This window comes from Salvelinus fontinalis, chromosome 4, assembly GCF_029448725.1.
Source record: "Salvelinus fontinalis isolate EN_2023a chromosome 4, ASM2944872v1, whole genome shotgun sequence".
In the NCBI taxonomy this organism is placed as follows: domain Eukaryota; kingdom Metazoa; phylum Chordata; class Actinopteri; order Salmoniformes; family Salmonidae; genus Salvelinus; species Salvelinus fontinalis.
Genome location: NC_074668.1, coordinates 22143855 through 22288033, shown reverse-complemented (window position 1 = coordinate 22288033; position 144179 = coordinate 22143855). Strand labels below are relative to the sequence as shown.

The window sequence follows — 144179 nt, the reverse complement described above, 5'->3', positions numbered from 1 at the left end:
CTCCAAACTAAGCTTAATTTATTAAATCAGCATTTATCATCGGCTTTCAGTAAAGACAGATCTTTCTAGAGTACAGTACATCTGTCACTGAGTGTACAGTACAGACCCCTAATTGGCAAGAGGTACCTGGTTCGAATCGAGGCTGCATCACATCCGGCCGTGATTGGGAGTCCCATAGGGCAGCGCATAATCGGCCCAGCGTCGTCCGGGTTTGGCCGGGGTAGGCCGTCATTGTAAATAAGAATTCGATTTTAACTGACTTGCCTAGTTAAATAAAGGTTAATTAAAACAAATAAAATAATTTTCTTCACTCAATGAAAGTACATCTCACTCAGTTCTGGGCTACTGTCACGACTTCGACCGAGGCAGGCTCTCCTTCCCGTTCGGGTGGCGTTCGGCGGTCGTCGTCACCGGCCTATTAGCTGCCACTGATCCTTTTCTCCCCCTCCCTATGTGGTTATTGGGCGCACCTGTTTTGTATGAGGGTTAATTAGTTGGGCTTATTTAATCAGCCGGCATACACGTTTCTTTGTGCGGGATTGTTTGTATGTAAGTTGGTGTTTGTTTTTGTGCTTCATGTTTCTGGACATTATTCATTCCCCACGTGTCTGGGGTAGTTTATTAGTGTACACCCAGTGTGTTAGTAGGGTGGCCTAGTTTGTCCATGTTTCATTAAAAAGCATTTGTTTTGCAATTGCTGCTCCTGCGCTTTTTCCTTCACACTCCGACACCCAGGCCTTACAGCTACAGCTGTTGTAGATAGCATAAAATATCTCCTTTTGGTTTAATAATGTCTTGTAGCTTGTAGACAATATTTGGATATAAAACACATTGTCACAAAGGTTAAATACAAGGTCTATAACTATATTGAATGATAAAACACAACCAATGAGCAGATGAATAGCAGGAGGATGCAGTTTATGGCCCAAAGCCAAGCTCTGACCCCTGTCTCAATCACTTCTTCAGGGTCCCTCCAGGGCAGGAGGATGGAAGGATGGAACATTCCTCAGAGAGTTGTAAGTGACCGAGTACTGCTGACCACACTCACCTCTCCACCTGACATGTTATTCAACCTAAGGCTGAGATAATGCCCTGGTCGACAGGTCATCTACATTGTTATCACTACAGGCAATGCATTCCATTAGCAAGCGCTGACCTTTGACTTTTATAGTATTCTCGGAGTGAGGTCAAAGAATGGGACCCGACTAAGACAAGTCAGAACACAGTCATGTCTCAGCCCTCAGCTACCTATAAACAGGGAAACACATCAAGAGTGTTTTCACAAAATACTCCTTTTGCTCTTTAGACACACATCAGTGATGTAGATTACATCGTGTCCCATTGCATTCGATGTCTTTTAATGAATACAGTGACAGTGCTACCTCACTAACTCCCATTTCCATGACCAGTGTGGCAGGATACTGTTACCCCTCTGGCAGGATGCCAACCGGGAAACAGGCCAGGCAGAAGCACCTGGACAGGGACAGGGAATGAACCCCCAAGCACCGGAGGAAGTGAACAACTTGAAGGGAGAGTTATTTAAGAGATGTGGGGTGACAGGGGCAGAGCAGGGCATCAGAGTGCGTTTCTACTGGTCTGACAGAGGAAAGACAGCAGGAGGGGAGGGAGAGATATTCAGGCAGATTTATATCACTGCTAATACTATACATTTCAACAGGGGGATTACTCCATGACAATATAAGTGGGGCTGTTTTGGAGGAGCTTGGCACCGGGAGACAGTATTGTTTATAGCCTGACGCTGGTTTGATTGTTTGGTAGCTAGAGCTTGGATCAGAGGTTGGCTCCTCTGTGGGTCAGATAGTGGGGTTCTCAATGGCAGCCATGGTAGTGCTCTCTCTCCCACTGCAGCCCAGCTGCTGCCTGGCTGCCTGGTCCCCATCATTAGGGAGCCCCTCTGAAGTCAGAGCCAGCTGCCCCTGTATACATGAACACTCACCCATGCATTTCTCTGCACACGTTATAACATCTGCTTAACTGTGTATGTGACCAATACATTTGGATTTGAACACCATAACAAACATGGATCATTACATTACAGAAAACTGTTGGTACATACTGTAGCTAGTTAATGTGTGCAGATACTACATGCAATATGACCAGAGGGAAATGTTACGGAACTCTCTCCCTCTACAACTATGAATGGTGCTTACACTGTGAAGTGAGTGAACTGTCCCAGAATCACAACAGAATCATCCGGAGAATGCCCTTTCAAAACATACAAAGTGTTAAGTTATATAAATGACTTCCAGATTCTACTGGGAAGAACTCAGTTTTGAAATGGCTGGGTGGAGATTACCGAAGAGGGTAATCGATAGAGACTCAACCTCCCCTTCCTCTTTTGTTGCTCCACCGTGGGTTGTTAGAGCATGTGTATGTTGCCTGCTCTACATTGTGAGAGAGAATGGTTTGACCAGCATTCAAGGCTGCCGGTGCTGTGACCTGAAACTGTCCCCTGACCTATACCCAATCAGAGTGAGGCTGGGGTTGACATGACAGCTCCTGCTGTGAGGGGTTGGTGGGTGCTGGGCACTAATCCCTCTCCAGCTCCACCAGCCTGGTGTCCCCCTCGCCCGACACATTCCTGCACATCACAGCGGCAGCCCCTGCTAGGCCCCAGGATGAACACCTGCTGAGCCCTAAGGAGCAAGACAGTGAGAGAGGGAGAGATAGAGAGAGAGCGACAGATAGATAGTGAGAGAGAGAGAGAGAGAAAGAGAAAGAGAGATAACTATTATGTAAGGCAATAGACACAAACATTTGCATACATACAGTAAACAAATTTGAATACATGTAGTATGTATGTGCATAGCATGTGGAAAATACACAGAAAATAGTATATGTACGTCCGTGCGTCCCATACAGACATGAGCTGGCTTGTTTAGCATAGTCTACGTGGATGTCAGTGTGTGGCTACAGGCGTGTGTACCTGTAGGGCTGAGGATGTGGAGTTTGGGGAACATGTTCAAGGTACTGACTGCAGGACCTCAAAGGAGATGAAGAAAAGTGGATAAGTTACTGAGGGGCTTCCTAAAAGTAATTACCCTGTCATGCATATAAACAGAGAAAACACAAATGCATGTTCGCGCGCGCACACACACACACACACACACACACACACACACACACACACACACACACACACACACACACACACACACACACACACACACACACACACACACACACACACACACACACACACACACACACACACACACACACACACACACACACACACACACACACACACACACACACACACACACACACACACACACACACACACACACACACACACACACACAATCTTCAGGTCAGCTAGTGCAGGCCAGGGCCCAACTACCCGAGTTCGAGCTTTGCAAACACACCCTTCCTGTTTTCATAAGGGGAGAACACAGGAACAGCAGTGGAGGAGAGGAGAGAAGAGGGAGATGGGGCCAGAGAGAGCTGTGAGGCCTGGGGCAGAGCCACAGTCCTGGGTGCAGAGGATTCGTTTATTCAGGTGAAGGGTGAGGGGTGAGGTTAAAGGCAATAACACAGAAATAGAATAAAAGTTACGCATCACAATTTTTCAGCAAAGAACATAAAAGGTGTAAGGTAAAAAAACAGGCCTATAGAGAGCATACATACATCCAGTTTACAGCTTAGGCAGGCACGTCGATGGGAGTGTACCACAGCATCAGTATTTTCTCCTGTAGACTTTCCCGGTCTTTTCCTTTACCATGCAAGGCACAGGGACATTGATGGCAACTTCAATAGCACACTGTAACTGTTCCATGAGTCTCAGCACATGTTTGTGAGCAGCAGAGCGGACAGAGGGGATGCGAGTCCAACTGTAGTGTTTGGGATGTGTCTGTCGGCAGTGTGGGAAGACAGAGAGTAGGCAGACTTCAAAGGCCCTTTCCTGTGGGATGCTGCCACACTGTCTGTGTTGCCATTTTCTCAGTGAAGACACTCACATGTTGCCAAAAGATCACACAGACACACTGAATCAACCACACTATCAACGAAGTGGTGGTTAGTCACTGAACATAGAGTTGAGCCACTACTGTATCGTATTCTTATCTGTGTGTGTATTTTGTGTCTGACTGAGTGAGTATGTACAGCATGAGGTGCTGGAGGAGGGGTGGCGGATTGCTGAAGACTGCTGTAATACAAAACTGTAAATTCAAGCAGCCAACAGAGAACTAATTAGGCCAATACTGTACACAATTCAGTGTGTAAGCGGCCGGGCCGGCTGTGGCTGTCATCACAACATGTGGACTCTTGGTTCCAATGACTTCCTGAGAGGCCCCTGTACCTCTCCTGTGGTTTTACCCTACTACTTCACAGATCCTCAGCACACAGCCTCACACACACACAAAACATGTCTGAAAGGAATTATACAGAACAGTCAAAAGTTTGGACACGCCTACTCATTCAAAGAGTTTTTCTTTATTTTTACTATTTTCTACATTGTACAATAATACTGAAGACATCAACACTATGATACAACACATATGGAATCATGTAGCAACCAAAAAAGTGTTAAACAAATCAAAATATATTTTATATTTTAGGTTCTCCAACCTTTGCCTTGATGACAGCTTTGCACACTCTTGGCAGTCTCTCAACCAGCTTCATGAGGAATACTTTTCCAACAGTCTTAAAGGAGTTCCCACATAAGCTGAGTATTTGTTGGCTGCTTTTTCTTCACTCTGCGGTCCAACTCATCCCAAACCATCTCAATTGGGTTGAAGTTGGGTGATTGTGGAGGCCAGGTCATCTGATGCAGCACTCCATTACTCTCCTTGGTCAAACAGCCATTACACAGCCTGGAGGTGTGTTTTGGGTCATTGTCCTGTTGATAAACAAATGATAGTTGCACTAAGCTCAAACCAGATGGGATGGCATATCGCTGCAGAATGCTGTGGTAGTCATGCTGGTTAAGTGTACCTTGAATTTTAAATAAATCACAGACAGCACCCCCACACCATTACAACTCCTCCTCCATGTGTCACGGTGGGAACCACACATGCAGAGATCATCCGTTCACCTACTCTGCGTCTCACAAAGACACGGCAGTTGGAGACAAAAATATAAAATTTGGACTCATCAGACCAAAGGACAGATTTCCACCAGTCTAATGTCCATTGCTCGTGTTTCTTGGCCCAAGCAAGTCTCTTCTTATTATTAGTGTTCTTTAGTAGTGTTTTTTGTTGTTGCAGCAATTCAACCATGAAGGCCTGATTCACGCAGTCTTCTCTGAACAGTTGATGTTGATCTGTGTCTGTTACTTGAACTCTGTGAAGCATTTATTTGGGCTGCAGAGGTAACTCTGGGTCTTACTTTCCTGTGGCGGTCGTCATGAGAGACAGTTTCATCATAGCGCTTGATGGTTTTTGCGACAGCACTTGAAGAAACTTTAAAAGCTCTTGATATTTTCCGGATTGACTGACCTTCATGTTTTAAATTAAATTAATGATGGAATGGAATTTCTCTTTGCTTATTTGAGCTGTTCTTGCCATAAAATGGACTTGGTCTTTTACCAAATCAAATCAAATCAAATTGTATTAGCCACATTACAGTGAAATGCTTACTTACGAGCCCCTAACCAACAATGCAGTTTAAAAAAATACAGATAAGAATAAGAAATAAAGTATTACGTTTTTTATTTATTTATTTATTTCACCAAGTTGGCCAGTTGAGAACAAGTTCTCATTTACAACTGCGACCTGGCCAAGATAAAGCAAAGCAGTGCGACAAAAACAACAACACAGAGTTACACATAAGAAAACGTACAGTCAGTAATACAATAGAAAAATCTATGTACAGTGTGTGGAAATGTAGAACATTAGGGAGGTAAGGCAATAAATAGGCCATAGAGGCGAAATAATTACAATTATCATTAACACTGGAGTGATAGATGTGCAGATGATGATGTGCAAGTAGAGATACTGGTGTGCAAAAGAGCAAGAAGATAAATAACAATATGGGGATGAGGTAGTTGGGTGTGCTATTTACAGATTGGCTGTGTACAGGTACAGTGATTGGTAAGCTGCTCTGACAGCTGATGCTTAAAGTTAGAGAGGGAGATTTAAGCCTCCAGCTTCAGTGATTTTTGCAATTCGTTCCAGTCATTGGCAGCAGAGAACTGGAAGGAAAGGCGGCCAAAGGAAGCGTTGGCTTTGGGGATGACCAGTGAAATATACCTGCTGGAGCGCGTGCTACGGGTGGCTGTTGCTATGGTGACCAGTGAGCTGAGATAAGGCGGGGCTATATGCAGGGGGTACCGGTACAGAGTCAATGTGCGGGAGCACTGGTTAGTTGAGGTAATATGTACATGTAGGTAAAGTTATTAAAGTGACTATGCATAGATGATAACAACAGAGAGTAGCAGCGGTGTAAAAGGGGGGGAGGCAATGCTAATAGACTGGGTAGCCATTTATTAGATGTTCAGGAGTCTTATGGCTTGGGGGTAGAAGCTGTTTAGAAGCCTCTTGGACCTAGACTTGGGGCTCCAGTACCACTTGCCGAGAGAAGCAGAAAGAACAGTCTAAGGTGGCTGGAGTCTTTGACAATTTTTAGGGCCTTCCTCTGACACCGCCTGGAATAGAGGTCCTGGATGGCAGGAAGCTTGGCCCCAGTGATGTACTGGGCCGTATGCACTATCCGCTGTAGTGCCTTGTGGTCGGAGGCCGAGCAGTTGAGATACCAGGCAGTGATCAACCAGTCAGGATGCTCTCAATGGTACAGCTGTAGAACCTGTTGAGGATCTGAGGACCCATGGCAAATATTTTCAGTCTCGTGAGGGGGAATAGGTTTTGTTGTGCCCTCTTCACGACTGTCTTGGTGTGTTTGGACCATGTTAGTTTGTTGGTGATGTGGACACCAAGGAACTTGAAGCTCTCAACCTGCTCCACTACAGCCGTGTAGATGAGAATGGGGGCTCAGTCCTCTTTGTCCTGTAGTCCACTATCATCTCCTTTGTCTTGATCACGTTGAGGGAGAGGTTGTTGTCCTGGCACCACACGGCCAGGTCTCTGACCTCCTCCCTAAAGGCTGTTTCGTCGTTGTCGGTGATCACTGTTGTGTCATCGGCAAACTTAACGATGGTGTTGGAGTTGTGCCTGGCCATGCAATCATGAGTGAACAGGGACTACAGGAGGGGACTGAGCACGCACCCCTGAGGGGCCTCTGTGTTGAGGATCAGAGTGGCGGATGTGCTGTTACCTACCTTTTCCACCTGGGGGCGGCCCGTCAGGAAGTCCAGAATCCAGTTGCAGAGGGAGGTGTTTAGTTCCAGGGCTTTGAGCTTTGAGGGCACTATGGTGTTGAACGCTGAGCTGTAGTCAATGAATAGCATTCTCACATAGGTTTTCCTCTTGTCCAGGTGGGAAAGGGTAGTGTGGAGTGCAATAGAGATTGCATCATCTGTGGATCTGTTGGGGCGGGATGCAAATTGGAGTGGGTCTAGGGTTTCTGGGATAATGGTGCTGATGTGAGCCATGACCAGCCTTTCAAAGCACTTCATGGCTACAGACGTGAGTGCTACGGGTCTGTAGTCATTTAGGCAGGTTACCTTAGTGTTCTTGGGCACAGGCACTATGATGGTCTGCTTAAAACGTGTTGGTATTACAGACTCGGACAGAGAGAGGTTGAAAATGTCAGTGAAGACCCTTGCCAGTTGGTCAACACATGCTTTCAGTACACGTCCTGGTAATCCGCAAGCCCTGCCACATCCGACGAGCACCAGAGATGGTGTAGCATGATTCAATCTTAGTCCTGTATTGACGCTTAGCTTGTTTGATGGTTCGTCGGAGGGCATAGAAGGATTTCTTATAACCTTCCGGGTTAGAGTCCCGCTCCTTGAAGCGGCAGCTCTGTCCTTTAGCTCAGTGCTGATGTTGCCTGTAATCCATGGCTTCTGGTTGGGGTATGTACGTATGGTCACTGTGGGGACGACATCACCGATGCACTTATTAATGAAGCCAGTGACTGATGTGGTGTACTCCTCAATGCCATCGGTGGAATCCCGGAACATATTCCAGTCTGTGCTAGCAAAACAGTCCTGTAGTTTAGCATCTGCTTCATCTAATCACTTTTTTATTGATGTAGTCACTGGTGCTTCCTGCTTTAATTTTTGCAGGAATCAGGAGGATAGAATTATGATCTGATTTGCCAAATGGAGGGTGTTGGAGAGTTGTGTATGTGTCTTTGTGTATGGAATAAAGGTGGTACAGAGATGTTTATACTCTGGTTGCACATTTAACATGCTGATAGAAATTTGGTAAAACGGATTTAAGTTTCCCTGCATTAAAGTCCCCGGCTACTAGGAGCGCCGCCTCTGGGTGAGCGTTTTCTTGCAAAGCTGTCATCAAGGCAAATGGTGGCTACTTTGAAGAATCTCAAATATAAATTATTCTATTCTATTTATTCTACAATGTAGAAAATAGTAAAATAAAGAAAAACCCTTAGCTGTAGCTGCGTTCAAACTTTTGACTGGTACTGTACATTTTTTCACACAATGACGACCACAAGCATACATGTGGGGATATTATTTTAGCTTAAAAGAATTAGCTTAATAGAATTATGATCTGATTTGCCAAATGGAGGGTGTTGGAGAGTTGTGTATGTGTCTTTGTGTATGGAATAAAGGTGGTACAGAGATGTTTATACTCTGGTTGCACATTTAACATGCTGATAGAAATTTGGTAAAACGGATTTAAGTTTCCCTGCATTAAAGTCCCCGGCTACTAGGAGCGCCGCCTCTGGGTGAGCGTTTTCTTGCAAAGCTGTCATCAAGGCAAAGGGTGGCTACTTTGAAGAATCTCAAATATAAAATATATTTTGATTTGTTTAACACTTTCTCGGTTACTACTTGATTCCATATGTGTTATTTAATAGTTTTGAAGTCTTCGCTATTATTCTACAATGTAGAAAATAGTAAAATAAAGAAAAACCCTTAGCTGTAGCTGCGTTCAAACTTTTGACTTGTACTGTACATTTTTTCACACAATGACGACCACAAGCATACATGTGGGGATATTATCTTAGCTTAAAAGACTCTTGGGTTTCTATTAACAAAATTAAATATAAATTATTATTGATTATTATACAGGCAATACAGGTTGACTTGTACATTCTGCTGCTCCATCTGGTGCTAAGGTCTGGAAAAGGAGAAGGAGGCCCCGTTCCCCACACTTTAGACATAGCACTCAGCTAAGAGCCTGTTTCTCACAGACACAAGAGGCCCTATAATAACGTTTCCCTGTATCCACTCTCCTTCCTCCTTCCAGTTTCTCACTGACCTGGTGTCTCTGCCTCATTCCCCTTCCTTTACTCTGAGCCTTTCAGCTCTCTACAGTATACGGCAATCTCTCCATCCAAGTCATTGAACTGTTTTTATGGTACTCCTTTGATTGTGAAACCGACAACTTTTTCCAACTCTGTTTGGAGGTGAGGAAGACCCCTTCAGAGCAGCCATCACAGCCTCTCCCATTACATCAGAGCGATAGCAGGAAGAAGGGAGGATAGGCGAGAGGAGAGGCCGTGGATTGAGTCCCAGCTGGATTAACTCCACCACACCATCTGTGTCCAGGCCTGGTCACACAGCACAAACACACGTGTGCAGCAGCCGCCTCTGAATCCCCACAACGAACACTGGATTATTCATTATTTAATAAGCTACTGTTTTTACACGGCTTTGCTCTGGTCTATAACTGCTGCACAGTCCTAATGCTAAGTGATGAGTTTTCACCAAAACTGGTCAAAGTTCCTGTTGATTCAAATAAAAGTGAGATTTATAGCCATTAAGAGATCATTTAGTAAATCCACTTTGAGTATCTGATAACACCACAGCTAAATAAAGTCATAAATACAGTTTCTTCCAATGAATTTAAGTCTGTGTGAGCCTTTCTCTGTGTCGGCCAAGTGGCTGAGGGAAATGAGGGAAGGGAAGCCAGGTTATTTGTGATTGCGACTAAGCCAGTTCTGAACATTGGGTGTGTTCAGGAGGAAGAACCTCTCTTGATAAAGAGTAACTTTGCTGTGCCAGCCAGGCAGCCAGTCTCCAGTTCTGGCAGGGCTTTGTAGTGGCCTTGTTCACCCATGGCCTGTTCTGATATGGATATAATGAGCAACTGTGCCTGATGCCAGAAGATGTCACGTCCTGTGTCTTCACAATCTCCCTCAGCAATGGCACGGTGCTCCTGAGTGTCAAATTCGGACCACACAATACTACTATCATGTGGGCCAGAAGCCTGGGCTGTGGGGTAGCTGTCACCTGTTCACATAGCCAACCCTCCATGCCCTGCCTCCTGTTCCCCCTTCCTCTTCCTGTAAATCCACTCAAACAGCTTTGATCAATAATCCTGTGGTCACCAGCAGTCAGCCAATATGTTCACCAGGCAGAGAGACTCATTGTTATCGTAATTGCAGGCCTTGCTCTCTCTGATGGAGCCTGTGCTTGGGTGACTGTGAATAACAGTCAGCTGGTAGCTGGGCTCAGCCTTTGGTCTTAGGCTCTTTCAACTGGAACCAACAGCTTGCGAATACGGCACTACTAAAGAAGTCATTGTTCACTGCGTTTTTGGTCAGGGTTGTTTTAAATGAGAAAAGCATTGGCCACGACGTCTTCATTCAATTGGGATTTTAAAGAAAGAAATGCATCCTGATTCAGAATCTAATTTGTGATGAAATTGAGTGCACCTGTGACATCTGGAGAGTCTGAAGCTGAATCCCATATATCTGCTCCATCCTCAGTATTAGAGGGGAGGAATATCAGCACAATGGCTGACACACTAGCTCTGCCAGGAGAACATCTCTGTCTTAGTCAGTGAGTCCAGGCATTGTGTGCCAAGTCCATTGTTTCAACTGACTGAGTTAATGGATAGTACGCACAACAGAACATCCGGAGAGCTCGGGTGAGTCTGTGTTTATGTGTTGTATGTGTTTAAGAAGTGTAGATTTGATAGAAGTCCAGACTGCAGCTCACAACTTAAACCCCACCCCTTTCTGTGATAACCAAGGTTGTTTGATTTTCTTCTCAGTCTATAGTAAGCCAGTTCAAGATGGCGGCCGTCTCTGAGGCTAGCCGCGGCTGCAATATGGCCATGATACTGCATGGGGGAGTCAGTGTTTCCCTGAAGGAATGCTCACAGGAAACACCTTCTCCTTTATTATCTTTCCTGCTGTTATTGCTGGCAGCGCTGCCATTCTCCCTTCCTTACTACTCTCCTCCACCGGCGCGGCCTGCATGCCACCACAGCACTGCTGTGCTTTCTCAGGGCTGCCCGGCCCCTCACACCCCGACCCACCCTATAGCCCAGTCTCCTCATATAACATCCCCATACAGTACTCTATACTGAAAACCATGCTAGAAATTGGCCATACCAGTATGCACTAAAATCCACATCTGATTTTAACTTAAAATTGCAAATTAATTTTGTTGACACCTTTTTCATCTTAAAAAAAACATATGAAAAGGAGAAGCCAAATAAAACAGTTTGATTGAATGATGGGCTCCTGATGACTCATTTGTCTATGATCCTGTTTCTTTGATTAGACTTTCTCATCTGCAGTGTTCATGAATATACAACTATTAATGGCTGTGCATGATGAGACATGGGCCAAATCACAGCCTGCGGTCGAGTCTAGATGACAACACACCCCCAGGCAATCACAATGATAAAGGGGCCTCAATGAGATTAATAATGATTATCTAAGTAATACACAAATATGCAGCAGCCGAACCAAACACTTACCCTAGCCTAAACTCCGTCCAGATGTGTTCAGGAAACACTAGGGCTTCATTGACTCCAATCAGAGTTTAGTCATTATCCCCTCCTCAAGGGAGGACATTCATTCATGTACTCAATTACAAGAATATTCTGGCTATTATTCTTCCCAAAATACAACAGCAAATACAGTTACACGTTTGATCTTGTGGACCATACAATTGCCATGAAACATCTACTGCAATTATCTGTCAACCCTGAAAAAAACAAGATGATGATGCTTAACTTAGTTAGGAGTATGGTTATGTACACCTGCTCCCCAACCCTAACCCCAGTACTTCCTCTAACCATCGCTAGACAAGTAGTAATGTAGTAACCTAACCACCACTAAATCCCTTGGGGTGAATCTTCAGCCTGAGACAAACACCTGTCTCTGAGAATGTAATGGATGAGAATGGAAGATTGTTCCCAGAATCTCTATATCTACTGTATGAATATGCCCTGGAGCTGAACCCATTCAGAGAAGTCTTAGTATAACACCCCCCTTAGTAAAACAAAATATGTGTGAGGGCATGAACATTTTTGATTAAAAAACACATTCTGTAACAACGCTAATCCAAAATAAATCAACAATACTGAGTCCTACCGAGGCCGGGAGCTGGGATAAAACCTCTGAACCATTTTCACTCAGCCTCCAGTGTTCCGTAACACTAGTGTTAACAAGTCCCTGTGCTCAGCCCTGGTCCTCCTCAATCATAGTCCAGTGTGGAGACGTAAGGCCTTTGTCTACGCTACTCTTAAGACACAACACCACTGTAAAGCTGATACATGATATATGACCCGCTCTCACAGCCTCTTGGCTTACATGGCCGGTTTATTTCATGGGAAACAAACCGGCTTTGTGTTCACTCCAGCCCGCTCCAGTGTGCAACCTTTCTCTCCACTACTGTACTCCAGATTTTTTAAGAGGGGGGCCCCATCAACACTGTTGAACATCAAAACCGTTGTTATTTTTATGGGTCCGGTTCTGCAGAGTGAGAGTACTCTCTAATGCTCAGGTTTCCCATCTGGTCCCCATAACGGCATGCTGGCGGAGTGCTGAGTCCAGAGTAGTCCATGGATGGGTGAAGGTGGGGGGTGGTTGTACTCAGTATCTTCTATATATGCGTGTGTGTGTGTGTGTGTGTGTGTGTGTGTGTGTGTGTGTGTGTGTGTGTGTGTGTACTGTAACCCCTTTCTAGTACATGCCTCTCGGCTGTCTGATTTAAGAGAAGCCAGAGACTACCCCGGAGACTCCAGCCCCATTACTCCACATCTCCTCACCGTGACGGCTACACTACAGCCTCTCCCAGGGTGTGCTTTTCCCAGCACTCCTAAGACAATACTACCCCACGTCCAGGCACCAGGCATCCAAATTCTGACTGTCTGTGACTGAAGATGTCAGAGAGAGTATTTGGTAATGGTGTGTTGGGTAGTCCTTTGCATGGGGTGATGTAAGTTTCCTTTAACAATCAGTCTTCCAGATAGATGACACAGGAACCTTGGTATAAAACGCTGCTTTAGTAATAAAATGCAATTGCAGACAGAGATTCACATACAGAATACCTCAGTAGTCTATAACAAAGATCTGTGTGGCGAAACAGGAGACAATACTAGCTGGTATAGACAACCTACCGTCAATCATACCTTAACATTGTTGCATTGGATTAGATACAAAGTATCAAAGACGAGAAAAACATTTCTAGACTGGTTTCTCACTCTACTATCTCGGCCTTGAGGCTGTGTGACTATCAACAGGTGCAGACAATTCTCAGCCTGAGAACTAAAGCAGTACATCTCCATTTACCCAGTACTTTTCCATCATTGCGCATTGCAAGCATACAAAGGTTATCACATATACAGTTGAAGTCGGAAGTTTACATACACCTTAGCCAAAAACATTTAAACTCAGTTTTTCACAATTTCTGAAATTTAATCCTAGTAAAAATTCCCTGGTTTGGGTCACTTAGGATCACTACTGTATTGTAAGAATGTGAAATGTCAGAATAATAGTAGAGAGAATGATTTATTTAAGCTTTTATTTCTTTCATCACATTCCCAGTGGGTCAGAAGTTTACATACACTCAATTAGTATTTGGTAGCATTGCCATTAAATTGCTTAACTTGGGTCAAACGTTTCGGGTAGCCTTCCACAAGCTTCCCACAATAAGTTGGGTGAATTTTGGCCCATTCTTCCTGACAGAGCTGGTGTAACTGAGTCAGGTTTATAGGCCTCCTTGCTCACACTTTTTCAGTTCTGCCCACAAATTTTCTATAGGATTGAGGTCAGGGCTTTGTGATTGCCACTCCAATACCTTGACTTTGTTGTCCTTAAGCCATTTTGCCAGAACTTTGGAATTATGCTTGGGGTTATTGTCCATTTGGAAGACCCATTTGCGACCAAACTTGAACTTCCTGACTGATGTCTTGAGATGTTGCTTCAATATATCCACATAATTTTCCTCCCTCATGATGCCATCTATATTGTGAAGTGCACCAGTCCCTCCTGCAGCAATGCACCCCCACAACATGATGCTGCCACCCCCTTGCTTCACGGTTGGGATAGTGTTCTTTGGCTTACAAGCCTCCAACATTTTCCTCCAAACATAACGATGGTCATTATGGACAAACAGTTATATTTTTGTTTCATCATTCCAGAGGACATTTCTCCAAACGTACAATCTTTGTCCCCATGTGCAGTTGCAAACCGTAGTCTGGCTTTTTTATGGCGGTTTTGGAGCAGTGGCTCCTTTCTTGCTGAGCGGCCTTTCAGGTTACGTCGATATAGGACTCGTTTTACTGTGGAAATAGATACTTTTGTGCCTGTTTCCTCCAGCATCTTCACAGGGTAATTTCCTGTTGTTCTGGGATTGATATGCACTTTTCGCACCAAAGTATGTTGGTGCATCTCTAGGAGACATAACGCGTCTCCTTACCTGAGTGGTATGACGGCTGCGTGGTCTCATGGTGTTTATACTTGCTTACTATTGTTTGTACAAATTAACGTGGTACCTTCAGGTGTTTGGAAATTGCTCCCAAGGATGAACCAGGCTTGTGGAGGTGTACAATTGTTTCTAAGACTGATTTCTTTTGATTTTCCCATGATGTCAAACAAAGAGACACTGAGTTTGAAGGTAGGCCTTGAAATACATCCACAGGTACACCTCCAATTGACTCAAATGATGTCAATTAGCTTATCAGAACTTTCTAAAGCCATGACATTGTTTTCGGAAATTTTCCAAGCTGTTTAAAGGCACAGTCAACTTAGTGTATGTAAACATCTGACCCACTGAAATTGTGATACAGTGAATTATAAGTTAAATAATCTGTCTGTAAACAATTGTTGGAAAAATTACTTGTGTTATGCACAAAGTAGATGTCCTAACCGACTTGCCAAAACTAGTTTCTTAACAAGAAATTTGTGGAGTGGTTGAAAAACGAGTTTTAATGACTCCAACCTAAGTGTACGTAAACTTCCGACTTCAACTGTATACAGTAATCATGGCACTGGTGTTGCCCCACACCTGATCCCTAGGGTAGCCCCCAACATTCCCCCCTTTGAGACTACCTAGTCTCATATAACCATGTACAGAAATCGACATTAGACATCTGGACCTTTTAACCATTCTTTTAACCATATAGGTAGTATAGTAATCATCCTCTGCGTCAGTTGGACAAGCAAGATGGTCATAGTTTGGGTCTGCACCAGTGGCATCATAGTACGCATCATAGGAGGCAGGTAAAGCCAACACCATTAAACCAGGCATGGTCTTCTTCACAGCCCATTTACCAAGACAACAAAAAATCAAAACACAGCAAAAGCCTATCAACACAGGATCTACAAATGATAAGATTCCCATTCAAATCTGGCCCATAACCTTTCCAAATTTTCCAGTGAACCATTTACCCATCCTGGTCATAAATCATCGTCACTAGGGCTGAGAGTATTTGGATTTGGGTTTAGACAAAATTAACACCGCAGTCCCGTTTGGAGACACTTTTCTACCTAAGTCTAGAACAAACTTTACCATCGTGTTGACAGGGCCGGCTTCACCCACACACATGACAAATGGGCCATACCATGGGCCGCTTGGCAAACAGAGGCGATAAGACAAGCTGGTAGACACGGTCTGCCAGACAGAGTCTGTCTCCAAATTTTAGAAACAGGGTCAAGTTTACAACCCCGCTGTTGCCATACCAAATGAGAACCAACATCCAAAGCCTGTTTAGATGCCAAATCATCAGTGTCTTTCCCAACAGTAGCAGAGAAGAACATGGAGTGGCTATGACACTTTGAGGCAGCCAATTTAGCAGCCTCATCTGCCATGTCGTTACCTATATTCACAAAATCTTTCCCCCCAGTGTGAGCAGCAACCTTCACAATAGCCAAAGCAGAAGGCAGCATCATAGCCTCCAAGAGATCTAAAACCATCGTTTTATTACGAATAGGACTTCCACAAGCATTGTGAACCCACACCTGACCCCCAGGGTAACCCCCAACAGGTGCTACTAGATTACAAATATCTAAGCATGGACTCATCTCAGAACATTATTGCACAGCAGCATTATTATGACCTGGCACAGTTAAATAGAATCATCTGGTTAGCTGGCTGGAATCACCCTACCTTGTCTGAGACATCATACTACATCACCCAGCCAAGACGGGTTGCATCACACTGCCTGGTAAGAGGGTTAATACTGATGCACTGCTGATGAATCATCCTAGTAACATGTGTTGAAATCCTCTGATGCAAAATGGAACAGGCATTACATATAATACACTTCTACATGAACTTCAAGCTTAAGTTGTTTTCTTAGGGTTTGGGGCCCAGAGAGTTCAGAAATGAAGGTGAAGTCTGATTCCAGGGGAGATGGATCCACCAGTCCAGGGTAGAGGGGTGTGTTGATAGTCAAGAGGTATCAAAGAGAAGCTACTGGAAGATCTACCACATCTCACACAGAAAACCAAAAAATGTCAAGAAGTGATCTTCAGGAGATGAACTACACAAAAAACATCTTCAAGCATAATTCATTAGCCTGGTGCTGGGGCTAGTGCTGGGGCTAGTGCTGGGGCTAGTGCTGGGGCTAGTGCTGGGGTCGGGGGGTCAGTGGTGGGGATTGCAATACTCTTCCTGTTTTTGCTACAAACTACGCTCTGGACAGGATCTGCATGCGTCCAAAATGATGTGTGTGTGGGGGGGGGGGGGGGGGGGGGACTGTTTCTCATACAGTACTGCATCCTTGCTTTGAAGTGGGAGTGGAAACAATATCATAGCCTAATGTCTGAGATAATTAGAAGTGACCAAAATAGTGTCAGTGTGTTAGTGTGAGGCTATGTGGTCCCATACCTGCTCAGAGAGCACAATGGTTTGTTGAGTGCCTTCCAACACAGAGGACATCCTTCCCATATAGTTGGCGGAGCTCGGCTCCGTACCAATCTGCTCCCACTGTTTGTAAAATAAACATGCCCCTGAACGCTAACCCACTGCCCACTCTGTTCCCCCCCCTCTGGCGGCCCCAATAATGCATCTGGCTGACCTTTAACCTAATCCTGTTTGAACCACACTTCCTGTCCAGTGCACATTGGATATGACTGTATGGAAATTTGTGGAACGGCAGCCATTTTCACGCCGCTGAACAGGAGATTACAGACTAGTTCCTATTGTGGTGGCACACACAGGAGGGGGAAACCAAGCAGGACAGGAGACTCATCATGCAAAACAAAATCACCTTGGTTATGAATCACATCACAAACAGGAGGCAATAAATGCACAGTCGACTCAGGTCATATCATGGTTCCAAGCCAGTAGGAAACCACAATGGCTCTTCAACTGGAATTTCACCACAGGATGTTGGTGGCACCTTAATTGGGGAGCCCTTGGTAATGATTGGAGCAAAATCAGTGGAATGTTATCAAATACGTATTTGATGTTTGATGCCATTTCATTTCCTCCGTTACAGCCATAACTATGAGCGGTTCTCCTGTCATAAGCCTCCAGTGATATTCGACCAACCGACTTACTTACTGTAGGCTATATCACAGAATTTAAAAAACAGAAACACAGTAGCATCACAACAACGATCAAGAAAAATAAACATAATGCCTTCTTAAAACAATCTAGTTTGCTTGGAAAAGGCTGCTCAAACAGACATGCAAAGCAGGTCTCCCTCCTCCCACCTACTCCACGCTATCTCTCTGGGAGCCCCTGAGTCCGTTTGTCCCACAGATGAGGGGGGGGGGGGGGGGGGGGGGGACTAGATAAGCCAGTGGTCCCCCTCCATCAACACTGGAGTCCTGCCACAGAGGGTAGAGTTACACAGGCAGTCAAGGCAGGCAGTCCTCTGGGGCCCAGTGGGAATGGGCTGGGTTAGACAGGGGAGGCTAATCTGCTCCCGGCTGGACAGGCTGCTGATGCCCACCATCTGTCTCTGTTACTCATCACCCACCGACCAGGAACCACCAGGCACACACACAAGTAAACAAACACTGCCAGCAGGAATCCATTTAACAGCTAACTCTCTACCTGCACGGGCCTTTTAATGACGTATAATCAGTGCCACCAAATAAGCAGAGTTCAGAAACCCTTTGCATTGGGTAAGCTCTTAAGATGGTGGGGTGATGAGGAGAGTAGTGTGAGAAATGTGAATTCTACTGAATCTTCCCATCATTACTTTTAAAGTAAAATTCCACACAAAAATGATCTTTTGGTATTTGTTTCAGTAGTCCATTGTTGACATAGACCCAAAATGTTTTTCTTGTTAGCAATCAAGTTTTCAAGATATGTAACTTTATGTCATCCCCGTATGAGGCATTTTGCATCATTTGATGCTAAATGTATCATACATGATGATTTTATGAAACACAGCATCATATGATCCAAAATGCATCATACAGGGATGATTTCTGTATTTTGAAAGTTACATATATTGAAAACATGATTGCTGACAAGCAAAACATTTTGGCACTATGTCAACAATGGACTAATTAAACAAATACCAAAATATAGTTTTGGGGTGGAGTTTTCCTTTATGTATACTATTAGTATTATCTTTTTGTTGTTATATTATTATTCATTTTACATGAGGAACCACATGAGGAAAATCATGACTAGAATCAGGTAATTAGGATTTAATTAGTTAAAAATCCAGTAAGCTACTGAGACAATCAAGCAAGACACTAACCTAACTTAGCCAAAGTTCATGAGTTTCAGGGTGAGAATGTGGGTGTCGCTCATGGTTCATTTGCTTGACAAGACTCCACAGCCCTAATTGAGCATGCCTCTGGCACTGCTGAGCTGGAGGATGAGGTGGGTTAGAGGGGTCGGGGTAGAGGGGCTGTGTAAGATTAAATGAAATGCCTCAACACTCAGGATTGTGACAGCCTATGAAGGGCACACAGGTGTGCAGCACATACGCCCACATTACCCCCACACACCCATCATCTCTTTCTGCTCAGTGTCCTGTGGGCTTAGCACCAAGCGGGTGATTAGCACAGACATTTAGTACGCTTTACTTATTTTTGCACCATTCACCCGCACTTTACTGAATCTCACAAGACACACACAGCCTCTATTGTCCATCAGATAAGAGTCTACTGATTGGCAGGCTGAGTTTAGTTCTCAGACTATTTAATCGCTTTAGTTGACTTGTCTATAGCCACGGGCCGTATGTCAACTGGGGGTAACTGGAGTAAAGACCATGATGACGTTCTAAGTATTTCAGTTCACTTTAAACGTACCCATGGGCCTTCTTACTTGTTATCATAAGTTACATTTACCACCTTAGAATTAAGTATATACTTAGACCCCATATAGAAGGATTATAATAACATGGAAATATAGAATAGGTGCCAAAATTACAGTCCCACATGTTTCAAGAGCCTCTACTCAGGAGGCTATATGGTGCCGTACTGGGGCCCACAGGCAAAACCCAAGACTGAAAACATTAACAGACATAATAATAACATTGTTTAACGGCAGCCTCTGTTTGGAATGGTTGGGAATGCATGAGCCAGAGTGTGGGGAATATTTACAAGGGCACCCGAGACACGCAATGTCTGGATAGAGAAAGGGTCTGGAAGTAAGTGCAGTGTAAGCACAACTTTCCACTGTACATACAGTATGTAAACATAGACATATGGTGTATAACCAATGTAATACCAATGTTGTACAGAGGCTGATACAGGTAACTACATCCTGATATGGAAGGAAGGACATCAACGTGTAGAGCTTCCCTTTTGACAGTTGAAGACGAGAACTCCACATGGAAAAACACTGGGATGATTAAATGATCAGACCTGACTGAACCCCTTGCTGAGTGAGGCTCCTCGCACAACCCCTCATGTTTTCCCTGGGTGAGATGAATTACATTTTTACTTCACCCTGCCTTGAAAAGCTCACCTGCTGAGCCTATTACAAGGTCTCCATACATATGTTTTACCTCTGCCATTTCATTTAACCTGAGTCAACCTGTTATGCTCCATCAAACATGGGAATCGGATACCTCAGAAACACAGGTGCCTTTTGCTTTGCACTATGCCATCCCCCTGTTCCTGAACACATAGAGCCATGGGAGATGGGAGAAAGTCACCCGCATCGCATGAATCAGCCACTGTGACAGGGGTCTGTTAGGTTGAAAGATCACACAGAGGATCACAAGTCTCTCATTTACTGCTCCTTCTCCCCATTTCTATTAGCGGATGACAAGAAAGGACAGATGGATTTCTAAAGGCGTATATTTCCGTTGATGAGGAGATAAATCTGATCATTGCTGGAGAGTGGAGAAGAGCACAGAAAGGGTCTTCTTGATGTCCCCTTTGAGATGTAAATGACACTGAAAGAGGGGCAGGTGTCCACTGCTGAGAGGGAGTGTGTGAGGTGGTGGAGAGGTGGATGCATGGATTCCTAAACTATTAACAAACATACCTCTAGCCAGTTACAGACCACAAATCAAGAGCGAGAGGCAATACAAACGCGACCATTAACAAATCATGGTACTCTTCAGCAAGGTTTCGCAAGGCCACATGCAACCAACCAACCAGACATTTTCAAACTGTTGTGAAATCATGCACAAGTGTACTCAGTATTTTTCCAAAACTTGGGTAATCAGTGCCAAATAAAACAATGGCATACAAGTATTTTAAATTCTTTGGTAATTTCGAAATCTTGACTTGCATTTATTTGTTCATTTATCACAGAAAAAGACCAATACAAATGGTTAAAATGATTATTGCTAACTGACCTCGGGGACTTAAAAACTGCCTGCTGCTCGGAGACACCGGTAGTTTACCTAATTGTCTGACCTTCGATTGGGTTTTTTCGGGGCGCAAAGGCAGCAATTTGCGTTGAACTCTTGTTTGTCAAAGGGGAAAAGTGTTGCTATTCACTCCAATTATCTCACACCTCGAGGTGGGAAAAATAGATGTTTGACCGTCAAAACAGGAAATTGTGAAAAACAAAACCGCCTGTAAGTAACCTTGGATGACCTCACCTTGAGTAGGTTACACCGTCCCCGAAATGAGGAACGGTAAAAAAAAAAAAAAAAGGACAGAGGTCAAATATTTCCTTAATTGTGTTTAAAAAATATTTTTACAACTTTTGTCACACATATGTGTTGTTTTACATGGTGTTTAGCAGACTTTTCTCTTCAAAACATTTAGAATCACAAATGTGGAAGACAAGTAGGGGTCTTTTATGGCTCTACTGCTCCCTCTGCTGCTATAAAGTAAACTCACACCAGAAAGCTACTTTATTAGTAGGTTTTTGCCTATTCACTACTATACAAAATAACAAATTTCCAATACGCAAATGCAGGGTCAGCTGTTGTTGATCAAAGTGATTTTATTTGTAAAAACAAAATTGACAATATGAAACAACTTCTGAGATAAATACATATTTGTTGATAGTTGACATAGAAATACCAAAGGCCTCCCTGAATAAACAAAATGAAAACCATTGTGCTGAGAAGACATGGATATTTCTAGTGAAGAAAGCATTGCATGTGTGCTTTTTAAACTGTAAAGTTAGTGTCAAAATTGTCTAGCTAAAATATAGATTCAGTTTCTACCATGATTTATGGCAAATGGTGGATTATGATCATCAAATACGGATGTGTACACACAAAAAAATACAATGTTTCATTACAAAAGGATATTTTTCAAATTAGTCTTATATACACATTTTAAGCATTAAATTAAACTAGAATAGCTGCAAAATGGGAAATGTGATACAGGCCACTATACACTTGGGTGGAAAGGCTATGTGGCTCCCGAGTGAGTGGCGCAGTGTTCTAAGCACTGCATCTCAGTGCTTGAGGCCTCACTACAGACCCTGGTTCGATTCCAGGCTGTATCACAACCGGCCGTGATTGGGAGTCCCATACGGCAGCGCACAATTGGCCCAGCGTCGTCCGGGTTAAGCCGTCATTGTAAATAAGAATTTGTTCTTCACCGTCTTGCCAGGTTAAATAAAAAATAAAATGTTTGTTGTTGTTTACTTGACCTCCATTCACCTTTTATTGCTTTTTAGTGAGGTCTTAGAGGTGACCTGTACAACAAACGTGCAGCATTCAGTGGAATGATATATTGTAGCAATAATAAGTGTTGTGCATCGATTACGTCTTAATCTCTACTGAATAATTTCCTATAGTGCCTACAACAGAATAGTTAAAAATCTTTGACACCTCTGACTGCAAACCTTGAGTTTCCTCTAAACTTGAATCATCAAAAAGGCTGTGGTCAACAGACTGTCCATTATTTTCCCAAAGCAAAGGCCTGATCTTTATCCCAACAGGCCTCATGATTTCCCCAAATGAATATACATTTTTTAAATGGAAAGGCTTCAACGTTATCCCAAAAGATGAAAACTCCAAGATATCCCAAAAGTAATCCCTTCGCCGGTATGCAACAAGTAAGGCTAAGCATCCATAGTAACAGGCAATGGATCAATCCGATGATCCTTATCACATTGTTATTTGGTTTGATCACCATATATCTGGACCTGTCACTCAGTGTAGCAATAAGCTGATCCGTGTCTTTACAGAGCCACACTACATGACCAAAAGTATGTGGACACCTGATCGTCGAACATTTCATTACAAAATCACAGGCATGAATATGGAGTTCGTCCCCCCTTTGCTGCTATAACATCCTCCACTCTTCTGTGAAGGCTTTCCACTAGATGTTGGAACATTGCTGCAGGGACTTGCTTCCATTCTGCCACAAGAGCATAAGTGAAGTCGGGCACTGATGTTGGGCGATTAGGCCTGGCTCGCAGTCGGCGTTCCAATTAATCTCAAAGGTGTTCCAGAGTCTAATGGCGGCGAGCTTTACACCACTCCAGGAGAAGCTTGGCATTGAGAATGGTGATCTTAGACTTGTGTGCAGCTGCTCGGCCATGGAAACCCATTTCATGAAGCTCCTGACGAATCATTCTTGTGCTGACGTTGCTTCCAGAGGTAGTTTGGAACTCAGTAGTGAGTGTTGCAACCGAGGACAGACGATTTTTACGCGCTACGTGCTTCAGCGGTCCCGTTCTGTGAGCTTGTGTGGCCTATCACTTCATGGCTGAGCAGTTGTTGCTCCTATATGTTTCCACTTCACAATAACAGCACTTATAGTTGACCAGGGCAGAAATTTGACCAACTGACTTGTTGGAAAGGTGGCATCCCATGACGGCACCATATTGAAAGTCACTGAGCTCTTCAGTAAGGCCATTCTGCTGCCAATGTATGTCTTTGGAGATTGCATGGCGGTGTGCTCGATTTTATACACCTGTCAGCAACGGATGTGGTTGAAATGTCCGAATCCACTAATTTGAAGGCGTGTCCACATACACTATATATACAAAAGTATCTAGCCTGCAAAGTCCACATCACCCAGCACCTGTGCAGAGGAGCAGAGGTTAGCACTATACAGCTGGGCCGTTCCACAAAGAGTGCCCTTTGATATTTTAAGTAGAAATTGTGCACCAATATTGAATTTTAACAGCATGTTATATTAAATGAAGTGCCCTTTAATAAAGACCACATAGATAATTAAATAAATTCAGCTTTTTGAAATTCCCCTCCGTGCACCGTCTGACTTCTAGGAAGATTTTAACCCACTTAACCCTACTCAAAGTTTTCACCATCATTGTAAAGTAATTTTGTTTCTTTGACAAAGTAATTTTGAAGATTCACAAGGGTATTTAAGATTAAATCACCAACCTTGTTACAGTCAACCCTGTTACTATATTTGGCACTTAAGTCTTTTTTAAATTATTATTTAACCTCAAGAGGGTAAAGTGTAAAAAAAGAAAAGTGCTTTTTATGGCAATGTTATAATTAGGTGAAATCAAATTAGGTTGACCAAGTTACACTTTCAAAAGGCACCTAATTGGTGGAACAATCCAGCTAACTGCTATGGCACTCACGCCCCCAAAAAGTTAAAATATGAACATGCATGAATACTGTACAAGACATATTGGCTTTTAAGAAACCCAAGGGCAGGAATGTGTCAAATCATTGTGAGGAATGTCCAGTCCTGTCTCCTTCTTGCATACCTTACATGAGTTAAATGCTACATAGTAACTGGAATTGCCTGGCACAGTGAGGATTTTTTGTCTGGTCTCAAGACATCAGGCCTATTACCACCTGGCAGGGACAATAGATAGCCACAGGCCATGGAGGTCGAAGATTTATACACATGTTGTACAAGGCACATGTCATAGGTCACCTTTTACTGGAGAGTAAAACAAGCTTGCAAGTTCCTTTGAAAGCATGGAATTGACACGTAATGAGTGTAAATTCGAGACAAGAGCGCTCTGAGTTCCTTTTTAGGAAGGGGAAGTTAGCAGCTGGGATAACAGAATTTACAGGAAAACACACCAAGTCTGCTCTCTGGTGGTGAAGGATGGAAGCTCTTTACTTATCGATAAGGCCAACTGGGACTTGACTCAACCAACCTGACTTGAAACAATATTTACCCAGCTCTTTCTTAAGCATTATTCAAAATGAAAATGGCAAGGGTTTACATTAAATTTAAAAAAGTATCAATAGTAGTATAGCTTAGTTCAAAAAAAGTTAATATTTCCAATTCCTATTACCTACAAACCACAGATGGTTGGGAGATTTGAGTGAATTTAAAAAAAACATTTTAAACACTCCCATTTTGTGCAAATGAAGGCAGTTTAATAGTTTAATTTAATCAAGTCTCTTGTTAAACCCTAGAATCAGATAGTCTATTAGGTGATGATTGTTTTATGTATACAACTACACAACCAATAAATCAGTAACATGTCTCCCTTGCACAAAGAACACGGTCTCCCTTGCACATCACTAAGTCAGAGTGAAGAAGCATGAAGAGGTAACATACGGATGAAAGTATTATAACGCTTGGCAGTGATGCATTAGTGTATGCTGCTGACTGTGTGCTTGCTCTAGGCAATACGCTGTCTTAAAAGCAAGCAGAATAAAAATCATATGAAAAATATACAATTGTCGCCCATTGTTGGGCTACAGTGACATTGGCCATGGTACACCCAGTTGCTAGTATATGGCTGAGCTGTGCTAGTGCCTGAAAAAGAGACAGAGGGCTTGGTTGGCATGCAGAGGGCATGCAGAGGGCCTGAGAGTGAGTGAGCGAGTGAATGAGAACTGTCCAGGATAAAACAGGGGTTGTTCCAGTTCCTCTCTCACTCACCATCATGCCCAGTTTCACACATGCAGTTCCACCTTCTGCCCACAGCGAGAGCTACAGGTATGTGTCCTGATGATCTGCCTCTGTGCTACTCAGGCTCTGTCTGGACATCTCGAGGGGCGACTCTTTGAGAAGAGACTGGTCGTTAAAGACTGGTTGGTGGTTGAGGGCTGGTTGGTCATTAAGGGCTGGTTGGTGGGGCAGGTGAGAGTCTTTAGGTGTGTTTGGGAGGGGTGTGTCATTGACGAGGGGCTTCTGTACTGGTGAGTCTCTCAGAGTAGGCTGAGGATCTCTGAGTGGAAGCTGAGGATCTCTGAGTGGAAGCTGAGGATCTCTGAGTGGAAGCTTAGGGTCACCAGGTAAATTATAAGGGTTGGGGATCTCCGTGACAGGAGGAGGGGTTATCTTCATACTTCCTTTCTTAATGCTCTTCTTCCCCTTTTTGCTCTTCTTCTCTCCCTTCTGCAGCTGAGGGGTGGGCTGAGGGGGAGGCAGGGGCGACTCGACGATGATGGTGGGGTTCTGACGAAGGTCCTGGCGACTGGGAGGCTCCGAGGCCATGATAGCCCTGGCACCGTGCATTCTGGGAGGAGACTTCCAGTGCAGCTCACCGCGGTTCTTCCTCCAGCGCTTCAGCTGAACATGGTGCTCGCTCTCAACGTCCCGCTCTGAGACAGGCACATCCAGAACCTGAGGGAGGAGAAGAAAGAGAGAGAGGTTACTGCTGGTCACTGATAGATTATAGACATGCAGTACACTGGGAAACTTATGTACGAAAATACTCAATTGGTTTAGGCTATCTTGTAGGAAATGTGATTCAAAAAGTATAGTGCTAATGAGCAAGAGGAGAAAAGGTTTGTTAGGTGGTGAGTCATTCCAGTCCTTATCTTAACCTTGTTAGTAAATGTCAAACTGCCTAAGGCTAAAGGAGCTTCATAGTCACTCACAGTGAGGATGGTCAACACTATCAGAGAGGCTATTGTCAAAGTGAAGAGACACCCACACAAAGCCAGGGAGGGACTAGACACTGACCAGTCAGAACTGTGAATCACTTTAACTTCCACTCTGAACTCTACATTTCCACTGTACTACTACATTTCTGAACAGTCATTATTCTCTTTAGCCAGGCAGACGATAATTCCACTCTGGGTAAAATAGGGGTGTTATGTCATTCTAATCTCTATCTCACCGGACTCAGCAGTTAGATATACCCCAGTGTGCTTGAAGACGATACTAAACACTCCGGTGTTTATTATTGTGTAAGTCCTGTGTATCTCTATAGTCATTGACTCCCTGCTAGTGAAGCCCTTACCTCCCGGACGAGGAAGCCCTCCTGCATGTAGCGTGGCTCTATGGCCCTCAGCAGCTCCATGGTCTCATACTGGCCCTGACACGTTTTCAGCTTCTCACGGGTACCCAGCATACACTTCAGCAGCACCAGGCCCACCCGGAAAATTATCTTCACACCTGGGGGAGGGGTAAAAGGTCACACAGTCACTAACTGGACATGAGGGATGATTCCAGAGTTTAACATGAACAATTGCAAGCATCACAGGAACTTTACTGATTATCTCAATGGGTGATCAACAATACTGCCGATCTCCAGTGTATAAATTGGAGGTTGTAACTGAATGAATCCAAGACAGATGTTTGTGTGGGAGTTTCTGCAACTAACGAACCGTCACAGAGGAACATGTCCCAGACACGGAGAACTGAGGCCCAGGGCAGGGTGCGGGAGAAGGCACACATGAACCATTCTGTCATGTAGAGAATGGGCTCTATTTTATGTTTCTCCAGGTGGCGGTAGGTTAGGGGGGAGACACGCCGTGTCAAAGCATACAGGATCTCTCCATCTAACTGGATGGCCTCCTGCAGGGACAGAGGGGAGAGAGAGAAGTACGTAGTTTCATACTGACAGGAGAACAAAACACATCTTGTGTGGTCTACATTACTCTATGGGCCTTATCTTGTAGTGCATTAGTGAAGGGTACATGTCTTACCAGCCCTGCACTGTAGTATCCAGGGAGGTACTTCTCACAAATTTGGACCAGCCCCCAGAATGCATCCTGTGGAAAAACATACAGATGATGGTGTTAGGAAATTATGACTCGAACCATACCTTTAGAGGGACCCAAAACTAAAGCACAAAGTTGCGGCAGGCTAGCTATAGGTGTAGCGTACATAAACAATTCCATTGTAACTAGGGTCAGAAAAGGAAGGAAGCTGGTTGAGAGCACTGTTCACTTAGCTAAACCACAGGTCAGGGAGTCATTGTGAGAGAACCACAGTTCAGAGCACAAGAGGCACAGGGCTCACCTCAGCAGGCATGTGCATGAGCAGCACAGCAGCAATGGGGGCCTGGGCTTGACAGTAGCCCTCCTCTGGCCTGTACAGCGTGTAGGCCTTCAGAACACGGAACAAGTCCTGCTGTCTGTGTGGGTAAACAAACACCCACACAAACCCATGAACACACACAAGGACAAAGGTCAGACAAGACTAAATGTCAAACATTAGTCCCTGAGTGAGGATAAACAATCCTATTGTGTGAGACAACTAACCCGTGGCCCCCTCGTGATACAAACATCTCATGGAAGGGGAACTGTCTGTGCAGGTCTTTCTCAATCACATCCAGCTCTTTTGGGTCTCCAGCCTGACTGTCCAGCTCCTGAAACAACACCAGGGAGAGTCAACCTCAGTTCCACACAGTAAAAACAAACAGAGAGCAAGAACATAACCAACCTCGAACTTCCCCCGGTTCTGTTCCCTCTTCACTTTTCCTCCTGACAGGTAGAGCCAAGCACGGCCTCTCAGTGAGGGAGGGATTCCTTTCTGGCACCGCAGTCTCACCTGTTAAACAAAGAGACAGAGAAATGTATTTATTACCAACCAAAGATTGTTCCAGTAAAAATCAAGCTGCATTACAAGAGAGTTGTTATACTAGAGCATCATAGAGTCAGTATCGTTGACTGAACTGGAGGGACCCTGTAATCATGGAAACAAAACAAGCCGTTGGACCTATACAATACTCTATGGGTTCAGACAAATAACTCATTCACACTTCTACTCAGTCCTTTGTTTTTACAGAGATCATAAGCTACTGCCACTCTTTCCAGAAGAGTATTTTTATTTATTTATTTTTTAATTTTTTCACCTTTATTTAACCAGGTAGGCTAGTTGAGAACAAGTTCTCATTTGCAACTGCGACCTGGCCAAGATAAAGCATAGCAGTGTGAACAGACAACAACAGAGTTACACATGGAGTAAACAATAAACAAGTCAATAACATGGTAGAAAAAAAAGAGAATCTATATACAATGTGTGCAAAAGGCATGAGGTAGGCAATAAATCGAGTAATTACAATTTAGCAGATTAACACTGGAGTGATAAATCATCAGATGATCATGTGCAAGAAGAGATACTGGTGTGCAAAAGAGCAGAAAAGTAAATAAATAAAAGCAGTATGGGGGGTGAGGTAGGTAAATTGGGTGGGTAGTTTACAGATGGACTATGTACAGCTGCAGCGATCGGTTAGCTGCTCGGATAGCAGATTTTTAAAGTTGTTGAGGGAGATAAAAGTCTCCAACTTCAGAGATTTTTGCAATTCGTTCCAGTCGCAGGCAGCAGAGAACTGGAAGGAAAGGCGTCCAAATGAGGTTTTGGCTTTAGGGATGATCAGTGAGATACACCTGCTGGAGCGCGTGCTACGGGTGGGTGTAGCCATCGTGACCAGTGAACTGAGATAAGGCGGCACTTTACCTAGCATAGCCTTGTAGATGACCTGGAGCCAGTGGGTCTGACGACGAACATGTAGCGAGGGCCAGCCGACTAGGGCATACAGGTCGCAGTGGTGGGTCGTATAAGGTGCTTTAGTAACAAAACGGATGGCACTGTGATAAACTGCATCCAGTTTGCTGAGTAGAGTATTGGAAGCTATTTTGTAGATGACATCGCCGAAGTCGAGGATCGGTAGGATAGTCAGTTTTACTAGAGTAAGTTTGGCGGCGTGAGTGAAGGAGGCTTTGTTGCGGAATAGAAAGCCGACTCTAGATTTGATTTTGGATTGGAGATGTTTGATATGAGTCTGGAAGGAGAGTTTGCAGTCTAGCCAGACACCTAGGTACTTATAGATGTCCACATATTCTAGGTCGGAACCGTCCAGGGTGGTGATGCTAGTCGGGCGTAGGCAGCGAACGGTTGAAAAGCATGCATTTGGTTTTACTAGCGTTTAAGAGCAGTTGGAGGCCACGGAAGGAGTGTTGTATGGCATTGAAGCTCGTTTGGAGGTTAGATAGCACAGTGTCCAAGGAAGGGCCGGAAGTATACAGAATGGTGTCGTCTGCGTAGAGGTGGATCAGGGAATCGCCCGCAGCAAGAGCAACATCATTGATGTATACAGAGAAAAGAGTCGGCCCGAGAATTGAACCCTGTGGTACCCCCATAGAGACTGCCAGAGGACCGGACAACATGCCCTCCGATTTGACACACTGAACTCTGTCTGCAAAGTAGTTGGTGAACCAGGCAAGGCAGTCATTAGAAAAACCGAGGCTACTGAGTCTGCCGATAAGAATATGGTGATTGACAGAGTCGAAAGCCTTGGCCAGGTCGATGAAGACGGCTGCACAGTAATGTCTTTTATCGATGGCGGTTATGACATCGTTTAGTACCTTGAGCGTGGCTGAGGTGCACCCGTGACCGGCTCGGAAACCGGATTGCACAGCGGAGAAGGTACGGTGGGATTCGAGATGGTCAGTGATCTGTTTGTTGACTTGGCTTTCGAAGACCTTAGATAGGCAGGGCAGGATGGATATAGGTCTGTAACAGTTTGGGTCCAGGGTGTCTCCCCCTTTGAAGAGGGGGATGACCGCGGCAGTTTTCCAATCCTTGGGGATCTCAGATGATACGAAGGAGAGGTTGAACAGGCTGGTAATAGGGGGTGCGACAATGGCGGCGGACAGTTTCAGAAATAGGGGGTCCAGATTGTCAAGCCCAGCTGATTTGTATGGGTCCAGGTTTTCCAGCTCTTTCAGAACATCTGCTATCTGGATATGGGTAAAGGAGAAGCTGGGGAGGCTTGGGCGAGTAGCAGCGGGGGGGGGGGGGGGGGCGGGGCTGTTGGCCAAGGTTGGAGTCACCAGGAGGAAGGCATGGCCAGCCATTGAGAAATGTTTGTTGAAGTTTTCGATTATCACGGACTTATCAGTGGTGACCGTGTTACCTAGCCTCAGTGAAGTGGGCAGCTGGGAGGAGGTGCTCTTGTTTTCCATGGACTTTACAGTATCCCAGAACTTTTTGGAGTTAGAGCTACAGGATGCAAATTTCTGCTTGAAAAAGCTGGCCTTTGCTTTCCTGACTGACTGCGTGTATTGGTTCCTGACTTCCCTGAACAGTTGCATATCGTGGGGGCTCTTCGATGCTATTGCAGTTCGCCACAGGATGTTTTTGTGCTGGTCGAGGGCAGTCAGGTCTGGAGTGAACCAAGGGCTATATCTGTTCTTGGTTCTGCATTTTTTGAACGGAGCATGCTTGTCTAATATGGTGAGGAAGTAACTTTTAAAGAATGACCAGGCATCCTCAACTGACGGGATGAGGTCAATATCCTTCCAGGGTACCCGGGCCAGGTCGATTAGAAAGGCCTGCTCGCAGAAGTGTTTTAGGGAGCGTTTGACAGTGATGAGGGGTGGTCGTTTGGCCGCGGACCCGTGGCGGATACAGGCAATGAGGCAGTGATCGCTGAGATCTTGATTGAAGACAGCAGAGGTGTATTTGGAGGGCAAGTTGGTCAGGATAATGTCTATTAGGGTGCCCATGTTTACGGATTTAGGGTTGTACCTGGTGGGTTCCTTGATGATTTGAGTGAGATTGAGGGCATCAAGCTTAGATTGTAGGACTGCCGGGGTGTTAAGCATATCCCAGTTTAGGTCACCTAACAGAACAAACTCTGAAGCTAGATGGGGAGCGATCAATTCACAGATGGTGTCCAGGGCACAGCTGGGAGCTGAGGGGGGTCGGTAGCAGGCGGCAACAGTGAGAGACTTATTTCTGGAGAGATTAATTTTTAAAATTAGAAGTTCGAACTGTTTGGGCATAGACCTGGAAAGTATGACAGAACTTTGCAGGCTATCTCTGCAGTAGATTGCAACTCCTCCCCCTTTGGCAGTTCTATCTTGACGGAAAGTGTTATAGTTGGGTATGGAAATCTCAGAGTTTTTGGTGGCCTTCCTAAGCCAGGATTCGGAAACGGCAAGGACATCAGGGTTGGCAGAGTGTGCTAAAGCGGTGAGTAAGGCAAACTTAGGGAGGAGGCTTCTGATGTTGACATGCATAAGGCCAAGGCTTTTTCGATCACAGAAGTCAACAAATGAGGGTGACTGGGGACATGCAGGGCCTGGGTTTACCTCCACATCACCCGAGGAACAGAGGAGTAGTAGGATGAGAGTGCGGCTAAAGGCTATCAAAACTGGTCGCCTAGAGCGTTGGGGACAAGGAATAAAAGGAGCAGATTTATGGGCGTGGTAGAATAGATTCTGGGCATAATGTGCAGACCAGGGTATGGTGGGGCACGGGTACAGCGGAGGTAAGCCCAGGCACTGGGTGATGATGAGAGGTTGTATCTCTGGACATGCTGGTCTCAATGGGTGAGGTCACCGCATGTGTGGGGGGTGGGACAAAGGAGGTACGGAGAGTGGAACTACGGGGTCCATTGCAAACCAAAACAATGATAACTAGCCTGAACAACAGTATGCAAGGCATATTGATATTTGAGAGAGACATACAATAAGGCATAAAGTGATTGCAGGTCTTGATTGGGAGAGCTAGCTAAAACAACAGGTGAGATAACAGCAGCTAGTCAGCTAACAGCAACAGCAGGTAAAAATGGTGACGACCAGGCAGACAGGGTCGGATTAACTACACACAGATCCTGAGTTAAAGCACAGAGCCGACAGATAAAACACAAATAAACGGAATGGAGTACCGTGAATTAATGGACAGTCAAGCAGGCATCAGCTATGTAGCCGAGTGATCATAGTGTCCAGGGGGCAGCCGTAGATGGAGCAGTGAGGCCTCCACTAAGCTAGCCCGCGGCGTTTAAAGTTAGTAGCCCGGGGGGGTGGTCTGCTCAGACGGAGGGGGTCTGCTCAGACGGAGGCCGGTTGAGGGCACAGCGGATGGGGTATTTGTCTGCAGACCAGACGTGGTCGTGTCGACAGAGAATCCAAGCCGGATGGCGGTGGCGAAAGAGAGGTTGTGAGTTGTAGAATTGTGTTTGCTAACTGGTGCTAGCTTCGTGATTCAGACAGCTAGTCATGGGTAGCAAGCTAGCAGAAGATGGAGGTCTGTATGAACAGCCATTGGAGGAAGTCATGGAACAACAAAGTAGAGAAGGGGAAAGAGAGACACTATGACTCCTGAGTGAACTCTGAGATCAACCAGCATAGCAGCCAGAGGAAACATTGCCTACTGATCATTTTTGTGTTTATTTAAGTGCGTGCACTTGAGTGCGTTTCATGTGGTAATACCCTTAACCAAGTCCATACTTGAGTTTGCAGTGGGAACAAGCTAGTCGCTGTCAAACCTGCAATCTCCACCCTAACTTTGTTACGGGGATGGGTCATGTGATGTTACCCCCACCCAGAGTCTTGCTCTGTCAAGTGTTCCAACATGGAGTCGGTGAGGGAAATTAAGGGATGGGTTGTGTTATGCCCTGCTGCTGACTCATGGAATTGCGATTAGGCTGAAGTTTAGTAGTTAACGTTAGACACACGGGTAGAACTGGCTAGGCAACTTGAGAAGGAAACCAACCGGCCTGAAAAGCCAAAGCCCTGAACAACCTCCATGAAGGAAACTATCCAAATCTTTACACCTCTTCCAACCATTAAAGTTTACTGGGGAACAAACAAGTCAGTGTCTGACATGCAGGTTAATCACTGGCTTGTCTGAATTATTAGGGAACACAAACAGTGTTGTTGTCCTAACAGTAACTGTGCTGTAGCAGCCATTACAATACAGCCCAAACCCCCAACATGCCTGGACAGAGGATGGCATGGAAGCAATACTTAGATTTACAAAACAAGGGCAGAGTGCTATCAAGATGCAAGAACTAACTAGGCCCTGGTTGACTAATAACATAATAAGGAGTTGCCACATACTGTGCAATAACTTATTTAGGATCGTTTGAGGAATAATTAAGACCACCAGATGGTAAGAGACAGTGTCACAACAGTCTAGACACGGCAACAAATTAAGTTGTGTCAGCCCTATGAATGTTCCAACTCTCAGCAACTCTCTGACCTTTTTGTGTCTCTTGACCATCCATTTGTCCCAGTTGCTCAGCATGTCGAGCCACTTGACCTCTCGCTGCCTCAGCACCTCTGGAGGGACATCCTGAGCCCTGAGGGAGAGACAGAAGAACAAGGAGGAAATGTTAGAACTTTCTAAATCTAAGCAAAATGATAGAATTAATTTTATAAAAATCTGTTATAGCTTTCTAGAGTTTCAAATTGTAAAAAAAAAAAAAGGTGTAGAACTAGAATGCAAATAAACAGGTTTCGAAACATTAAAGATAAGAAATTCAGCGGGAGGAAAGGGTAAAACAGGTATCTGAGGCATTTGATTTTCCCTCTGCGTACGCAGGAAGGGCGGGCCTTGTGCAGAACCAGAAAAGAGATTAGGTAATGCTATAATGTGGTAAGTTTGGCTCCATGCCTCCATCCAAGAAATGGAACTGAGCATGAGAAAATATATAGGCCTAACGTTTTCTTATAGCTTGGCTTGATGGCGCTTAAGTAGCATGTAATCATCAGCACAACCTTGTAATCATGGGGTATAAGAAGTCTTCAAAGAGAGGCGTTTTAATTTGGACAACCCTCTTTCCACTTAAAGCCAGAATCCTTAGTTGCTGCATACACTTTTTGTCTTTTGAATGATTGATCTATACCCACTGATTCTTGAAGAATATAAAATATAAATGCCTCATGTGCTCAGTTCAACTATCGTACCCCATCAGAACACAAAATAGTTTACCCAAATGTTAGTAACCAAAGTAAAATGTAAACAATAACTGTTTAGCTTCAAAGCCTGGTTAAAACAGAGCTATGGATACAAGGACTGGACATAATATCACATGTATTGTCTATGAATTTGAGAGCGGTTACATTTCTCCAGCCCCATCTCTTACCTTTTCAGAAAAACGGGGGTGGGAAACTCTTTCCTATTGTTTCAATTAAGGATTCTAGCAGTAATTCTATTCACTCCAATCCCCAAAACTAAGATACAAATATTTATGTTTATCTTATCTTCCTTTGCCAGTTTGCCTATCACCTTACACGAGTGAAAATAAATAGACTCTGCTGTACTTAAGTAGAATTTTGTTCATCACATAGAAATCTTAATTAAAAAAAAATCTTTGTCTCCCACTTCCTATAAAACCCTTAGCCAGAAGAGGCACTCCAACAATGTGGCACCAGAGATGTGGCACCAGAGATGTGGCACCAGAGATGTGGCACCAGAGATGTGGCACAAGGCCAGCCAACACTACAGAACACAGGAAGCTCCCAGGCAGATAGTTCTTGCACAAATTTCACTAATTCCTTCCATTTGCAGTGTGCTACACTGCAGGGCATGGACATGAGCACAAGAACAAAGACTTCTCACAATTAGAGAGACTTACCTCTTGTTGCCTTTGGCAAAACCATAAAAGAGGAAATTGGAATAAAATACATAATATTGTTGACATATTAAATTATTTGGAAGGCGAAGGGTGCATTGAGAAAAGCAATGTGTAATTGTACTCTAACTATGCATCCTAAGATTTAAACTTAACGTAAGCCTACTATTAAAAGAAAAGAGACAAGTCAATGTCATGAAAAACATGTGCTGAACCAAGTGTAAAAGGAAGAATGTGCTCAGAAAAACAAAACCTGGTGTCTCTCCAATCATGAAAGGGAGCATTTGAGTCCCCATGCTGCCAGCTGCATAGTCCAAAAGTTAATATGAGGTCAGTGTCCATAAGGCATTGTGATTCAAAGACACCACAAAAGAGGGAGATGAACAGGAAAGGAGATTAAGATGATAAAGCTGGTCAGCGTCGCCCTTCACACCTAAAGGTTTATTCTCAGTTCCCCCATTCAGACTATTCGGTTCTTATCATCCTAGGCAAGACCAAACACTGTATGTAAACAAACAATCAGGGGCCTTCCCAGAACTTCAGCGCAGACTGGTGGCTTGAAGGGAGGGTCTCTGCTTACAGAGACTTTATGATGCTAGTCCACAGTTTGAGTAAATTGGTTCACATATCTTAAAACAGTACAGGGTAATTAAACAACTTAGTTAGAGAAATAAGTCACATTCGGTAAGAACAGTGAGTTTATGCCAAGTACACCCCAAATGGCCCCATTCACATATTAATTGGGAGGTTGATACTGGAGGCATGCCTTTATCCATAGATGGGACTAGAAAGACAACCCTTTAAAAACACACATTTGATGTAGTCACATTTCACACACCCAAGTAACTATAGGAGTGTGTAAACTTACAAATTATATGGGGCAATGTGAGCAGAACACAAACGTTACTTACGATTCTTCTGAATACTGTTGCGCCCCTCCAATAAATCCATATTTATCAGTGTGCCTGTCGTTGGTAAAGCCGTTAATCTCGGAGTCTGAGCCAAGGGAGCTCTCGTCGTCCATATGACTACTACTAATGGTCCTGATACTTCTCGAGTCGGCCGACTGGCGACCATTCTCTATTTTAGCCATGATTCTCTCAATAATACATATATTTCTTTGGCACTGTCACAACCAACAGTATGTAACCAGGCGAACGTTTATAAACAAAACGAATGACATGGCATGGAATACGTAGCTAGCGATAGCTGTCAGCACTAGCTAGCGTTGCTAATTCATCTAGTTATTAACAACAAAATTCGTAACTGAGCGAATGAAATGTTAGTAAATACCGCACGGTTTCCCGTGTGATGTTGACGTCCCAGCCTTTTCAGACAGTAACGTCAGCTAGCTGCCGTGTGTGCGTAAATGAAGGTAAACGAATCTGGCTAGCCTAGCTAGCTTGTAATGTGGCAATGAATTAGTTAGCCAGCTAGCTAACTAGGTAGCACAATTCACCACAGATGTGCATTTGTTGGTGAAGCAAGCTAAAAGACAGTTTGTGTCGTTCCTTCCTTCCTCCTAGTCCATGTATTCCGTTTCCTTGTCAAGGCAAGTTGAGAAGTTCGGATGTCCTGCCTGCGCTCTCATCTAGCGCAGTGGTTGCAACTTGATTTCCCCATTGGTAGTCACATCAGCTGCCTCACTCTCTTGAACATCTGCTTACTCAATATTTTGAGCTGCATATCCCAGTTGCACACCATGACAGTATGCCGCATTCAAAATACTGAACCCACTCAAATGACATAATGGTGACATTTTATTACTTTATTTGATGGACTGACATGGGCTGGAAAATCTGGACAGAAACCACCTGCAAACCAGCAGCATGCATACAATCCCCTTAAGCAATACAATTAACAGTTAGAAAAGAATCAACGCTTAAAATACGAAACCAAAACTAATTATAGTTTATTTATAGACTACACCTCAAGCATTCTTTACAATTGGTATGACCAACAAAGGACATACATCGTTTGAAAGAGCTCCTCTGATAAAGTTGCTCATTTACCCCCATTTTTCTGACTTTATAATAATTACTTGGGGGTAAATTACAACATGTCGCATACTGGCGGTGTATGGCAGAGAAACCTGTTGAGGGGATGTTCACTTCTTTCTCCCACCTCTCTCCTTCAGTGCCAGGTGTATGACTGAACCGTTGTTCATGTTGTAGTAGGCCAGCGAGTTGGAATCTTTGATGAAAATTCCCTGTAATAGAAGATAGATGCAAATGACTCCAATGATTCATGTCAGTTTACATTTACACATACAATTATTGAAATGGAAACAACAATGCTTACCTCATACTGTAGCTTTTGTTTTCCAGCTGGCATGCCAGTGGCTTCATGGATTTTGACTTTAATAACAGATACCTGTGGTGAGATAGAATGGGAAGTTCAGAAATGTGAAATATTCCAGAAAATTTGACTTCATGGACGTGCACTCATGAGAATATATACTGTATTGGTAAAAGGGAGAGTGGAATGGTGGGTGAACTACTAACATACCTGATCTGTGAGTGGGACAGTGAAATTGAGCGCTTGTCCACTTAGCTTCCATTCCGTCTTGTCCTGCATGTTGGGAACTTGTACTTTGACCGACACGGAACCCTATAAAATAATATACAGTAGAATAACCCTTACATGTCAATATACAGAACTACCAACAGCAAGCATAGGATGACCGACATGGCATATAAAAATACAGCCGTGGATCATTCACACTACCGCATTTTGCCATTAGTCCATGACATTTAATAGGCCAACAAACCTTGTATATGCGGAGGAAATCCTCCTCTGGTATAAGGTTGTCCTCTGTCTTCATCTTCTTGCTGGCAGGCTCATCATCATGGCGTGGGGGTGGGTGGGAAGGTGGCTGCGGGTCAGGGCGGGGGGGCTGCGGGACAGGAGGAGCAGGGACAAATGCTGGACAGGAAAGAAGATTAAAATCAGTCAATCTATCAATAACATGCTTAAAAATAGTAAATAAAGTAATTTGTTGCACTGCATATTTCTGAAGTCATTCATCGGATTTCAAAGTATTTAACACTGTGGGAATAGTATAGCAATGGTTCTCTTACAAGTTGGTACCACCATGGGGGGTGGTCTGGGGGCCATCATGTGAGGTGGTTGGGGCATGGGTACCACGTTGATGCGGGGAGCATGCATCATGGGAGGCATGGGTGTTAGAACCTGCCCTGGGGCCAGGCGCATCTGCACAGGGGCCATGGGGGGCCGTGGAATCACAGGCACAGCTGACAGGAGAGTGGTGCGTACAGGGGGCGGCATCTGCATGATTCACAAGAAAAAATAGACAGTCAACCTTATATGTTGACAAATTAATGTTACAGAAAATAAATGCTTGAGCACTTCTATTGAACAAGAAAGCAACTTACGGAAGGAGGGGCCCGAGCCATCGTGTTCATTGGAGGGTTGGGTTTGGGCAGAAGGGGGGCAGAGGAGATAAGGGGTGATTGATGATGATGGTAAAGCTCAGGCTTGCTCGGTCCAATCTTCTCTTTGCTTTCATCCTCCTGCACCAGTCCCTTGGCCTTGTGAATGGCCTCAATCTGCTCCTGTAGGGTGATGTTGGCCTGTGCTGCTTGCTGAGTACGCGCCATGCTGCCAGAGTGCCCATCCCAGGTCACCTAAGGAAGGAAGGTGCATTAAGTAAAAACTCTGACTCTAATGACAACGAAATTAAGTTAGAGATTATAACCTAATGACTAGTAATCGATTCCTCTTAGACATTTCTTTTACACACACAAAAAAAATGTCTATTCCCTCTTCACTTGCACTCACCTTCTCCTCAGGCTTCTGGATCTCCTCTTCTCCAATCTTCTTACCGATGGCTGTCTCCTCCACGCCAAAGATATCAGTACGCCTCTCAGCCAACTGTTTCAGGCTGCTCTCAATATCCATGCCAGGGGCGTAAACCTCGTCCTCGATTTGCCTCTCTCTGATGCCCCGGTCCCTCTGCTCTAGCCAGCGGGGATCCAGTAGCCCAATGCGCATGTGCTCCTGCATCTTACTGGCTTGGATCCTCTCACCCGTGATGGGAGAGATGAGGTACTCATCCAGAGTCTTGGCTGGAGGCTGTGGCTTGGAGGCTACAGGGCAAGAAAAATGTATCAAATGTAAGGGCAAATGAAGAACATGCATGTATTTTCCTGTTCTTTATTGTCATACATGATAATAAAACATCTAGCATAAGGGGTGTTTAGGTCCTGATGATGGAATCTCTCTCACCTTTGGGGTCATAGTCCTTGCGGATAATGACCTGGTCTGGAGTAGGGGGCAGTGGGGGTGGCATGGGGTTGTCTGGGGGCAATGGTGCCTTGCCATCTTCCTCGTCATCAGAACCCTGGGCAGAAGGCATCAAAGACTCATGTGACTCTACATTGATTACACTATTCTCTAATAATAGTAATATTACATTCATGATCAATCAGTAACTCTTAAGGAGTAATAAGCTGTTAATGACATCCTACTGTTGTGTGTGTATACTGAAACAGGTCTGTGTCTACTAACCTCATCCATGTCTTGCAGCTGTGTGTCCTGATCAGGCTGTGTGGGACGCCCATCATCCCGCTCCTCCCGCTCATCGTCCTCCTCATCCTCACTTTCAACCTCCATCTCCACCTCCTCACTCTCTCCAAACTTGTCATAACGCTCCTGGGTCAGGATGCGAGCTCCCAGCTCCTCAGGTGTGGTGGGTGGGGGGAAGTGGCCTGTTGGAACGCAAGTCATAACACCATCATTACAAAAGCAGTTACACAGGCGGTGGATAACAATCTCTCAGGAACCAAAAATGAACTACCTATTCATATTAATTTGTCTGGCTGACAGTTAATTTCTCTACCTTGTTCATTAGGCTGAAAGTCCACGGTCTCCACCACTACAAAGTCATGCCAGTCAATTTGGGCGTAGGACACACGTTCTTTCTCCCGCTCCTCCTCCTCCTTCTTCCTTTCACGCTCTTGGAACTTCGCCCATTCAACACGGTACCTCACCTGTTGGTAAAGCCAGGAGATAAACTGTTAATGCATGGAATTATAGACTATGGCCATTTTAAGAGCTTATGGTGGGTATACCCTACATCAAAGCTTCAGGGACATACCTGGTCCAGCACCTCCCTGGGGTTCTCAGACTCTCTTTTCAGCTTTATCAGAAGTCCCTTGGGAGGGATCAGAATCTAGGGGGAAAAGACCCAAGAAAAACACAGGTGAGCATCACAACACAACCAGCTGAAGACATGTTATACTACTAACAAGACCAATTATTATATGATGTGCGGCAGGTAGCCTTGTGGTTAGAGCGTTGGACTTGTATCCGAAAGGGTGCAAGATCGAATCCCCGAGCTGACAAGGTAAAAATCTGTCATTCTGCCCCTGAACAAGGCAGTTAACCCACTGTTCCCAGGCCATCATTGAAAATAAGAATTTGTTCTTAGCTGACTTACCTAGTTAAATAAAGGTAAAATAAATACAAAATTATGATATATTTCAACAAGGTATATGCCACAAACAAGAATAATTGGTATGACGCTGTACCTTAGTGTACTGCTCGACCAGCTTGGTGAAGTAGTTGAAGAGGCTGTGTTGAGGTCGCAGGAAGTCAAACTGGTAGTTTCGCTGTTCTTTCTGCATGAGCTGTGTGAGGAACTGGCGCCCGTTGCGAGCCACAAACTGGGCGGTCAGCTTGACAACATCCAGGTCGAATGCTGAGATTGAAGGAGGGTCAGCAATGAACTCAAACTCAGGTGGAGGCTCCTTTGGCACCACTGTCTCATGAATCACTTGAGCCTGCAGCTACCAGTAAAGGAAACCATAACTTAGATTTTTTTTTTTCTCTCCTCATTTTAGGCATCAATCACGTCATACACTTTACAGTGAACAAATGACAATCAGTGATTTATAAATCGATAGAAAAGAAACCACTGAATGCCTAGGAAGGCACACCTTTTGAGGAAGCTGCTGTGAGTTCTGCAGGGCCTGCTGCTGCATGACCTTTGGCACGGCCGCAGACGGCTCCTGGCCCTTGCCCTCCTTGAATTCATTGACTTTGTGGCGGTAGTAAGCATGGTATGGGTCGTTGGGGTTCAGGAAGTTGAACTTTGGGTTGTTGATCTCATTCTGACGGATCCTTGCCTCGAACTCTGGTCCATTCCTGAGAATTAATGGAAGGAAAAGGATGCATGGCCATTACAATATGAGGTCATACAATTTTATAAAAACACGACTGAGAATGAGACTGAAAAACCAACCTGGCTACAAAACTGGCAGTCTTGTCGACGATGTTTCGGACCTCAGGAGGTGGATAGATGATCCCAACTATGGGTTTCGTTGCTGGGGTTTCCTCTGTTGACTCATCTGCCTGTTGAAACAATATATATTGCAGAAATTACCTGTCTCGTGAGGCTTTACAAATAAGGCTAATCTGAAAACAAAACTCCCTAAATTCTATCAGCATATCGATTGTGCTACCAGGGCTGGTAAAACCTTGGATCATTGTTATACTAACTTCCGCGACGCATATAAGGCCCTCCCCTGCCCTCCTCCTGGAAAAGCTGACCACGACTCCATTTTGTTGCTTCCAGCCTACAAACAGAAACTAAAACAGCAAGCTCCCTAGCTCAGGTCTGTTCAACGCTGGTCCGACCAATCTGATTCCACGCTTCAAGACTGCTTCGATCACGTGGATTGGGATATGTTCCGCATTGCGTCCAACAACAACATTGACGAATACGCTGATTCGGTGAGCGAGTTCATTAGAAAGTGCATTGACGATGTCGTTACCCACAGCAACGATTAAAACATTCCCAAACCAGAAACCGTGGATTGATGGCAGCATTCGCGTGAAACTGAAAGCGCGAACCACTGCTTTTAACCAGGGCAAGGTGACCGGAAACATGACCGAATACAAACAATGTAGCTATTCTCTCCGCAAGGCAATCAAACAAGCTAAGTCCCAGTATAGAGACAAAGTAGAGTCGCAATTCAACAGCTTAGACACAAGAGGTATGTGGCAGGGTCTACAGTCAATCACGGATTACAAAAAGAAAACCAGCCCCGTCGCAGACCAGGATGTCTTGCTCCCAGACAGACTAAATAACTTTTTTGCTCGCTTTGAGGACAATACAGTGCCACTGACACGGCCCGCTACCAAAACCTGCGGGCTTTCCTTCACTGCAGCCGAGGTGAGTAAAACATTTAAACGTGTTAACCCTCACAAGGCTGCAGACCCAGACGGCATTCCCAGCCGCGTCCTCAGAGCATGCGCAGACCAGCTGGCTGGTGTGTTTAAGGACATATTCAATCAATCCTTATCCCAGTCTGCTGTTCCCACATGCTTCAAGAGGGCCACCATTGTTCCTGTTCCCAAGAAAGCTAAGGTAACTGAGCTAAACGACTACCGCCCCGTAGCACTCACTTCCGTCATCATGAAGTGCTTTGAGAGACTAGTCAAGGACCATATCACCTCATATCACACCCTAGACCCACTCCAATTTGCTTACAGACCCAATAGGTCCACAGACGACGCAATCGCAACCACACTGCCCTAACCCATCTGGACAAGAGGAATACCTATGTGAGAATGCTGTTCATCGACTACAGCTCAGCATTTAACACCATAGTACCCTCCAAACTCGTCATCAAGCTCGAGACCCTGGGTCTCGACCCCGCCCTGTGCAACTGGGTCCTGGACTTCCTGACGGGCCGCCCCCAGGTGGTGAGGGTAGGTAACAACATCTCCACGCCGCTGATCCTCAACACTGGGGCCCCACAAGGGTGCGTTCTGAGCCCTCTCCTGTACTCCCTGTTCACCCACGACTGCGTGGCCATGCACGCCTCCAACTCAATCATCAAGTTTGCGGACGACACTACAGCGGTAGGCTTGATTACCAACAACGACGAGACGGCCTACAGGGAGGAGGTGAGGGCCCTCGGAGTGTGGTGTCAGGAAAATAACCTCACACTCAACGTCAACAAAACAAAGGAGATGATTGTGGACTTCAGGAAACAGCAGAGGGAGCACCCCCCTATCCACATCGACGGCACAGTAGTGGAGAAGGTGGAAAGTTTTAAGTTCCTCGGTGTACACATCACGGACAAACTGAATTGGTCCACCCACACAGACAGCGTTGTGAAGAAGGCGCAGCAGCGCCTCTTCAACCTCAGGAGGCTGAAGAAATTCGACTTGTCACCAAAAGCACTCACAAACTTCTACAGATGCACAATCGAGAGCATCCTGTCGGGCTGTATCACCGCCTGGTACGGCAACTGCTCCGCCCACAACCGTAAGGCTCTCCAGAGGGTAGTGAGGTCTGCACAACGCATCACCAGGGCAAACTACCTGCCCTCCAGGACACCTACACCACCCGATGTCACAGGAAGGCCATAAAGATCATCAAGGACAACAACCACCCAAGCCACTGTCTGTTCACCCCGCTATCATCCAGAAGGCGAGGTCAGTACAGGTGCATCAAAGAAGGGACCGAGAGACTGAAAAACAGCTTCTATCTCAAGGCCATCAGACTGTTAAACAGCTACCACTAACATTTAGTGGCCGCTGCCAACATACTGACTCAACTCCAGCCACTTTAATAATGGGAATTGATGGAAATTATGTAAAAATGTACCACTAGCCACTTTAAACAATGCCACTTAATATAATGTTTACATACCCTACATTACTCATCTCATATGTATATGTATATACTGTACTCTATATCATCTACTGCATCTTGCCATCTTTATGTAATACATGTATCACTAGCCACTTTAAACTATGCCACTTTATGTTTACATACCCTACATTACTCATCTCATATGTATATGTATATACTGTACTCTATACCATCTACTGCATCTTGCCTATGCCGTTCTGTACCATCACTCATTCATATATCTTTATGTACATATTCTTTATCCCTTTACACTTGTGTGTATAAGGTAGTAGTTGTGGAATTGTTAGGTTAGATTACTTGTTGGTTATTACTGCATTGTCGGAACTAGAAGCACAAGCATTTCGCTACACTCGCATTAACATCTGCTAACCATGTGTATGTGACAAATAAAATTTGATTTGATTTGATATTGTCATGTTGAGGAATCCGAGGCTACCTGGCTTATTAGAGAGATGTATATATAATGAGGAGATGATCATGTCTCCAACCTAAAAATGAGTCATTGTCCCAAAGGCAGGCAACAAACTTAGGTCCAAAATAAGCCCATAGAAAACACATTAGGCTCATTTTAAACCGATGTTGGCGAGAGGTTCACCCCTTCCTTTCTGCTGCCTTGCACAGGTCGGCTGATCCAGCAGCAGGAAAGGTAACTGATTTTATCACAGCATATGCGGTGGTGTATAGTACTTAAGTAAAAATACTTTAAGTACTACTTAAGTAGTTTCTTTACTTTTACTCAAGTATGACAATTGAGTACTTTTTCCACTACTGAGCATATGAACATCATATCAATCTGTTGTTTCACTAGCGCTACACAGAATGCAATAATATTTCATGTAAGTAGATTAACTAGACAATACAGTGTTTTTACAGTGATTGTAATATTTCTATAAAGCCCTTTGTGTATTTTAATTATATTTATAATATTGCAGGAGGTGCAGAAGAGGTGCATGCCACTTGCTAAAAAAATAACTAATACTTTAGATAAACAATAGATTATTTCCAGACAAGGCATTTTTTCGGTTGCATGTAACTTTTTATTTAGACTTATTGGATTTATATATATATATATACTTTTTTTTTTTTTTTTTTTTTTTACTTTTTGGAAGTACCAGCATGGACGGCAGTAGTTGCTCAGCAAAACTCTTTGGTAAGTACCGAACGTATTTTTACATTATTAAGTTTGAAAAGCTGGTGAATGGCAAGTTGAATGACTGCTTGCTGGGATTGGAGAACGTCTCCTGTAAACCAAGATTCTGAGTCAAACTCATCTACTGCTGTTCCTACCAGTACCATTCTTAGTACAACTTCTGTAAACTCATCCGGTGTACATGCTTATTGATTCCATTCGGATTACTGTTAGTGCTATTTGGTTTGTTGATTAGCTAACGTAGCTAGATTTGGGCAGACGTTTCTTGATCTTTATTTATTTAGCATTATTTTTGTACTCGATTGACATTTTAATGCATTGTTAGGAGCAGTAACATAAGCATTACGCGGTTGCCGTTATAACATCTGCTAAATTGTGTATGCGACCAATACACTTTGATTTGATAAAGAGCGATTGAATGTACCAGATCTTACCCTGTTGTTGGGCTCCAGTTGAACAATTTGTACAGGCCCAGGCGGCATGGCTGCGTCAATTCCTTGCTTGGCTTATCTGTTAAAACGTAAATAGTGAGGTTCGTTCTCTTCACAATGACACTACTTGTTGTGGTACTATAGCTATATCTAGAAACTGATTTAATTGCACAAAACTATTTCCAAATAGGACCATTGTTCGTCCGATGACCCGCCTGGAATGGAGGTATTTTACTTCCGGAAACACATCTAAGCATTATGGGATTTGCAGTTCTACTAGCAGGTCGCTATGGAAATAAAGTGACAACATCCAACTCAGTCTGTTACAGCATCTTCCTGAAGGCACAACAACAAGTGCCTTGAGACAATCCATGGGAGAAAGAGTGCAAGATACGAAGGCTTGTCAATATGACACATCTCTTAGGACGTCAGGACTGCGTTGAAAGTCTCCGGAGAGATTTAATAGATATTCAAGGTGCTGTTCTCGATGTCTTCTCTCGGACAGGCCCAGTTCGATTTCCCTCCTGGAAGTTCCCAGATAAGCTTTCATGCAATCTGGACCTGGTGTCGCTATTAGAACAATACGACTTTGTTGATGGGGAAGAGGAATTCAATCAGCATTCACATATTGTTTTGCTGGAGTTGGTGATTGACAGGTAAGTTATTGTACAATATGGCTTATTGTAAAGATCTGATGTGGCTATAGGGAATAGTTGGAAATGATTATACATGACTGTAATCCATTTATTTCCCCTAGATTGCTGCTCCTGCTGCAAAGTTTCAATGCCCATGCAGAGCAGTTGAAGTTGGGACAGAAGAGAGAACACATTCAGCAAAAAGGTCCATGTGTATCAATTGGCCTTGTAGTCAGACACTATTGGAATAACTTGATCCAGGTTGGCAACCAGAGGGTGGTGAGTTTTTAAAGCACACCTGGTGTTAATTTTTCACATACAATAGCTAAATTCATATCTTATGACCATGTTGTTTACCTCTCTTATTCAGAGCACGAAGCAAGATATTCAACAAGTGATCAAAACTCCAAAATGTGAGGAAAATACAACTTTTTCTTCAGCATCCTCACTTCTGAACACAAAAAGTGATCTTTGTCCACAGTCTCCATCAATAGTGTCTCAGCACTGTACCTCAAGAACATCAGCAAGCACTCCATTGTGTCCTCCACAGAAAATATTAAATGGCTCCCTCTCCTGTCCCACTCACAGAACAGCAAGCAGCATCCCCTCCTGCCTTCCCCTTATATCCACGGACACTCGTAATGTAAGTTGCCAGACAGTAGTGTCATCCCTTGTCCCCTGTGATGCCTGTGCTCAGGTCCAGTCCAGTTTGAGGGAGACTGGTGATGCTCTTGTGGAGCTGTGTCGGAGCGAGGGCCTTCCCTCCTCTCTGCAGCGCCTTCTGGTGGCTGTGGATGACACCCTGGAGCAGGGCCGTCTGACTGCAGGAGATGTGTCCCAGTGGTCCATAGAGCAGCGCAGGGACATGGGCCGGGTGGGTAAGCATCTGCTGGAGGTGCGGTCCACAGTGCAGCCTCTCAGAAACAGCCTTCAGGCAGCGGAAAGGGAACGGGAGGAGTTCAGGGCTCAGCTGGGTAGGGCACAAGAGGAACTGAAGCATGAAAGGGCAACACACCAAGCCAGCAAAAAACAGCTGGAGCAAAGACTGCAGGAGGCCCAGGTATCTAGGGAGGAGACAGAGAGGAGACTGCAGGAAGAACTTGAGGAACTAAGGAGAGGTACAGTAGTACTCAACAAGTGAGGACAAAGAGGAAACCTTGCTGACAACAATATATTTGAAGGGAGACAAAATAATAGAACATTTCAAGAGTAAAAGTGCTTTCATCATATTCACAATATAAATGTGTCCCTTTTAGGAACCGTGTCCCTGGAGGATAGCAACTCCAAACTGAAGGCAGGGATTAGTTTGCAAAAAGAAAGGTTACACAAACTTGGTAAGGACATTACACCCCCACCCCATGTCTGATGTTTTAGGAGCAGAAGGAGAGAGCCCAAGTTATCTAATTGTTGTGAACAGAAAAACTGCGAAACATTGTCCTTTCTTTGTCAGAGTGTGAGAGAGATGAGCTACATCAGGAAGTGAAGACCATGCAGGTAGAGGAAGAGGCACGGAGTAAATTAGAGGAGAAGACACAAGTGCTGGAGGCTCAACTGTCCACTACTCAGCTCTTACTTGACAAGGAGAAATCCAAGTACCAGAATGCTTGTCGCCAACAGGAGGTCAGTATAACAACCATATATGGAGTTGGGTACTCATGGGGGCAGTCTTGAAAACCAGACCTGGGGCAGTACTAGTAGATATTTTAAAGACTTAATCTAAAAACACTGATTTGTGTCTTTTAAGTGAGTTGTTACTGCACAGTCTCACTTTGTGTCTTCAACAGTCACTGCAGGCCAAGCAGAGGTCTCTGCTGGAGCGAGTGGATGCTCTGGACCAGGAGTGTGAGGAGCTTCAGGGACAGTTAGGGAAGAGTGAGGACCGACAGACAGACCTACAGGAACGACTGACACACATCTCAGAGGAGAAGGACCAACTTGAAACCCAGCTCACCCAAGAACAGGTATATTACTACCTGACAGCCCGCAATGCAATGTTTCATATAGTTCATTTTATAGTGCTGCTTGCATACATTGGGCAGATACCTATTTCAGCATTGCATATATATTACCCTATTTCATTTCCAAAGAACAATCATTTGTGTATAACTAACTGCCTTGCCTCTGCGTTCCCTGAGGCCTTGTGTTCTGAGCTTCAGCAGGAGAAGCAGAGACTGGAGAGTCACGTGGGTGAGCTGAAAGACAGTGTGAATCAGTTGAGAGGAGAGGTGCAGGAGTTAGCCCAGAGGGAGAGGCTGATGGTGGCTTTCCCGGAGCTCACCCCCCTGCCTCAGGGATCTCCACAGAGTACGTTCATTTCCTTAAATAACCCAGTGTTTTCTGTGTTGACCCACCATGTTGACTTTGTTGACTTCTGTATTGTTTGCCAGTGTGGGTTTACTTACATTTGGTTTTGAATAGTTACCACACAGACCTGGTTACAATTAGAGTATGTTGACTATGCTATCACCATGTCAAGCTGCCTGTCACAGCTCTGTGCATATTCTAATCTAAGACTTGACTCTGTCTCAGGCACAGGGGATGTGTTGGGGGATATGGAGCAGCAGTTTCAGGCTAACTATGTTCGGATTAGGGTTCTGGAGCAGGAGAATAGCACCCTGCACAGTAGCCTGGTGAAACTGAGGGATATATCCCAACTAGGGGCCTCCATGGTGGAGTCCAAGGTAGGATTCCAGGGGACAGTTCTACTCCTTTAGTGTAAAGTGTGTTGACCGTGGAAACTGATGAAAGGGGCTAAGGGGCTAATACTTCAAAACTGCTGCTGGAGAACTACTGCATGTTGTGATCCATTGAATACACCTGATTTGATTTGAACAATGATAAGGGCAGTTGTAAACATTAAACACATTGCAATCTCTACAGATTACCTGCCCCAGCAGCTGTGGATTCACCCAGTCTCTGCCTGACACACCCAGAGAGAGCCAGCTAAAACCCACCCCCTATGTACAAAACAGCCCTCTGTAAGTCAACACCACAGAAAGAACATGTTCATTTTTGTTTGCAGATAATACAGGGACAACAAAAATGCAATCCTACCTTAGCATGTAGGGTGTATTATTAATTATTTTCATAAATACATCCCGACAGACTCTTCATCTGTTCTCTCATTCTGTCCATCCCAGTCAGACCTCCAGTGCAGGATTGTTGAAATATGGAGTGAGGAAGAAGGGAGCAGATGAAGGGGCCGTCCCTATGGAGATGAGGCCTCGGGATCACTTGTCCACCGCTACCTCGTCATTCTCTGCCACCTCCACTACATCTCTGGTGCACCAGCAGACCCTCCGACTCTCCCCTGATACCAGTGCAGCCAGAACCTACACAAGGATACCCCAGGCATCCAGAACCCGCTCTGTTTGCATGCACACGAGGAAGAAGTGAATCCAGCACTTGGTGATCAACCTCATGGTGACAATTTTTGGAGCATAACAATGCTCAAAGAGGCGGGGGCTGAAAGAGGCTGTTGTTTGAAGTGTATCTCAGGCATCTCCATAAGGAGACTGTGATAAGACACAGATTATTTGAGCAGAGAAACAATACATCTAAGCTACAGAGTTCAGGATCTTTGTCAACATTGATCTGGCTTGAAGTCACTATTTACCAGAAAATTAATTTGCATTCATACACAATACAACTGTGGTGTCATGTTTTTTATTTCTTGAACTGTGTTAATCATTTGTGGATCATCTGGAACTACCCACAACTTTTTTGCAAAAATAAAATATGGGTGAAGTAGACAATTTTCTACTTTTTCGGCATCAGACCTTCTTAATTCTCACTTGAAACATAGTTTGTGTTTAATAGGCTAAATTACAAATTCTGTTAACATCTGACTAGAGTGATCTGTTCTTGCAATTTGTCATCTATGACATTTCAAATTTAGATATGATCATTTATCACAAAGTAGTTTAGATGTAGTTAACTTGTAAGTGAGGACTTGGTGGACTGTATATTCTTTAGGTTAGGTTTTACTTTATGTGTTCGCTACCGTGTGAAGGTAAGGGCACAGATGACAGACAGGTAGGATTCCAGTTGAGGGGGTTTAATAACGCTGAAGATGCACAGGCACGGAACTGCACCGCACAGTGTATGTAGTATGGGTGGACTAAGGCACTTAGTGGTCTTGCAACTTGCTTCAACCAAAGTGTGTGTGTGTGTGGTATGTCAACAAGGACACACACTGGCTTTGGCTAACACAATGCAAGCTAACTGGTGGGAAAACACAAGGATGGCTGGAACTTTCTCTCACTTGACTACTCTCGAGCTGATCTCTGAGCTGGAGATCGCCCAGCATGCTCTGCTCCACTTCACCGGTGGGCGGAGCTACAGCTCTGATATGACTAGCTAACATTACGGATATGATTAACTACAATAATTCACAGCCTTTTGAACATAACTAAAGCTACTTTGAAAAAGTAGTTAAGTAAACTATATTTTTCTAAAGGGTAGCTTTAGTGTAGATTAACTTATACCAGTGTGAAGTAATTGGTAGCTTGGTAAACTATATTTTCAGAGTAGCTTCTCCAACACTGTTTGGATCACAAATGTGTATTTGCTGACTTCTCCCAAATGCACTTAGCACAATTATCCACAAGGAGGTAGTGAAACAGTTATCTAGTTTGGAAGGTAAAGCAATAATAAACTGAGCATAACAAGCCCATTAAAGCCCATCAATTATTTAAACTTCATGAATAAAGAATGTGCTCAAGCACAAACAGCAAAAATAATTTTAAATATCTTAAAATTGTCAGTCTAAAACAGGGAGAGGCCTCCTAGGTAAAAGACAAGTCATGGTGACAACCTGGTGTGGCTCTGTGTGTTTACCTGATTGGGAACTCTGATTGGGAAAAATACGTGCTCCGTCTGGGATATATTTTTGAACGGTCATCCAACTCGGAATTCCAAGTCATAAACTCTGGCATTTTTCTAGAGCTCCGACTTTCCAACCTGAAAATCACTGACGTCATGATTCGATCTTGTGTTTATTTTTTGGATTTCCCAGTTGTCTTGAAAGCACCATAAGGCCTTCTAAAGCCGGTATCACTTTTTTACTAAACACTTGAGCGTGCTGTCACTGACCAACTGTCTCGCTATCTCTCTTAGAACAATCTTCTTGACCCTAACCAGTCAGGCTTCAATATGGATCACTCAACCAAGACTGCTCTTCTCAGTGTTGCGGAGATTCTCCGCACTGCCAATGCTGACTCTCCTCTGTTCTCATCCTAGATCTATTTCCTGTCTTTGACACTATCAACCATCAGATCCTCCTCTCCACCCTCTCAGGGCTGGGCATCTCAGGCTCTGCACACTCTTGGATTGCATCCTACCTGCAGGCTGCTCATAGCAGTTGACGTGCAGAGGATCTGTGTCTGCACCACGTCTTCTCACTACTGGTGTCCCCCATGACTCGCTTCTAGGCCCTCTTCTCTCTATACACCAAGTCACTTGGCTCCGTCATATCCTCAGATGGAGAATGAAAGTATGCAGTTGAAAGTATGATGTTGACATGATCAGTTCAATCAAAGTTACTGTAGATATAACGTGATTTGATGTAATTTTATCTGTGGCCAATGACCTTGAGCCTTCTTGGATGGGATTTTCTAATGTAACGCTATGGCAGCACCCAAGGGGCTTGAATTGTTGAGCTCTCCCAGTAGATGTTTGGGTGATGTAGTTTCCCCATGAGTGACAGAAATCTGAGCCAATCACGGCGCAACTAGATAACGCTGGCTGGCACACCACCACAGAAAGCGCTGAGCTAGGCTGAAACCTGCATTTTGGACCTGCCTTACTCAAGGAAGCAAAAAAGAGACCATGTTTGTATTCGGCTTTATTAACTCAATGTTGTTTTTTAAATTGTTTGCAAACTGATATGTGACACGTATTAATGCCAAAATAACATGCAAAACAGGCAACCAAAAAGAATCTCTGTCCCACATGCCATGAATGACGGGTCGCCACTGGTTGTGAGTCTTTATGGGTAAGTCTCTAAGAGCTGTCCACACCTGAATTGTGGAATATTTGCCTATTATTATTTTCAAAATTCTTTAAGCTCTGTCAACCCACGACAATTCTTTAAGCTCTGAGCACTTTGTATCATCTGGTAGTGTCACGTTCTGACCTTAGTTCCTTTTTTATGTCTGTATTTTGGTTTGGTCAGGGCGTGAGTTGGGGTGGGCATTCTATGTTTTGTTCTATGTTTTGTATTTCTGTGTTTGGCCTCATATGGTTCCCAATCAGAGGCAGCTGTCAATTGTTATCTCTGATTGAGAACCATACTTAGGTAGCCTTTTCCCACCTGTGTTTGTGGGTAGTTGTTTCCTGTTTTGTGTTTTTCACCTGATAGGACTGTTTTGTTTTTTCACCTTTGTTATTTTGTATTCAGTGTTCAGTTCAATAAATTTAACATGGACACGTACAACGCTGCATTTTGGTTCGATCCTTCCTATTCCTCATCAGACGAGGACGACGATCGTTACAGGTAGGCTGTTTGATTCAGTGTCCTCTGTCTCTGTACAACCCTGTGTGGACGAACCCGTGTCCTCTGTCTCTGTACAACTCTGTGTGGATGAACGAGTGAGAGCTGGTCAAACTTTTAGCTTTTTGCCATTCTCAGTGCAGGTGGTACATAAAGCCCTGAAATCCTTAGATCAGAGAAAGCCTGCAGGTCCTGATCTTTTGGATCCCTGCTTTTTAAATCTGGCAGCTGATTTCATAGCTGAACCACTTACATATCTGTTCAATCTAACCCTGGACTGTAATGAAAATCTGGAAATCAGCATTTGTCCTACCACTTTTCAAAGGGGGAGATCCAACTCTTTTAAATAATTATACGCCAATCTCAAAGCTGTCACCCCTGGTGAAAATACTTGAAACCCTTGTGAGTGAACAGCTAAAATAGTTTTTATTTACTAACTCTATTTTATCAATGTACCAATCGGGCTTCAGGAAGAAGCATAGCACAATTACAGCAGCCATGAAGGTTTTAAATGATATCACTGAAGCGCTTGACAAAAACAGCACTGTGTCTCACTTTTTATTGATCTCTATAAGGCTTTTGATACAGTTGATCATGCTATACTAAGGCAGAGATTGTCGAGTGTAGGTCTTTCAGAGCATGCAGTTGCATGGTTTGCTAACTGTCTGAGAACTCAGTGCACTCAAATTTGATGGGCTTATGTCTGTTAAATTGTCTGTCTTTAATGGTGTGCCCCAAGGCTCTGTGCTTGGTCCTCTCTTATTAACTATATATATATATAAGTGATTTAGACAAAAATGTCCAAAATGCACAACTTCATTTTTATGCTGATGATACTGTTATTTACTGTTGTGCCTCGTCTCTTACAAAAGCTTTCCAGAACTTGCAAACTGCTTTTTATACTGTTCAACATACCTTGTGTCAATTGAAGCTTATCCTCAATACTGACAACTAAACTAATGGTGTTTTCTAAAGCAAGAAATAGACCTCTGAACCTTTCACCTATTACTACCTGTCAGGGCAAGGAGATTGAGGTTGTAACCTCATATAAATATCTTGGAATTTTAATTGATGACGGCCTCTCTTTTAAATTGCATATTCAACAACTTTGAAAATTGAAGATGAAATTGGGATTTTATTTTAGGAATAAGGCCTGTTTTTCTTTTGAAGCCAGAAGGAGGCTAGTATCAGCTACATTTATGCCTTTACTAGACTATGGGGATATTTTATATATGAATGCTTCCGCTCAGTGTTTGAGATCAATTGACACCCTTTACCATGGCACTTTGAGATTTATTTTAAACTGCAAAACTCTTACGCACCACTGCACTTTGTATACCAGGGTTGGCTGGCCTTCTCTAGTCACTCATAGGCTCAGTCACTGGTATACTTTTATTTATAAAGCCATTTTGGGTTTACTACCTTTTTTATTTGGGCATTTTTATTGTTCAGAAATGTGGTGGGTACTCTCTTCGTTCGCTGGACTTTATTCTGCTAACTGTTCCAAATGTCCTAACTAAATTTGGTAAAAGGGCTTTTATGTACTCTGCGCCATCGTCTTGGAACGCCTTACAAAATACTTTTAAACTGGAAGAACTTGTCCCGATTGGTATTTTTAAATCACTGATGAATGATTTTGAGACTGATTCCCTGATCTGTCAATGTTTTTAATTTGATGTTTTTGATTTTTGTTATACTCTTGTGAATTATATGGTTTTTACTAGATTACTTGTTTTTCATGTTTGTCTGTAATTTTTGTAATGACTTGGTGCTGTCTATCTTGGCCAGGACACTCTTGAAAAAGATTTTAAATCTCAATGAGCCCTTCCTGGTTAAATAAAGGTTAAATAAAAATAAATAAAAAATAGGTTGTTAATCTTTGTTAGAAAACCATTTTCAGGTCATGCCGTAGATTTAAGTAAAAACTGTAACTCGGCCACTCAAGAACATTCACTGCCTTGGTAAGCAACTCCAGTGTAGATTTGATCTTGTGTTTTAGGTTATTGTCCTGCTGAAATTCATGTCTCAGTGTCTAGTGGAAAGCAGACTGAACCAGGTTTTCATCTAGGATTTTGCCTGTGCTTAGCTCCATTCCATTTCTTTTTATCCTGAAGAACTCCCCAGTCCTTAACGATTACAAGCATACCCATAACATGATGCAGCCACCATTATACTTGAAAATATGGAGAGCGGTAATTAGTACTGTGTTGTATTGAATTTTCCCCAAACATAACACGTTGTATTCAGGACAAAGTGAATTGCTTTGCCAAATGTTTTGCAGTATTACTTTAGTGCCTTGTTGCAAACAGGATTGTTGCAAACATGTCTTGGAATAGTTTTATTCTGTACAACCTTCCTTTTTTCTCTAGGGTTAGTATTGTGACTAGAGTGATCTATTCTTGCAATTTGAAGTCTATGACATTTTAGATTTAGATATGATAATGTATAAAAGTAGTTTGGATGTTAACTATTTTTTTCAAAGTAACTTTAGTTAGGTAAACTATATTTTTCTAAAGGGTAGCTTTAGTGTAGATTTACTTCACACTGGAATAAGTTATTAGTAGCTTGATGAACTGTATTTTCAGAGTAGCTTCTCCAACACTGTTGGGTTCAAAAATTTGTATTTGCTGACTTCTCCCAAACGCACATAGCAAAATTATTCACAAGGGGGTAGTGAAACAGATATATTGAGTTTGGAAGGTAAAGCAATAATAGTGACAAAACATTAAAGGATGTAACACATTAAGGCTATAACACAACAAAAGGTGGACAAAAATCAAGGGGGTGTGAATAATTTCTGAAGGTACTCTGTGTTTGTCTTGCAGCATGTGTTGTGCATTCAGAAAGTATTCAGACCCCTTGGACAGTTTCCACATTTTGTTACGTTACAGCCTTATTCTAAAATGGATTAAATAAATATACATTCTCATCAATCTACACACAATACCCCATAATGACAAAGCAAAATCAGGTTTAGAAATGTTTTCAAATAATAAAAAACATATACCTTATTTACATAAGTATTCAGACCCTTTGCAATAAGATTCGAAATTGAGCTCAGGTGCATCCTGTTTCCATTGATCATCCTTGAGATGTTTCTACAACTTGATTGGACTCAAACACCTGTCTACATATATACATTTATATATTTTTATTTCACCTTTATTTAACCAGGTAGGCCAGTTGAGAACAAGTTCTCATTCACAACTGCGACCTGGCCCAGATAAAGCAAAACAGTGCGACACAAACAACAACACAGAGTTAAACATGGAATAAACAAACGTACAGTCAATAACACAATAGAAAAAAATCTATATACAGTGTGTGCAGATTAGGGAGGTAAGGCAATAAATAGGCCGTAGCGGCGAAATAATTACAAATGAGCAATTAACACTGGAGTGATAGATGTGCAGAAGATTAATGTGCAGGTAGAGATACTGGGGTGCAAAGGAGCAAAAGAATAAATAACAATATGAGGATGAGGTAGTTGGATGGGCTATTTACAGATAGGCTATGTACAGGTGCAATGATCTGTGAGCTGCTTTGACAGCTGATGCTTAAAGTTAGTGAGAGAGATATGAGTCTCCAGCTTCAGTGATTTTTGCAATTCGTTCCAGTCATTGGCAGCACAGAACTGGAAGGAAAGGGCCAAAGGAGGAATAGGCTTTGGGGGTGACCAGTGAAATATACCTGCTGGAGCACGTGCTACGTGTGGGTTCTGCTATGGTGACCAGGTGAGCAGAGATAAGGCGGGGCTTTACCTAGAAAAGACTTATAGATGACCTGGAGCCAGTGGGGTTGTTGACGAATATGAAGTGAGGGCCAGCCAACAAGAGCATACAGGTCGCAGCAGTGGGTAGTATATGGGGCTTTGGTGACAAAACGGATGGCACTGTGATAGATGACAGTGCATGTCAGAGCAAAAACCAAGCCATGAGATAAAAGGAATTGTCTGTAGAGCTCCGAGACAGGACTGTGTCGAGGCACAGATCTGGGGAAGGGTACCAAAACAATTCTGCAGCATTGAAGGTCCCCAAGAACACAGTGGCCGCCATCATTCTTAAATGGAAGAAGTTTGGAACCACAAAGACTTTTCCTAGAGCTGGCTGCCCGGCCAAACTGAGCAATCGGGGGTGAAGGGCCTTGGTCAGGGAGTTGACCAAGAACCTGATGGTCACTCTGACAGAGCTCCAGAGTTCCTCTGTGGAGATGGGAGAACCTTCCAGAAGGACAACAATCTCTGCAGCACTCCACCAATCAGGCATTTATGGTAAATCAAATCAAATTTTATTTGTCACATGCGCCGAATGCAACAGGTGTAGGTAGACCTTACAGTGAAATGTTTACTTACAAGCCTTTAACCAACAATAGAGTTTTAAGAAAAAATACATACAAAATAAGAAATAATGTAACAAATAATTAAAGAGCAGCAGTAAAATAACAATAGCGAAGCTATATACAGGGGATACCAGTACAGAGTCAATGTGCAAAGGCACCGGTTAGTTGAGGTAATTGAGGTAATATATACATGTGGGTGGAGTTGACTTATGCATAGATAATAACATTATGCATAGATAATAACGCAGCAGCGTAAAAGGGGGAGGGGGGCAATGCAAGTAGTCTGGGTAGCCATTTGGCTGTTTGAGGTTGTGGACAGGTGTCTTTTATACTGATAACAAGTTCAAACAGGTGCCATTAATACAGGTAACGAGTGGAGGACAGAGGAGCCTCTTAAAGAAGAAGTTACAGGTCTGTGAGAGCCAGAAATCTTGCTTGTTTGTAGGTGACCAAATACTTATTTTCCACCATAATTTGCAAATAAATTCATTAAAAATCCTACAATGTGATTTTCTGGAATTTTCTTTCTCATTTTGTCTGTCATAGTTGAAGTGTACCTATGATGAAAATTACAGGCCTCTCTCATCTTTTTAAGTGGGAGAACTTGCACAATTGGTGGCTGACTAAATACTTTTCTGCCCCACTGTAGGTGTTTCTTTTGTCCAGGTGTGAAAGGGCAGTGTGAAGTGCAATAGAGAGTGCATCATCTGTGGATCTGTTGGGGTGGTATTCAAATTGGAGTGGGTCTAGGGTTTCTGGGATAATGGTGTTGATGTGAGCAATGACCAGCCTTTCGAAGCACTTCATGGCTACAGACGTGAGTGCTACGGGTCGGTAGTCATTTAGGCAGGTTACCATAGTGGTCTTGGGCACAGGGACTAAGTTTGTCTGCTTGAAACATGTTGGTATTACAGACTCAGACAGGGAAAGGTTTAACATGTCAGTGAAGACACTTGCCAGGTGGTCAGCGCATGCTCGGAGTATACGTCCTTGTAATCCGTCTGGCCCTTCGGCCATGTGAATGTTGACCTGTTTCAAGGTCTTACTCACATCGGCTGCGGAGAGCGTGATCACACAGTCGTCCGGAACAGCTGGTGCTCTCATGCATGTTTCAGTGTTACTTGCCTCGAAGCGAGCATAGAAGTAATTTAGCTTGTCTGGTAGGCTCGTGTCACTGGGCAGCTCTCGTCTGTGCTTCCCTTTGTAGTCTGTAATAGTTTGCAATCCCTGCCACATCTGTCGAGCATCGGAGCCGGTGTAGTATGATTCGATATTTGTCCTGTATTGACGCTTTGCCTGTTAAATGGTTTGACAGAGGGCATAGGGGGATTTCTTACAAGCTTCCGGGTTAGAGTCCCGCTCCTTGAACGCGGCAGCTCTGTCCTTTAGTTCAGTGCGGATGTTGCCTGTAATCCATGGCTTCTGGTTGGGGTATGTATGTATGGCCACTGTGGGGACGACGTCATCGATGCACTTATTGATGAATCCAGTGACTGATGTGGTGTACTCCTGAATGCCATCAGAAGAATGCTGGAACATATTCCAGTCTGTGCTTGCCAAACAAGCATCTGCTTCATCTGACCACTTTTTCGTTGACTTAGTCACTGGTACTTCCTGTTTTAGTTTTTGTTTGTACGCAGGAATCAGGAGGACATAATCATGATCAGATTTGCCAAATGCAGGGTGAGGGAGATCTTTGTACGTGTCTCTGTGTGTGGAGTAAAGGTGGTCTAGAGTGTTTTTGTCTCTGGTTCCACATTTAACATGCTGATAGAAATGTGCATTACAGTCCTCTGCCACTAGGAGCGCCGCCTCTGGATGAGCGCTTTCCTGTTTGCTTATGACGGTATACAGCTCATTGAGTGCTGTCTTGGTGGTATGTAGACAGCTACAAAAAATACAGATGAAAACTCTCTAGGTAGATAATGTGGTCTACAGTTTATCATGAGAAACTCTACCTCGGGCGAGCAATAGCTTGAGACTTCCTTAGATATCGTGCACCAGCTGTTGTTTACAAATATACATAGACCGCCACCCTTGTCTTACCAGAGGCTGCTGTTCTATACTGCCGATGCAGTGTATAACCCGCCAGCTGTATGTTATTCATGTCGTCGTTCAGCCACGACTCGGTGAAACATAAGATATGACAGTTTTTAATATCCTGTTGGTAGGATATATATACTTTTAGCTCGTCCAATTTATTTTCCAGTGATTGTACGTTGGCCAGTTGTACGTATGGCAAGGGCAGATTAGCCACTCGTTGGCGGGCCAGTTGTACGTATGGCAAGGGCAGATTAGCCACTCGTTGGCGGATCCTCACAAGGCACCCCCCGATCTCTTCCTGCGATATCTTTTCCGTCTCTTTCTCCTGAGAATGACAGGGATGAGGGCCTGTTCGGGTGTCTGGAGTAAATCCCTGTGGTCCGACTCATTAAATAGAAATTCTTTGTCGAGTTCAAGCTGAGTAATTGCTGTTCTGATTTCCAGAAGCTCTTTTGGGTCATAAGAGACATTATGTACAAAATAAGTTACAAAAAATGTGAAAAAACAAAGCCCATGAAACGGCAGCCATCCTCTCCGGGCGCCAGAGTGGCCAGACGGAAGCCATTCCTCAGTAAAAGGCACATGACAGCCCGCTTGGAGTTTGCCAAAAGGCACCTGAAGACTCTCAGACCATGAGAAACAAGATTCTCTCGTCTGATGAAACCAAGATTGAACTCTTTAGCCTGAATGCCAAGCGTCACGTCTGGACATGTCCCCCCTACATTTTGAAATAGCATTTCAAATCAAATCAAATCACATTTTATTTGTCACATACACATGGTTAGCAGATGTTAATGCGAGTGTCGCGAAATGCTTGTGCTTCTAGTTCCGACAATGCAGTAATAACCAACAAGTAATCTAACCTAACAATTCCACAACTACTACCTTATACACACAAGTGTAAAGGGATAAAGAATATGTACATAAAGATATATGAATGAGTGATGGTACAGAACGGCATAGGCAAGATGCAGTAGATGGTATACTCTACAGTCTATACATATGAGATGAGTAATGTAGGTTATGTAAACATAGTGGCATAGTTTAAAGTGGCTAGTGATACATGTTTTACATAAAGATGGCAAGATGCAGTAGATGATATAGAGTACAGTATATACATATACATATGAGATGAGTAATGTAGGGTATGTAAACATTATATTAAGTGGCATTGTTTAAAGTGGCTAGTGATACATTTTTAAATAATTTCCATCAATTCCCATTATTAAAGTGGCTGGAGTTGAGTCAGTATGTTGGCAGCGGCCACTAAATGTTAGTGGTGGCTGTTTAACAGTCTGATGGCCTTGAGATAGAAGCTGTTTTTCAGTCTCTCGGTCCCAGCTTTGATGCACCTGTACTGACCTCGCCTTCTGGATGATAGCGGGGTGAACAGGCAGTGGCTCGGGTGGTTGTTGTCCTTGATGATCTTTATGGCCTTCCTGTGACATCGGGTGGTGTAGGTGTCCTGGAGGGCAGGTAGTTTGCCCCTGGTGATGCGTTGTGCAGACCTCACTACCCTCTGGAGAGCCTTACGGTTGTGGGCGGAGCAGTTGCCGTACCAGGCGGTGATACAGCCCGACAGGATGCTCTCGATTGTGCATCTGTAGAAGTTTGTGAGTGCTTTTGGTGACAAGTCGAATTTCTTCAGCCTCCTGAGGTTGAAGAGGCGCTGCTGCGCCTTCTTCACAACGCTGTCTGTGTGGGTGGACCAATTCAGTTTGTCCGTGATGTGTACACCGAGGAACTTAAAACTTTCCACCTTCTCCATTACTGTCCCGTTGATGTGGATAGGGGGGTGCTCCCTCTGCTGTTTCCTGAAGTCCACAATCATCTCCTTTGTTTTGTTGACGTTGAGTGTGAGGTTATTTTCCTGACACCACACTCCGAGGGCCCTCACCTCCTCCCTGTAGGCCGTCTCGTTGTTGTTGGTAATCAAGCCTACCACTGTAGTGTCGTCCGCAAACTTGATGATTGAGTTGGAGGCGTGCATGGCCACGCAGTCGTGGGTGAACAGGGAGTACAGGAGAGGGCTGAGAACGCACCCTTGTGGGGCCCCAGTGTTGAGGATCAGCGGAGTGGAGATGTTGTTACCTACCCTCACCACCTGGGGGCGGCCCGTCAGGAAGTCCAGGACCCAGTTGCACAGGGCGGGGTCGAGACCCAGGGTCTCGAGCTTGATGACGAGTTTGGAGGGTACTATGGTGTTAAATGCTGAGCTGTAGTCGATGAACAGCATTCTCACATAGGTATTCCTCTTGTCCAGATTGGTTAGGGCAGTGTGCAGTGTGGTTGCGATTGCGTCGTCTGTGGACCTATTGGGTCGGTAAGCAAATTGGAGTGGGTCTAGGGTGTCAGGTAGGGTGGAGGTGATATGGTCCTTGACTAGTCTCTCAAAGCACTTCATGATGACGGAAGTGAGTGCTACGGGGCGGTAGTCGTTTAGCTCAGTTACCTTAGCTTTCTTGGGAACAGGAACAATGGTGGCCCTCTTGAAGCATGTGGGAACAGCAGACTGGGATAAGGATTGATTGAATATGTCCTTAAACACACCAGCCAGCTGGTCTGCGCATGCTCTGAGGACGCGGCTGAGAATGCCGTCTGGGCCTGCAGCCTTGCGAGGGTTAACACTTTTAAATGTTTTACTCACCTCGGCTGCAGTGAAGGAGAGCCCGCAGGTTTTGGTAGCGGGCCGTGTCAGTGGCACTGTATTGTCCTCAAAGCGAGCAAAAAAGTTATTTTGTCTGTCTGGGAGCAAGACATCCTGGTCCGCGACGGGGCTGGTTTTCTTTTTGTAATCCGTGATTGACTGTAGACCCTGCCACATACCTCTTGTGTCTTTTTTGTCCCCCCAAGTTTTATCATTGGCATGTGATACAAAACGAGACAGCGTTGTGCATTAGGACCATGCGGACGCCTCCGAGCAGTCGGGTAGGGTGTTTGCAGTGTTTATATATATATATACTGGATTTATCCAAATATATATACATACAGCTCTGGAAAAAAATCCTCCACCAAGTTTCACAGTGGGTGCAAGACCTGGAGAGGCCTACAAGCCACAGTGTCTCGCAGGCACTGTGAAATTTGGTGGAGGATCAGTGATGATCTGCTTCAGCAAGGCTGGAATCAGGCAGATTTGTCTTTGTGAAGGACGCATGAATCAAGTCACGTACAAGGTTGTTATGGAAGAAAACTTGCTTCCTTCTGCTCTGACAATGTTCCCCAACTCTGAGGATTGTTTTTTCCAGCAGGACAATGCTCCATGCCACACAGCCAGGTCAATAAAGTTGTGGATGGAGGACCACTAGATCAAGACCCTGTCATAGCCAGCCCAAACTCCAGACCTGAACTAGAGGCCGATTAATTAGGGACGATTTTCAAGTTTTCATAACAATCGGTAATCGGTATTTTTGGACGCTGATTATGGCCGATTACATTGCAATCCACGAGGAGACTGCGTGGCAGGCTGACCACCTGTTAAGCGAGTCCAGCAAGAAGTCAAGGTAAGTATCGAACTAGCATTAAATGTATCATATAAAAAACGATCAATCTTAACATAATCACTAGTTAACTACACATGGTTGATGATATTACTAGTTTAAAACTTCTTCGACAACATTCCGCTGAAAAGGCAGTGCGAAATTCATTTATTTTAATTTTTATATGTAACTTTCATACATTCACAAGTGCAATACACCAAATTAAAGCTTAACTTCTTGTTAATCTACCCATCATGTCCGATTTCAAAAATACTTTACAGCGAAAGCACACCATATGATTATGTTAGGTCAGAGTCTAGTCACAAAAACACACACAGCCATTTTCCAGCCAAAGAGAGGAGTCACAAAAAGCAGAAATAGAGATAAAATGAATCACTAACCTTTGATGATCTTCATCAGATGACACTCATAGGACTTCATGTTACACAATACATGTATGTTTTGTTCGATAAAGTTCATATTTATATCCAAAAATCTCAGTTTACATTGGCGCTTTATGGTCAGTAATGTTGTGCCTCGAAAACATCCGGCGAATTTTCAGAGAGCCACACCAATTTACAGAAATACTCATAATAAACTTTGATAAAAGATACAAGTATTATGCACAGAATTATAGATATACTTCTCCTTAATGCAACCACTGTCAGATTTAAAAAAAGCTTTACGGAATAAGCAAACCATGCAATGATCTGAGTACGGCGCTCAGACAAAAACAAGCAATGCAGATACCCGCCATATTGTGGAGTCAACAGAAGTCAGAAATAGTATTATAAATATTCACTTACCTTTGATAATCTTCTTCAGAATGCACTCCCAGGAATCCCAGTTCCACAATAAATGTTTGTTTTGTTCGATAATGTCCAAAATTTATGTCCAAATACCTCCTTTTTGTTCGCACGTTTAGTTCCAAAATCCAAATTGATGACGCTCAGGTCAGACGAAAAGTCAAAAAATTCCATTACAGTTCGTAGAAACATGTCAAACGATGTATAGAACAATCTTTAGGATGTTTTTAACCTGTCTAGGCTGAGGGTGCCGCTAGCGGCACTCCCCCCCCACCCCCACTGAAAAGGCAGAGCCGCGAAATTCAAAAAAAATATATTTTTTAAATATTTAACTTTCACACATTAAAGTCCAATACAGCTAATGAAAGACACAGATCTTGTGAATCCAGCCAACATGTCCGATTTTTAAAATGTTTTACAGGGAAGACACAATATGTAAAGATGTAAATCTATTACCTAAAAACACATTAGCATAATCCACCATCTTTTATTTGTCCACCAACACCAGTAGCTATCACCAATTCGGCTAAACTAAGATATTTATAGCCCCTAACCAAGAAAAAAACTCATTAGATGACAGTCTGATAACATATTTATGGTATGGGATAGGTTTTGTTAGAAAAATGTGCATATTTCAGGTAGATGGCATAGGTTACAATTGCACCCACCGTCACAAATGGACTAGAATAACTACATAGAGCAACGTGTTTACCTACTTACTAATCATCGAACATTTCGTAAAAATACACAGCATACACTAATCAAAAGACACAGATCCTGTGAATACAGACAATATTTCAGATTTTCTAAGTGTCTTACAGCGAAAACACAATAAATCGTTATATTAGCATAGCACATGTGCAAACATTACCCCAGCATTAATTCTAGCCAAAGTGAGCGATAACGTAAACATCGCCAAAATATATTATTTTTTCACTAACCTTCTCAGAATTCTTCAGATGACACCCCTGTAACATCACATTACAACATGCATATACAGTTTGTTCGAAAATGTGCATATTTAGCCACCAAAATCATGGTTAGACAATGTGAAATGTAGCCCAGCTGGTGAGAAAATGTCCGTGCGCCATATTAGACAGTGATCTACTCTTATACATAAATACTCATAAACGTGACTAAAAAATATAGGGTGGACATCGATTGATAGACAATTTAATTCTTAATACAATCGCGGAATTACATTTTTTAAGTTATCCTTACTTTTCAATACAGTTTGCGCCAAGCGAAGCTACGTCAAAAAACATGGCGTCCTAAGCCACTAACATTTTTCGACAGAAACACGATTTATCATAATAAAAATGTCCTACTTTGAGCTGTTCTTCCATCAGTATCTTGGGCAAAGGATCCTTTCTTGGGTCTAATCGTCTTTTGGTGGAAAGCTGTCCTCTTGCCATGTGGAAATGCCAACTGCGTTCGGGATGAACTGGAACCGTGCCCAGAGATTCACAGCGTTTCAGAAATAAATGTCCCAAAATCGCACTAAACGGATATAAATTGCTATAAAACGCTTTAAATTAACTACCTTATGATGTTTTTAACTCCTATAACGAGTCTTAACATGACCGGAGAAAGATTACTCCCAACACTAATGCTTGGAACAGGTGCGGGTCGGTGTCCTCCACGCGCGTGACGCACCAAGAAAAGAGTTGCTAGCTACAGGGTTTTTTAATTTATAGTGCCTGTGAACGCGCAATCGACCCCATTCAAATCGTCATCACGTAAAGGCATCCAGGGGAAGACGTAAGCAGTGTCCGTATCCTCATAGCAATAACAGTGGCCTTTTAACTGACTCCAGATCAGGGGCCAACATTTCTGAAATCTGACTCCATGTCAGGGAAATTGCTGTAGAATGGGTTCTGTTCCACTTAGAGACAAAATTTCAACTCCTATAGAAACTATAGACTGTTTTCTATCCAATAATAGTAATAATATGCATATTGTACGATCAAGAATTTTGTGGGAAGCCGTTTCAAAAATTACACGATTAGCATAAATAGTGACAACAGCGCCCCCAGCCTCAACAGGTTAACATAAATCTTCAATAATGTTTCAACCGGAGAATTCCTTTGTCTTCAGAAATGCAATGGAACACAGTTCGCTCTCACGGGAGTGCACGTGATCAACTCATGCCAGACTCCTGACTCAAAGAGCTCTCCTTCCCTCATTCTTCACAGTAGAAGCATCAAACAAGGTTCTAAAGACTGGTGACATCTAGTGGAAGCCTTAGGAAGTGCAATATGACCCCAAAGGCACTGTATATTGGATAGGCAAACCTACAAACCTCAGATTTCCCACTTCCTGGTTGGATTCTTTCTCAGGTTTTTGCCTGCCATATGAGTTTTGTTATACCCACAGACATCATTCAAACAGTTTTAGAAACTTCAGAGTGTTTTCTATCCAAATCTACTAATATGCATTTCCTAACTTCTGGGACTGAGTAGCAGGCAGTTTACTCTGGGCACCTTATTCATCCAAGCTACTCAATACTGCCCCCAGCCATAAGAAGTTAACAAAGAGTTGCAGTCTGTTTTGGAATGGGTGGCCAGTAATAAACTGGTCCTGAACATCTCTAAAACTAAGAGCATTGTATTTGGTACAAATCATTCCTTAAGTGCTAGATCTCAGCTGAATCTGGTAATGAATGGTGTGGCGGTTGAACAAGTTGAGGAGACTAAATTACTTGCCGTTACCTTAGATTGTAAACTGTCATGGTCAAAACATATAGATTGAATGGTTGCAAAGATGGGGAGAGGTCTAGCCGTAATAAAGAGATGCTCTGCTTTTTTGACAACACACTCCAAAAAGCAAGTTCTGCAGGCTCTAGTTTTGTCTAATCTTGATTATTGTCCAGTCGTGTGGTCCAGTGCTGCAAGGAAAGACCTAGTTAAGCTGCAACTGGCCCAATAACAGAGCGGCATGTTTTGCTCTTAATTGTAATCAGAGGGCTGATATAAATACTATACATGCCAGTCTCTCTTGGCTAAGAGTTGAGAAACTGACTACATCACTTCTTTTTTAAGAAACATTAATGTGTTGAAAATCCCAAATTATTTGCATAGTCAACTTACACACAGCTCTGACACACTACTTATCCCACCAACCATGCCACCAGTGGTCTTTTCATAGTCCCAAAATCCAGAACAAATTCAAGAAAACGTACAGTATTATATAGAGCCCCTATTGCATGGAACTTCCTTCTATCTCATGTTGCTCAAATAAACAGCAAACCTGGTTTCAAAAAACAGATAAAGCAACACCTCGCGGCACAACGCCTCTCCTCTATTTGACCTAGATAGTTTGTGTGTATGCATTGATATGTAGGCTACGTGTGCCTTTTTAAAAATGTATGTAGTTCTGTCCTTGAGCTGTTCTTGTCTAATGATGTTCTGCATTATGTTTCATGTTTTGTGTGGACCCCAGGAAGAGTAGCTGCTGCTTTTGCAACAGCTAATGGGGATCCTAATAAAATACCAAATACCAAATAACATGGCACAAGTGGGCGGGTGGTCTCTGTTGTGCTCTATTGTGGGGGGGGGGGTCTCTGTTGTGCTCTATTGTGGGGGGGGGGGGTCTCTGTTGTGCTCTATTGTGTGGGGGGGGGGTCTCTGTTGTGCTCTATTGTGGGGGGGGGGGGGGTCTCTGTTGTGCTCTGTGGGGGGGGGGGTCTCTGTTGTTCTCTATTGTGGGGGGAGGTCTCTGTTGTGCTCTATTGTGGGGGGGAGGTCTCTGTTGTGCTCTATTGTGGGGGGGAGGTCTCTGTTGTGCTCTATTGTGGGGGGGAGGTCTCTGTTGTGCTCTATTGTGGAGGGGAGGTCTCTGTTGTGCTCTATTGTGGGGGGGAGGCTGATGACATTAGAGAGCACCCATCAGACCAACTTCTTCAATTGCCAACTCCTTGAGTTTCACAATTGTGTCTAGAAAAACACAATTGTTTACCCTTAAGTGTGAGTAATTTACTCTATTTATACTTGTAATATAATTTTACAATGGAAAAAGTAAAATAAATACTGTAGCTGGAGTGTGTCTTTAATGTGTTGCATGTGGTATGCTTGTCTCTTGCTTGACAGACTGATTTAGCCTAATTGTGAACACACAGTACTTATCTCTAAAAGCTAAATGGACAGTGTATAATCAATTTAGTTATGTTAATAGTATGGGCAAGAAACCCTGTAATAATAACAATATTCAGAATGCTGCTTGAAAACATTTATTTGTCACGAAATAACACAGCTTCTTTTAGACTTTATACAACAAAAAATACTTACAATTTGGATGTGTAAGTACAGAGTACATAGGTACAGTCAGAGCTCATAGCGCACTGTGCTTACTGCCACACGAGACAGAGAACGTAACTCATCGAGGTGAGGAAATGTTCAGCTTGCCAAAAGCACCATAGTGTCAACACCTGTCACTTGCCCACGCAGGAAAAACAGAGACACACTGGTAGAGAGACACATACAGTTGTTTGCAGTTAAAATCTTAAACTATGTGCAAAGTTGTACAAAAATCCATTTAATATTTTGTTATCCCCACATCCACCAACATTTGATTATTTCAAAGGCTGTATCTGTTGAATTTAATTGTATGGAATATAGTAGTTTACAATATAATATCCTATGAATAATACTGAGATTATAACAGGGTAAACTACTTGGATAGAGGAGAAAAGCTACCTGAACAACTACAGTTGTTTAGATTTCACGTAAGCTTTGGGAATCATTCTGTACTCATGAAAACATCTTTAAGGCCATTGGTTGCTTGTGTCATATATTGACATAAACAAATGTATGTTTAAAATATGTATGTTTACAATAACTAATAAATAGTGATAAATAAGAGACAAAACAAACATATCTTTGAGTGCAACACTAAGGTGAGCTACAGACACTTGTGAGGTTGGTAGCCGGTAGTGAGAGTCTCATGCTTATTTTTCATCATTCTAAGGACTGTGATATATAGAAAACGCTAATAACATCAAGGCAATGTTGTAGTTACATTATTATTATACAGATAAATGGTAGATGTTTTACCGTAATCTCCAAACGTGACAAACAGACAAATATACACCTTATAGGTAACAAAATAATCAGTTCTCAGGACTTGACTGAAAACTTTAGATATGGGAATGTTATGATTATCACGTTGAGACATTGTTATATTGTCATGACATCTTACTGCCCTCTCGAACACTGTGCTATCAGACAGGGTAGTGAGTAACTGGGTGTGAGAGTGCAATCCCTCTCTGAGGCGGTCAGTGTAATCCAGCACTGTGAGAGAGTAATCTGTGCGTGTGTGTAATCTAGATCAAGCTATTGGGCAACCGCAGGGACTGCTGCAAATCTGTCGGATTACAGAGGCCTCATGAGGATAAGGGATGTCCTATGGCTGGCATAGTCTGACAAAACACCCAATTCCTGTTTGTTAATATGCTTCTAAGCAGCAGCACCACCAAATACCCTGTTCAGGTACATCATGAACTGCGTTTGTGCTTGCAAAAAGCATATATTAAAACACATGTTTATAACTCTCGTCTCGTATTATCACTCTTGTGTATGAGGAGAAATGAGAACAAAACCATAGCTAAAATAATCCAGGTGCTTTTATATCAGATGGTTGTATAATCTAATCTCATGCTAGCACACAGAAGGGGAATGGGTCGCTGTCTAGTTATTGTGCATTGGGAGAAAAAAAACTTCTCAGTAGATATTAGGTTGATTGAGACTGCAAAATCTGGGACACATAAGAGTGAGTGAGGTCATTGGATGGGAGTCAGTGGATTAAGTGAGAGGTTGAAAGGTGTACTCTGCCTTAGAAGAGAGTGACAATCTCATGTGATGGAGACAGAGAAAGTTAACAAGTGGAGTCAGGTCATTATGATACGAAGCGAGGTACAAAAACATCCCAAAACAGAACATAATATGTGTGTGATATGCCATCAGTGAAATGCAAAACTAAAATTATAAAATATACTGTTTCACAGCTCAGAAACTACATGAAACAAGTCCAAAATAATATTTAAAACAGAAAATGTATGTAAATGATTGGCGTTTGGCTGAGCAGCCACCAGTGTTGGGGAATGAGGGGGATCTTGAGGTGGTCCCAGGGATTGTAAGTGGACCCACATGACCCACTGACAGAACCTAGTCTTTCCTCAGGCAAGAATAATGTGTGTGTGTGTGTGTGTGTGTGTGTGTGTGTGTGTGTGTGTGTGTGTGAGAGAAAGCAAATGTGAAAATGTGTTTGTACATGGGTGTGTGTGTAAACAAAGGTCCATTCATTCCAGTGCTTGCAAAACGAAAAATGCTGCAAATCAACATGTGCTATCAATGTATGCTATGATCAAAAGCACCATCCTACTTCCAAACACATTCAATTGTGAGTGACTGAGAGACATTAAAAAGCGGATCAATTGAGGAGTTGAGAGAAATGCTAACAAGGAAATAACACCTGTGCTGATTTATCTACCATTTAAAAAAATACAGTGATTATAACCAATAGCAATATCCTAAACAATGCTAGATAGCTTTATTACTATGTTCCCATATTAACAGATACAATATGTAAATATAAATATGTTTCATAATGAGAGAGCGTAAATCTCATTGTGTGATGTGTACTTACTAATGCAGAGAAACACAGCCTTGTGGCATTACACATTGATTGTATGAGGCCAGTCAGAGGAGAAGAGAGTGAGGTAATGTATGAATAGGAGCAGATAGATGATAACGGCCCACTGAAATAAAAATGGCTCCCTTCCTAGTTCCTACACATCATCTCTTTGCCTGCTGCTCTTCAGCAGACTGGGCGGGGGAGGGGGTGGTGTGGAGGGCGCTGGCGTCCCCATGTCCGTTCGGCTGCACTGACTGGACTGTCTCTACCAGGCTGCCACTAGGGAGCACCACGTACCTGGCAGCCATGTCCTTGGGCTGCAGCTCCCTCAGGCCCTCCTTACTGTGCCATATCCCATAGCCAAAATACACCAGTAGACCTAGAGAGGTGCAACATATACTGTTAGGACCAAAACACATGCTTACAGAATCACACACATGTTGTTGTTATTGTTATACTGTCATACTGTATGTGCTTATTCATTGAGAAGACACAGCTATAGCAGGAATATGGTGCTAGGAATTGATTACTTAGACATGGCCCAGCCCCTGTCATGTTCAATATTCCCTGTGAAGCCTCTGTAGGCAGACAGGCAGTGTTGGGTAGGTTACTTTCTAAATGTAATCCGTTACAGTTATTAGTTAGGTCTACCTGAACAAAATTGCAAACAGTAACGTAATGTTTGGATTTCCCAAACTCAGTAATGTAATCAGATTGCTTTCAGTTACTTTTAGATTACTTTCCTTAAGAGGCACAGGTTAGTAGCTGGCACAAAGTCATAAAATGTGATTATAAACCTAAACTTAACCACACTGCTAACCCTAATGCCTAACCTTAAATGAAAACCAAAATGCAATTTTTTTGTTTTCATTGATTTTTACAATGTAGCCAATTTTGAATTTGCAGCTGACCCATCTAGCAGAAATCACTCCGTTTTGCCTCAAGGACAAGACTCGTTATGTACAGTAGGCTTCTTCTAACCCATTGCTTTCTACTACAGATAATACGGTTAGGCTATATCTTTACATTTAAAAACAAATCTAAGTGGGTCTGCCAGATTTCCAGTCATTCCAATGAATTTAATACCCATTGATCTTCAAGAACATGAATTGAAAAGATGGAAATATAGATTAATATGGAAATATGGATCAGCCAAATTGTTTTATCTGAGCATAACCCCAAAACTAAGGACTAATCAGCCTAATCTGTTTGTTTTTGATTTTGTTGTCATGGAGGACTGATAAGGCTCATTGCTTAGAACTGCAAAAAAAATGCAGCCCTCGGAATAGTGTGCTTTGAGCACTACCAAAAGTGCTATTTGATGTGAAAAACTAGATGGTAATTTTCCATGAAGAGAATAAAAGCCCCACTAGTGGTCTTCTTAAATTAAACTTCTTTTTTACAATAATGGAGCACAATACCATGAGGCAGTTTAGAAGGGATGAACTCAAACTTTTATTCCATAGGCTAGGATCCTCACTGCAGCTGTTGCAAGAGTGCTTTTTTCACTGGTTGTCCACTGGGGCGTATTCATTACTCCGATTCTGTTGCAAAACGTTTCTCAAACGGAAGCAAACGGAACAAAACGGGGAGGGACCTACCTGAATTTGTCCAACAGAAACTCTAGTTTTGCTCTGTTTGCTTCCATTTGGTTCTTAAACAGTCAATGGTTTCCGTAATGAATACACTCCTGACCGCAAAAACAATGATTGATAAGCAGTTTAAACTTCTTCAATTCAACCATTATTGGGTTAAAATACACAGCATATACATCAGTGAACATCCATCCACAACAACCACAATATGTAAGGCGCAAATAAATTAGAGAGCAGCAGTGTGATTCACATCAATGCGCTATGTAGCCTAAATATCTTCTAACTGCAGCAGGTGCAGGCTAGGAAAGGGTTAACTCACTCCAGTCAAGCCTTGACTTACTTGGTAGGTTTACTCTCTGTGAACACAAAAAGTAACCTGCATATGTTTTAATACAAACATGTGCTATGTACTAATAATTTAATAAAACCCTGTTTCATATCCTGTTGTCTATGATCAACCAGTAATAAGTATCCATACTATTTGTCCATCATTTAGGTTAATAAGTGGCACAGTATTTCAACCACTGAATGCAACAGTTCCAGTTCTGTCTGACATGATGTTTGGTTTACAGGAAGTGTCTGCGCTACATAGCACATGGTCCTCACACAACACACATTTGTGCCATTAGTGGAAGTAATCTTACCTGCAGCCACCCATACGGTAAAGCGGATCCAGGTCATTGGGCTGAGCTTCAGCATTAGGAACACATTCATGAGGATGCTTGCACCAGGGATGAATGGGACCAAGGGTACCTAGAAAAATGACAACCGCAAACAACCATCATTCTGACATGTATTAAAATGTGTCAAATAATCAATGCCTTCCTTAATTCAATAAGTGCTTGTCATTGACAAAAAGGAAGTTGGAGAGCCTAAAAGACCACTAGTCTTGACTCAAATATTAAAAGTCCCAATAGAAGTACTTAATATAATTCAAAAGAATGATCAGGTCTTAATGAAAAGATTTTATATTAGGTTGGTGCCAGAGGGAACGTGGGCCATGCTTGAGCTCACAGAAACAGCTTTTATTTTGTATGAACAGCAGATCAACCACACAGCAGAGAGTGAGTGTCTGCTGTGACTCAGCCTCAGAGCTGGGTGAAAATGTCACATTAAATGTTTCAGTTCCGATCTACTGGGCTCGAGTCAGACTGAGTAGAATTTAACATATCTAAAGGTGGAGAGACAGCTACAAAAAAGTCTTAAAACACACAGAGTATTCTTGGTTTATCATAACTACATAAAGACTTAGGGAAATATAACAGGCTGTTTGCTCAAATAAACGGTATTTGTCACATGCTACGTAAACTTCAGGTGTAAACTAACAGTGAAGTGCTTAATTACCCTACCTTCCCAACAATGCAGAGAGAAAGAAAACAGATAAATAATAGAAAAGTAACAATAAATATGCAATGAGTAACGATAACTTGGCTATATACACTGAGAATACCAAACATTAGGAACACCTTCAGGGCATGAACTCTACAAGGTGTCGAAAGCGTTCCACAGGGATGATGGCCCATGTTGACTCCAATGCTTCCCACAGTTGTGTCAAGTTGGCTGGATGTCCTTCGGGTGGTAGACCATTCTTGATAGACACGGGAAAATGTTGAGCGTGAAAAACCCAGCAGCGTTGACAAACTGGTGTTTGACAAACTGGTGCGCCTGGCATCTACTACCATACCCCGTTTAAAGGCATTTAATTTTTTTGTCTTGCCCATTCACACTCTGAATGGCACACATACACAATCCATGTCTCAATTTGATCTAGGCTTAAAAATACTACTTTAACCTGTCTCCTCCACTTCATCTACACCGACTGAAGTGGATTTAACAAGTGACATCAATAAGGGATCATAGCTTTCACCTGGATGCACCTGGTCAGTCAATATCATGGAAAGAGCAGGTGCTCTGAATGTTTTGTATAGTCAGTGTACACAGGGTACCAGTACTGAGTTGATGTGCAGGGGTACGAGGTATTTGAGGTAGATATGTACATATAACTAGGAATAAAGTGACAGATATTAAACAGTAGCAACAGCGTATGTGATGAGTCAAAAAAGTTAATTAAAAAAGGGTCAGTGCAGATAGTTACAGTTCAGGAAGGAGACGCATTCTGTCTCCTAGAGATGAACGTACTTTGGTGCGAAAAGTGCAAATCAATCCCAGAACAACAGCAAAAGACCATGTGAAGATGCTGGAGGAAACAGTTACAAAAGTATCTATATCCACAGTAAAACGAGTCCTATATCGACATAACCTGAAAGGCCGCTCAGCAAGGAAGAAGCCACTGCTCCAAAACCGACATAAAAAAGCTAGACTATTTGGAAGACCCATTTGCAACCAAGCTTTAACTTCCTGACTGATGTCTTGACATGTTGCTTCAATATAGCCACATAATTTTCCTTCCTCATGAAGCCATCTATTTTGTGAAGTGCACAAGTCCCTCCTGCAGCAAAGCACCCCCACAACATGATGCTGCCACCCCCGTGCTTGACGGTTGGGATGGTGTTCTTTGGCTTGCAAGCCCTCCCCCTTTTTCCTCCAAACATAACGATGGTCATTATGGCCAAACAGTTCTATTTTTGTTTCATCAGACCAGAGGACATTTCTCCAAAAAGTACGATCTTTGTCCTCATGTGCAGTTGCAAACCGTAGTCTGGCTTTTTTTATGGCGGTTTTGGAGCAGTGACTTCTTCCTTGCTGATCGGCTTTTCAGGTTAGGTCAATATAAGACTCGTTTTACCGCTGTTTCCTCCAGCATCTTCGCAAGCTCCTTTGCTGTTGTTCTGGGATTGATTTGCACCTTTCGCACCAAAGTACGTTCATCTCTAGGAGACAGAACGCGTTTCCTTCCTGAGTGGTATGACGGCTGCGTGGTCCCATGGTGTTTATACTTGCATACTATTGATTGTACAGATGAACGTGGTACCTGTAGGCGTTTGGGAATTGCTCCCAAGGATGAACCAGACTTGTGGAGGTCTACAATTTTTTTTTTTGAGGTCTTGGCTGATTTCTTTTGATTTTCCCATGATGTCAAGAAAAGAGGCACTGAGTTTGAAGGTAGGCCTTGAAATACATCCATAGGTACACCCCCAATTGACTCAAATGATGTCAATTAGCCTAACAGAAGCTTCTAAAGCCATGACTGGAATTTTCCAAGCTGTTTAAAGGAACAGTCCACTTAGTGTTCTGACCCACTGGAATTGTGATACAGTAAATTAGAAGTGAAATAATCTGTCTGTAAACAATTGTTGGAAAAATGAATTGTGTCATGCACAAAGTAGATGTCCTAACCGACTTGCCAAATCTATAGTTTGTTAACAAGAAATTTGTGGAGTGGTTGAAAAATTAGTTTTAATGACTCCAACCTAAGTGTATGTAAACTTCCGACTTCAACTGTAGTTAATCAAATAGCTACCTGGGCTAACTATTTAGTAGTCTTATGGCTTGGGGGTAGAAGGTTTTCAGGGTCCTGTTGGTTCCAGACTTTGTGCATCAGTACCACTTGCCATGCGGCAGAGACAACAGTCCATGACTTGGGTGGCTGGAGTCTTTGACAATTTTTAGGGGCTTCCTCTGACATCGCCTGGTATAGAGGTCCTGGATGGCATGGAGCTCTGCCCCAGTGATGTACTGGGCCGTACGTATTATCCTCTATAGCGTCTTGGGGTCAGATGCCAAGCAGTTGCCATACCAAGCGGTGATGCAAGATGCTCTCAGCGGTGCAGCTGTATAACATTTTGAGGATCTGAGTGCCCATGCCAAATCTTTTCAGCCTCCTGAGGGGGAAGAGATATTGTCATGCTCTCTTCACGACTGTGTTGGTGTGTGTGGAACATGATAGATCCTTAGTGATGTGAGGAACTTGAAGCTCTCGACCCGCTCCACTATAGCCCTATCGATGTGAATGGGGGGCGTGCTCGGCCCTCAATTTCCAGTAGTCCACGATCAGCTCCTTTGTCTTGATGACGTAGAAGGACAGGTTGTTGTTGAGGGTCAGCATGACAGATGTGTTGTTCCCTACCCTAACCACCTGGGGGTTGGCCCATCAGGAAGTCCAGGATCCAGTTGCAGAGGGAGGTGTTCAGTCCCAGTGTCCTTAGCTTAGTGATGAGCTTGAAGGGCACTCTGGTATTGAACGCTGAGCTGTAGTTAATGAAGAGCATTCTGTCATAGCTGTTCCTCTTGTCCAGGTGGGAATGGGCAGTGTGGAGTATAATAAAGATTTCGTCATCTGTGGATCTGTTGGGGCGGTATGCAAATTGGAGTGGGTTCAGGGTGTCTGGGATTCTCTGCCTCAAACCCTATTACAGGGGCTGAGTCACTGGTTTACTGGTGCTCTTCCATGCTGACCCTAGGAGGGGTGCTTCACTTGAGTGGGTTGAGTCACTGACATGATCTTCCTGTCCGGGTTGGCACCCCCCTTGGGTTTGTGCCGTGGGGCAGATCTTCGTGGGCTATACTCGGCCTTGTCTCAGGATGGTAAGTTGGTGGTTGAAGTATCCCTCTAGTGGTGTGGGGGCTGTGCTTTGGCAAAGTGGGTGGGGTTATATCCTGCCTGTTTGGCCGGCCCTGTCCGGGGGGTATCGTCGGACGGGGCAACAGTGTCTCCGACCCCTCCTTTCACAGCCTCCAGTATTTATGCTGCAGTAGTTTATGTGTCGGGGGCCTAGGGTCAGTCTGTTATATCTGGAGTATTTCTCCTGTCTTATCCGGTGTCCGGTGTGAATTTAAGTATGCACTCTCCAATTCTCTCTTTCGCTTTCTCTCTTTCTTTCTTTCTTTCTTTTTTTTTCTCTCTCTTCTTTCTTTCTTTCTTTCTTTCTTTCTCTCTCTCTCTCTCTCTCGGAGGAGGACCTGAGCCTTAGGACCATGCTTCAGGACTACCTGGCCTGATGACACCTTGCTGTCCCCAGTCCACCTGGTCGTGCTGATGCTCCCGTTTCAACTGTTCTGCCTGCGGCTATGGAACCCTGGCCTGTTCACTGGACGTGCTACCTGTCCCAGACCTGCTGTTTTCAACTCTCTAGAAACAGCAGGAATGGTAGAGATAGACTGAATGATCGGCTATGAAAAGCCAACTGACATTTACTCCTGAGGTGCGGACCTGTTGCACCCTCTACAATCACTGTGATTATTGTTATTTGACCCAGCTGGTCATCTATGAACATCTTGGCCATGTTCTGTTATAATCTCCCCCCGGCACAGCCAGAAGAGGACTGACCACCCCTCATAGCCTGGTTCCTCTCTAGGATTCTTCCTAGGTTCTGGCCTTTCTAGGGAGTATTTCATAGCCATCGTGATTCTACACCTGCATTGCTTGCTGTTTGGGGTTTTAGGCTGGGTTTATTTACAGCACTTTGTGACATCAGCTGATGTAAGAAGGGCTTTATAAATACATTTGATTGATTTGATGATGGTGTTGATGTGAGCCATGACCAGCCTTTCAAAGCATTTCATGGCTACAGATGTGAGTGCTATGGGGCGATAGTCATTTAGACAGGTTACCTTGGCATTCTTGGGCATAGGGACTATTGTGGTCTGCTTGAAACTCTGCAGGCAGACAACGTTATACAACTAATAATTCTAAGGCGAGGGTCTAGTTCTGCTTCCCTAACTTTATGTGTAGGCATATACAATAAAGTAAAAGTCAACAAAATTGTGAACTGCTTTGCATTTACACTTTGGGCATTAAATGAAAAAGTGAGAATTTGTTTGGCTCACCTGGAAGGTTTTGGTGTTGATATGTGGTTCATGGGCATATATGACGACCAGGCTGAGGAGGAAGGTCGAGCCAAACACCACTATTAGCACGGCGAAGCTCCACGTAGGCAGCTGCAGCTGGTTATTCCCAAACACAAACACGGCACAGAGGGACACAGAGCTCACCATCACCGCCAGCACAGAGAAGGCCACCACCTCCCCCGGCTCAAAGGTCCCTAGCAACCTGCCCAGGTAGGGCTCCCAGCGGGCCTTCAACACCCCTGGGGCGCTGCGTTCCCTGGTCTTCTGCATCTCCACCAGCTGTAGCTTGTCTGAGAAGGACTCATACTCCTTCAGCTCCCCGCTGTCCTGAGCTATGATCTGGGACTCTGAGGCTTCGGGTGAGAGCTCTGGGTTGTAGTTGGTGTTAGGGGAGGTAGTGGAGTTAGCCTTGGAACTGGTCTTCTCCTTCTCAGGCTGGAAGCGCAGCACGATGACACTGGCTGCCACAAAGGTGTAGGCCAGGAGGGTGCCGATGGACAGGAACTGGACCAGGGCCTCCAGGTCAAAGATGAGGGCCATGACGGCCATGAGGAGGCCAAACACCAAGATGGCATTCACAGGGACCTTGGTGACAGGGTTGACCTTGGCGAAGAAGGCGAAGAAGAGGCCATCCTCCGCCATAGCGTAAACAATCCGAGGGAGGGAGAAAAGGTTGCTGAGGAGCACTGTGTTCATGGCTGGAAGAGGGGATGGACAGAGAGTCACATGATCATCAATGCAATCAAAACAGAGAGCTACTGTATGAAGTCAAGATAAATAAAATTCATACACATTTGCCCTTCAATCAATTATATCATCAACAGACCCAAAGAAACTCAATGGCATGATACATTGGTGTGGTTACAGTGGCTAAGTCTTTCAAGAGACACTTACCACAGATGGACCCTACTGCCACGATGTAGCCAGCCCAGCTGTAGCCTCGGCGGAAGAAGGCGTCAGACAGAGCTGAGTTGGGATCGAGGGAGTGCCAGGGCACCATGAGAGTGAGGACAGTGGAGACCAGGATGTAGGCTGTGGCTGCCATGCACAAAGAGATGGCTGTGGCCATGGGAATGGCTCGCTGGGGGTTCTTTGCCTCCTCGCTTGAGGCTGCAATCACATCGAAGCCAACAAATGCGTAAAAGCAGGTGGCTGTGCCCGCCATAACCCCAGACACACCGAACGGTGCAAAACCTCCTTCTTTCTGGCTCCAGTTGACTGGGTCGGCCAGCATGAAGCCAAACACCAAGATGAAGAGTATGACAACCAGACTAACAGCGGAGAAGATGTGGTTGAGCCAAGAGGAGACTCGCACTCCGAAGGTTATGAAGATGGTGGCAACCACTAGAATCCCGGCGGCCAGCAGGTCAGGGTAGTGGGCGATATAGGGAACATTCCACTTCATTATGTGGTTCTCTGTGTAGTTCTGGATAGTGTGGTTAAACATGGAGTCCAGATAACCACTCCACGCCCGCGCCACCGCGGCCCCACCAATCATGTACTCCAACACTACGTTCCAGCCAATGAGAAAGGCCCATATCTCTCCACAAGAAACATAGGTGAACATGTAGGCTGAGCCCGTTCTGGGCACGCGAGCTCCGAACTCAGCATAGCAGAGGGCGGCCATCAGGGAGGCGATGCCTGCTATGAGGAAGGAGAGAACCACGGCAGGTCCCGCCGTGTCCTTGGCCACAGTGCCAGTCAGGACGTAGAGGCCAGAGCCCACCATGCCCCCAACACCCAGGAGGGCCAGGTCCACCATGGTCAGGCAGCGTTTCATTGATGTCACCATCAAATCATCATCCAGGGTCTTCAGTCGGTTCAGCCTTTGGCAGAAACGCACTGCCGGGACACAGCCACGCTCACAGGTCGCCATGGTTACAGGATCACAACTTATCAGTCAAGATGCTCAAACTGGATCCATTCTCCTCCTGATCAATTGACCTGAGAGACAAAAATACATATACATACCATCATACAGGGACAAAGCCTGTGGCCGCAGAGCAGGTAGACAAAAGCAACTCATCCTAATGAGGGCTTCATCTAACCTTTATCTGAATGACTCCACCCCCTCACCACTGCTGCCTATTTCTGAGCATGTTGTATTACACCTCTGTCCTTACCAAGTGGAAGCTGGAAACTATTGCTTTTCTATTTTTAGAAGTGAAGACTAATATTCTTCAACTTGGCATATTAGGATAGCTTGATACATTTCAGTTAGGACTATCTGAGTAATGTAAAATCTATAAATAGGCATATCTATAAATTATGCAATTGAATACATGTGTTGAACGATATCATTTAGTCTATTACTGATTAATAACTGTCCATGATAAAGATATCTGTTTGATCTGCTCTGACTGTTTGACACGTCTTCGATTCACTTGAAGACTAATGTTGAAGGTAATTTCCTATTGTAGCAAATGTAAGGCTATATTCAGCTTTCACCCTGCGAAGACTAAAAGTGTCCGATATGTCAGCAAATAAAAGTAGCCTAACCGAACACACAACTATTTGGGTAGGTTAAAGGCTGTGGAGCCAAATTCAATAATCAAAGGCTACGCTTTATGTGATAGAATGAGACCAGCCCGGGATCCGACTCTTTTTGATGTACCGTTTCCAATTACTGCGTACGGCAGGCATATGGCGAGTTCTGCCGTGCTCAATGCAAGAAATACATTACATAAAGCTTTTATTCCCTACTGAAATTAACACCGATACAAAGTGAAGCGACCATACATATGTCCTCCATAATAACTGTGATTCGTGTCATAATTGTGGAGTCATGGCGAGAATGAATCGCTTTAAGTGCGTCGTTTTTACAAAAGCCAGCCACATTAATAATGTATAACAAAATGGAAACTCATACAAATGTTATTAATGACAAACTATAGGCTATTTCAATAAAGCGATGGCGATTGCTGATTATTCTATGAAATTGTACTTGTCTGCGTTTTTTATATTTTTTTATTATGGCACGAACAAGGTGTTGGAATAGGTAGATTATGGCAAAAACCAGGGGAGAAACTCAACCATTACTGCTATTCTGCATATATAGTCTAATATATTTGATTTAAAAAACGGTCTAATATGGTAACAAATAAAAATATTTGTTTACCTTGAATGCTGAATATCGCTTATGAGTAGCCTATCTCAGGCCCGGTTGATATCCTTTGAAACCCTCAACGACAGACAGGGAGAAAGGTGGAGATGGAGAACGAGAGGATAGAGAGCTGAGTCCTCGATTCTTAAAGGCGCAGTACGAGTTTATTGTTCATCTGATGACGACGGGATCATCCGTCAGATAAGGTCACGCGCAAGGCCAGCGTTTAAAGGTCCAATGCAGCCGTTTTTATCTTAATTTCAAATCATGTCTGAGTAACAATGAAGTACCTTATTGTGATTGTTTTCAATAGCTTTTTAGCAAAGAGCAATTTCTCAAGCAAGAATTTAGCTAAGACTGTCAGGGAGTGGTCTGCGTGGGAGGGCAAGGCTGATGGCCAAAACTTCATCCCACCAAATCAGGCTGAAATTGCAAACAGCTCTTATGCTAAAAGAGCATTATCATTATCACAATTTCACAGTATTATTTTAGAGTGGAAATATGTATAAAACACAGGAAAATCACGTTTCTGACAGCACTGTAACATATGCCTAAAGTAAAGTTGTCAAACGGGTTGGTTTTCATCTACCATAATAGCAATAACTGGATGCTACAGTATCAGCATACAAATTATATTCAAATCATCTAAGTTTGTATAGTACTAGTACATTTAAATACCCTTTATTCAATGTTTTGCCTATTGTCACTCAACTAGACTAATAATGAAACAATGAGTCACAATAATCAAAATAAATACTTTTTAATTCATGAACACATTTTACAGTGGCCAAAATCATGGTAAACATGAATAACATTTTTGTTAAAAAAATATCACAAACGTGATAAGTTGGATGAATAAGATGACTTATTTCCATTTTGCATCTGTGTGACTGAGTGGCAAACCAAATGGAAAACTATCTACAGCCTTCCGTGATTCTTCAAATTCCTGCACTCTCTTCACAGCCCCATTGTCATCCATAACCAGTAATTTCTACATAGATTCACAAAGAAATACAACTTCTTGGTTTCCATGTGTTTTGAACAGAACACACACAGCCCCTGAGGACATGAAGCTGAACATGTTGGAAGAGGATGTGTATCCTGAGCCCTGCTCAAGCTCTCACTAACAAGAGGACAGGATGCTGTTGTGTCTGTCCACTCTTGGATATGCTCTTTAGTATCCAGTGCTTTTACACAATCAGACCCTGTCCATCGGTTTGTCTGTCTCTCAGGACAGGCCTCCTTACTGGGACTCTTTCTGTGGAAGTTTAAGTATCATTTTGAGCCGGTTCATCTGCATTGTCAACTCCTCAAATTACAAGAAGGGAACATGAAACCTCAGAGTCATTATTGTCAACGAGCAGCGCAGTTCCGCATGAAGAAGAATTCTACACATGGCGCACGCCCAAAAACACTTAAAAGTGTCTTGCACTCTGCTTGCACTGCCTCTAGGATATACTTCCAGTGAAACAGCTTAAACCCTACAATAATGGTCTTCTTTGGCTAATCCTGCACTGTAGCAAGGCTATTACAATTGTGGAGACAGAAAGACTCTACCACCATCTATTGGACATTTTCCTGCACTGCAATCTGTGTTTCACCCCTTGACCCCGCTGGCAGTGCACTTAGTTTCCAACACTTTAAAAATACAAAATCCATTCTCTTCAGGATTCAAGGCACATATTTCACTAAATAATCAAGATTACTTCAACATTAGAATGATGACAAACTACATCTATCATATTTGGTAGAATAGACATCTGGTTATAAGTATGAGCTTATGTAGAGGTGTAACAGGGTTGGTTATGTTTCCACTTGACACTGCATAAATATGTATTCGATGTTTATCTATTCCAATTGGTTTGATGAATTTACATATCAATAAGGTGTTAAGTCATTGGTCAGGCTTGCAGAGAGGGGGAGATCGCAATTTAAATTCTTCCAAGTCTGATATTGACATGCAAGCGGTAGGTCATGTTCTGAAATAGTGCATTCTATTGACGTATTTAGAATGTGTACAATTTCACTATGTACATTAATTGATATGTATATCAGGAAATGTACCAGTCAAAATTTTGGGCACAACTCATTCACTGGTTTTTCTTTATTTTTAATATGTTATACATTGTAGGATAATAGTGAATACACCAAAACTATGAAATAGCACATATGGAATCATGTAGTAACCAAAACAGTGTTAAAAATATAAATAATATATCAAAATATATTTTATATTTATCCACCCTTTGCCTTGATGACAGATTTGCACACTCTTTGCATTCTCTCAACCAGCTTCAGCTGGAATGCTTTTCCAACAGTCTTGAAGAAGTTCCCACATATTCTGAACACTTATTGGCTGCTTTTTTCTTCACTCTCCAGTCCAACTTATCCAAAACCATCTCAATTGGGTTGAGATCAGGTGATTGTGAAGGCCAGGTCATTTGATCACTCTCCTTCTTGACGGGATGGCATATCTCTGCAAAATGCTGTGGTAGCCATGCTGGTTAAGTGTGCATTGAATTCTAAATAAATCACTGCAGTGTCACCAGCAAAGCACACCCACATCATCACACCTTCTCCATGCTTCATGGTGGGAACCACACATGCGGAGATCATCCGTTCACCTACTATGCATCTCACAAAGACACGACGGTTGGAAACATTGCAGCAATTCGACCATTAAGTCCTGATTCACGTAATCTCCTCTGAACAGTCGATGTTGAGATGTGTCTGTTACTTGAACTCTGTGAAGCATTTATTTGGGCTGCAATTTTTGAGACTGGTAATGAACTTAGCCTTTGCAGAAAAACCCTTGAATGAGTAGATGTGTCCAAACTTGTGACTGGTACTCTATATACATATTGAAAAAAATATAAACACAACATGCAAAAATTTTAAAGATTTTACTGAGTTACAGTTTATATAAAGAAATCAGTCAATTTAAATACATTCATTAGGCCCTAATCTATGGATTTTATAAGACTGGGAATACAGATATGCATCTGTTGGTCACAAATACCTTTAAAAAAAAAAGGTAGGGGGATGGATCAGAAAACCAGATAGCATTTGGTGTGACCACCATTTGCCTCATGCAGCGCAACACGTCTCCTTCACATAGAGTTGATCAGGCTGTTGATTGTGGTCTGTAAAATGTTGTCCCGCTCCTCTATAATGGCTGTGTGAAGTTGCTGGATATTGGCGAGAACTGGAACACGCTGTCGTAGAATAGAATAGAATAAAACTTCATTGCCCATCCAGGATGGACATTTTTGTTTGGCATCACCTTCATTAAAATAATCACATACACATACATTCTAACATCATACACATTTAAACCAGTCAGTCCATCATGTTGCATACACTAACAACATAGAGGACATTAATACATTCACTCACAAACGACCACTGTCCCAACTGCACTAGATAGATAAGTACATATACCGATACAATTTACTTTGCATTTAGTAGTCCAACAGCACAAGAAACAAATGAATGTTGTACACATCGATCCAGAGCCTCCAAACATGTTTAATGGGTGACATGTCTGGGGAGTATGCGTGCCATGGAAGAACTGGGACATTTTCTCCTTCCAGGAATTGTGTACAGATCCTTGCGACATGGGGCCGTGCAATATCATGCTGAAACATGAGGGGATGGCGGCTTATTAATGGCACGACAATGGGCCTCAGGGTCTCGTCACGGTATCTCTGTGCATTCAAAATGACATCAATAAAATGTAAATGTGTTCATTGTCTGTAATTCATACCTGCTCATACCATTATCTCCCCTAACATGGGGCTCTTTGTTCACAACTTTGACATCAGCAAACCGTTCGCCCACACAATGTCATTCATGTGGTCTGCGGTTGTGAGGGTCGGTTGGACGTACTGCCAAATTCTCAAAAATGACATTGGAGGCGGATTATGGTAGAGAAATGAACATTCAATTCTCTGTCAACAGCTCTAGTGGACATTATTGCAGTCAACATGCTAATTGCACGCTCCCACAAAACTTGAGACATATGTGGCATTGTGTTGTGTGACAAAATGGCACATTTTAGAGAGGCCTTTTATTGGCCCCAGCATAAAATGATCATGCTTTTTAATCAGATTTTTGATATGACACACCTGTTAGGTGGATGGATTTTCTTGTTGAAGGATAAATGTTCACTGACAGGGATCTAAACAAATTTGTACACAACATTTTAGAGAAATACGTTTTTTGTGCATATGAAACATTTCTGAGATATTTTATTTCAGCTCATAAAACATGGGACCAACATTTTACATTTGCGTTTATATTTTTCTTCAGTGTATATATATGTATAATGTGTATAGTACCTGTTAGATATTTGGGGCAACCTGGGATGTGCCTTTGCATGTTGTTGTGTAAGAGCGAGTTAGCTAGCATGCTTGAGATGTAATGTTGCATTAGCACCTGCTAATTCAGTTATTTCCATGCTAACAGACGAATCACGAATCTACAGCCATCAACATAGTGTTGTCCTGCACATCTAATGTATTTGTATTTATTATGGATCCCCATTAGTTGCTGCCAGCAGCTAACCTCTTCCTGGGGTCCAGCTAAATAAAGGCAGTTCATACAATTTTAAAAACATAACAATACATTCACAGATTTCACAACACACTGTGTGCCATCAGGCCCCTACTCCACCATTACCACATATCTACAGTACAAAATCCATGCGTACGTGTGTGTATAGTGCGCATGTTATCGTGTGTGTGTGTGTGTTTGCATGTGTCTGTGCCTATGTTTGTGATGCTTCACAGTCCCCGCTGTTCCATAAGGTGATTTTCTATCTTTAAATCAAATTTTACTGCTTGCATCAGTTACTTGATGTGGAATGGAGTTCCATGTAGTCATAGCTCTATGTAGTACTGTGTGCCTCGCATAGTCTGTTCTGGACTTGGGGACTGTGAAGAGACCTCTTGTGGCATGTCTTGTGGGGTATGCATGGGTGTCCGAGCTGTGTGCCAGCAATTCAAACAGACAGCTTGGTGCATTTAAGATGTCAATACCTCTCATAAAAACAAGTAGGGATGAAGTCAATCTCTCCTCCACTTTGAGCCAGGAGAGATTGACATGCATATTATTAATCTCTGTGTACATTCAAGGGCCAGCTGTGCTGCCCTGTTCTGAGCCAATTGCAATTTTCCTTTTTTGTGGCACCTGACCACACGACTGAACAGTGGTCCAGGTGCGACAAAACCAGGGCCTGTAGGACCTGCCTTGTTGATAGTGCTGTTAAGAAGGTAGAGCAGAGCTTTATTATTGATATATTTCTCCTCATCTTAGCTTCTGCTGTATCAATATGTTTTGACCATGACAGTTTCCAATCCAGGGTTATTCCAAGCAGTTTAGTTACCTCAAGCCTTTCCAACATAATCCAGGTGGAATTAGGAATTCCCCAGGGCAGCTGTCTAGGCCCATAACTTTTTTCAATCTTTACTAATGACACGCCACCTCAATTTCCACATGATTGATCACATGATTTAGTTGAGGTTTAGGGTTTAGTGAATGATTTGTCCCAAATACAATGCTTTTAGTTTTAGAAATATTTAGGACTAACTTATTCCTTGCCACCAACTCGGAAACTAACTGCAACTCTTTGTTAAGTGTTGACATGTATAGAGTTGAGTCATCCGCATACATAGAAATTCTGGCTTTACTCAAAGCCAGTGGCATATTATTAGTAAAGATTGAAAAAAGTAATGAGCCTAGAGAGCTGCCCTGGGGAATTCCTGATTCTACCTGGATTATGCTAGAAAGGCTTCCATTAAAGAACACCCCCAGTGTTCTGTTAGACATGTAACTCTTTATCCACAATATAGCAGGGGGTGTAAAGCCATAACAGATACAGTTTTCCAGCAGTAGACTATGATCAATAATGTCAAAGTCCGCACTGTAATCTAACAAAACAGCCCCCACAAACTTTGTATCATCAATTTCTCTAAGCCAATCATCAAATAGCATTGCATCTGGTCAATCACAATTTTTCCAAAAGTTTACTAAGGGTTGGTAACAGGCTGATTGGTCGACTATTTGAGCCAGTAAAGGGGGCTTTACTATTATTGGGTAGAGGAATGACTTTTGCTTCCCTCCAAGCCTGAGGGCACACACGTTCTAGTAGGCTTACATTTTTAATATGGCAAATAGGAGTGGCAATATCGTCTGCTATTATCCTCAATAATTTTCCATCCAAGTTGTCAGACATCATTGTTGATAGACACCAATAATTTTCTCACCTCTTCCACACTCACTTGACGGAATGCAAAATTACAATGCTTGTCTTTCATAATTTGGTCAGATACTGTATACTTGGATGTGGAGTGTTAGCATTTGTTGTTGGCATGGCCTCGCTAAGTTTGATGGAGCTGAGTTAGCTTTTTTCCCCAAAACTTCATTTATGGTGCTCCAAAGCTTTTTACTGTCATTCTTTATGTCATTTATCTTTGTTTCAAAGTGTAGTTTCTTCTTCGTTTTATTCAGTTTAGTCACATGATTTTTCAATTTGCAATGCATTTGCCAATCGGTTGTGCAGCCAGACTTATTTGCCATTCCTTTTGCCTCATCCCTCTCAACCATACAATTTTATAAATCTTCATCAATCCACAGGGATTTAACAGTTTTTACAGTCATTTTCTTAATGGGTGCATGCTTATTAGTAACTGGAATAAGCAATTTCATAAATGTGTCAAGTGCAGGGTCTGTTTGCTCCTCTTTACACACAACGGACTACCGAATATTCTTTACCTAAACAATATAGGAATCACTACAAAACTTGTGTCTACAGACCTCTTGTCATGTTTTGTCATTGATTATCATGTCTTGTCCCTGTGCTTCCCTTCTATTCGTTTCCCTCTGCTGGTCTTATTTGGTTTTTTCCCTCTTTCTATCCCTCCCTCTCTCCCTCTCTCGCTCTCTCTCTCTATCGTTCCGTTCCTGCTCCCAGCTGTTCCTCATTCTCCTAACTACCTCATTTACTCTTTCACACCTGTCCCCTATTTTGCCCTCTGATTAGAGTCCCTATTTCTCCCTCTGTTTTCCGCTTCTGTCCTTGTCGGATCCTTGTTTGATGTTTGCTGTTCTGTGTCCTTGTTCCGCCCTGTCGTGTTTTTGCCTTCTTCAGATGCTGCGTGTTACCTAAGATATATCCAGGAGTATCGTTTTTGTTTAAGACTGGAATAAAGACTCTGTTTCTGTTAAGTCGCTTTTGGGTCCTCATTCACCAGCATAACAGAAGGATCCGACCAATTATGGACCCAGCGACTACGGATTCTCGCAACACTGCCATCAAGATCCTGTACTACCTTGTTGGTCCATCTACGCTGGTCTGGTTCGGCTGCTTCCTGCAGTGCCTTGATAGACTCTGGGGCTGAGGGTTGTTTTATGGACGAAGCATGGGCTCGGAAGCATGACATTCCTCTCGACAGTTAGGGAAGCCCACGCCCATGTTCGCCTTAGATGGTAGTCTTCTCCCCAGTATCAGATGTGAGACACTACCTTTAACCCTCACAGTATCTGGTAACCACAGTGAGACCATTTCCTTTTTGATTTTTCGTTCACCTTTTACACCTGTTGTTTTGGGTCATCCCTGGCTAGTATGTCATAATCCTTCTATAAATTGGTCTAGTAGTTCTATCCTATCCTGGAACGTTTCTTGTCATGTGAAGTGTTTAATGTCTGCTATCCCCCCTGTTTCTTCTGTCCCCTCTTCTCAGGAGGAACCTGGTGATTTGACAGGAGTGCCGGAGGAATATCATGATCTGCGCACGGTCTTCAGTCGGTCCAGAGCCAACTCCCTTCCTCCTCACCGGTCGTATGATTGTTGTATTGATCTCCTTCCGGGAACCACTCCTCCTCGGGGTAGACTATACTCTCTGTCGGCTCCCGAACGTAAGGCTCTCGAGGATTATCTGTCTGTTTCTCTCGACGCCGGTACCGTGGTGCCTTCTTCCTCTCCCGCCGGAGCGGGGTTTTTTTTTGTTAAGAAGGACGGTACTCTGCGTCCCTGCGTGGATTATCGAGGGCTGAATGACATAACGGTTAAGAATCGTTATCCGCTTCCCCTTATGTCGTCAGCCTTCGAGATTCTGCAGGGAGCCAGGTTCTTTACTAAGTTGGACCTTCGTAACGCTTACCATCTCGTGCGCATCAGAGAGGGGGATGAGTGGAAAACGGCGTTTAACACTCCGTTAGGGCATTTTGAATACCGGGTTCTGCCGTTCGGTCTCGCTAATGCTCCAGCTGTCTTTCAGGCATTAGTTAATGATGTACTGAGAGACATGCTGAACATCTTTGTTTTCGTTTACCTTGACGATATCCTGATTTTTTTCACCGTCACTCGAGATTCATGTTCAGCACGTTCGACGTGTACTCCAGCGCCTTTTAGAGAATTGTCTCTACGTGAAGGCTGAGAAGTGCGCCTTTCATGTCTCCTCTGTCACATTTCTCGGTTCTGTTATTTCCGCTGAAGGCATTCAGATGGATCCCGCTAAGGTCCAGGCTGTCAGCGATTGGCCCGTTCCTAAGTCACATGTCGAGTTGCAGCGCTTTCTCGGTTTCGCTAATTTCTATCGGCGTTTCATTCGTAATTTCGGTCAAGTGGCTGCTCCTCTCACAGCTCTGACTTCTGTCAAGACGTGCTTTAAGTGGTCCGGTTCCGCCCAGGGAGCTTTTGATCTCCTCAAGAAGCGTTTTACATCCGCTCCTATCCTTGTTACTCCTGACGTCACTAAACAATTTATTGTCGAGGTTGACGCCTCAGAGGTGGGAGTGGGAGCCATTCTGTCCCAGCGCTTCCACTCTGACGACAAGGTCCATCCTTGGGCTTATTTTTCTCATCGCCTGTCGCCATCGGAACGCAACTATGATGTGGGTAACCGCGAACTGCTCGCCATCCGCTTAGCCCTAGGCGAATGGCGACAGTGGTTGGAGGGGGCGACCGTCCCTTTTGTCGTTTGGACTGACCATAAGAACCTTGAGTACATCCGTTCTGCCAAACGACTTAATGCACGTCAAGCTCGTTGGGCGTTGTTTTTCGCTCGTTTCGAGTTCGTGATTTCTTATCGCCCGGGAAATAAGAACACCAAGCCTGATGCCTTATCCCGTCTCTTTGGTTCTTCTGTGGCTTCTACCGACCCCGAGGGGATTCTCCCTGAGGGGCGTGTTGTCGGGTTGACTGTCTGGGGAATTGAGAGACAGGTAAAGCAAGCGCTCACTCACACTGCGTCGCCGCGCGCTTGTCCTAGTAACCTTCTGTTCGTTCCTGTCTCTACTCGTCTGGCTGTTCTTCAGTGGGCTCACTCTGCCAAGTTAGCTGGCCACCCCGGCGTTCGGGGTACGCTTGCTTCTATTCGCCAGCGGTTTTGGTGGCCTACTCAGGAGCGTGACACGCGCCGTTTCGTGGCTGCTTGTTCGGACTGCGCGCAGACTAAGTCAGGTAACTCTCCTCCTGCCGGTCGTCTCAGACCGCTTCCCATTCCTTCTCGACCATGGTCTCACATCGCCTTAGACTTTATTACCGGTCTGCCTTCGTCTGCGGGGAAGACTGTGATTCTTACGGTTGTCGATAGGTTCTCTAAGGCGGCACATTTCATTCCCCTCGCTAAGCTTCCTTCCGCTAAGGAGACGGCACAAATCATCATTGAGAATGTGTTTAGAATTCATGGCCTCCCGTTAGACGCCGTTTCAGACAGAGGTCCGCAATTCACGTCACAGTTTTGGAGGGAGTTCTGTCGTTTGACTGGTGCTTCCGTCAGTCTCTCTTCCGGGTTTCATCCCCAGTCTAACGGTCAAGCAGAAAGGGCCAATCAGACGATTGGTCGCATATTACGCAGCCTTTCTTTTCGTAACCCTGCGTCTTGGGCAGAACAGCTCCCCTGGGCAGAATACGCTCACAACTCGCTTCCTTCGTCTGCTACCGGGCTATCTCCGTTTCAGAGTAGTCTTGGGTACCAGCCTCCTCTGTTCTCGTCCCAGCTCGCCGAGTCCAGCGTTCCCTCCGCTCAGGTTTTTGTCCAACGTTGTGAGCGCACCTGGAGGAGGGTCAGGTCTGCACTTTGCCGTTACAGGGCGCAGACTGTGAGAGCCGCCAATAAACGTAGGATTAAGAGTCCTAGGTATTGTCGCGGTCAGAGAGTGTGGCTTTCCACTCGTAACCTTCCCCTTACGACAGCTTCTCGCAAGTTGACTCCGCGGTTCATTGGTCCGTTCCGTGTCTCTCAGGTCGTCAATCCTGTCGCTGTGCGACTGCTTCTTCCGCGACATCTTCGTCGCGTCCACCCTGTCTTCCATGTCTCCTGTGTCAAGCCTTTTCTTCGCGCCCCCGTTCGTCTTCCCCCCCCCCCCCCCCCCCCCCGTCCTTGTCGAGGGCGCACCTATTTACAGGGTACGGAAGATCATGGACATGCGTTCTCGGGGACGTGGTCACCAGTACTTAGTGGATTGGGAGGGTTACGGTCCTGAGGAGAGGAGTTGGGTTCCATCTCGGGACGTGCTGGACCGTTCGTTGATTGATGATTTCCTCCGTTGCCGCCAGGGTTCCACCTCGAGTGCGCCAGGAGGCGCTCGGTGTGTGGGGGGGTACTGTCATGTTTTGTCATTGATTATCATGTCTTGTCCCTGTGCTTCCCTTCTATTCGTTTCCCTCTGCTGGTCTTATTTGGTTCTTTCCCTCTTTCTATCCCTCTCTCTCCCCCTCCCTCTCTCGCTCTCTCGCTCTCTCTCTCTATCGTTCTGTTCCTGCTCCCAGCTGTTCCTCATTCTCCTAACTACCTCATTTACTCTTTCACACCTGTCCCCTATTTTGCCCTCTGATTAGAGTCCCTATTTCTCCCTCTGTTTTCCGCTTCTGTCCTTGTCGGATCCTTGTTTGATGTTTGCTGTTCTGTGTCCTTGTTCCGCCCTGTCGTGTTTTTGCCTTCTTCAGATGCTGCGTGTTACCTAAGATATATCCAGGAGTATCGTTTTTGTTTAAGACTGGAATAAAGACTCTGTTTCTGTTAAGTCGCTTTTGGGTCCTCATTCACCAGCATAACACCTCTTATATACAATATTAGGCCCAGCCTTTGGAACTTTGGTTTTCCTAGATATGGCTACTATATTGTGATCACTACATCCGATGGATTTGGTTACTGCTTTCAAACAAATCTCTGCAGCATTTGTAAGGATATGATCAATACATGTTGATTATTTAATTCCTGTACTGTTTGTAACTACCCTGGTAGGTTGATTGATAACCTGAACCAGGATGTAGGCACTAGTTACAGTTTAAAGCTTTCTCTTGAGTTGGCAGCCTGTTGAAAGCCAGTCAATATTTAAATCACCCAGTAAGTTAAGCTCTTTATTGACATCACATACATGATCAGGCATTGCACACATGTCATCCAGATACTGACTGTTAGCACTTGATGGTCTGTGTCAGCTTCCCACCAGAATGGGCTTTAGGTGATGCAGATGAACCTGCAGCCATATTACTTCAACAGTATTTAACATGAGATCCTCTCTAATCTTTACCGGAATGTGGTTCTGAATATATACAGCAACACCTCCACCCTTGGCATTTCTATATTTTCTGTAAATGTTATAACCTTGTATTGCTACTGTAACAGTATAACTTTAAACCGTCCCCTCGCCCCGACCTCGGGCGCGAACCAGGGACCCTCTGCACACATCAACATCAGTCACCCACGAAGCGTCGTTACCCATCGCTCCACAAAAGCCGCGGCCCTTGCAGAGCAAGGGGCAACACTACTTCAGGTTTCAGAGCAAGTGACGTAACTGATTGAAACGCTATTAGCGCGTACCCGCTAACTAGCTAGCCATTTCACATCCGTTACACTACCACTGTATCGTCAAAGGTATTATCTAAGTAAGTTTCAGAGATAGTCAGAATATGAATGTCATCTGTTACTAGCAATTTATTGAGCTTAAGCTACATATGTTAACATGGGCTATTTTGAGCACTTTTCTTCTGGGATGCTTACTTGTTTTTATTGCTTTACTCTGAAGCTTAGCAGCGGTAGATGTGCTCATGTTTTTCATGCTAGTGCAGGGTGAGCTGCACACAGTGGACTTCCTCCTAGGGCATACTGGCTCAGTGCTAACAGTATAAATCGGGTTCGTAGGCAAATTATAACTGCATACAGTAGCTGTAGGATCAACAGAGGCACTCAGAACAGTTAGAGGGACATACGTGATGTTACTTATATTGTGTCTACCGACACCTCTGGTGTAATGTACATTTGCTGAAGCATTATGACCACACTGCGTCACAATGTTAGGGATTAGCTGAGCTGGGCTTGGGTCATTGATAAGTCATTGTCTTGTGTCTATTGTCAGAATAAACAACAATCACCTGGGATCACTGGCTGGACAGTCCTTTCTTTAAAAACACAGCACATGACAGTTACGAAGTACGATCACATCTGTTACATTGATGCAGAGACCAGTCTTCTTGTCTTTGCTGGGTATCTGTTACAGAGGCACACAAGGACATTGCACCATTGTGTTCATGTATCTGCCATATACACTAGAATGTACATTTACAAAGTGTTGATTCAACTGGGGATTGATTGGTGGTTATTTAGAACCCTGGTGTTCTGCTGGTTTATAACCTTTTGGTACATCTCCACCAAAATCTTGTCATCCATCATCTGTTCCTCTCTCATTTGAATCTCCAGAGCCTGATTGAGACAATTATGTCCTCAGACATGAACAATAGAAATCAGTTCTGTGGCTGTGATATAGAAGGAAGGATGTTTGTGATCATTTAACAGCACATCAATAACATGTGTTTGCAGTCAATGCACAAACTGAATTTTAATAATGGTATGATGCTTTGTCAATTCCATACTTCTGTTTCTCCTTGTCTATTTGTTTTCATAACTACAAGGTTGTGTGGCTTGCAAACCTGTAGGGCTTCTTTATGCTTAAGAATCGAATCATGCTTGAGTACTGGGCATGAGGAAGATAATATTGAGACATTGTAATGGTGAAATCCCTCAGATCCCTTGTATAATGCCACACTAACATACACTCAAGTGTTTTTTGATAATAGAGAGACCATGTGAAACCTAAAGAGAGAGAGACCTTGATGCTTACAGTGCAGCCTTTGTCTCTGGTTGTACAGATTCAGGTGCTGGATATCCAGGAATCCCTATACTACATCATACACTATTCCATCTATGAGTCTCAGAGCCAGGTCACTCAGTGTGGTGTAGGACAGGCGCTGCTGGAAGGAGCTGGACATGGGGGTAAAACCATTAACAGAGATTACTTCCTGGACCTGGAAACAGAGGTCAAGTCCCATTTCTGTAACTCCCCATTCACTAGGAACCAAAAAGACCGAAATGGCGTGGTTCTACCTAAACTTGTCCAATAAAAAAATTCTGACATGCTTCTGACATCTAACAACTGTAAATATTTAGGAACCATGCATGCACATAAGACATAGGGAGAACCATACCCCCCCCCCAAAAAAAAAAAAAAAAAAAGACATAGGGAGAATCTCAATTGCATTTTCTTGATTCCTCGTGCCCTCTCTCCTCACCTTCTCAAAACAAAAGGTCTATGGGAAGGGCCATCTGACCTTCTCATCCAATGGGTTTTAAAATGTGGAGGCGACGAGGAGAGAGGAAGCGAGAAATCAAGGAAATGCAATTGAGATTCTCCAATGATGCTGGGTTGGGATGGTTACCTGGGCAAATCTTTGATAAGTTTGTAGTTCTGATGTATGGGGAGTTTAGTTTTCTCAGCTAGCTCCGTACTAGCAATCAAACATGCTTGCTAGCTAGCTAGCTTTACTCTCAGCCATAGCATAGGTTATTAGCATTTAGCAAACCCTTTACTGTAAAAGCTTTGAGGAACCACATAGGTACCTAGCTACAGTTATCTTTAGAAGTTCATCAAAATGCAGTATACACAAAGTAGTGTGTATTCGTGCTGTAGTTGGAGGCTAGCGACTGATGCTCGGATGCTCTGCCTGTGGAAGGACAGAAAAGTCTAAACCAAATCCTTGGAACCACAGAAGACTGCTGAGGGGAGGACGGCTCATAATAATGGCTGGAACAAAGCAAATGGAATGGCATCAAACACATGGAAACTATGTTTTAATGTATTTGGTACCCTCCCACTAATTCTGCTCCAGCTATTACCACAAACAAGCCTGTCCTCCCCAATGAAGGTGCCACCATCCTCTTGTGCTTGGGAGGTCTCAACTCTGACATCACCCCATTGAAGTTGGCATTTAAAATGGTTAATGTTAGGGTAGGGGTAGCGGTTAGGGTTATGGTTTAGGGTAGGGCCAAGGATTCCTATTAGCACTACCCATGGAAGGGTTTGTTGTCTATAAGATACCTGCTTGTAATTCATATTTTTGACTTTATTTATTACTTTTATTTTACTGCAGTTTTGTCATCATTCATGGTATTTATCATATTAGTAAAGATAAGTTAAATGGAAATATTAAACTATTATTTTACAGAGACAAAAGCGAGTGTGGGGGTCGCGTGAACTAGCAGTAGCTAAATTCGTCCGCCAGATGGCGCGGGCTGTACACTGTCAATCGAGGGAAGATTCTACAGTTTCTAGCTGCGGTTGATCGTGTCATGTGTCATTTCGGCAAGTCGTGTGGAGGTTGATGAGAAGGCAATGACGCCTAAAGATGTTATGTTTTTAAAAGTAGCCACAGCAACAACAAAAAATGTAAAATAGTAGTATGATATAGGCTGCAAATGCTAATTTTATCTGGAAATGAAAAAAGAACGCATGGGATGATTATTTTCTTGAAATTACCCAAATTAGGAAAGTAAATGGCAGTAATTAGTAATTGGCACTATACTTTACATATTTTGTTTTTCCTTGGGTTGTTTCCACCCAAACATTTTATAACATTGTTTGCTTATAGTGACCTTACTCTTATGAATTTGCAACGTTGCTGTTAATTCTGTATCCAATAAGCCTTGAAAACGATAGATCATTGATCATAACATAGGCACGATACGCCGTCATGCGCAAAAGGTGCCAGAAATGAAGAGGACCCAGTTGCGGAGGAGGCGAGCACCATAGGGAGCACCGTTGAAAGGATCACGGATGTGCAGATTAAAATAATTGGCAAAACCATTCTTGTTAGTCAAAAATGGCCAAAAACACATCCCTATATTTCCGTATTGTAGAGGGCAGGAGCCTTCCAGTCAAAGACGTGTAAGTATGTCTTAATTGTACTTATGCAACAGGCAGCAATTACTCCTATTTGCTTATTTATAGGTTTCTCGTTGTGTGAAGTACTCTTATACTAGGATGTACACTTGTTTTGAAGTTAAGAATAGCTTTGTTTTACAGCACTTATTGAGATATTAGTGGTAAAATGTGACTACAAGTAGCCTAGACTTGACAGGTGTTTAAGATATTTATATCAATAATGTATTTCGCAACTGATAAGGGAAGAGCATATCTGTAGGTTTCCTCTGCTACCTTTTTCCATCTTTTAACATATCTTTTTTTTTATCTGTCAAGCTCTGGGACCAGTGACCCATACTGCATTGTAAAAGTTGACAATGAAGTTGTGGCCAGGTGAGTCCATCATATCAGTCATATGCATTCTTGTTTTGTTTGCTGCTTAATTTGACTGTTTTATAAATGTGATTGATAAATGGGCTAAATGTTTACTTCAGAATTGTATGTGACAGCAAGTGGCATGCTGCTGCCAAGAACGTTAAAACTGATAGGGCACTACTGTTAATGCAATGGCAAAACATATTTATCAGTTGATAGGAAACAGTGTTGTATCCTATCATGTTGTCTTTACCCTGTGCCAAACCTCTGATTGCTCTCACACACGTTGAATTCAGAACAGGATAGGAATAGGATGTATAATGAAGGAGTCGGTTGCTGGACTTTGGGTACCCCGCTATGTTTTATACAGGCTAGCATGGCAGGAGTGTGGTATAGTAGGCTAGGTGTGTGATCACTGATAAGGACTGTGGTGTTCTTAGGTTGAGCCCCCCAAGTGCAATTGAACCTGATCCAGGGCTGGCCTTTAAGACACCAGTAGGTAACCATGGAGAGGGGGCATAAATTATTGCAGGGAGCTCCCGTTCCCATTCCCGGCTCCAGGCAGGGGCATGGAAGGCTGATGGTAGGGGGACATGTGTTCATGCAGCGCATTGCCCGGGGTTTGGCTGTGTGTGTGTCCACACAAGTGTACTCTGTATATAAATTTAACATATGTTTCATTTGTTGTCTTTTGGGAACTATGTACTCCCCTCTGCTGGTTCATTACCTGTCGCATTGTCCTCATGTGGAATGACTAACGAGTTAATCAAAACTCCCGGCTAATCAAGACTCCCGACACTCCCAACACCTCTTTTCTGAAAAACTGATGTTTCAGCGGTTGATAAAATGCATTTGTTTTGTCTTTTCATTTAGTTGTTTTCTCTCCCACAATGAGAGGAGTTGGAGGGTTGACTGACTGCAGAGATCTGCATCAGTCTATGGCTGTCTCATTATCAGCTCACTGACTCGTTGACTGTGTGCTTTCTGGACGCCTTGGTGCTTTGACCCTGCTGTGGGGTAATGGTGTCTGGAAAAACAGAGTTTCATTATAATAAAGGGATGCACATTACTGATGAAAAGAGACCTTCCTGCTACCCATTGGCATAGAGGACATGATGTTGAAGTCATTCCTCAATTTCATGTCTAGACAGCAGGTTTGCAATCTCCAGTTTATGGTTAGAGCATTTGCAGTAGTTAATGTTTCATAATGGAAAGGCTGATTTAAAAATTATTGCATATAGACTTGTGTTTTGTTATTCCACACACTGCCTTTTGAAGTTATTGCATTGTTATTCTGTCACTGTTTCACAACTTTCAACACATCACAATATTCCCCACACAGCCTTCATTGTAAATTGTTGTCTTTCATTGTTACTGACATTCACAATGAAAGGGATTATGGTTATGAATAAGAAATAAGGGTCATGTAGTACTTGCTGTGGTTACGGTCACTATTATTTGCACTGTTACCTTGCAGGACAGCCACGGTGTGGAAGAACCTCAACCCTTTCTGGGGAGAAGAATACACACTGCACCTCCCAACGGGGTTCCACTCGCTCTCCTTCTATGTCATGGATGAGGACACCATTGGGTAAGATTGTCTTTAACATCTGTCAGAGAGAATTATTGTAGTGTTTCTGTGTCAACAGATTAGTTATAACCTGTGGAGTTATCATAGTTTTGTAATTGAAGAGATGTTCATGATTGTGTTGGCTTGTTTACCAGAGGCTGTGATTTTAGAGTTTTGTATCCAGACTGACTGGGTGAAGAATCATGGATGTGTGTTTTGGAAAAACCTGAACGCTTTCAATAAACAAACATCACCATACAGATGGTACCACAGATTGAGAAATTAAATAGTATTTCAGTCTCCTGATCACAACCTCCTCAGTCTATGCATATACTCTTACTGTATTATGAGGTCACTTTATAGGATGTTTAAGTCCTTTTTTGAGAAATACCTCATGTGAAGACCATTATTTTCAATTATACGTTTTTGTTATTTGTGACATATGTTCTCCCTTTTTTTGCCCTAGCCATGATGACATCATTGGAAAGATATCGCTGAGCAAAGACGCCATCGGGGCCAAGGTTAAAGGTAAACCTGATCACTATATGTCACAATACTGTTTGTGGCTTTAAATGAGTGGGTGGAACTGAGATGATGGGAAAAACTACCAGCACAGAAACACATCTAAATGCTTATTGATTTATAGAATTGTCGCGCTACGGTTGAGATCTGTGGGTCTGCTTCTCTGTCTATGCCATGCTAGAGAGGGTAAACCAAAAGAGCAAAGGGTCATCAGAGAGGGGTTATTCCCATGACTCTGAGTAAGGCTCTGCCATGTAGGTCACTGTGATTGAAGAGCTGGGTCTTTTTTAGATCCTGTTGCTGGGAAAGGTTGCCAGTGTATTCTCACAAATCCATAGGTTCATTTAGAGATTCATTTTCTGGCTGCTATGCTTGTTAGTTTGATCACATAGTATTCTCTACAGATTCGTCCCTATGAGCCAAACAGCTTCCTTCTCAATGGACAGCGTACAAACAGGGAGAGAATGACCTGTACATGGTTACATTTGTTTGCAGGATTGCTCCTTGAATCAGGGTTTGCATCAACTCCAGGATCATTCATTGTACAGTACAGCTGTCCTTTTGTTTAAAACACCACTGTAGTCTGTGAGAAGCAACCGAAAGCTTTTCAAACAGCCAGCCTGCGCCTTCCTTCACCACAGCACACCTGGCTCTCCTACAGTAACTTTTAATGTGGGAATTAGTTAGAATATATAGCAATAATGTCTTTGCTGTGCTTTTCCTTATCCATGGCAACTGGGTATAAGAATTATATTGCTACTTTGAATGTGTTTTGACACTACATGAAAGCAAATGTGACACTTTTTCTGTTAGTTAGTGTCTTATACCAATGTCTCTCTCCAGGGAACATTCTGCATTCAGTCCTGATTCACTGCAACATGTTGCCACTGAGTCAACAACTCCTTCACAGGATCTTAGGAATTCTCTCCTCTTTAGGCTGTGAAACTGAAGTCACTGCCCTCGCCACCTTGTATCTCAATCAGAAATGTCAGCACCAGTCCTCATATTATCACACACAAACAATCCTCTTGTCTTTTGATATACTGTACACTATATATACAAAAGTATGTGGATTATTAGTGGATTCGGCTATTTCGCCCACACCCGTTGCTGACAGGTTTATACAATCCAGCACACAGCCAAGCAATCTCCATAAACAGACATTGGCAGTGGAATGACCTTACTGAAGAGCTCAGTGACTTTCAATGTTGCACCGTCACAGGATGCCACCATTCAAATTTCTGCCCTGCTTGAGCTGTTCCAGTCAACTGTAAGTGCTGTTATTGTGAAGTGGAGACATCTAGGAGCAACAACGGCTCAGAGGTGAAGTGGTAGGCCACACAAGCTCACAGAACGGGACCACCAAGTGCTGAAGCACATAGCGTGTAAAAAGATCTTCTGTCCTCGTGTGCAACACTCACTACCGAGTTCTAAACTGCCTCTGGAAGTAATGTCAGCACAATAACTGTTCGCCGGGAGCTTCATGAAATGGGTTTCCATTTCATGCCAAGCGTCAGCTAGAGTGATGTACAGCTCACCGCCATTGGACTCTGGAGCCGTGGCAACGCGTTCTCTGGAGTGATGAATCACGCTTCACCATCTGGCAGTCCGACGGACGAATCTGGGTTTGGCGGATGCCAGGAGAACGCTACCTGCCCAATGCATAGTGCCAACTGTAAAGTTTGGTGGATGATGAATAATGGACTAGGGCTGTTTGTCATGGTTTGGGCTAGGCCCTCCCATCTTAACACTACAGCATACAATGACATTCAGATGATTCTGTGCTTCCAACTTTGTGGCAACAATTTGGGGAAGGCCCTTTCCTGTTTCAGCATGACAATGTGCCAATGCACAAAGTGAGATCCATACAGAAAGGGTTTGTCGAGATCGGTGTGGAAGAACTTGACTGGCTTGCACAGAGCCCTGACCTCACTAATGCTCTTGTGGCTGAATGGAAGTAAGTCCCTGCAGCAATGTTCCAACATCTAGTGGAATGCCTTCCCAGAAGAGCGGAGGCTGTTACAGCAGCCAAGGGGGGACCAACTCCATATTAATGCCCATGATTTTGGAATGAGATATTCAATGAGCAGGTGTCCACATACTGTTGATCATGTTGTATATGTACCAGCCATTTATCCAGGGTCGGACTTATCAATGGGAATGTGTTTAAGGCTTGAGTAAATGTCCACAATAACAGAGCCATGCATGGCAATGCCCGTTAGAGACACTAGGCATTATTGGTATAGTACTAGGCTGTCTGTTTTCTACGATTTCCCTGATAGGCTTTATTAAATGCCACATACAGTGCCTTCAGAAAGTATTCACACCCCTTGACTTTTTCCACATTTTGTTGTTACAAAGTAGGATACATTTTTTTCTAAATAAAACATTTTGTCAATGATTCACACAAAACACTAATGTCAAATTGGAAGAAATATTTGAACATTTGTATGTAATATAACACTAATTATATCTTGATTACATAAGTATTCAACCCCCTGAGTCAATACATGTCAGAATCACCTTTGGCAGTGACTATAGCTGTGCATCTTTCTGGTTAAGTCTCTAAGAGCTTTGCACACCTGGATTGTACAATATTTGCACATTATTCTTTCAACATTCTTCAAAAATATGAAAAGTGGTACTCAGTGATGTGTTGTGTTGGATTTCCCCAAACATAATGCTTTGTATTTAGGACATAAAGTACATTTCTTTGCCACATTTTTTGCTATTTTACTTTAGTACTTTATTGCAAACAGGATGCATGTTTTGGAATATTTTTATTCTGTACAGGCTTCCTTCTTTTCACTCTGTCGATTAGGTTAGTATTGTGGAATAACTACAATGTTGTTGATCCATCCTCAGTTTTCTCCTATCACAGCCATTAAACTCCGTAACTGTTTTAAAGTCACCATTAGCCTCATGGTAACATCCCTGAGCGGTTTCCTTCCTCTCCAGCAACTGAGTTAGGAAAGACAATCTGTATCTTTGTAGTGGCTGGGTGTATTGATACACCATCCAAAGTGTAAATAATAACTTCACCATGTTTAAAGGGATATTCAATGTCTGCTTTTTAAATCTTTACCCATCTACCAATAGGTGTGCTTCTTTGCGAGGCACTGGAAAACCTCCCTGGTCTTTTTTGTTGAATATGTGTTTGAAATTCACTGCTCGGCTAAGGGGCCTTTCAAATAATTATAATCTCATTAAAAAAAAGAAACGTCCTCTCACTATCAACTGCTTTTATTTTCAGCAAATTTAACATGTGTAAATATTTATATGAACATAACAAGATTCAACAACTGAGACATAAACTGAACAAGTTCCACAGACATGTGACTAACAGAAATGGAATAATGTGTCCCTGAACAAAGGTGGGGTCAAAATAAAAAGTAACAGTCAATATCTGGTGTGGCCACCAGTTGCATTAAGTACTGCAGTGCATCTCCTCCTCATGGACTGCACCAGATTTACCAGTTATTGCTGTGAGATGTTACCCCACTCTTCCACCAAGGCACCTGCAAGTTCCCAGACATTTCTGGGGGGAATGGCCCTAGCCCTCACCCTCCGATCCAACAGATCCCAGACGTGCTCAATGGGATTGAGATCCGGGCTCTTCGCTGGCCATGGTAGAACACTGACATTCCTGTCTTGCAGGAAATCACGCACAGAACGAGCAGTATGGCTGGTGGCATTGTCATGCTGGAGGGTCATGTCAGGATGAGCCTGCAGGAAGGGTACCACATCAGGGAGGAGGATGTCTTCCCTGTAACGCACAGTGTTGAGATTGCCTGCAATGACAACAAGCTTAGTCCGATGATGCTGTGACACCCCGCCCCAGATCATGACGGACCCTCCACCCCCAAATCGATCCCGCTCCAGAGTACAGGCCTCGGTGTAACGCTCATTCCTTCAACGATAGACGCGAATACGACCATCACCCCTGGTGAGACAAAACCGTGACTCGTTAGTGAAGAGCACTTTTTGCCAGTCCTGTCTGGTCCAGCGACGGTGGGTTTGTGCCCATAGGCAAATTTGTTGTTGGTGATGTCTGGGGGGGACCAGCCTAACAACAGGCCTACAAGCCCTCAGTCCAGCATCTCTCAGCCTATTGCGGACAGTCTGAGCGCTGATGGAGGGATTGTGCATTCCTTGTGTAACTCAGGCAGTTGTTGTTGCCATTCTGTACCTGTCCCGCAGGTGTGATGTTCGGATGTACCGATCCTGTGCAGGTGTTGTTACACGTGGTCTGCCACTGCGAGGACGATCAGCTGTCCGTCCTGTCTCCCTGTAGCGCTGTCTTAGGCGACTCACAGTATGAACATTGCAATTTATTGCCCTGGCCACATCTGCAGTCCTCATGCCACCTTTGCAGCATGCCTAAGGCACGTTTACGCAGATGAGCAGTCAGTAGAAAGGCCTCTTTAGTGTCCTAAGTTTTCATAACTGTGACCTTAATTGCCTACCGTCTGTAAGCTGTTAGTGTCTTAACGACCATTCCACAGGTGCATGTTAATTAATTGTTTATGGTTCATTGAAAAAGCATGGTGTGTTTAAACCCTTTACAATGAAGATCTGTGAAGTTATTTGGATTTTTACGAATTATCTTTGAAAGACAGGGTCCTGAAAAAGGGACGTTTCTTTTTTTGCTGAGTTTATGTGTTGTGTACAGAGATGAGATAGTTAGCCTAGTGGTAAGAGTGGCAGTTAGCCTAGTGGACAAGGTTAACATCTGTTGTTCTGCCCCTAAACAAGGCAGTTAATCCACTGTTCCTAGGCTGTCATTGTAAATAAGAATTTGTTCTTAAAACCTTTTGCCAATAGGTGGCGCAATTAGCATTTTTTATTTCTGGGTGTCACCAAATTAAACTGCCTCGTGCTCAATTCTTGATCGTACAATATGCATATTATTAATTATATTGGATAGAAAACACTCTCTAGTTTCTATAGCCGTTGGAATTTTGTCTGTGGGTGACCCAGAACTCTTTCTACAGCGAAATCCATGACAGGTACTGCGATGGTCTGAGAGCGAAGCTCTGATTTCAGATCAGTTTTGAAAGTCTCTGTATATCCTATGGAACGACATGAACTGCACCCGCCTTCCCCTGGATGTCAGTAACCAATGAGAAGTGGAATGGGCTTTCTGCGTAGCTCTCAGAGGTTATAAAAAGCGAAGGAGTGAGGGTAGCCCCCCTTTCGACTCTTTCCATTACGCAGAAGAGGACCTCGGGATGCCATTTTCAGAGGCTCGGTTATCAACGTGAAATGTATCTGTCTGTAATTTAATTCGATATAGGAGTTAGAAACATCATAACGTAGTTAATCTGAACCGTTTTATAGCAATTTAGATCCGTTTAGTGCGATTTTGAGGCATTGCTTTGTTATGCACTTTCAAGCACCGGGCACGTTTCTGGGTCCCGGTCAAACGTTAGTGGTCATTTCGACGGACAGAGGACATCTTTCGACCAAAAGAAGATTAGACCCAAGAAAGGATGCATTGCCCAAGAATCTGATGGAAAATCACCTCATAGTAAGAAATATTTAATATGATAAATCGTTGTTCTGTCAAAATATTTTAAACGCATAATCCGCCATTTTGTTTGCTATAGCTTCGCTTGGCGAACCCTGTATTGCACAGTAAGGATAATTTTAGAAATGTAAATCAGCGATTGCATTAAGAACTAATTTGTCTTTCGATTCCTGTCAACCCTGTATTTTTTAGTCAAGTATATGATTAGCTTTCGATTAAATTAGCTTTCGATTAAACTAGATCACTATGAAAGATGGCGTCCGACATGTTCAGGCTTGATTTGCTACTATTTTCATTGTATAACCACTGTTTTTTATGGCTAAATATGCACATTTTCGAACAAACAATATATGTATGTTGTAATATGATGTTACAGGAGTGTCATCGGAAGAATTCTGAAAAGGTTAGTGAAAAAATGTATATCTTTTGGCGATGATAACGATATCGCTCTCTTTGGCTTGAATTCATGCTGGGGTGACGTTTGCACATGTGGTATGCTAACTTATCGATTTATTGTGTTTTCGCTGTAAAACGCTTAGAAAATCTGAAATGTTGTCTGAAATCACAAGATCTGTGTCTTTCCATTGCTATGCTTTGTCTATTTTTATGAAATGTTTCATGATGAGTAAATTGGTCATACACGTTGCTCTCTATAGTAATTCTAGTCGCTTTGGTGAGATTTGTGTTGGTGGCTGCAATGGCAAACTATGATTTATACCTGAATTTTCATTTTGACATTTTGGGGTATTGTGTGTAGGCAAGTGACAAAAAAATCTCAATTTAACACAACAGAATGTGGAAAAAGTAAAATGGTGTGAACACTTTCTGAAGGCACTGTATGTGTTGTAATGTCCCCTGTGTCCAGGGCTGGATAACTGGCTGAATCTGACCCGGGTGGACCCAGATGAGGAGGTGCAGGGGGAGATCCATTTTGGTCTGGAGCTTCTCAAAGATGCCAAAGGTATAGGACTACGATGCCATTTCATAGAGGCCAGGTAAGACACATACTTTATTGGTTAATTGATGCGACTTTAAGCTGTTATGGTCTCGTGTTGAAATGTATAACTGCTTCTTCAATCTCAAAAGATTGGCAAAATGCTCATCCTCTTTGACAGATCATCATACAGTGACTAATGTGTTGTGGATGAATTCACAATATCTGCAATGCTCAGCAATCAATGTTATTGCTGTCGCCTTTATTCTTAAAGTAAATACAAGTCCTAGAGGATATTGTGTTTACCTGCCTGTTGAAGTGCCAGCAGACACCAAAGCCAAAGAGTTACAGAAAGCAGATTTTGAGGAGGATAAGCTAATTTCATTTAGCAAAAGGAACGTGCCACAGAGACATCCATAAGAAATGAGAGGCAGAGAGGTCCCTGAGAGGGCTTCAGTGACAGGATGGAGACTGACCACTGTGAGCATGGCCGCCATCCAGCTTGGCTGTTTCTGAAGGCTTTATGCAATCATTGGCAACATACTCAATACCCTCTGAAGGAGGGCTTCCAACTAGATCTGGCCTTCTCTCAGCACTGCCATACGTTTAAAATGAGGGGTTCAGTTTATGTATTTTCTACTAAGAAATCCTAACATTTTTCCACTGAAGTCTTCCAGCTAACCTCTGCACAGAGGGTGCATAGTGCATAGAGTTCCTGAGAATTGAGATTAGGGGATGAAGCAACTTTGTTTTCTCTCTTGGAAGCAGAGCACTGCATGGAAAACATAGTATCAAACAGTAGATTTTATGTCTGGTGCTCCCTTGCCTCGGTCCTAGCACCCCCCCCCCCCTCTCCCCCCTTGGTTGCACAGTTAGTTTTTTGCCCTAGCACTACACAGCTGGATCAAATAATCAAAGCTGGATGATGAGTTGGTTATTTGAATCTCACTGTCTCACTACACTTACTGTCTCACTCTCACTACACTTACTATCTCACTACACTTACCATCTCACTACACTAATTATCTCAATACACTTACTTTCTCACAACACTCACGATCCCACTACACTCATTATCTCACTACATTCACTATCTACCTACGCTCAGTATCTTACTGTCTCACTACACTTACCATCTCACTATCCCACTATACTCACTATCTCACTATACTCACTATCTCAATCTCACTACACTCACTTTCTCACGGCACTTACTATTTCACTACACTTACTATCTCTTTATCTCACTACTCACTATCTCACTACACTCTCACTAATCTCACTGTCTCACTACACTTACCATTTCACTATCCCACTATACTCACTATCTCACTATCTCAATCTCAATCTCACTACACTCACGTTCTCACTACACTTACTATTTTACTACACTCACTATCTCTTTATCTCACTAGTCACTATCTCACTACACTCTCTCACTAATCCCACTGTCTCACTACACTTACCCTCTCACTACACTTTATCTCCCTATCTCACAGTCTCTACACATACTATTTCACTATCTCACTACACGTACGATCTCACCGCACTTTCTATCATACTACATTTAATATCTCACTACCCTTACTATCTCACTCTCTACACTTATCTCACTATCCTTACTAACTTTCTGACACTACACTTAATATCTCACTACCACGCTAAACGTACTATCTGACTACACTGTCTCTACACAACTCACTACACTTACTATCTCACCACACTTACTATCTCATTATCTCACTACACTTACTATCTCACTACACTTACTATCTCACTATCCTTACTATCTCACTACACTTACTATTTCATTATCTCACCACACTTACTTTCTCAATACACTTACTATTGCACTATACTTACTATTTCATTCTCACTACACTTACTGTCTCACTACACTTTATATTCCTATCTCACAGTCTCTACACACACTTTTTCACTACACCCACTATCTCACTACACTTTCTCATTACACTTACTATCTCAATGTCTCACTACACTCACTCTCACTACACTCACTATCTCACTACACTTACTTTCTCACTACACTCACTATATCACTGCACTTACTTTCTCACTACACTTACTATTTCACTACACTTACTATCTCACTATCCTTACTCTCTCACTACACTTACTATTTCATTATCTCACCACCCTTACTTTCTCAATACACTTACTATTTCACTATACTTACTATCTCATTATCTCACTACAATTACTGTCTCCTTACACTTTATCTCCCTATCTCACAGTCTCTACACATACTTTTTCACTACACTAACTATCTCCCGGCACTTTCTCACTACACTTACTATCTCACTGTCTCACTACACCCACTACCTCACTATACTTTCTCACTACACTTACTTTCTCACTCTCACTACACTCACTATCTCTTTATCTCACTAGTCACTATCTCACTACACCTACTTTCTCACTACACTTACTATTTCACTACACTTACTATCTCTTTATCTCACTAGTCACTATCTCACTACACTCACTCACTAATCCCACTGTCTCACTACACTTACCCTCTCACTACACTTTATCTCCCTATCTCACAGTCTCTACACATACTATGTCACTATCTCACTACACTTACGATCTCACCACACTTACTATCTTACTACATTTAATATCTCACTACCCTTACTATCTCACTCTCTGCACTTATCTCACTATCCTTACTAACTTTCTGACGCTACACTTAATATCTCACTACCACGCTATACTTACTATCTCACTACACTGTCTCTACACAACTCACTACACTTACTATCTCACCACACTTGCTATCTCATTATCTCACTACACTTACTATCTCACTATCCTTACTATCTCACTACACTTACTATTTCATTATCTCTCCACACTTACTATCTCACTACACTTACTATCTCACTATCCTTACTATCTCACTACACTTACTATCTCATTATCTCACCACACTTACTATATCACTACACTTACTATCTCACTATTACAACTACACAGGCCCTCAAAGTTCTTTCATCTTTAGATATGTAGGATAATGTAGGAGAATGATATATGCACATATCACCCCACTCGTTGAATAATTCCAGCACCCTGTAAAAGGTCAGGGGTTGCTCATGTACTAATGTGTTTCTGTTTGTTGACCTCTTAGAGACTTGGCACCAAGAGACATTTCTGGAACCTCTGATCCCTTTGCCAGAATCCTCTTCAATAACCACAGTGCAGAGACTTCGGTGAGGAGGGACATGAGCTGGATAACGTATACATGTCTGAATGAATCACCAACTTTAGCGGAGACAAAGACTGATTATGTTAAATAGTATATGAAATATTTTTCTTCTGTGTTTGTCTGTCAGATCATTAAAAAGACACGTTACCCACACTGGGGTGAGACCCTGGAGTTGGAGCTTGAGACAGAGGAGCTGTCTGAGGGAGGGACTGTCACAGTGGAGGTCTGGGACTGGGACATGGTGGGCAAAAATGACTTCCTGGGAAAGGTGAAGTGGTTATGTTCCTAAAGTCCAATCCCTCATACTTATGTTAATCTGTGAGGACACGTTATACTTATTTCTACTATATAGAATGATTCATACTTTTACAAATACAAATATGTATTTTTGGTGGTATAATACCTTTTCAGTTTAGTGTATGATGTATTGGTTATTGTTTTCATGTTCAGGTGGAAATCCCTTTTGCTTGCCTGCACAAGACACCTCAGGTACAGGGTTGGTTTCGTCTGCTGCCCCTGGGAAACAATGAGGATGATGCTGGGTAAGGAGTGTGTGGGTGTTAGTGTGGTTGTGTGGATGTGTATCGGTTTGTGTGTGTAAGAGAGAGAGGGGGGGTGTATTTTTATGTATATTTCTTCATCTTAAATGTCGCTTGTGACCTTAAGTATGACTTGAGGACATATTGGTCCCCCTCTAATGCCAGAGGCCACGATTGACGTCAGTTGTTTGTCTGGTATCCTGTCCGAGATGGTTTTTTATTTCAGTTTTTTTACTATTTTCGTTTTTTTTGTGTGTGTGTGTGTGAGTGTGTGAGTGTGTGAGTGTGTGAGTGTGTGTGTGTGTGTGTGTGTGTGTGTGTGTGTGCGTGCGTGCGTGCGTGCGTGCCACGATTGACGTTAGTATTTCGCACACACGCACGCACGCTGAAAACGAAAATAGTAAAAAAAAAAAAAATACTAGCGTCAATCGTGGCACGCACGCACGCACGCACGCACGCACGCACACACACACACACACACACACACACACACACACACACACACACAGAGAGAGAGTCATTAGGGAGTGAGTCACAGCTTTAGGGAGTGCTTGTTTGGGAAGGAATGAAACGGTATTATCAGAAGGGAGGCCTGTCATTCCCAATATGTTAGGGGACAGGAAACTATAAAAAATAACCATTACAGGGTGGTTGTTGCACATCAAGCCACCAAACCTAATATAGTGTGGGCACATTCCCTTGGTAATGCTCAGCACTACCTGTCCTATAACATTCTTGTGCTAAGCAAACTGTAACGTCCTGACCAGAGTTCTTATGTGTTTTGCTTGTTTAGTGTTGGTCAGGACGTGAGCTGGGTGGGAATTCTATGTTGTGTGTCTAGTTCGTCTGTTTCTATGTTCAGCCTGATATGGTTCTCAATCAGAGACAGCTGTCAATCGTTTTCCCTGATTGAGAATCATATATAGGTGGCTTGTTTTGTGTTGGGGATTGTGGGTGGTTGTTTCCTGTCTCTGTGTTTGTGGTCTGCACCAGCTAGGACTGTGACGGTATGTTCTTTTGTTATTTTGTATAGTGTATTGTTTTGTTTTGATTAAATTCATTATGGAAAATTACCACGCTGCGTATTGGTCCTCTGATCCTTCTCGCCTCTCCTCGTCTGAGGAGGAGGACGACTTAGACGGCCGTTACAGAAACACCCACCACCAAAGGACCAAGCGGAGTGGAGAGAGGCAGCGACAGCAGCAGAGACAGACACAGGAATGGACATGGGAAGATGTCTTGGACGGCAAGGGTTGCTACACATGGGAGGAGATCCTGGCTGGAAAGGATCGCCTCCCATGGGAACAGCTGGAGGCAGCGAGGAGAGCGGAGGCAACCGGAGAGAGGAACCGGCGGTATGAAGGTACGCGGCTAGCACGGAAGCCCGAGAGTCAGACCCAAAGATTTCTTGGGGGGGGCAGACGCGGAGTGTGGCAAATCCGGGTAGGATACCTGAGTCTACTCCCCGTGCTTACCGTGGAGTGAGAGGGCGTCGTACTGGTCAGATACCGTGTTATGCGGTAAAGTGCACGGTGTCCCCAGTACGCGTGCTTAGTCCAGGCTAGGACTGGGCATGGCCGGGCTAGGTTGGGCATCGAGCCGAGTGTCATGAAGCCGGCCCAACGCATCTGGCCTCCAGTGCGTCTCCTCGGGCCGGTGTACATGGCACCAGCCTTACAAATGGTGTCCCCTGTTCGCCAGCATAACCCAGTGCGGGCTATTCCACCTCGCCGCACTGGCAGGGCTACGGGGACCATTCAACCTGGTAAGGTTGGGCAGGCTCGGTGCTCAAGAGCGCGTGTCCTCCTTCACGGTCCGGTTTTTCCGGTGCCACCTCCAAGTACCAGTCCTCCGGTGGCAGCCCCCCGCACCAGGCTCTCTCTCCAGTTGCTCCCACCTGTCCAGCGCTGTCAGAGCTTTCCTCCTCTCCAGCGCAGCCAGTGTCTGAACTGTCTGCCTGCCCAGCGCTGTCTGAACTGTCTGCCTGCCCAGCGCTGTCTGAGCTGCCTGCATGCCCAGCGCTGTCTGTCTGTCCCGAGCCGTCAGAGCTGCCCGTCTGTACTGAGCCTTCAAAGCCGCCTGCCAGACAGGAGCCGCTAGAGCCTTCCGCCAGACAGGACCAGCCAGAGCCGTCCAGCCAGGACCAGCCAGAGCCGTCCAGCCAGGACCCGCCAGAGCCGTCCAGCCAGGACCCGCCAGAGCCGTCCAGCCAGGACCCGCCAGAGCCGTCCAGCCAGGACCCGCCAGAGCCGTCCAGCCAGGACCCGCCAGAGCCGTCCAGCCAGGACCCGCCAGAGGCGTCCAGCCAGGACCCGCCAGAGGCGTCCAGCCAGGACCCGCCAGAGGCGTCCAGCCAGGACCCGCCAGAGGCGTCCAGCCAGGACCCGCCAGAGGCGTCCAGCCAGGACCCGCCAGAGGCGTCCAGCCAGGACCCGCCAGAGGCGTCCAGCCAGGATCCGCCAGAGCCGTCCAGCCAGGATCCGCCAGCCAGCCAGGATCCGCCAGAGCCAGCCAGCCAGGATCCGCCAGAGCCAGCCAGCCAGGATCCGCCCCTCAGTCCGGTGCTGCCCCTCAGTCTGGAGCTGCCCCTTAGTCCAGTGCTGCCCTTTAATACTATGGGGTTTATATGGAGGGTGGCCATTGGGAGGAGGCCACGGAAGGGGGGGTTGACTATGGTGGGATGGGGACCACGACCAGCGCCAGAGCCGCCACCGTGGACAGACGCCCACCCAGACCCTCCCCTAGACTTTATGCTGGTGCGCCCGGAGTTCGCACCTTAAGGGGGGGGGGGAGGGTTTATGTCACGTTCCTGACCTGTTTTCCTTTGTCTTGTATTAATTTAGTTGGTCAGGGTGTGAGTTGGGTGGGTTTGTCTGTGTGATTTTCTATGTTTGGATGTTTGTGTTCGGCCGGGTATGATTCTCAATCAGAGTCAGCTGTCAATCGTTGTCCCTGATTGAGAATCATACTAAGGCAGCCGGGGTTTCACGTGTGTTTTGTGGGTGTTTGTTTCTGTGTCAGTGTTTGTGCCACACAGGAATGTTTCGGTTTTGTCACATTTGTTGGTTGTTTTGTAATTTGAAGTGTTTTGTTTACTTTCATTAAATAATGAACACTCACCACTCTGCGTTTTGGTCCTTTCCTTCTGTCAGCGAGGACAGCCGTTACACAAACTTCTTGTGAGTATTGTTTAATTAAGAGTGTCGTGACTGTAGTGTCTCTGAGGCCTCTCGCTCTCGCTGTCCACAGAGGTAAGCTGGGTGCGCTGCGACTGAAGGTGCGTCTGGTGGAGGACCGTATTCTTCCCTCCATGTACTACCAGCCTCTCATTGACCTGCTGGTGGAGTCAGTCATCTCTCCTGCTGAGGTCAACATCACACTGCTGTCACATACATAACCCATTGTTATTAACTAATTCTACAGGATATTTTTCTGATTTGTTCAACCACTAGTCTATTACATTTTTCATGCCATTTTTAATTTTAAATGTAATCTTTATTTAACTAGGCAAGTCAGTTAAGAACAAATTCTTATTTACAATGACGGCCTACCGGGGAACAGTGGGTTAACTATATTGTTCAGGGGCAGAATGACAGATGCCATGGTGCGTGATTCCTTTCTATGAAAATAGATTTACTTCTTTAGATTTCTTACAATATACCACATCCTTTCACCACAGAGTTGATACAGTATATAGAGCCTACTGTGCCCTATGGCTGACAGACACATAGCCAGCTTCCTCTCATAAATGAACACCTGGCTAATAGACCCTGACTGTCTCCACCCGCTGACCCACCCCAGGTGGAGGACGGCAGCCCCCTGACCATGCTGGAGGAGGTGACCACAGTGGAGAGCCGGCAGGACGTGGCCATGACCCTGGTCAAGATCTACCTGGGGCAGGGCCTGGTGGTGCCCTTTCTGGACTACCTCAACACCCGCGAGGTCAACCACACCTGTAAGATATACTGGCTGGCTGGGGAATTTAACATAGGACAGGAAAGTCATATTCCTGAGAGTAATGCTTTTCTAGATGCTCTTGTCAAAAATCATGGTTATATGACCACTAAGTCTCTTGGATGTAGTGAAACAAATCCATGTACAGCTGTGAACAACCAGACACTGTGTAGGTTAAGGTAGTGGACAGTGTTGGAAGGATCTTGCAGCTGTGAACAACCAGACACTGTGTAGGTTAAGGTAGTGTACAGTGATGGAAGGATCTTGCAGCTGTGAACAACCAGACACTGTGTAGGTTAAGGTAGTGGACAGTGATGGAAGGATCTTGCAGCTGTGAACAACCAGACAGTGTGTAGGTTAAGGTAGTGGACAGTGTTGGAAGGATCTTTGAGTGTATATGTGCTAGGCAGATTAAAAAAGAGCCCAGTTGATCACCTGCTCTTGTTCCTGCGTATCCTGCAGAGGCTCTAAGCAATGCTGGTATTAAACTCTGATTTGACGCCCTCTCTCTAATGGCAGCAGTAGCCACGGTCAGTCTGTCTGTGTGGGCGGGCGGTGCAGCCTTATATTAATCAGACCTCCTGCAATTATTCATCCTTACAGTTGTTTGACAAATTCTGGGTGTTCATTAATGATGTTCCTGTTTCCACTCGGGTCCCCAGGCTAAGTCATAAGGAGTTTAGTTGTGCTCTTTTAGTTTTTTTCACTTTCTGTTAGTGTGGCTTGTGATAACAAGCAAAGTTTCCATAGCAACTCCACACGATCTAAAAGCGAGCTCGTTGATCATAAGATCAAAATAGATATTGGGGAGTAGAGAAATGTGAGGGAAAGAAATGTGAGAAAAAATACTAGAAATTCATTTATGCTGAAGAAGGGGTGTGGTGGAACAAACTTTTAACATCCTTTTTAATATCATAAAAGAGCAGGCAGCTCTTCTCTTCTCACAAATGAGCTTCTGGCCTACAACTACACTGATCAAAAAAATGTACGCAATATGCAAAAATTTCAAAGATTTTACTATCACTGAGTTACAGTTCATATAAGAAAATCAGTACATTTAATTAAATTCATTAGGACCTAATCAATGGATTTCACATGACTGGGAATACAGATATTCATCTATTGGTCACAGATACCTTAAAAAGGTAGGGGCTTGGATCAGAAAACCAGTCAGTATCTGGTGTGACCACCATTTGCCTCATGCAGCACGACACATCTTCTTCACATAGAGTTGATCAGGCTGTTGATTGTGGCCTGTGGAATGTTGTCCCACTCCTCTACAATGGCTGTGTGAAGTAGCTGGATATTGGCGGGAACTGGAACACACTGTCGTACACATTGATCCAGAGCATCCCAAACATGCTCAATGGGTGACATGTCTGGTGAGTATGTAGACCATGGAAGAACTGGGACATATTCAGCTTCCAAGAATTGTGTACAGATCCTTGCGACATGGGGGGTGTGCATTATTATGCTGAAACATGAGGTGATGGTGGCGGATGAATGGCACGACAATGGGGCTCAGGATTTGGTATCTCTGTCTATTCAAATTGCCATCGATAAAATGCAATTATGTTCATTGTTCGTAGCTTATGCCTGCCGATACCATAACCCTACCGCCACCATGGGGCGCTCTGTTCACAACGTTGACATCAGCAAACTACTCGACGCCATATACGCTGTCTGCCAACTGCCCGGTACAGTTGAAACCAGGATTCATCCGTGAAGAGCACACTTCTCCTGTGTGCCAGTGGCTTTTCCCAGGTGAGCATTTCCCCACTGAAGTCAGTTACGATGCCAAACTGCAGTCAGGTCAAGACCCTGGTGAGGACAACGAGCACGCAGATGAGCTGACAGTTTGTGCAGAAATGATTTGGTTGTGCATACCACACTTTCATCAGCAGTCCAGGTGAATGGTCTCAGACAATCCCGCAGGTGAAGAAGCCAGATGTGGAGGTCCTGGGCTGACGTGGTTACATGTGTTCTGCGGTTGTGAGGTCGGTTGGACGTACTGCCAAATTCTCAAATTATGTTGAAGGCGACTTATGGTAGAGAAATTAACAATCAAGTCTCTGGCAACAACTCTGGTGGACATTCCTGCAGTCGGCATGCCAATTGCACGCTCCCTCAAAACAGTGGCCTTTTATTATTGTCCCCTGCACAAGGTACACCTGTGTAATGATCATGCTGTTCAATCAGCTTAGTGATATGCCACACCTGACAGGTGGATGGATTATCTTGGCAAAGGAGAAATGCTCACTAACAGGGCTGTAAACAAATTTGTGCACAACATTTGAGAGAAGTAAGCTTGTTGTGCTTATGGAAAATTTCTGGGATCTTTACATTGCGTTTTATATTTTTGTTCAGTATAAACCATTTTGCCCGGCAATAGGTCATATCACTATGACTACATCAATGTTCCTCCCTCCAAGGATAAAGGTAACTTCGGTAGCAAATGGGGTCAATGAAGTCCTCTTTGAAAATAGATTAGCGCTAGTATTGAAGTAGCCCTAGTTGACCAAGATCAGTATTTGGTTTATTACTCCTCTTGGCCTCCTACACAGTGGTTTAGAAATATGATGTCCTTGAAATGTATAGCCTACATTACTCTACTCTTTAATGCATCTCTCTGACAGTGGATCCAAATACCCTGTTTCGGTCCAACTCTCTAGCTTCTAAGGCAATGGAACAGTTCATGAAGGTGAGTAGGAATTCTCATCATGTTGTCTGGGCATGCTCCCTCTGTCAATCCAACGTGTTAGCTGGATTCTCACTTTGCTCTTACCTGTCTCACAGTAAAGCACTATAGCCTAGTCCTAAAGACATGGGAATTACTTAAATCTAAGAACCATTGTTGTTCTGAATAATTGGCATTAGCTGTGTAAACTGACTGGATATATATAAAATAGCTTTGAATGGATGTTTTCTAAATGTGAGGTATTGTGCACTGGCAGGCTGTGGGGATGCTGTACCTTCATGAGGTCCTGAAGCCCATCATTAACCGCATCTTTGAGGAGAAGAAGTACATTGAGCTGGACCCGTGTAAAATTGACCTGAACAGAACCAGGTAAAAAGAAAATACTGGAGTCGAAATACAGGTGTGATGATTGCTTACACCCTCAGAGATATACTAGTTTCCTGGATAACAACCCATAACATCTACAGTATATGAGACTTGCATCATAGCATAATCCCCACCTCCTCCACAGTGTGACTGGAGATGACAACATCAAGACATGAAAAAGGAATGTAAAATGGGGGAAGTTTGTTGCCTAGCAACTAGAGAGAACCCCCTGAGATGCCTATCTCTGACACCCACCCATATCCAGTATCTATCATCCCTATATCTGCCCAGACCAAACCTGATCATTTACACAGACTGATCCTACATCTCCTTAGACTTAACCTGCTATCTACTGTACCACATTAGTGCTCAAGTTTCCACAGACGTAATAACACTGAGGGATCTATTGAGAGATGAAATGTATAAGACGGCGCCTGATTGACAAGATGGCGCCGATAGAGATGGCAGCTTCGCTTCTAGTCCTTAGAAAACTATGCAGTATTTTTTTTTATGTGTTATTTCTTACATTATTAGCCCAGAAAACCTTAAGTGTTATTACATACAGCTGGGAAGAACTATTGGATATCAGAGAGACGTCAACTTACCAGCACTACGACCAGGAATACGACTTTCCCAAAGCGGATCCTTTGTCTGCACCTCCCAGGGAATTTGAACTGATTCCAGAGGCTGACCCAAAACGCAGGAGAGGGTGCCGGAGCGGTCTTTTAGTGAGGCTTCGGATGTGCGCACACCACCCACCGCTTCCGAGTATATTACTCGCTAATGTCCAGTCCCTAGTTAACAAAATCTACGAAATCAGAGCAAGAGTTGCTTTCCAAAGACATATCCGGGATTGTAACATACTCTGTTTCACGGAGACATGGCTAGCTGGGGACATGCTGTCGGAGTCTGTACAGCCAACGGGATTTTCAGTGCATCGTGCTGACAGAAGCAAACATCTCTCCGGTAAGAAGGGCGGGGTATATGTTTCATGATTAACGACTCATGGTGTAATTGTAACAACATACAAGAACTCAAGTCCTTTTGTTCACCTGACGTAAAATTCCTCACAATCAAATGCTGACAGTATTATCTCCCAAGAGAACTCTCCTCGGTTATCGTCACAGTCGTGTATATCCCCCTGCAATTGGATACCAAGACGGCCATCAAGGAACTTCACTCGACTTTATGCAAACTGGAAACCATAAATCCCGAGGCTGCATTTATTGTAGTGGGGATTTTAACAAAGCTAGATTGAGAACAAGGCTACCTAAATTCTATGAGCATATCGATTGCATTACACGAGCGAGTAACACGCTCGACCGTTGCTACTCTAACTTCTGCGATGCATACAAGGCCCTCCCCCGCCCCTCCTTTTGGCAAATCTGACCGTGACTCCATCTTGTTGCTCCCCTCCTATAGGCAGAAACTAAAACAGGAAGCGCCCGTGCTTAGGTCTATCCAACTGTAAAGGCTTTCTCTCTCCTCATCCTCGGACGAGGTGAGGAGAGAAGGATCTTCAGACCAAAATGCAGCTTGAGGGAAATAAGCCATCTTTTTATTTATAACGCTGATGGCAACACGAAAAACAAAACACTTTCAAAAATACAAAACAAGAAAACGACGTAGAACGAAACCTGAACATAAACTTACATAACTGAAACGTAAACTCACGAACAGGAAACAGACGACATCGAAACGAACAGCCAAACAGTCCTGTATGGTAAATACATGCAACGACACAGGAGACAATCACCCACAAACAAACAGTGAGAACGCCCTACCTAAATATGACTCTTAATTAGAGGAAAACGCAAACCACCTGCCTCTAATTAAGAGCCATACCAGGCACCCAAAACCAACATAGAAACAGATAACATAGACTGCCCACCCAAAACACATGCCCTGACCATAAACACATAAAAAACAACATAAAACAGGTCAGGACCGTTACACCAACGCTGGTCTGACCAATCAGATTCCACGCTCAAGATTGCTTCGATTACGTGGACTGGGATATGTTCCGGGTAGCCTCAGAAAATAACATTGACGTATACTCTGACTCGGTGAGCAAGTTTATAAGGAAGTGTATAGGAGAGGTTGTACTTTCCCTAACCAGAAACCTCCCTAACCTTCCCTAATCAGAAACCGTGGATTGATGGCAGCATTTGTGCAAAACTGAAAGCACGTACCACTACATTTAATCATGGCAAGGCGACTGGAAATATGGCCCAATACAAACAGTGTAGTTATTCCCTCCATAAGGCAATCAAACAAGCAAAGTGTCAGTATAGAGACCAAGTGGAGTCGCAATTCAACGGCTCAAACACGAGCCGTACGTGGCAGGGTCTACAGACAATCACGGATTACAAAAAGAAAACCAGCCCCGTCGTGGACATCGCCGTCTTGCTTCCAGACAAATTAAACAACTTCTTTGCGCGCTTTGAGACAAATACAGTGCCACCGACGTGGCCCGCTACCAAAGACTGTGGGCTCTCCTCCGTGGCCGACGTGAGTAAAACATTTCAACGTGTTAACCCTTGCAAGGCTGCCGGCCCAGACGGCATCCCTAGCCGCGTTCTCAGAGCATGCGCAGACCATCTGGCTGGTGTGTTTACAAACATGTTCAATCCATCCCTATCCCAGTCTGCTGTCCACACATGCTTCAAGATGGCCACCATTGTTCCTGTTCCCAAGAAAGCTAAGGTAACTTAAATAAATTACTATCGCCCCGTAGCACTCACTTCTGTCATCTTGAAGTGATTTGAGAGACTAGTCAAGGATCATATCACCTCCACCCTACCTGTCACCCTAGACTTACTCCAATTTGCTTACCGGCCCAATAGGTCCACAGACAATGCAATCACAATCACACTGCACACTGCACTATCCCATCTGGACAAGAGGAATACCTATGTAAGAATGCTGTTCATTGACTACAGCTCAGCATTCAACACTATAGTACCCTCCAAACTCATCATTAAGCTCGAGACCCTGGGTCTCGACCCCGCCCTGTGCAACTGGGTCCTGGACTTCCTGACAGGCCGCCCCCAGGTGGTGAAGGTAGGAAACAACATCTCCACTCCGCTGATCCTCAACACTGGGGCCCCACAAGGGTGCGTTCTCAGCCCGCTCTGGTATTCCCTGTTCACTCACGACTGCGTGGCCATGCACGCCTCCAACTCAATCATCAAGTTTGCAGACGACACAACAGTGGTAGGCTTGATTACCAACAACGACGAGACAGCCTACAAGGAGGAGGTGAGGGCCCACGGAGTGTGGTGTCAGGAAAATAACCTCTCGCTCAATGTCAGCAATACAAAATAAATTATCTTGGACTTCAGGAAACATCAAAGGTAGCACCCCCCTAGCCACATCAACGGGACAGCAGTGGAGAAGGTGGAAAGTTTTAAGTTCCTCGATGTACATATCACCGACAAACTGAAATGGTCAACGCATACAGACAGTGTTTTGCGAAGAATGCGCAACTTCAGGAGGCTGAAAAAATGTGGCTTGTCACCGAAACCCCTCACTAACTTTTGCAGGTGCACAATTGAGAGCATCCTGTCGGGCTGTATCACCGCCTGGTACAGCAACTGCACCGTCCACAACCGCAGGGCTCTCCAGAGGGTGGTGCCGTCTGCACAACGCATCACCGGGGGTAAACTACCTGCCCGCCAGGACACCTACAACACCCGATGTCACAGGAAGGCAAAAAAGATCATCAAGGACAATAACCATCCGAGCCACTGCCTGTTCACCCCGCTTCCATCCAGAAAGCGAGGTCAGTACAGGTGCATCAAAGCTGGGACAGAGAAGCTGTTTTTCAATCTCTATCTCAAGGTCATCAGATTGTTAAACAGCCACCACTAGCACAGAGAGGCGGCTGCCTTCCTACAGGCTGATATCATTGGCCACTTAAAAAAATGGAACACTAGTCACTTTAATAATGCCACTTTAAGAATGTTTACGTTTCTCATATTGCTCATCTCATATGTATATACTGTATACTGTATCCTTCAGTATCTATTCTTACTATCTATTGCATCTTAGCTGCTCTGTCACTGCTCATCCATATATTTTATACTTATATATTCTTATCCCATTCCTTTACAAGATTGTGTGTATTAGGTTTTGTTGTGGAATTATTAGATATCAACCTGTTAGTTGCTGCTGCACTGTAGGATCTAGAAGCAGAAGCATTTCGCTACACTCACAATAACATCTGTTAACCATGTGTATATGACCAATAACATGTTATTTGATTTGATAGATGTTGATGTATTGATTTGGCCAGTGCACAGACTTCATAATTAGTGACAATGCTGTCTGTACAAAGCAAAGGTCACAGTATGGGTCCCGCAGGCCTTTGTGTTTCAGAGCTCTTTTGAATTGTCAATATACATTTCATTTGAATGTAACACTGACCCCTCTTTCTCTGGAGGCGTATCTCATTTAAAGGTGCGTTGTCTGAGGCTGAGGTGAGGGAGAGCAGTGTGGAGATGCTGCAGGGCTATCTGTCTAACATCGTGGAGTCCATCATTGGGTCAGTTACCCAGTGTCCACCTGTCATGAGGGTGGCCTTCAAACAGCTGCACAAGAGGGTGGAGGAGCAGTTCCCTAAGCCAGAGAATGAGGTCTGTTTCAAACCCAGAGGTCAAATGTCAAATTCAGCTACAAAGGTCACCTAGATGAAGACGTGTTTTCCTTGCTGGATAGTGAATAGACATGGGGATGTTGTTAGTGCATTTATTTTATTCATCTCTGTTGCACACCTTCCCTCCTGGCCCTCTCCCCTTAGGATGTGAAGTATCTGGCCATCAGTGGGTTTTTCTTCCTGCGTTTCCTTGCCCCTGCTATCCTCACACCCAAGCTCTTTCACCTGAGGGACCAGCATGCAAATACACGCACCAGCAGGACACTGTTACTACTAGCCAAGGTACTGTGCCCTTGCACGCACACACTCATACGGACACACACACACACGCATACGCGCACACATGCACAGACAGTTTTTATCCTACAACAGTGCCACATAGTCCCGCACAGTGAAACAGCTGTGGAGAATAGAGTTGCTGTCCGTGGTGCTGAAGTCCTGTTGCTATGGGTCCTCTACAGAGAATGGTCTATTTTTACATCTGTGTGCGGCCAGGCTTGGGTTCAAAGCAGAGCTTCAGAGAGGGGTCCTTCAGAGAGGTTCCCATGCCAGGTGTGGGCAGGACAAAGAGGGCCTCACAGCAAGCCTGCTCACTGGGATGTTTGATGTTACTCAGAGACACATATAGAGAGGGGTGTAGTAGTCTGTTACAGGAAGCACAAGCACATCCTGATGATACTGTGCTGCTCATTTAATATCAGAATTGATAACGGTACTCCCTGCCCATTTGACAGATGGTAAGTTATGGTTACAGTAGAGAGTGGTGGGTGAACATGGCTGTGTTTCTCTATGCCCCAGGCAGTGCAGAGTGTGGGGAACCTGGGTTTGCAGCTGGGCCACGGTAAGGAGCTGTGGATGGAGCCCTTGCATCCCATCATCCTTTATAGCGTGGCCTCTGTTAAAGACTTCCTGGACAAGCTCATCGACATTGATAGCGGTAAGAAGCACCAGCAGGACACTGTTTATTCAGTAATGCATTTTTTTAAACCTTTATTTAACTAGGCAAGTCAGTTAAGAACAAATTCTTATTTACAATGACGGCCTAGGAACAGTGGGCTAACTGCCTTGTTCAGGCAGAATGACAGATTTTTACCTTGTCAGCTCGGGGATTCGATCTATCAACATTTCAGTTACTGGCCCAATGCTCTAACCACTAGGCTACCTGCCGCCCCATAAGGCCTGGAGTTTTTCCTCACCATGTCACCTTACCAGGGGGGAAACTCTAGGCCCTAGTAGTAATGTATCAGTAGCCTGCTGAAGAGCAAGCAGATAACCGTAGAGATCAGAGATAAGGTAGAGCCACTGGGGGGGACGGGGGGGAATGGACGGACGACAGAGCAGCAGAGCTTGGCTGGGCTCCTATCCTGGTAGGCTAACCCGCCAGGTGCCAATATGGCAAGGCCAGTTATTACTGGTATCAATAGATACAATAGACCCAGTGGTGAAATATTCATAGGCAGCTGGGAGCTGATACTGGGACTAAAATGGAGTGCGGTGGGCTGCGCGTTGAACTGTGGAGCCCTCGCCAACCCTACACACCACACTGTATACATAGCACACCTATGCCCTTTTCTCATCGTCGCGTGTCAGCGAGTCTGTTGTTGTGATCCATCTTATCCCTCTGAAATATCATATTCAAATCTCCATGTCATCTCAGCCACTGGGCTCTCCCTCAAAGGCCACTTTGACATTTAATACACTTGATGTGAATGTGTTATCCAGGAGTGGATTTGTATCGTTCCATATGTCTGAGGGTGTGCCCGTGTTCATTTTGGCACTCTTTTTTTAGATTTAGTCTAGTCTTAGTCATTTTGACTAAAATATCATTAAGTCACATTTTTGTCATTTGAATAATGATTTAGTCTAGTTATTGTTAAAATGACTAAAATAGTGGGCCAATTTAGCCAACAAAATGCCCTTTAATTTCAGTCACAACACATTTGTATTGCCTCAACCTATAGGTGCACAAACATACATAGCCTTGTCCTACCAACATATTTTTCTGCATAACATCCTATTCTCTTCCCAACAGCAGAAATACTGAATGAAATAATTCAGAGTAAATAGATATTGCACATTACATACAGAACAAACAGACACAAGCAAGCGCAGAAAAAGAGTTGCACAATCACCAGATGGTTCCGCAAAGTATTGCCGAAGGGTTGCACGTCCGTCCGGATGGATTGCACCTCCGTCATTCAGTCACGTCATTGCCATTGTTATCAAGGTTCCACAGACGCTGCAGCCACATTGGTGTCCACAAGTAAAATGGGAGCTAATGACTGTTTTGCCCAGTGATGTAGTAGACACTGAACCTCAAGTCCGAATCAAGTCTCAAGACACCTGTGCTCCCGACGTCCTTAAATCCCTAAGTCCAAGTCCCAGTGCTCGAGTCCTGGTCCAAGTGCTCAAGTCTGAGTCACTGGGTCAACATTAAATCTAAATAAAGTAATTTACCCAGTCAGATTTAGCGTAGTGGCAAGAGGAATTTAGTCAATCAATTGTTTGCTATCCCATTTCTTTCTGTTCCTCCAAATTTTTATTTATTTATTTATTTCACCTTTATTTAACCAGGTAGGCAAATTGAGAACACGTTCTCATTTACAATTACGACCTGGCCAAGATAAACCAAAGCAGTTCGATACATACAACAACACATAGTTACACATGGAGTAGAACAAACATACAGTCAATAATACAGTGAATGTTTGCATATAAATAAATGTTTGCATATAGGCTACTAGTGATGTTACCAGGGCCACATTCAGTTCCAAAACGTTTTTGATTCAGATTGAACCCATGAATAGAGTTATTCCATATTCAACATATTAGAGAGGCATGTTTGTTCTACATAGAGATACGCTATCTGAACGTTCCAAAAGGTTGAGTCCTGCTGAACGTGTCCCAGGTTGGCTATAGCTAGCTAATGAGATAACATGACTGAACAAGGTGTAGCCTAAACAAATTATTAACAGTCCGGTCCGGAAGTAGCCTCGTTTAGAATGGCCCGCTATGTGCTTAATGGATGTAAAATACGGCTCTCCAATGCACGATAGAAAGAAAACTTCATAGCGTTGATATTATGGGTCATATCTTTTGACTGGTAAGGGCTAGAATCAAGCCGTTTTCTCTGAGGAAAAGGAGACTTTGCTACGTTGGTTACAGAACCTGGCTATGAAATGCAGTGGGGAAAGTGGGAGGGTTTAGCTTACTCAAGGGATAGAAAAACATAGACTGTTGTTTTACTATTAAACTCAGTGCGACTATGGTTTTTAATTTCTTAAAGCAGCTTGTTTCCCAACCAGGCAACGGGCACCTGCACCTCAAATTTGAGCTCCTGTTTCACCTAATATAATATTAGCTCAATAATATTGTGGCGCTCCTGCACCTAAATATGAACAGTACCGGTACCCAACATGAGTACCAGCACCTGTTTTAGTCCAAGTATTTTAATCACTATTTTTGACAGAATTAACACTGGGGTGTGCTGAACACAAGGGTGACGAGGGAGGCAAGATGACACAAACAATGATGTACAATGAGAATGCATCATGTGCTGTAATGTAATTCAACAATATGTATACATTAACCATAACTGTACTGCTACAGCTCCACCTTGTGTCCATATTGATAAAACGTAGAACTTCTCTTTCTGTGCTCCCGTTTTCACCCATCTTATTTCTCTCTTCCTTTCTCTCACTCCCTTCCCCTCCATCACTGTTCCTGTTCCATCTTGTTCTCCCTCTCCTTCCCCTCTCTTTTCTCTTGCTCCCTCTGTCTGTCTGCAGTGTCTGAGGTGCCCCAGAGGGCTGTGTTCTTGCCCTCAGTGACAGTGAAGGAGGGCTATCTCCAGAAGCACAAGGCCGAAAGCCCCCAGCTCCTGTCCCGCTTTTCCTTCAAGAAGCGATACTTCTGGCTGAGCAGTGAGACGCTGTCCTACGCCAAGACCCCAGATTCCTGGCAGGTCTGACCCACACATACACAATCCTACCCATGACCAGCTCTATTGGCAATTCCTCCATTCTTTTACATCAGATAAAGACAAACAAGAAAACATTAAGTCCTCTGAAAGTAACTCATTATAACAAGGTAACACCATTTTCTCTGGTGTGAATTGGCTCCTGTACCCTTCAAAGGGTGTTTGATCGTCATCCTGCCTCGTAAAAAAACAAAACAATTTTAATCACCCGTCTGCCTTATTTGTGTTTCCCTCTGTATGAGAACATCATTAGTGGGGAGGCTATTATCATGTGATGCCCAGTCTTTTGATAATGAGCTTCTCTCATTTGCCTAGCCAGTCCAGGACAGGAGTGGGGATGAGGGAGAGAGAATGATAGGGGGTAGAAGGGGAAGGAAGAGAGAGGGGCAGAGAGCGAGCGAGAAAGAGAACAAGAGAGAGAGGGGGGAGCGAGAAAGGTAGGGATAGAAATAGGGGGGGTCAGAGAAAGAGAGATGTGGAGAATAGGCCAGTAAAAGAGGGTTCTCTTTGAGCGGACTTCTTCCTTTGTGGGGCTGGAATAAATGCTAGGTTCATTGAAGGCTGTGGATATTCATACTAACATTGGAAATCCAACTGTGGACCATATCCCCTCCCACTGTGCTCTAGGCTGAGTGAGGCAGGCTTCCCATGGAAGCGGCTGATTTCTACATTAAAGCAGCCTTTCTGACATTTTTCTCCTGCCCTGCTCTCTCCCACTTTCTTCTCCATCTCTCCACCACTCTTTTCTCTTCAGTCCTTTTTCTTTGCGAAATGGTCTTGAATTGCTTAATGTTCAATAAAAAGTAGGGGAAGGATGAAAGCAGACATACTCTATCTACTGTACCCATAAGGGTGGCACTTGAAGCCGGGCCTAAACTCGCCTGAGGAATAGCTGATAACTGAATGATTCATTTGATGTGTATTTGCCTGCATCAGAAAATTGCCTACAAAGAGTAATACAGGAGTGCAACATGGAGCTGTGTGCATACTAATACTGTGTTATGTGTGCATCCTGCAGGTGCGCTCCTCCATCCCCATCCAGTGTGTGCGTGCTGTGGAGAGAGTGGATGAGAATGCCTTCCAACAGCAGCATGTGTTGCAGGTCGTCACCCAGGACAATGATGGACAGATGCACACCATCTATACGCAGTGCAAGGTATTGACAGACCTCCAGTCACTGACCACACTATTACTGACCACAGCACTACTGACCCTTGACTGGGTTGACTTTGTGGTGCTTTCTTTTCATCACTGTTCACTGTGGTTTGTGCGTACACTGGGACTGACCTGAGTGTTGTGTATGTCTGTCTGTGTCTGCAGAATGTGAATGAGTTGAACCAGTGGCTGTCAGCCATCAGGAAGGCCAGTATCTACAACAGGCGCATGCTGCCCTCCTTCCACCCAGGGGCGTACCGGAGTGGCAAGTGGACCTGCTGCCTACAGGCTGACCGCGCTAGTAATTAAAATATTAACTTATGTAGGAATCTTTGTTGAAGTACCACACACACTTAACATGTTAGTGCTTCCTTAACACTTCATAATGATCTTTTTATCTCACATTTATGTGCACTACTTTTAACACCAGCCCATATTTATTTGCTCACTGAGACTGAGAATCTCACAGACAGATTACCATACCCTTGTCTGTACATTATGCCTTGAATCTATTCTTCAGAGCCCAGAAATCTGCTCCTTTTACTCTCTGTTCTGAACGCACTGGACGACCAGTTCTTATAGTCTCTACCGTACCCTTATCCTTCTCCTCCTCTGTTCCTCTGGTGATGTAGAGGTTAACCCAGGCCCTGCAGCCCCCAGCACCACCCCCATTCCCCAGGCGCTCTCATTTGTTGACTTCTGTAACCGTAAAAGCCTTGGTTTCATGCATGTTAACATTAGAAGCCTCCTCCCTAAGTGTGTTTTATTCACTGCTTTAGCACACTCTGCCAACCCTGATGTCCTAGCCGTGTCTGAATCATGGCTTAGGAAGGCCACCAAAAATCCTGAAATTTCCATCTTCCGACAAGATAGAACTGCCAAACGGGGCGGAGTTGCAATCTACTGCAGAGATAGCCTGCAGAGTTCTGTCATGCTATCCAGGTCTGTGCCCAAACAATTTGAGCTTCTACTTTTTAAAATCCACCTTTCCAGAAACAAGTCTCTCACCGTTGCCGCTTGCTATAGACCCCCTTCAGCCCCCAGCTGTGCCCTGGACATCATATGTGTATTAATTGCCCCCGGTCTATCTTCAGAGTTCGTACTGTTAGGTGACCTAAACTGGGATATGCTTTACACCCCGGCTGTCCTATAATCTAAGCTAGATCCCCTCAACCTCACACAAATTATTAAGGAACCTACCAGGTACAACCCTAAATCCGTAACCATGGGCACCCTCTTAGATATCATCCTGACCAACTTTCCCTCTAACTACACCTCTGCTGTCTTCAACCAGGATCTCAGCGATCACTGCCTCATTGCCTGCATGTGTAATGGGTCTGCGGTCAACTGACCACCCCTCATCACTGTCAAACGATCCCTAAAACACTTCAGCGAGCAGGCCTTTCTAATCGACCTGGCCCGGGTATCTTGTAAGGATATTGACCTGCCTGGTTGCTCTTTAAAAGTGCTTTCCTCGCCATTTTAAATAAGCATGCCCCATTAAAAAAATGGAGAACTAAGAACAGATATGGTTCACCTCAGACTTGACTGCCTTTGACCAGCACAAAAACATCCTGTGGCATTCTGCATTAGTATTGAATAGCCCCCGCGATATGCAACTTTTCAGGGAAGTCAGGAACCAATATACTCAGTCAGCTAAGTCTAGCTTTTTCAAACAGAAATTTGCATCCTGTAGCACTAATTCCCAAAAGTTTTGAGACACTGTAAAGTCCATGGAGAATATGAGCACCTCCTTCCAGCTGCCCACTGCACTGAGGCTAGGATGGACTGTCACCACCCAAAACAAATCTACAATAATCGAAAATTTCAATAAGCATTTTTCTACAGCTGGCCATGCTTTCCACCTGGCTACCCCTACCCCGGCCAACAGCTCAGCACGCCCTGCAGCAATTGCCCAGCCCCCCCCCCCCCCCCCCCCCCCCGCTTCTCCTTCACCCAAATCCAGACAGCTGATGTTCTGAAAGAGCTGCAAAATCTGGATCCCTACAAATCAGCTAGGCTAGACAATCTAGACCCTCTCTTTCTAAAAATATCCCCCAAAATTGTTGCAACCCCAATTACTAGACCGTTCAACCTCTTTTTCGTATCATCTGAGATCCCCAAAGATTGGAAAGATAACGCGGTCATCCTCCCTTTTCAATTGGGGAGACACTCTAGACCCAAACTGTTATAGACCAATATCCATCCTGCCCTGCCTTTCTAAAATCTTCGAAAGCCAAGTTAACAAACAGATCACCAAACATTTAGAATCCCACCGTACCTTCTCCACTATGCAATCTGGTTTCCGAGCTGGTCATGGGTGCACCTCACCCACGCTCAAGGTCCTAAATGATATCATAACTGGCATTGATAAAAGGCAGTACTGTGCAGCCGTTTTCATCGACCTGGCCAAGGCTTTCGACTCTGTCAATCACCGCATTCTTATTGGCAGACTCAATAGCCTTGGTTTCTCAAATGACTGCCTCGCCTGGTTCACCAACTACTTCTCAGATAGAGTTCAGTGTGTCAAATCGGAGGGCCTGTTGTCCGGACCTCTGGCAGTCTATGGGGGTGCCACAGGGTTCAATTCTCGGGCCGACTCTTTTCTCTGTATACATCAATGATGTCACTCTTGCTGCTGGGGGTTCTCTGATCCACCTCTACACAGACCACGCCATTCTGTATATATCTCGCCCTTCTTTGGACACTGTGTTAACAAACCCCCAAATGAGCTTACAACACTCCTTCCGTGGCATCAAACTGCTTTTAAATGCTAGTAAAACTAAATGCATATTCTTCAACCGATTGTTGGCTGCAGCCGACCGCCCGACTACTCTGGACGGTTCTGATTTAGAATATGTGGACAACTACAAATACCTAGGCGTCTGGTTAGACTGTAAACTCTTCTTCCAGACTCACATTAATCATCTCCTATCCAAAATTAAATCTAGAATCGGCTTTCTATTTCGCAACAAAGCCTCCTTCATTCATGCTGCCAAACATACCCTCGTAAAACTGACTATCCTACTGATCCTTGACTTCGGCGATGTCATTTACACAATAGCCCCCAACACTCTACTCAGCAAACTGGATGTAGTCTATCACAGTGCCATCCGTTTTGTCACCAAAGCCCTATATACTACCCACTACTGCGACCTGTACGCTCTCGTTGGCTGGCCCTCACTATATATTCGTCACCAAACCCACTGGCTCCAGGTCATCTATAAGTCTTTGCTCTGTAAAACCCCGCCTTATCTCAGCTCACTGGTCACCATAGCAACACCCACCCATAGCACGCGCTCCAGCAGGTATATTTCACTGGTCATCCCCAAAGCCAACACTTCCTTTGGCCGCCTTTCCTTCCAGTTCTGTGCTCCCAATGAGTGGAACGAATTGCAAAAATCACTGAAGCTGGAGTCTTATATCTCCTTCTCTAACTTTAAGCATCAGCTGTCAGAGCAGCTTACCGATCACTGTACCTGTACACAGCCAATTTGTAAATAGCACGGCAATCTACCTCATCCCCATATTGTTATTTATCCTCTTGCTCTTTTGCACCCTCTACTTGCACTCTCTACTTGCACATCATCATCTGCACATCTATCACTCCAGTGTTAATGCTAAATTGTAATTATTTCGCCTCTATGGCCTATTCATTGCCTTACCTCCCTACTCTTCTACATTTGCACACACTGTACATAGACTTTCTGTTGTGCTATTGACTGTATGTTTGTTTATGTGTAACTCTGTGTTGTGGTTTTTGTCGCACTGCTTTGCTTTATCTTGGCCAGGTCGCAGTTGTAAATGAGAACTTGTTCTCAACTGGCCTACCTGGTTAAATAAAGGTGAAATAAAATTAGAAAAGTGAATACACTGTATGGCCCCTCTGTTTTGTTCAGCTTCAGGTTGCAGTCGCACTCACTCTGCAGTGACTCTGGGCGACTGGAGTGACCCATTAGATCCAGACGCAGAGACTCAGACCATCTACAAACAGCTTCTTCAGGGAAGAGACATGCTCAGGTCAGTGGAATACACTTTGACATGAGACATTTGGAGGCTATGACATTTGGAGGCTTCTCAGACAGACAGACAGGGTGCAGTTCATTTACCTGTCATAAGGGGCCTACATTGTAACACTAGGACTATTATTCATTAGAATATAGCCTGTAACTAAGGAACACATCAGTGTGGATTATGTTCAGCCTCTCTCACACAATGCTTTCATACTTTGTTACACACTGTCTAAACATTGATAAACATGTTGATCAGTGTGTTAATGTGAGTGTGCTGTGCTGTGCCCTGTGCTGTGCTGTGCCCTGTGCTGTGTGCTAACAGGAAGCAGTATGTGGAGGTGGAGGCAGAGATGACCACAGAGGAAGAGAATAGAGTGAACTCTGGGCTGCTCCCTGGTGAGAGACTGTCAAAGCAGTGCCTTTTTAATATGCACCTTAGCTGTCAGAGAGGTTGGTTCCCTAGACAGTTGTACTGTCATTTAAAGCATTCAAGTTGCTTCAAATCTCTCTCTCTCCCCCCCAGATGGAGCAGATTGTAGCGTGGAGCTCCTGAAGCACAGGCAGGCTGCAGCGATTCGGCTACTTGGAGTGGTTCTGGATCTGGAGCAGGCCCATGCCACCTTCCAGCGGCAGGAAAGAGAGGAGGCCGGTAGCCTCATCCTGACCCCCTAGATTGGGCCTTCCCTGGGGCCTGAGCCCGGGTCTGAAGGGGAGAGCAGCGTCCTCTATCAGACTCAATGGAGTAGGAAAACCAAGCGATCACAGAAGGAAGGCAGCCTCTCCCTGCTCCCTGTCATGTTTGTTACATGTGATGTCTAGAGGAACTCTCTTCTCATCCAGATCACTTCTTCATAAGCCAGAATGAAGAGGATACCCATTCTGCAACATTCTTTTCCTGGGACGTTTGATATCACACACACAGGTTTTCAGCTGTGGCAGATATCACACACACAGGTTGTCAGCTGTGGCAGATATCACACACACAGGTTTTCAGCTGTGGCAGAGAAGTTATCTAGTGAAATAACTGATTGCCACAGGTCTTGCATTCAGATGGACTGCCACATAAACTTCTGCTACTCTCCCAAAGCTTGGGTTCTTATCGATTGAGCAGGACACAAACTGTTATGTGGAACTGAGCTGAAGCAGGGGCGCGCATGGAGTGTGTCATTCCCGTGGTACTGCATTATTGTATGGCTATCAAGGAATGTAGTGCATGCCCTGCATCCAGCGTCTGTGAAATATGAAGATTTTTTTAAATATTCAATATCATTATATGGGTCGTTCCAGCAATTCGGTGCCTTTTGAGAAGTGTAACATGGTAAAAATACTTTGGATTTCACCTCATTTTAGCATTCTGTCATAAAAAGCACACGTTTTCCCATCTCAAGAGGTTAAATGAAAATAATTACTATAGTAAGTGCCTTTTAAATGTCAAATAAAGTAACCGGGTTGAACACAACAGGGCTGAACACAACAGGGCTGAACACAACAGGGCTGAACACAACAGGGCTGAACACAACAGGGCTGAACACAACAGGGCTGAACACAACAGGGTTGCGAATTTCATCTGAAAATCAGCCATAAATCCACTGTTGACAGGGGGAATGGAACAGGGAGTGGCAGTTGAATGCAGGCTTCCCATTTGTATGTATTTATTGTTACAACATTTCTAGCCTGTCTATCTGGGTAACACTAATAAATAATTATCTTCAAAAATTACTTTTTCAAAGCAACAATAACTAGGGCTTTACATTGATGGTGATAAGTGGGTTAAAAACGTCCTAGAAGTCACAGAGGGTGCACGGAGGGACGTGCCAAAGTGCTGAATTTTGGCACTTTAGCAAGTCTGTATTCATATAAAAAAATAGGATTTATTGAATTATCTATGTGGTCTATATTAAATGATATTTCATTTAATATAACAGGCTTTTAAAATTCAATATTGGTGCACAATTTCCAATTAAAATATCAAAGGGATCCAAAAGGCACTGTTTTCGTGTAACGACCCATACCTTGGAGGACGATTATGCAATCTACTCTAGTTTTAGATGAATCTACCTGAATGTATGCTATTTTGATATTGCTTTTATTTATGTTTTTTTACTCTCTAATTTATATATTGCAGTTGATAACATCGACAATGTTGTAGTAAGATTGTGCTGGTGTTCATATTAATGAGGGTACTGCCCTGTGAGATTTCTAAGCGTTTTTTAATACACCGACACACACGCCATAATTGCTTGAACAGTCACTTGTTTGCTATTAGTATATTGTTTTCACTGTTGCCATAGTGAAGCTTGTGTTTGGTGCTGTTGCTCCGTGGATTTATGGGAAGTAACTTAAACTCAAATGTGTGGCTTTGATATGAAAAACATATTTTACATGGTCCACAGTTGATTGGTTAATTGGTAAAAACGTGTCTTTGAAGCAGTACTACTGACAATATTTAACAGTAGACCAAGTGACATGTTTACTGTTCTTCTCAGGTCATTGTATTTGAAGTCATTTTAAGACAGCTGATTTTGAGTGAAGTGTCATACAGTAACTGTCATTCCTTTGTAATGAATGGAATTGAACATATGTAGATCATTTCTGTTCTACTCTAGTTAGGGTCCCATCACCCTCTGTAGAGAGCTAATGATGTCGACTCACAACCGTTTGAGCGTATCCTGTCTTAGCCATACCTTATATTTTGTATACATGTATGTATTCCCTACAATATTGACCAAATTCAGTTTGCTGGTTTTGAGCTGAGCTAAGCTAAGAGTTGTCAAACTCCAAGTGAGTGAGTTGAGTTGCGTGGAATGGCGTGCACCATTGAAAACGCTTTCTGTGGAGGTGTGGGAGATGTTTCAAATGCCAAACTGCATTTGTTGCCATGGTAAATTGTGTACTTTCTTTATTTTAGTAGTACTTTCTTTAAATTAGTGACAAGGAAGATTTTTTTTTTTGATCAGTCTTGTCGATTCAAGAAAGAAAAGCTAAGCGTATTGGATTGTTACAATTACACTGTTATCAAATTGTATGTTACTGATATCCGAGTAGATTATTGACCTATTATTGTAATCTGTTTAGTAAATTGTATTTCACTTGGCTGGCTATCTTTAGGTGGTTATTATAGACCACTGTTGAATTCCGCTGAATTTCATTAAACAGCCTCTCAAGTTCAAATCCAGACAAATATTGATTGTTGCTCGTTGACTTGTTATTTGCTGAAAGAGGGCTGCAATTTAGAAAATGAGCTTACATTTCATATTGCTGACACAAAATGATTGCATGCACAAAGCGGATGGTTACAGATTGGTGGTAACATCAGCTGTATTACTGTGAACTGTATTGGAAATATTGAGTAAAATGCAATGTTACCGCTACTACTTAGTTTGAATTTGTGTTCATGCACACACTGAAAAACCTTTTGAATTTACAATCAGTCGTGCTTTTAAAAGAGGTTTTGGAAGGTCTGGAGATAGTTGGGGCTCGACTTGGACTGAAATAGGTGCCGGTACTCATTTTGGGTGCCAGTACTGTTTATATTTAGGTGCAGAGCTCCACAATACCTTTTAGCTAATATTCTATGGGCCTGATTCCGATTTAGTTAATTACGCCTTTCTTACGCGAGCCTTTCTTTCACACTTCTCAGTAGTTGGTATTCAGACTTACATTTTGAAGATGCTTAATGGGCTTTGCAGGCGTGGTTCCCTTGTTCACGCTGAATAAATGTGATTCATTTGCTGAAAACCTTCACACCTTCCCAACAGATTAGTTTTAATTCAATAGGGGTTTCTGTAAATGTATCTTAAGCCATCCCTTTAAATATGGTGTACCTCTTAGTTATAATTTTGTCGACAGACTCAAAAGAATACTGTATACGCTTATTCGTCTCCGTTTCAGCACCAATTGGAAGATATAAAAAATACTCAGATCTTATTTAGGGTCAGGAAAGTACTTATGAATCATAAGAAAAAAGGTTTAGAAAAACTTTACACTCGAAAGAAAACGGTGGTTTGATTCATTCTGATAATTCCCACATTCAGTTCTTTAACCCATGGTAATGTTGGAAGATTAGTGTACATATAATTATAATAGGGAGAATAGTGTACAAAAGTAGGCTATAGTAGACTATACCCTGCACTAACCATGGAATTGTGTGATGACGCAGTCAAGTATTGCACCATGAATCGGGTTCAGACTGTTACAACTTGGTCTGCGCTCCCCTCTCCATAACGATTTAGCCACAGTGCAACCCGTAATTCAGGGCAGGCCCACCTGTTTTGAGCCCCAGCTGTTTAGCAAAAAATGACAGCTTGATGACAGGTTTTCACACTCTTGGCATTCTCTCAACCAGATTCACCTTGAATGCTTTTCCAACAGTCTCGAAGGTGTTCCCACATATGCTGAGCACTTGTTGGCTGCTTTTCCTTCACTCTGTTGTCCAACTCGTCCTATCTCAATTAGGATGAGGTCGGGTGATTGTGGAGGCCAGGTCATCTGATGCAGCACTCCATCACTATCATTATTGATCAAATAGCCCTTACACAGCCTGGAAGTGTGTTGGGTCATTGTCCTGTTGAAAAACAATGATAGTCCCACTAAGCGCAAACCAGATGCGATGCGTATTGCTGCAGAATGATGTGGTAGCCATGCTGTTTAAGTGTGCCTTGAATTCTAAATAAATCACTGACAGTGTCACCAGCAAAGCACCCCCACACTATCACACCTCCTCCTCGATGCTTCATGGTGGGAACCACACATGCAGAGATCATCCGTTCACCTACTCTGCGGTTGGAACCAAAAATCTCAAATTTGGACTCATTAGACCAAAGCACAGATTTCCACCGATCTAACTTCCAAAGCTTGCGTTTCTTTGCCCAAGCAAGTCTCTTCTTATTATTGGTGTTCTTAAGTAGTGGCTTCTTTGCAGTAATTCAACCATAAAGGCTTGATTCACGCAGCCTCCTCTGAACAGTTCATGTTGAGATGTCTGTTACTTGAACTCTGGGAAGCATTTAATTGGCCTGCAATTTCTAAGGCTGATAACTCTAATGAACGTATCCTCTGCAGCAGAGGTAACTGGGTCTTCCTTTCTTGTTGTGGTCCTCATGAGCCAGTTTCATCATAGCGCTTGAAAGTTCTTGAAATTATCCGGATTGACTGATCTTAATGTCCAAAAGTAAAGATGGACTGTCATTTCTCTTTGCTTATTTGAGCTATTCTTGCCATAATATGGACTTGGTCTTTTACCAAATAGGACTATCTTCTGTATACCACCCCTACCTTGTCACAACACAACTGATTGGCTCAAAAGCATTAAGAAGGAAAGAAATTTCACATATTACCTTTTAACAAGGCACACCTTTAATTGAAGTGGATTCCATGTGACTACCTCATGAAGCTGGTTGGGAGAATGCCAAGAGTGTGCAAAGCTGTCATCAAGGCAAAGGGTGGCTACTTTGAAGAATCTCAAATATAAAACCTATTCTGATTTGTTTAACACTTTTTTGGGTTACTACATGATTCTATGTGTTATTTCATAGTTTTGATGTCTTCACTATGTACAATGTAGAAAATAGTAAAACATGTGTCCAAACGTTTGACTTGGTACTGTGTATATACAGTTGAAGTCAGATGTTTACATACACTTACGTTGGAATCATTAAAACTACTTTTTCAACCACTCCACAAATTTCTTGTTAACAAACTATAGTTTTGGCAAGTCAGTTAGGACATCTACTTTGTGCATGACACAAGTCATTTTTCCAACAATTGTTAACAGACAGATTATTTCACTTATAATTCACTGTATCACAATTTCAGTGGGTCAGATGTTTGAAAATTGAAAGTTGAAAATTCCTGAAAATGATGTAATGACTTTATAGAAGCTTCTGATAGGCTAATTTGCATAATTTGAGTCAATTGGAGGTGTACCTGTGGATGTATTTCAAGGCCTACCTTCAAACTCAGTGCCTCTTTGCTTGACATCATGAGGAAATCAACAGAAATCAGCCAAGACTTCAGAAAAAAAATTGTAGACCTCCACAAGTCTGGTTCATCCTTGGGAGCAATTTCCAAACACCTTAAGGTACCATGTTCATCTGCACAAGCAATAGTACACAAGTATAAACATCATGGGACCACGCAGCCGTCATACCGGTCAAGAAGGAGACGCGTTCTGTCTCCTAGAGATGAACGTACTTTGGTGCGAAAAGTGTGAATCAATCCCAGAACAACAGCAAAGGACCTTGTGAAGATGCTGGAGGAAACAGATACACAACTATCTATATCCACGGTTAAACCAGTCCTAAATCGACATAACCTGAAAGGCTGCTCAGCAAGGAAGAAGCCACTGCTCCAAAACCGCCATAAAAAAGCCAGACTACGGTTTGCAATCGCACATGGGGACAAACTTTTTGGAGAAATATCCTCTGCTCTGATGAAACAAAAATATAACTGTTTGGCCATAATGACCATTGTTATGTTTGGAGGAAAAAGGGGGATGCTTGCAAGCTGAACAACACCATCCCAACCGTGAAGCACAGGGGGTGGCAGCATCATGTTGTGGGGGTGCTTTGCTGCAGGAGGGACTGGTGCACTTCACAAAATAGAAGGTATCATGAGGAAGGAAAATTATGTGGATATATTGAAGCATCATCTCAAGACATCAGTCAGGAAGTTAAAGCTTGGTCGCAATGTGTCTTCCAAATGGACAATGACCCCAAGCATACTTCCAAAGTTGTGGCAAAATGGCTTAAGGACAACAAAGTCAAGGTATTGGAGTGACCATCACAAAGCCCTGAACTCAATCCTAGAGAAAATTTGTGGGCAGAACTGAAAAAGTGTGTGTGAGCTAGGAGGCCTACAAACCCGACTCAGTTACACCAGCTCTGTCAGGAGGAATGAGCCAAAATTCACCCAACTTATTGTGGGAAGCTTGTGGAAAGCTACCCAAAACATTTGACCCAAGTTAAACAATGTAAAGGCAATGCTACCAAATACTAATTGAGTGTATGTAAACTTCTGACCCACTGGGAATGTGATGAAAGAAATAAAAGCTGAAATAAATCATTCTCTCTACTATTATTCTGACATTTCACATTCTTACAATAAAGTGGTGAGCCTAACAGACCTAAGACAGGGAACTTTTACTGGGATTAAATGTCAGTAATTGTGAAAAACTGAGTTTAAATGTATTTGGCTAAGGTGTATGTAAACTTCTGACTTCCACTGTATATATAAAAAAATGTGTTGCCTGTTTTGCATGTTATTTTGGCATTAATACGTGTCACATATGTTTGCAAACAAAGTAAAAACAACAGTTTTGAGTTAATAAAACCGCATACAAACATGGTCTCTTTTTTGCTTCCTTGGTGCTTCAGCCTAGCTCAGTGCTTTCTGTGGTGGTGGGGCAGCCAGCGGAAAATACGGAGTGTAGGGGTTGGCAATGTTCACTAGTTGTGCCGTGATTGGCTCAGTGTTCTGTCACTCACGGGGATACTACGTCACCGCAAAATCTATGAGGAGAGATGTCGAAAATGTAAGCCTCTTTTGTGCTGCCTTAGATTTACATTAGAAGTGCCCATCCAAGAAGGCTCAAGGTCATTGGCCACAGATACAATTACGTCAAATCACGTTATATCTACCATAGCTTTGATTGGACTGATCATGCCAACATCATACTTTTTAAATCGTATCTTGCAAGCTAGACAAGCAGTCATCATCATGAATCTGGTTGAGAATCTACTGGCAAATCCTTTTCAATTCTGGTCATATGAAGATACATTTTAAATAAAGCGTGTAGGTGTTCATCAGCCATTGGACATAAACACTACACAACACGTTGTAAATCGCAAATTCAACAATGAGTGTTTTGGAAGGAATCAGTGGCTAACTGCAAGCGTTGCAAAGCAATCACTAGCCTGCTATTCAGTGGAGTGGGTGTGTGGTCCAAGTCTGGGTTTATGCGTCTCTTCTCCAAGCTTAAAAGGATAAACATTCACAGACAACACTATGGGCCAGTAAAGGTTGAATACATTGACCATGCTGTCAATCCAGCATGACTTCTGCTGCGTTCAAAACAACTGGAAACTCAGAACTGGGAAATCTCAGACTTCAGTGAGCTCAAGGCAACTGGGAACTTGAAAAAAAACGAGCTATGTTTTGAACGGTCATCCAACTCGGAATTCCAAGTCGGGAACTCTGGGTCTTTCTAGAGCTCTGACCTGAAAATCACTGACATCATGATTCAACCTTGTTATATTCTGAGTTCCCAGTTGTCTTGAAAGCACCACAAATCCAGACAAAATTTTCCCACAAGAAGGACCCCCGCGCCACCTTCCTGTTCAAGTGAGCACGCACAACAAAGTCCAAAAATGTATTGTATGCTGCTGCATAATGATGTAATATGCTAGCACTGAGCTAGGCTGAAACACCTGCATTTTGGAGCTGCCTTACAAAAAAGAGACCATGTTTGTATGTGGCTTTATTCCCTCAATGACATATCTTTTTTTTTCTCCATTGTTTGCAAACTGATATGTGACACGCATTAATGCCAAAATAACATGCAAAACAGGCAAGCCCATTTTTTGCTAAAAATGTGGGGCTCAAAACCCACCTGCCCTGAATGGCGGGTCGCCACTGGTTATTAGGCCTACTGATGGTTGATACTGATAGTGGCTAATATTTAACATGATAGAAATAGAAAACATAGAAAGTCGGGGGAAGCCTATAATTAAGACATTTGAGAGTGCCCATCCCTGCAAGTTAAAAGGCTGTAGAATGAAAATGATGCATAATGGCACAGCATTTCATCAACTTTACTGTGGGAAAGTTGATATGTTGAAATGCTTCAGTTTGCTGCCATATGCAGTTTGCTGCCATATGGTTTCACTTTTGTCTCGAGCAATAAGGTAAAATATATCTAAAACAAGTGTCCTTTATATTTACAATTCTGTTATCCAAACGGATTACTCATTACTCACTCAGCTCTTATCAATAGGGAAAGGGGGATACCTAGTCAGCTGTACAACTGAATGCATTCAACTGAAATGTGTCTTCCACATTTAACCCAACCCCTCTGAATCAGAGAGGTGCGGGGGGCTGCCATAATCAACATCCATGTCTTCGGCGCCCGGGGAACTGTGGGTTAACTGCCTTGCTCAGGGGCAGAACAACAGATTTTTACCTTGTCAGGTCGGTGATGGTAAAAATCTGTCGTTCCCCTGAACAAGGCAGTTGACCCACTGTTCCCCGGGCGCCGAAGATGTGGATGTCTATTTTTTTATTTCATAGTAATTTCCTATTTTTCTATTGATGTGGACCTGACAAAGACAATGTCGTATTTTCAATGTTTTGGCAATTGAATGTTCACAATTTTTTGCTTTGGAATTTCCATTATCAAGCTCTAAAATCATTGAAAGATCAGTATTTCATAATACACTTCATGTTTAAAAAAATGTATATAAATATTATTGAATATTTTTTAATAATTGAACCAAAATCGAATGACCTGAATAAGCACCATTCGCTCAGCACTAATGCAACTGTTTATGTCCAAAAAAATGTGTGTTGTACTTTTAGCTCTGGTTGTCCTGAAAAGAAAATAGTAAAACACTTCATTGTGAAGCTAAATGTAAGGACAGATAAATGAAAGTCAGATAAATCAAAAGCCGTTTTTTGCTGAGGTCTCAGGACTGATAGGGTTAACACCTTCCTTGGTGATGGAGGTGAGTGATGAGAGGAGTGAGCCTCAGCTGGGAGGGAGGGGGTCTGGGGTGTCAGACCATCTGAGCTGCTGTGTCACGGCTAGGACTGGGAAAGGGGAGATGCGCCCAGTGACAGACATCATAGGTTGTCCTTGGGATTACCAGGGAGACATCCCATGACAGCCCCACAAGCTGTTCCTCCAGGTCTGGAGGGGAAGCAGGAGGACTGGGTGTATCTGCTTTAGTATTCACCCCAGTGCCTGCATGCATACCCAGCCCTCATCTTTCTCACACATCACCAACATTCATCAGCCAGTGACAGAAAATGACCATAAAGCAGAATTTACTGCATAATGATGCTCAGAGCACAGGGCAGCCCGGAGAAGAGGGGAACAGAAGAGTGAAAGGACGAGGACATGGTGGTAACGAAAGACAGTAAAGAACGAGAGGAGAGAGAAGGTCAAACAAACTACCCCGTTGAGGGCACATTTATTTTCCACATGAAACAAACAAACATGCAACAAAATCATCCCAATCCAGTAGAGACTGGTTCAGATTCAGAGCCCTTTAATGTCTAGTCAATGTCTCTAATCTTGCCTTTATTTTTTGTCATTCATTTTATTTTACACTTCAAATCTCCATTTCTCTTTCTGTGTTTTATTGAATGTTTTATATGTAATATGTTGCTTCTGATGAGAAATTAAATGTGAATGTTGAACCATAGCCACATGGTTCTCTGACATTTTGTCTGTAAAAAATGGGCATTGAAAATGCAGATGATGACCTGATACATACGATTGATTACCTTTTATGTGAAACAGAGAGGAGCAGCAAAGTGCTATTTCATGCTCATCTCTCTCCATCAAACCCTCTTAAGAGATCAAAACACACAGATAAACAGTGTAGTATGGAGCAGTCCACCATGCTAGTCCACACACATCTCTAAAGACTCCAGAACATTTTTGTCAGCAGACTTGTTGACATCTTGAGTAACATGCACTTCTATGACATTTTTTTATTTCAGCCCCCAAATATCTACTGTTTAAATATTTTAGAAGCTTAAACCAGGCATTTTCTCTCTCACACACACACACACACACACACACACACACACACACACACACACACACACACACACACACACACACACACACACACACACACACACACACACACACACACACACACACACACACACACACACACACCAATTTGTTGCAGGCATATCTGTGTACACAGATAAGTGCAATATGCCTTTGGATGTTTTCAATATGATTGTGAGGTAAACTCCTCATGAGAAAGGATCCCACACCTAATCAATATATGCTATGGAGAATCGTATGGAATGTTTCTTTAATTACTGTAATATAACAATGTTGCACACTATGAATGCTCAATTGAAAACAATCAATCTTTTAAAAAATACATCAAAAAATATATGTGTTCTCCTATATGGAGCATTTGAGCCATACCTTTGGATCACTGTCTCCTTTGGTCACAAATGGACACGCCTTACAGAATGTTGAACATCCATTCTCCTGTCCCCAACACCTCCTGATCCCTCCTGCTACACATAAGGTACAAATTGGTCGCATATATAATTGCATAAACTTTATTCCGCTGTCCAAAACTAGACCATAAAATGTATGCTCACAATAAAGTTCCCCATGTACAGACCACTGAAAGTATACGGACTGTATGTACACACCTGAAAAGCTGAGGAGGCCTAGACAATGAAATATTTGATTAATATTACAGGTACATATGTAAGCATTTGGAGACTGGAAATCTGAGCATGATCTGGTATTGAAACATTAACTGAAAACATTTTCCCTGTACAACTCAATGAGTCTCACTTAAAATGGAAATTTCCCTGATAAGACTGAAATCAATTCTTTCCTGCTTTTCCCTATTACGAGGGTGACAAAAAGCTTAAAATGTGTCAACTTGCAAAAGGATAAAGAAGAAATGAAAAGACAAAATGCCTCTTGTTTTTCATTCTCACCAGTTTGAGGTACTGACAGTATCCTCCTATTGGTTCTCTTAGGTTATACAAGGTAAATAACAGAATTAGAATTAGAATTCTATGGTCAATGACCCATCTGGGGTATAGGGTCGACGTCATGCTGCTAAACTCCCCCCAACAAATAATAAACAGGGACTTCCTGTACTTACTGAATCCCTCAGGGGCTCCACTTCACAGAATCTACATTAACAACAGCAGCAAACGCTAAGACTACTGCTAATACAGTATAAGACGCTCATAAGCTAGCATACACATTTCAACAGTCCCTGACATACTGGCAAATCACATATGCCAGATTTGATCTACTCATTTTATATGTTTCTGTGTGTGGGCGGGTAGATGTGAATGTTTATTTTCTTATATAGAAGAGTATAAAAATAAATTAAACTTACACCATATGACTCAAATTGAGCATACATGTACATTTAAAGGTAGATCACATCTGCAAATGTATAGATATATACTGTATATATATTTGAAGCAATACAAGACATGTTTATAAACATGAAAATAAAAAACAGCAGCTATAGTAGCCAATACATTTAAAGACATCTTCCAAAAATGAAAGGATTAATTAAAGAAAACTGCTGCCTCAAAGTGCTACGGAAGACTATGATTCAGTCCAAAATATTCAAAAGCATTTAAAGGATCAAACCCTGTGAACTGGGTGGCACACCATAAAAACCTCAACACGAATCTCTTCTGGATTATACCAACATCTCCACTCATTCAAATTGATCAGATCCTACTCAAGGAGAGAATTATGCAACCTAAAGAGGAACTGTTATTTTAGGTAAAAGAAACATCACAAGATTTCATCATCAGACTTAGGGCTCAATTCAATCTGTATCGTGGAAGTTCAGTGCTATGGCACAATTGAAATGTAAAAGTAATTCTCAATTGAGCCGACAAATGCAGCGTTTACAGTGAAAGCAGTCTCCACAAACACAGGGACATTGCTTTTACATATCAATGGGTTGAATCGAGCCCTAAAACCTTCGAACTCTTTAGCTTATGGGCATAGAATCTGTGGGGATGGAAGGGAGGAGGTAGCAAAGGGAGTGGAAAAACCCAGTGCATCATCAGCTTCACATACTGTACTTTAAAGAACAACATTCTGATAGATCCTACTGTAGAATGAGCTCATCTAGCTACTGAGGAAAGGGGATACAGCAGTATCAGACCTAAGTATCATACAGCAGTATCAGACCTAAGTATCATACAGCAGTATCAGACCTAAGTATCATACAGCATTATCAGACCTAAGTATCATACAGCAGTATCAGACCTAAGTATCATACAGCTGTATCAGACCTAAGTATCATACAGCAGTATCAGACCTAAGTATCATACAGCTGTATCAGACCTAAGTATCATACAGCATTATCAGACCTAAGTATCATACAGCTGTATCAGACCTAAGTATCATACAGCTGTATCAGACCTAAGTATCATACAGCAGTATCAGACCTAAGTATCATACAGCAGTATCAGACCTAAGTATCATACAGCAGTATCAGACCTAAGTATCATACAGCTGTATCAGACCTAAGTATCATACAGCTGTATCAGACCTAAGTATCATACAGCAGTATCAGACCTAAGTATCATACAGCAGTATCAGACCTAAGTATCATACAGCTGTATCAGACCTAAGTATTATACAGCTGTATCAGACCTAAGTATCATACAGCATTATCAGACCTAAGTATCATACAGCTGTATCAGACCTAAGTATCATACAGCTGTATCAGACCTAAGTATCATACAGCAGTATCAGACCTAAGTATCATACAGCAGTATCAGACCTAAGTATCATACAGCAGTATCAGACCTAAGTATCATACAGCTGTATCAGACCTAAGTATCATACAGCTGTATCAGACCTAAGTATCATACAGCAGTATCAGACCTAAGTATCATACAGCAGTATCAGACCTAAGTATCATACAGCTGTATCAGACCTAAGTATTATACAGCTGTATCAGACCTAAGTATCATACAGCAGTATCAGACCTAAGTATCATACAGCATTATCAAACCTAAGTATCATACAGCTGTATCAGACCTAAGTATCATACAGCAGTATCAGACCTAAGTATCATACAGCAGTATCAGACCTAAGTATCATACAGCATTATCAGACCTAAGTATCATACAGCAGTATCAGACCTAAGTATCATACAGCATTATCAGACCTAAGTATCATACAGCAGTATCAGACCTAAGTATCATACAGCAGTATCAGACCTAAGTATCATACAGCAGTATCAGACCTAAGTGTCATACAACTGTATCAGACCTAAGTATCATACAGCAGTATCAGACCTAAGTATCATACAGCAGTATCAGACCTAAGTATCATACAGCAGTATCAGACCTAAGTATCATACAGCTGTATCAGACCTAAGTATCATACAGCTGTATCAGACCTAAGTATCATACAGCATTATCAGACCTAAGTATCATACAGCTGTATCAGACCTAAGTATCATACAGCAGTATCAGACCTAAGTATCAGAGCCTTCAGAGGGATCAAACAGTATTGGGTAGTGGTGGTGGTGGGGTGGGGGTCTGTTGGCTGCAGCACCATGGAACAGCAGAGGCTCATCATGCATCCAACCCAGCACCGCAGAGCAGAGAGGAACACCAGGCTTGTACATCACAGGTTGTGTGTGCGTGTGCGCATGTGTGTGTGTGAGGGCTGCTCTGCCTACTCTACTGTATGATGGATCTCCTGGAAGAGGAGAGTCATTCTCTGAGGAGGACATCACTCCCTGAGAAGCATGTTCCGCTCCTGTGTTCAAGGTCTAGAGGGCCAGAGAACTTATTAACACCAGAGCACACACTCAAACACACACGCAAGTAGGCACACACACGTGCTGCGAGTGTGATAGATCATGCCAATAACTGGACCTCCTCCGCAGGGAGAATAATAAGGCAGGCTTATTCACAGAGGTCAGCATCATCAATGTGTCAACAAAACAAATGAGGTTAACCTTGGAGTGGAGCAAGGTGTGCTCTACTGCCTCAGTTCTTAACTTACAGGAGCATACCGTTTTAACAAACATCTAACTGGTCGGTTAGATGCTTATGTATGAACCTACATCAGGTTTTACTTCCAGAGGCATCCTCTCTGGTTGGCACACCATTAGAAAAGACATTTACTGTGAGACGGCTGTGTCCTCAGATCCTCTGACTGGCTCTCTGTCAGGTGGTGCATTTGAACATTCAATAGACTCATCGGCCAATGGCGCAAAGCGCTGTGAAACAGCCCTGTGTAGCCAATCAGAGATGCCCTGTCTCCTTTCTGAGAATCACATAGCCGTGACCGTCCACTCAGATCTACAGACAGCTTTGGTGTGGAAAACCACCAAGCTAAAACTAGCAATAGGCCTCACTTTTAAAAGACTCTCACTAGCAACCACATCAGCATGTCATAAGTTGAACTGTGTAGATTTGGTGTGAATTAGACTAATA

The 144179-nt window shown here is 43.5% G+C and overlaps 7 protein-coding genes and 1 pseudogene across 10 annotated transcripts in view; 3 read left to right on the top strand and 5 right to left on the bottom strand.

Moving 5' to 3' along the window:
- Window positions 1-21596: 21596 nt before the first annotated feature.
- Window positions 21597-36808, bottom strand: LOC129853346 (TBC1 domain family member 10A-like). Of its 3 annotated transcripts, none has more exons than XM_055919288.1 (9): window positions 36028-36808; window positions 33742-33841; window positions 28192-28299; window positions 28011-28117; window positions 27769-27883; window positions 27453-27518; window positions 27132-27321; window positions 26765-26919; window positions 21597-26142 (listed from the first exon to the last, which is right to left on the bottom strand). In XM_055919288.1, exons 1-9 carry the CDS (start codon window positions 36207-36209, stop codon window positions 25507-25509), a joined length of 1659 nt encoding a protein of 552 aa, XP_055775263.1. In that variant the 5' UTR covers window positions 36210-36808; the 3' UTR covers window positions 21597-25506. The 3 variants fall into 3 exon arrangements, with proteins under 3 accessions (XP_055775263.1, XP_055775264.1, XP_055775266.1); XM_055919289.1 differs by having other exon boundaries at window positions 28035-28117; XM_055919291.1 differs by lacking the exon at window positions 36028-36808 and adding an exon at window positions 35370-35645.
- A 55-nt stretch (window positions 36809-36863) lies between these two features.
- On the bottom strand, window positions 36864-45615 carry LOC129853345 (splicing factor 3A subunit 1-like). Of its 2 annotated transcripts, none has more exons than XM_055919286.1 (15): window positions 45390-45615; window positions 41382-41491; window positions 41077-41284; window positions 40669-40926; window positions 40236-40310; window positions 39978-40128; window positions 39647-39846; window positions 39365-39479; window positions 38918-39225; window positions 38512-38763; window positions 38197-38404; window positions 37887-38041; window positions 37625-37726; window positions 37418-37489; window positions 36864-37325 (listed from the first exon to the last, which is right to left on the bottom strand). In XM_055919286.1, the coding sequence occupies exons 1-15, from the start codon at window positions 45435-45437 to the stop codon at window positions 37224-37226; spliced, it is 2364 nt and encodes a 787-aa protein (XP_055775261.1). In that variant the 5' UTR covers window positions 45438-45615; the 3' UTR covers window positions 36864-37223. The 2 variants fall into 2 exon arrangements, with proteins under 2 accessions (XP_055775261.1, XP_055775262.1); XM_055919287.1 differs by having other exon boundaries at window positions 40669-40920.
- A 103-nt stretch (window positions 45616-45718) lies between these two features.
- On the top strand, window positions 45719-46046 carry LOC129853347 (coiled-coil domain-containing protein 157-like). Its single transcript, XM_055919292.1, has one exon. The coding sequence runs from the start codon at window positions 45795-45797 to the stop codon at window positions 46044-46046; it is 252 nt and encodes an 83-aa protein (XP_055775267.1). The 5' UTR covers window positions 45719-45794.
- Window positions 46047-46230: 184 nt separating this feature from the next.
- LOC129852830 (coiled-coil domain-containing protein 157-like) lies at window positions 46231-49794 on the top strand. Its single transcript, XM_055918474.1, has 10 exons — window positions 46231-46252; window positions 46392-46434; window positions 46610-47139; window positions 47278-47355; window positions 47472-47641; window positions 47806-47982; window positions 48157-48325; window positions 48551-48702; window positions 48902-48999; window positions 49162-49794. The coding sequence occupies exons 1-10, from the start codon at window positions 46231-46233 to the stop codon at window positions 49415-49417; spliced, it is 1695 nt and encodes a 564-aa protein (XP_055774449.1). The 3' UTR covers window positions 49418-49794.
- A 17595-nt stretch (window positions 49795-67389) lies between these two features.
- LOC129853344 (cationic amino acid transporter 4-like) lies at window positions 67390-80406 on the bottom strand. Its single transcript, XM_055919285.1, has 5 exons — window positions 80269-80406; window positions 78045-79094; window positions 77130-77848; window positions 72047-72155; window positions 67390-70186 (listed from the first exon to the last, which is right to left on the bottom strand). Exons 2-5 carry the CDS (start codon window positions 79024-79026, stop codon window positions 69969-69971), a joined length of 2028 nt encoding a protein of 675 aa, XP_055775260.1. The 5' UTR covers window positions 79027-79094; window positions 80269-80406; the 3' UTR covers window positions 67390-69968.
- Window positions 80407-92661: 12255 nt separating this feature from the next.
- On the bottom strand, window positions 92662-94502 carry LOC129852829 (protein DGCR6-like; annotated as a pseudogene).
- Window positions 94503-94904: 402 nt separating this feature from the next.
- On the top strand, window positions 94905-132346 carry LOC129853342 (rasGAP-activating-like protein 1). The gene is made up of 21 exons (XM_055919283.1): window positions 94905-95478; window positions 95791-95847; window positions 97307-97420; window positions 97866-97927; window positions 104317-104446; window positions 107537-107618; window positions 107742-107882; window positions 108065-108156; window positions 111403-111520; window positions 111955-112108; window positions 114744-114808; window positions 115062-115174; window positions 119616-119808; window positions 119973-120110; window positions 120627-120765; window positions 123617-123792; window positions 124826-124963; window positions 125128-125263; window positions 128862-128982; window positions 129298-129371; window positions 129499-132346. Exons 1-21 carry the CDS (start codon window positions 95414-95416, stop codon window positions 129645-129647), a joined length of 2457 nt encoding a protein of 818 aa, XP_055775258.1. The 5' UTR covers window positions 94905-95413; the 3' UTR covers window positions 129648-132346.
- Window positions 132347-139133: 6787 nt separating this feature from the next.
- LOC129853343 (E3 ubiquitin-protein ligase DTX1-like) overlaps window positions 139134-144179 on the bottom strand; it is a 63871-nt gene continuing 58825 nt past the window's right edge. Inside the window, exon 10 of the mRNA XM_055919284.1 lies at window positions 139134-144179. This exon is cut by the window's right edge and continues 960 nt beyond it. The gene's annotated coding sequence lies outside the window, so the exon portion shown is untranslated.

What these genes read in the sequence shown, in the direction of transcription:
- LOC129853346 (XM_055919288.1), bottom strand. Translation starts at nt 36,209, where the DNA reads ATGGCTAAAATAGAGAATGGTCGCCAGTCGGCCGACTCGAGAAGTATC. An exon ending in CAACAGTATTCAGAAGAATC is followed by an intron (nt 33,842 to 36,027) that starts GTAAGTAACGTT and finishes TCTCTCCCTCAG; the next exon opens with GGCTCAGGATGTCCCTCCAG. An exon ending in AGGGCTTCCTCGTCCGGGAG is followed by an intron (nt 26,143 to 26,764) that starts GTAAGGGCTTCA and finishes CTCCTCCCTCAG; the next exon opens with GTTCTGGATGTGCCTGTCTC.
- LOC129853345 (XM_055919286.1), bottom strand. Translation starts at nt 45,437, where the DNA reads ATGCCGCCTGGGCCTGTACAAATTGTTCAACTGGAGCCCAACAACAGG. An exon ending in TCCAGAAGCCTGAGGAGAAG is followed by an intron (nt 38,764 to 38,917) that starts GTGAGTGCAAGT and finishes TTCCTTCCTTAG; the next exon opens with GTGACCTGGGATGGGCACTC. An exon ending in TGGCTCGGGCCCCTCCTTCC is followed by an intron (nt 38,405 to 38,511) that starts GTAAGTTGCTTT and finishes TGAATCATGCAG; the next exon opens with ATGCCGCCCCCTGTACGCAC.
- LOC129853347 (XM_055919292.1), top strand. Translation starts at nt 45,795, where the DNA reads ATGACACATCTCTTAGGACGTCAGGACTGCGTTGAAAGTCTCCGGAGA.
- LOC129852830 (XM_055918474.1), top strand. Translation starts at nt 46,231, where the DNA reads ATGTGTATCAATTGGCCTTGTA. An exon ending in ATGCTTGTCGCCAACAGGAG is followed by an intron (nt 47,642 to 47,805) that starts GTCAGTATAACA and finishes TGTCTTCAACAG; the next exon opens with TCACTGCAGGCCAAGCAGAG. An exon ending in CCCAGCTCACCCAAGAACAG is followed by an intron (nt 47,983 to 48,156) that starts GTATATTACTAC and finishes GCGTTCCCTGAG; the next exon opens with GCCTTGTGTTCTGAGCTTCA.
- LOC129853344 (XM_055919285.1), bottom strand. Translation starts at nt 79,026, where the DNA reads ATGGCGACCTGTGAGCGTGGCTGTGTCCCGGCAGTGCGTTTCTGCCAA. An exon ending in TCAACACCAAAACCTTCCAG is followed by an intron (nt 72,156 to 77,129) that starts GTGAGCCAAACA and finishes TCATTTTTCTAG; the next exon opens with GTACCCTTGGTCCCATTCAT. An exon ending in TACCGTATGGGTGGCTGCAG is followed by an intron (nt 70,187 to 72,046) that starts GTAAGATTACTT and finishes GCACCTCTCTAG; the next exon opens with GTCTACTGGTGTATTTTGGC.
- LOC129853342 (XM_055919283.1), top strand. Translation starts at nt 95,414, where the DNA reads ATGGCCAAAAACACATCCCTATATTTCCGTATTGTAGAGGGCAGGAGC. An exon ending in TGCCATTTCATAGAGGCCAG is followed by an intron (nt 104,447 to 107,536) that starts GTAAGACACATA and finishes TTGACCTCTTAG; the next exon opens with AGACTTGGCACCAAGAGACA. An exon ending in CCATCTATACGCAGTGCAAG is followed by an intron (nt 124,964 to 125,127) that starts GTATTGACAGAC and finishes CTGTGTCTGCAG; the next exon opens with AATGTGAATGAGTTGAACCA.